The sequence below is a fragment of the Leptidea sinapis genome, chromosome 2, assembly GCF_905404315.1.
Source record: "Leptidea sinapis chromosome 2, ilLepSina1.1, whole genome shotgun sequence".
Lineage (NCBI taxonomy): Eukaryota > Metazoa > Arthropoda > Insecta > Lepidoptera > Pieridae > Leptidea > Leptidea sinapis.
The window spans coordinates 15801769-15929744 of NC_066266.1; the positions used below are offsets into that span (position 1 = coordinate 15801769).

Here is a 127976-nt window from a genome sequence, read left to right on the forward strand (position 1 = left end):
TTTTTTTAACTTAAACACGGGATTATTGTCCAAGGCCTGGTAGTTATACAGCCTGCAATATTTTTTCCTGCTTGGGTACATAGGTACTCCTAGCCATTTTAGAATAATTTAATTCTTTTGCAAATTTGAAATGACATCAAAAGTAATTCTAAAGAAATCAATTTTGAGGAAATTAATTCCAATTAATAATATTAAATAGAAGGGAAAGGTTTAGAAAAAAAACATATCATGTTATCTTATTTTATTTTTCATTTTCGTTTTAAACTTATTGTAAGCCTGTTTAATCTGCATCCACAAAAATTTCTTTGCCATAGGGTTCATTTTCTCTGTAAGCTTTATAAATGATTTATCTTGTGAAAATGCACTTTTAGCTCTTAAATCAAAGTTAAGCTGCTTTCGTGATTTGGTAAATTCACGATAAAGACTTGCACAATGAGGTGAAAGTTTCATTTTCTTTAAAATGACATGTGGTCTTCTTTTCCTTGATGGAGTGTGATGCACAGCGTCATCTGAAGTATAAAGAAAATATGTTTTTAATTTCAAATTCATGTAGATCATCAACACTTACTTATGAGGTGCCTCTAAGAGATGAGAACAATTCAAGTCTTAATTTCAAAAGACAAAATTTTAAGTTTCATACTTAAAGTTAAATTCTTCTTCTTCTTTAAATAAATGTTAACACGAACAATAGATATTCATTCAATACATATTTACCAACCTATAGGCTATTTCTCTAGTATCATTTCTATAATCTGATGTAGATGGTATGTTTTCTGGTTGCCATGAAAGAGATTGTGGGCGGCGGTGATCACATAACAACAGGTGACCCGTACGCTCGCTTGTCCTTCTATTCCATAAAAAAATGATGATGTTACATCTGTAATGAAAGCATATTGCAGTACTAACAAGGAAACATTAAATTTAACTACAGTGTCTTTCTAACTCTTTCTCACACTGTGGACCACAGACGAATTTCTTTCGTTCATTCTTTCATAAGCGATTCAAAAACCATTCAGTTATAGACACTTCATGATACAAATTTTAGCATTTCAGTTTTGGTACCTAAATTAAACTGCATCAGAAATGAATCACTAATTAAAAATTGAAGGTAGACCAGACCTTCTTGTCACAATACAGACATATCTCATAGATTGCTGTCAGGCAAATTAAAATGACAGACAATGGTTTCATATTATGTTGTGCTTTATAGAAAATGTTATGTGGAACTATCATGATGTTTATTAAAAGAAATATTAAATGCATGAACTAAAAATATTTTGAATTTTTAAAGTTTTAGAGACAGAGCGTTTGGCGATTAAATAAAACAACTGCTTGACTGTGAGGAATATGTGGAAGATATGATTTATTTGAAAGTTACATGATATATATACAAAATCCTTAAAACTAGTTACCCAATTACAATTGTTACTTAAAAAATATTTACAAGTTCAGAAAATACACACCAATACTAAAGCTTACATTTTAACCAATAGTAAAACATTTCATTCAATAAGAATTGAGAATAATATTATGTGTTCTATCTCGCTCTAAAACTAATGCTGTCGCAGTAAGCCAGCCAGCGATCGCGGTTTGCGTAAACTCGCGTCGAACCTCGATCATACGATGTCAATGAGCATTCAGCACCTACGCTGACGCTCATTGATTAAAATTGCATGAATAGCGATCGACCCCCGAGTCCCGACGCTTCACTCGTCAGTCGAGTCCGCTCGGCCTTGCTGTGCGGTTGTGTAACGCGGAGCATATGACTGATCACGTGAGTATATCTGCGATCGTCGAGAGAACGTGACGATGCTCGTACATTGATGAGATGATTACTGGTGATCTGTATGATTCAATGAGTTGATGTACAGCATTTTGAAATGGTTCTTATCAGAGCTAATATTACGTTATATAAAATAAAATGTTCTTTTCAGAACGAATCTTTCGGCATAGGCTTATTACAGTTATTATGCACGATTACTATTTCTACGATCTATAATGCTACGTTACAAGTTAGATATTAGACATTTGTATTAATTGATATATTTGGTTGTAGGTACAGCTACAGGAGTCCCCTTCAAGTGAAACGCACCGGCATTTTGATAGGCTGGGACGTCAAGATGTTCGTAGGGCCCGATAACGTGGTATTTTGGGTATTGGTGGTATTTTTGTTAGGTATGGTATCGGTAAGGTTTTTCGTAACTTGTACAGGTAAAGGTAATGAATATAATGTATTGTTTTCTTCAGTTTCATTTAATAAATATGCAGGTTTTAAACGGTCGATCGATATGTTTGTTTGTCGACCTGGTAACTGAATGGTATAAACTTTACCGCTTCGTCTGATAACTCGGTACGGTCCTTCATATGGTGTTTGTAATGGTGGTTTTACTGAATCTATTCTAATAAACACATGACTGCATGTATGTAAGTCTTGATGAACAAATATGTGTTTGTTATTACGATGTGAAGTAGGTGAGTGTGGTTTATTAGCTGCGATATGGGTACGTAATTTATCAACGTAGGTATGATCCAATGAGGTAGATGATGTTTGTGTGTTTATGTCGAAGAAATCACTTGGTAGACGAAGGTTATGAATGTTAGTTAGGCGGCGCTAACGCCTGTGTCCGATCGTAGATGCCGCTGCTGACGCTGTTGCTGATGTGGTACTGCAAGGTATGGAACTCTTCATTCCATCCTCCTCTGTGCCTATCGGTGGCAGGTCCCAACCATGGTTTGACCGCTCCTGCAAAATGGTCTCTCGCCGAAAGCAGGAGTGCTATCAGGCTTGGTTCAATGCGGTGGTATCTAAGGATGTGAATTCCAGCGAACTTAAAAAACACTTAAATCATGCCTCCAGGTCCTTCAAAAGAGTTATTGCTGACGCGAAGTCGAAGCTCATTGGCAAAATTGGCGAGAGACTTGCACGCCTTCCCTCGGGAACTCGTGCGTTCTGGTCGCTCGCCAAGGCTGTCCAAGGAAACTTCTGCCAGCCAGCCATTCCGCCACTGCACAGGGATGATGACTCGCTGGCTCATGACGCGAAAGAGAAAGCTGATCTCCTGGGCTCCCTCTTCACGTCCAACTCGACTCTGGATGACCAAGGTGCACCACCACCGCATATTCCGCGATGCGATTCATATATGCCGGAGGTAAAAATCCGGCATGGTGCCGTGCTTAAGGCGCTTCTCACCTTGGACATTGACAAATTGAGCGGGCCCGATGGCATTCCCCCGATAGTGCTGCGGACATGTGCTCCGGAACTGGCGCCGGTCCTTACCTGTCTTTTCCGGCTCTCCTACTCATCAGGCGTAGTCCCGACATTATAGATCCTAAGAAAGGTGTACGCTCAGATCCGTCCAACTACCGCCCCATTGCCATTACCTCCATTTTCTCCAAAGTAATGGAGTCGATCATCAACCGCCAGCTCTTGGGATACCTAGAGGGGCACCAGCTGATCAGCGACTGCCAGTACGGTTTCAGTCAGGGTCGCTCAGCTGGTGATCTTCTTGTGTACCTCACCCATAAATGGGCGCAAGCGGTTGAGTCGAAGGGAGAAGCGTTGGCGGTGAGTTTGGACATAGCGAAGGCCTTTGATCGGGTGTGGCATAAAGCGCTTATAGCGAAACTGCCATCCTATGGGCTTCCCGAGAAGTTGTGCAAATGGGTCACTAACTTTTTGGCTGATCGGAGCATCAAGGTTGTTATCAACGGTGCATGCTCCGTTCTTAAAACCCATAAACTCTGGTGTCCCGCAAGGCTGTGTGCTATCCCCTACGCTGTTTCTTCTGCATATCAATGATATGCTTCAAATCAGCAATATTCATTGCTATGCAGACGACAGCACGGGGTATGCTTCCTACACCGGCCGTGCCAACATGTCCCGGGATAGCGTCGACGAGAACCGGATCAAACTTGTGTCTGAAATCGAGACTATGCTTTGCAAAGTCTCGGAATGGGGCCGACAAAATTTAGTCCAATTCAACCCCAAGAAGATACAAGTTTGTGCGTTCACCACTAAAAAGTCTCCCTTTGTCCGTATCCCCTCGATTCGAGATCACTCCTCTAACTGTCATAGCCTGTATTGTCATACTTGGCGTCGATATATCGAGCGACGTTCAGTTCCGTGGTCACTTGGAAGAGAAGGCCAAACTGGCCTCTAAAAAGCTTGGTGTACTCAGTAAGGCGAGACAGTACTTCACTAACAGCCACCGCCTGCAACTTTATAAGGCACAAATTCGGCCTCACATGGAGTACTGTTCTCACCTCTGGGCGGGTGCTCCCCAGTACCAGCTTCTTCCATTTGACCGCATACAACGAAGAGCGGCTCGAATCATCGACGATCAAGTCATCTCCGATCGGCTTGATTCTCTAGCATTGCGTAGAGATGTGGGTTCTCTCTGCATCTTCTACCGCATTTATCACGGGGTGTGCTCAGAGGAGCTGTTCGGGTTGATGCCAGCGGCCGAATTCCACCATCGGACATTACGTGCAAAGTACCATCCGCATCACGTAGACGTCTGGCATTCCATAACCGCGCGTTTTCTTCGAAATTTCTCGCCTCGCACAGCCACTTTGTGGAATCAACTACCGGCAGCGGTCTTCCCGAACAGATACGACTTAGGGACCTTCAAGAAAAAAGCATACTCCCACCTTAAAGGCCGGCAACGCATTTCTTGACACACCTGTTGTTGCGGATGTCCATGGGCGGTTGCCTCACCTCTCCCCATCCCGTGAGCCTCTTACCCGTTTGCCCCCTCTCATATAAAAAAAAAAACTGCGCGCAGGCCTAATAATACGGTTGGTAGTTCATTGACCCATGCACAGGTGTTCGTTAACCTTGAACGAAGGGCTGTCTTCAAGCAACGATGAAAGCGTTCTACCTTTCCGTTACTCTTTGGGTTATAGCAAGTACTTCGTATCCGTTTAACTACTATAGTTTTCATGAGGTTGGTAAACAGAGAGCTTTCGAATTGTCGACCTTGATCGCTTATTAGTGTCGCTGGGCATCCAAATCTTGAGATCCAGTGATTGTATATGATATCTGCAATTGTCTCGGCTGTAATATTGTCGCTAGGGATTGCCTCAGGCCAACCAGTATGTCTGTCGATTATTGTTATCATATAACGATGTCCTTGAGCAGAGGTAGGTAGAGGTCCAACAATATCTATGTGTATATGCTGAAAACGATCGCTTGCGTCAAAACATTGGATTTTGCTGACTGTGTGGCGTTGTATTTTACTTTTCTGACAATTTATACAAGTTTTACTCCACTTCCCGATGTCGATATTCATTGATGGCCAAAAGAATTTTTGAGATATTAATTTACGTGATATTCGTATTCCTGGGTGAGTAATATTAATATGTACACTATTAAAAATTTGTTTGCGGAATTCTGTAGATATGTGAGGACGTACATGACTAGGTGATGTTTCGCAATATAATTCTAGGTTCGTGTTAGGTACATTTATTTTCTTGAAGGTTAAGTTTGGTTGTTGAATGAGTTGTGTTATGCTGCTGCCTCGCTCTTGTGCGTTTGCCATCTCGCTGTAGTCGATCGGTGGTGATACGGTTATTGTTTCTATGCGACTTAATGTGTCGGCAATATTATTGTTTTTTCCACTGATGTGTCCAATATCGGTTGTGAATTCACTGATGAATAATAATTGGCGCGTTCAGCGTGGCGTTTCGTTTGCAGTATGTTTTTTATTCATAGCGAATATAAGGGGTTTGTGGTCTGTGAATATAATTAATTGACGTCCTTCAAACATCTTACGGAAATGTTTCACTGACTTATAGACGGCTGAGAGTTCTCTGTCATACGCTGAGTATTTCTTCTCAGCCTCTGAGAATTTCTTTGAGAAGTAACCGAGTAGTTGCCAATTATTTTCGATGTATTGTTGTAGGACGGCACCTACTGCATTGTCAGACGCATCGCAGAATATTGCGATAGGGGCATCATGTGATGGGTGAGCGAGTAAGGTAGCTTTGGATATACTATTCTTGCACTGTTCGAATGATTGTGATGCTTCGTCGGTCCATTCAATTATTGTTTTATCACGTTTCTTGACATGCTGAGGTAAGCGTTTAGCGGAGCTTGTATTGATGCAGCATTCGGTATGTGGTCACGATAGAAATTAACATGCCTAGAAATCGTCTTAAACCTTCTATAGTTTTCGGTTTTGAATATTCGGTAATGGCTTCAATCTTCTCTTCTGGTGGCTGTATACCGTTTTTTGATACGATGTATCCAAGAAATTTGACTTCCGTTTGGCCTAAGTTACACTTCGCGGGGTTGATAGTGATACCGTTTTCTTCCAATCTTCTGAGAACTGTTCTTAGGTGATCGCGATGCTCAGTCTCGTTTGCTGAGGCTATGAGCAAATCGTCGATGAATGGGAAAACGTAGTCTAATCCACGGAGCACTTCGTGAATAAATCGCTGAAATGTTTGTCCCGCATTCTTCAGACCAGGACACATGCGAGTAAATTCGAATAAACCCATTGGTGTGATGATAGCTGTCTTCTCTATGTCCTGTTCCCTGGTCTTCAATTGTTGGTAAGCGCGGTTGAGGTCGATTGTGGAGAATATTGTTTTGCCAGACAGATGAGGGGTGAAGTCCTTGACTCTCGGCACTGGAAAATGATCGGGTTTGGTTATGCTGTTCAATCGTCTATAATCGCCACATACCTGTATATCTCCATTCTTCTTAGGTACTTTATGGAGTGGTGACGACCATGGACCTGTACTCGGTCTGCAGAGTCCTTGTTGCATCATGTTTTCAAATTCTTTCTTCACTATTTTATAACGATGAGGTGGAATGGGACGAGCATGGCAATGTAATGGAGGTCCTTGTGTTTCAATATAATGTTCCACGTTAATTTTTGGCGATAATTGCATCGCTGTTAATCTCGTGGTACCGGGGAATTCGGCGAGTATCGCGTGGTACGGGGCCTGTATATTGACACTTCGTATTGTGGGTGAGGTCGTTGACATTATTGGCGCGTTAATTTTAAGATTTGTGACGGCATCAATTAATCTTTGATTTTTTAAGTCTACGATAAGTTGATGGTGGTTGAGAAAATCGGCACCTAATATTGGTTTCGTGACGTCAGCTACAATAAACTTCCACTTGTATGGTCGACGGAGGTTGAGATCGAGTTCTAATGTTTTCTCACCATAAGTTGAAATTGTTGTTTTGTTTGCAGCGTACAATTTAAATGGTAGAGGCGTAGCTTTCAGGCCTAGTTATCTTGGTAGGCTGGATATATTAGCATCGGTATCTACTAAGAATGACATCTTTGTTTTCTTGTCTGTGACAAAAAGGCGGTATGAAGTGTGAAGGACGCCGGGTTCCGCCGCAGTTAATGTCCGTTCTAGTTTCCCGATGGCTCTTTCTTGAAGCTGCAGGGCGTAGTACAACGTCGTGCTTCACTACCAAATCGGCGATGGTAATAGCAGTAAAGTGTCGGTGAGCTATTGAGTGTGCGGGAACGGTGTTGTGACGAAGTTCTATTGCGAGATGACGAGCGAAATCGGTGGCGATGATAGTGTTGAGATGGCCTTGACTTGAGTTCGGCGACTTCTAGTGATAGTTTTCGTATCTCGTTAATAAATTGTGTGTGGTCTACCTGATTTGACGTCGATGATTCTGGACCTGGTGCTGGTGGCTGGCTGGAGACGGCTGGTGACAGGCTGGAGACGGCTGGTCTAACTTTCAACTTTTTACCATGTCAGGTCAACTCAGTTGCAAATTTCCACCATTTTACCATTATAATATTTTTCTTATATAATTTTTATTATAATTCTTTCAACAAATACTATTATAATATTCAAAGTGGAAACATACCAATGTCACCATGATATTTTGTGTGGTTCTGCATGACCTCTAGTTTTCAATATGTGTTGTAATAAATTTTTCAAAATTCATATGATTATTAAAACTTTAAACATAGCTCAGATTAATGTTAGCAAAATGAGAAAAATAATATACCTACTTTTAAGTATTCAAATCTGACTAAGTACATATTTTATTTAAATACTACATACGTGAAACAAACTAAGTGAGAACAGAACCCACGATCAACAGTGAAAACATATTATTTCATAAATATTTAATACATACCAGTTGTATTGAGGTTTGTAACCGTGGTTTGAGGAATACCACTGGTTATCTCGCGATCGCTAAACAAAGTAGGATACGCGTCGGGGCAAAGGCGAGTTCTATCGCATGTAGAGGCGAGAAATCTTTTTTCAATGTTTTTAGCACATAAACTGCCTACGAAGTTCCTGGAAGCTCAAGCTTCACAGTTAATGCACATTGCACTGTAACCATTTCTTGAGTCCTATCTCACTTTTTGGGAACATATGAAAACAGACGTCTTTTCGACAGGTCACAACTCAGCACTTATTGTACATGTTGCAGGGCTAATAAAGCTTCCAAAACTGAGAGGATAAGTTACGGAAGTAATTAATAAAAACTTCACTCGAACAAGTTTGAAACTAATATAAGTACCAACTAACGTCGAAAACTTGAAACGACGATTGAAGGTTGTCAGATTCATTTTTGACGTTTGATAGATAAATCAAAATGTCGTCAGAAACAACTGTCAGATGAGATATGTGAACCATAGACATAAGGTTGAAATAATTTGTATGAAGTTTACCTGCCGTGCCAGTAGTATTTAGACAGGTCAGTGTAACCCCTCGTTTACACCAAGATACATATCAAAAACTTGTTTTATACAAAACTTGTAGAATATTTGTCAAAACATAGTAATTTGTTTTAAACATGTATTGCAATTGTCTGAAACATACTTGCGTTCACACTGTTTTGCAAACAAGTCTACATACAAGTATGAAACACATTTGCGTTCACATACAGGTCTTAGATATGTTAGATCCAGTCTGATTCATTGAAAGCGTTCACACTAACATAAAGCATACATGTTTTTAACAAGTATTGTTAATTTAATTGAAGTTTAAGTATAATACATATTTAAAACAAGTTTTATACACTATCCATGCTTGTTGGATAATGTTTTAAACATTTACCAGACCAACCGCATTTTTTTTAAAAGATGAAAATAAAAGATAGATGGAGTGGTCAAAGAAACAAACTTTAACAGCAATATTTGTCTTGGCTTACATTAAAACATTCTTTCAATACTTTTATACTCGTTTCGCCAGTATCAGTAATGCATTGACTACTTTTTGCCTTTGATATCCGATGCAAATACAATAAAGATGAATATTAATCACCAATAGCTAGTAATTTCAAACAAACAGCCTACAAAAAAAGCGCGTACACCTTCCTTGTTGCAAGAGAATGTGTACGGCGGTGATCACGTATCATCAGGTGACCCGTAGGCTCGTTTGTCCACCATTTGCATAAAAAAAAAAAAATGCTCTGCTGGAGTGATGGTATCTCGATAATGTGAAGTCTGCTAAGAAATGTATGGTTCTACTTACTGACGCAAATTTACTGGTTTATTCTATCATAGAGGTCTTACTCATAGAAGAAGAAATTAGTGACTTTTGGTTACTATGACTACCTTTCCGCTTTTAAATCGGTCTGGCTGAAGGTTTATCTAAGATACTGTTGCGGCATTCGCTCTAGGATCTGTAATTGAATTTCTATTCCTATTCCGCAGTACCTTCACTTTCTATTGTATGTAGCAGTAGTCAATTGAACAGCGATTTTCATTAACTTCTGCACTGACAAGTCAAACAAGTTTAGCTACAAGCCTACAACAAGTATAAAACATGAGATTACATACAGGTAGAGAACTGGTAGGTGACTCAGTTTCATCAGACAAGTTTCATACAAATTTTGTGTACGACAAGTTTTATGTTTTTGTATTTTGATAACATTGCACACAACTTGTATTTGAAACTTGTCAAATACATGTATAATAAATACCTTGGTGTAAACGAGGGGTAATAGGTACTTCGAATTGACATATAACCTTCATGGTTTGAGATTTTTGAGTGAAACTTTTTACACATGGTACCTATGTAGTTCTTCTTTTAAAGAATGTGCAACAATCGATTATCGACTTTAATTTTTTTTATTCAGCTTAGACAAGAAGGATGGATGCTTCGAAAATTCGAGTAATTTTTAATACAAGTTCCGACGCGGACCTAACGCGGCAGAAACAGCTCGCAATATCAATGTTGCGTTTGGAGATGCTGAAACTTTGATTTGAAGAACGAACCACGTGGAACAGGTGAATAACAATGAATTAAAAGAAATGGAGGAAACCGATCCGAACCGATAGATTACCAACAATATTGACTCAATTGCGTCAAATCAATAAAATAAAAAAATATGAAAAATGGGTGCCTCGTGATTTTACTGATCTGCAGAAAGAAACGCGTGCTGAAACTTGTATTACCATGTTGAATTTAAACAGAAATGAAGAAATATTGTGAGTAAGAAATGTTGTAAGTGACATGCGATAAAAAGTGGATTCTTTACGATAACCGTAAGCGAAAAATTCAATTACAGACCCTAGAGCGAATGCCGCAACAGTATCTTAGATAAACCTTCAGCCAGACCGATTTAAAAGTGGAAAGTGATGTGGCATCATTTTACTTGGTCTAAAAATAGTTGTCGAATAAATTACAGAGAAAGAATTAAAAATTATTGAATAAATGTGTGGATTAATGTAGTATCAAAATAATTTTTTATTGTTGAACAAAATTTATATAATAATCAATCAATATGTAAATAAACAAAAATTATATTTTTTAATTGATAATTGTATCACAAATAACGGAGGCATCTTAATAATCATAATATTCACCATCATCTTCATCACTTCTATCATTTTCATCTTCGTCTTTTGGGTTGTCATCGTCTTGTAATAAGTTATTATCTGTAAAAGAATGAAAAATTTAATAATCTTTCGGCAAAGAAATTTATTAGTATTTTATTTTTAATTTTTACCTTTAATAATAATGTCGGCAACTAATGATGGCAATTGCTCTCCAACATTCTCTCTTTTTTTCAATATTATCATCTGATTTTTCAGACCGATAAGTGTTTGAAAACAGGTTGAACCGAACTTCATTGACGTTCCAAGAATCACGAGCTCCGTAAATATGACAAATTAACTTTTCCAAGATCTTAAATGTCGCATTCAGCAATTCTTCATCATCTGTCTCACAGTTTAAAAGGTCGAAGTTTACCTTTCCCGAAAAGAGCTGGTGTGTAGTCGCATCCTGGTGAGTATTGTTTGTCAAATTAATTTTAAGTTTTTAGATACTTCAATAATTTATTACAAAAAAATTTCAGCCATACTGAATTATTTTGAAAAAAAAATTTTTTTTTAATTCGACATTAGCGTCTGGAACAGTTTAAACAGCAATAAAAATGTCTGGCAATATTAGATTTACGTTGTGGAAAGTTCAATAAAAATAATAAAAAATAAAAAAAAACTTCTTAAAATGATTAAAAAAATCGCTATTTTACCTGTGCAGGTAGGATGCGCACTGATGAACGCAACCACTACCGACAGCCAGATAGTCCATATGACGTCCGGAAGAGTGAGAGAGATAGGATATCTAAAAACTGGCCTACCTGAAATTGTCTCTCAAAAACGTTGCTAGCTCTTAGACGATAATATATGCGGGACTGTGACAGTGAAAAAGATATATATATATATATAAACTCTAAATAAAAGTCCAAAGAATAGTCCAATTACGAATTAATTTGGTCATAAAAACAGGTATACGTTCTCGTTTATCAAGATATTACATCTCAATTTATCCAGTTCAAATATTAGTAACTTAAGTTGTTTTCACGTAGGGCCCGTGTGTGTTGGTCATCAAGTGAAAGCTTCTTGAGCAATCATGGTTAATCATCATTACATTGACGTCTACGTCATAACAAATATAAACTAAAAATTTTTGCACTGAATATTTTAATAATATTCAATTTTGACACTCAATATCAATCTAATTCATAACATTAATTTCACTTCGAATGGAATTTCGGACTCAACAGAATATAAAATGAACACGTGGAGTGATCCGGACATTGTAATGTTGTTTGTTGAGTTTATTGCAGCGCTTTGTGCCGTGGCCGTGTGCGGGCCGTGCCTCCTCGCGTGCGCCCGGCGGCTCATAGTCGGGGATGAGCTCTTGCGTCGAGGGGGGCACGTCATCCACGAAGCTGAAGTGACCGGGTGTGATGAACCAAACTGCCCTTATTACAAGAAAAATGTACGTTTTCTGTTAATGCCCGCAGCGAAGAGGCGACAATACAACTCGCCGGCGCGGCCTTACTCCTAGTGCAAGTGCAGATGTTGATTTCTGACATGATCTAAATATTAAATATGTAAATTATTGTTATGTATTATTGTCATGTTATCAGTTTACAAATAATTTTAAGACCATGGATGTTAATAGGCTGTATTATCTCTTCTGAGACTTTAATCCTTTATTTATACTTCAAAACCTAAATCTTATGTAGTGTTGTTGATATTTATGTGTTAGTTTGAGCATAGATCAGAGGTCTACCTCTGGAGCTGAGAGCTTCGTCAACGCCACGCCACCACATAGTATGGCATGCTATTTTGAATGGCATTAAATAAATAAAACAAATCCAAATTTCATATATTTTTATTCAAATTAAAAAAGCGTGTAAAAAGAAATCTGTTCAATCAAATATAAATGTATAAATATTTTTATTTTGTTGCGAAGCCTTATTATTTCTTTCAACTTTTTTCTGCAAAGATTATATGACTTTCTTTGTCTTTCATTTAATTCATTAAATCTGGATACATTAATTTTACCCAGAATTGTACGGCTTTTTCGAGTTTTAACATCAATGTGTGACTCAACATGAGAGGCTGCATCAGTTTTTTAATGATTTATGGGTTCTCACTTTTACTTCAGTTTTCTGAAAACAGTAAACATGTTTTTTGTTAAATAAAACTTATCAGTGTGAGGCATCCTTGCACATGCCGGCTAGATGAATACCATAGAGGCACATTTTCTAATGTAAAGCCGAAATGACCAGCTTTGTAATAGCTGTTCTGTTGTCTGTCTAAGGTGCTATATAATCGGAGGTGCTATATACTTCTTCTGAACCCTTAAAACATACCAACATACATACTCACAACTGTACTTTTTTCACACATACTCATTTGTTTTAGACGAGAATAGCATTTTTTAAAGTATCTTTCCATCACTCTAACAACGAAGATGAAGTAGCAAGAAGAGTATCAAAAGCGTGGAATAGATTCTTTTCACTAAAAGAAATCTTAAAAGGCAACTACAATCTTCACATGAAAAAAGTAGTAATGGATACTGGTGTCCTACCATGCTTATTGTACAGCTGTCAAACGTGGACCTTTACAGAAAAAGTCGAGCAGATGATTACGAGTAGGTAATCAAAGAGCAATGGAAAGAAGTTTATTTTTTTTCATTATATATATTTATAAATTGATACTGGCTGACCCGGAAGACTTCGTACTGTCTCAATCTATAAATAAAAGACCTCAACTTTTGTATAAAATAAACTTGGAACAAACAAAAGTAATTCTTTTTTTATTAAAACAAATTCTCGGTATAAATGAAATTTTATTTAATATTATCGATCGATACACATGATGTTGCTTACTTACAAAACAGAGTTTTTGCTGAAAAAGTTTTCCTGGCTATTTATAAGGTTTCAATTTGATATTGACAGACACACAGCTATGATAGTCTGTTAATCAATTTAAAGCTTTCTGAAGAATTAAAATCGTTTTTTTTATTAATTTTTATATTTATTCACCTTTTAAACCTACTCTGGACTTCCACAAATAATTCAAGACCAAAATTTGCTAAATCGGTCCAGCCGTTCCCGAGTTTTAGCGATACTAACGAACAGCAATTAATTTTTATATATATATAGATTTTATTGGCTTTATTATTATTTGCAAAACATATTATTAAAGTAACATTAGATTCGGACGATTGACAAAGAATCATTCAATGCATGTTTATGTCATCAGTGTTATGTTACTATAAACATTATCAAATTAATAATAATTAATTGTATTTTATTTTGAAATAGCTGACCCAACAGACGCTGTTCTGTCAATAGAAAATGATACGGATTAATATCGTATTTGTGCAAACAGCTTTTAAATAACCGCTTTTAAATATTAAAATGGATATAGTATATTACCCTTTAGAGATATGATATACAAACATATATAATAGTATAAGATTCACAATTGTATGGTGGAATATATATATATTATATCAAGGGGTTTAGACAGCGTTTTCGCTTGTCGCTCCCAGACGACGTATTATTCCGACACCTTCATCAATTATCATTAAATATTACAAAAATGTATTTAAAAACTTAACAAATGATATTATACTAAAACCTTGCTCGAGAACCACGCTTTCTTTAAGTGAAAATAGCATGTAATCGGTGCAGTAGTTTTTCAGTTTATCGCGAACAGACAGACAGACGCGGTGAAAGACTTTGTTTTATAATATAGTGACAGTTGTACACTGGAACACTGGTATTCCAGTTTGACAAGTACTGACAAAGAAACATTACATACAATGTGTAATTGTTTGCAAAGAGATAATTTGTTTATATTTTATTTATTGTAAGCTTCTATTACCATGAATAAGCAGGAGGCGACTAAAATATGGTTACTTATGTATCGTAAAATACTTTATGAATTAGTAAACTGAAACAAATAAATTTTAAGTGTTTTAATTTTCCTTCAAGGTAATACACTATTTGAATGAGATAACAATTAATGACCTCAATTACCTTATTTATTAGATAATATATTTTCATGTATGTAAGTATATTAACTATGAAATTATTATTAATGTTATAGTGCTCCCTTCAGATAAACTTTCCAATATTGACTATCGATTTAAATGGCCATATTTTTTGTAGATAGTACTCACTAAAAGAAAGCGTTTTGCAAAGTTTTAGGTTGCGGAAACTTTACGGTTCATGAAATATTTTTTTTTTTTACTTTTCATACAAATTACGTACTCCTGACTTTGATATTAAGTGATTGCGATGAGAAATATTTTATGATTCTGTTAAGACATATTACACCAGGTACTAATATTAAAGGTTTATACGTACCTATAATAAAACTTTATACTAAATACTAAAAGAAAATATTAACCTAATAAAGAATAAATCGTCCTGTCGTACGTATAAGTTATAATAATGATAGTGTCATTGCAATCGTCATTATGACCAGTTTTGCAAAAGTAAGAAGCTATTTTTCAATTCTGTTATAAATGCGCGTAGCCACATACGAAGGATAAACAAGTGTGTAACAGCAAAACCTGAAAAAAAGATATCAGACCCTGAAGTTATTTGATGGATTGTCTGACTGAGTGACATGCATTTAAAAAAAAAAAAACAATTTATTTAGTGGTAGATGCTAAAAAGAAAAAAGTTGATATGATGTGTTATCTGTCACTGGTGGGGGGAGCGAGTACAACAATGTAAAAAAGCAGTCACAAAGAAATACTCAACCGCTTAAGATATTAAACTGCTTTTTGCTGCCGGTTTGCATGGTAGGGGTGGCCAAACGAAGGTATCAAAATTAGGAAAAAAAAACTTTTACACATGTTAAGTGAACCCTATTGTAGCTCCTGGTCAAAATAATGACGATTTGGACGTGATCAAAAGTTATGAACGATGTATAAAAATTATAAAATTTCCTTGTAACGCTCAAATTAATAGATTATTTTAATACACACTTTAATACATATACGAGTAATTAACTTACCTAAATCTGACGCGTTCGAGTTGTTTTAAAAATATATTTTTTTACTAATTTGATCGGATGCTCTAGACGTTTGGCTCTATATACTGGTCTTTACTCAGGTATGTTGAGAGTACTTCACGAGGTGCAAGTTTCTCCCTCTTATGTTATTCTGACGCACTCGAATAAATCCCAATATCTCCGCTTGGGATCCTCTACTATAATGTTTGGTAGGTATTTTGTTGTTTATTGTGACTTATGGACAATTATGAAAGGCTCATGGCAATTGATTAGTTGACATTATCAAATTTGATTACACAAAAGTGGAATACAATAATTATGTGATTATTAATTTTATTGTGAAAATAGTGGCAGAAGTACTGTTTAGAAATATATTATACAAATAGAAAACTGTAAAATATGAAATTAATATTCATTTAAAGCCATTAACCTTGTGCTACGTTATTTCGCAGAAGAAACAGTTTTTAACTTCCTGCTTGATAATTTAAAAAAATCGGGAAGGTACCTATTTGTTTTGCCCTGTTTTTCGGAAATCGAGTTTTCTTCAGATCTCGCGTTTTAAGGACCTAGAGGCTTTCCTGACTAACCCCGCAATGGTGTCCGTACGTCTGTATGTATGTGTGTATGGATGTATATAAACCTCTTATAATTTAATTATTATTATTCGCTCTCTTGCCGTGCGAAATTAGTCAGTGTTTGTTCTGGAGAATCTTGAAGCCAAACGCTATCGGCGTCGAGCTTAAAGCAGGCCATGTGTTCTAAAACTATTAAACATTTGTAGTCCAAGGGGTTCAGATCGGAGCTATACGAGGGCCAGTCTTCAACTTGATCTGGGCACTTATAATATATCCGGACAGCCTCCGTACTTTGGCTGGCAAATTCACTCCTTTTGCACAAAAATGAATCTTTGTGACTCTTTGATAAGTCAAACTATGACTAAACATCACTTATGAAGCTTGTTTGGAGTTATGAGTGGACCTACACTTTGCCAACGCTTGTTGTACCTACTGCACTTGAGTTGTGAACTTATCACTCGCTCATCAGGACCGCCAGCATTTCAATATAACAGCATCAACAGCCTTGTTACTTCTAAAGGTACGCGGCCGTTCCGATATATTACTCGTATGGTGTTCGTCAGAGTATAGTACGATATATCATCATAACATCCCACGGATATTAATACGTTCTAATAATACTGTAGGATATTTTTTTTATTTTATCGTCTGTAGTGCGGAAATTATTGATGATAGAATGCGTAACGCTATGACAGATTTTTTATAACTAATTTATTTTACACCTATGTTTATATTATTGCATATCTTTTAGAGATCCCTATTTTTTTTTGAAAATGTAATATAGTGAAAGTATTTTTGAAACCGGTCAAGTAGTTTTTGTGTGAAGATATTACAAACAAACGCCTTATATTAGTTTAGAAGTTTAGATAGAACATTAAGAATAGGTATACTGAGAAGCAACAGTCAAAATGTTTATTTCTTTAATTTTTTTTTTCTTAATAATTCTTTAGTACCTAGGTTATAAAAAGCGCGAAAAGTCCTCTTCTGCAGCACAAAGATGGTATTAAATCGGCTGCACTGCCCCATAATGATATACCATAGGACATAATACCTACTATGAGAATAACTAAAGTACTATATAATATTCTAGTCACGCCGTATCTTTGTCAGTTAATTGTATAGATTTTTTGACCGCATATGCTGCAGAACTAAGCCTATTCGCTAATCCTTCAATATATCCTTCAGAATAATGCAAGGAAAGAGTGGTGTGAACTCAATAATATTTTTATTTATAACAATTTCACAACATAATTTCTGATATTGAAGTGTGTTTATTTCTCAAACGGATGATGTCCAATGCGTTCATGGTCCACGTCGATCTCTGGGTCGCTCTTGTACTTGGGTCTACTACTTCCACAGAGCGGTCGCCAGCAGTAGGTCACAACGGGCTTGCGTGCTGCAGGAGACGTTTGAAGACAGAAGTCACCTTGAGCATTATGTAACTGCAGACACTTTATGTTTGTTATGTTTTTCTGCAACAAAAACATGACTTATATCTATTAATAAGTGTTGATGCTGCAATATTATTATCTGTAAGTTTTTGCCCGTCTGTTAAAAAAGCTTCCATTGCTCTGCCATATTTATTGTTGTTTGAGCATGCTGTTAGCTCGTGGAGTAACTCTAGATAAACATGCAATGTTAATAATTCATTCATGGCACATGTTCCTACCCGCAGACGCCAAGCAGTAGTACGGAATGTCCTGTTTCAGGTTGGAGGACGTTGTAGCTAGTGTAATTACAGGAATATCTTCTGAGAATTAACTTATTTTGTACGTGATGAGCACAATTGCGATGCCACTTGTGATTTTTGCATGGAAATGGTTGTAATGGTCAGGGCGTGTTACTGAACATTCGGTGAACATGTAAATGAATTGATCGTTCGTCTCTTAAAATAATATTAATAATGTCGTGAGGCACTATTAAACTATAGTAATTGACGGAGCCATCAAGAACAAAGCTTTATTTTATATACATGCCCTTGTGGAGCTGGATGCAGCACGCTGTTTATGGTAAGTACTGATTCCTGAGCCCTGGATTCCCAACAGCTCTTATTTTACTCAAATATTTATTTTTAGAATAAAATAAATTGCATTTTCATTGCATGATATAATACATACAAAGAAAACATCCGCCAGAGAATGTCTGTGTCGCAGTACTAGCAGTAGCACGGCTAGCACTGCGGCCACCGCGCTGACCAGGCTCATGCTGACGCCGCGGCCGGGGACGGAGGTGGGTTACATCGCCAGAAATATTGCAGCTTGTTGCATGAGTTTATAAAATATGTTAATACATCTTCAAACAATTGCACTTTACTGACGTGACATCATAGTGACAGACGATTTATATCTGAAATTAAAATATGACCAAAAAGTTACAAAAAAGAATAGACAATGGGCGGGCGATTCACGAACTAACATTCATAATACATCTACCTTGATACAATTACAGTAGCCACGGAACAGAATAAACAGAAACAAGCGTAGGATGATGTAAATTATGTGGAGAGTGACCTCTCGTTTACACCAAGGTATTATACATGTAATTGACAAGTTTCATACAAATTTCGAAAACAAGGTTTATACAATGTTTTCAAAATTCCAAAGTAAAAATCATGTCAATGACAAAATTTGTATGAAACACCTCTGATGAAACTGTTTGTCAACTACTAGTTGCCTACGTGTATATGATCTCATGTATTATACTTGTTGTAGGCTTGTAGCTCAACTTGTTAAAGACACGTAAGTACAGAAGATAATGAATATTTCTGCTCCATTGACTACTTGTACTGACAATGGAAAGTGAAGGTACTGCGGAACTTTGTTTCATGAGTGCAGTATACATGCAGTATGCTTGTACAACATACAAAATGAAGCAAATTCAAGGAAACCATGCAAGTACTGGTCGCGATAATTTTTGAGGAGACGACAGCAAGAAGGGGTCTTTCGTTGCTTAATAAATGATTTAAAATAGAAGACAGAAGTGGATCCAGAAATTTTGTTAGAACGACACCAGTAAATTTGGAGAATTTGTATAAAAAAGTTGCCCCATACATTTCTAAGCTGAGTACACCATACATTTTGAACCTGATATTCGCACGACACGCCACAAGTTAGTATATCATCCCAACCATCTGGATGTGTGGCGGTCCTCCACAGTGTGGTTTTCAAGGAGCTTTCTTCCACGTACTACAAAGCTGTGGAATGAACTTCCTTGTGCGGTGCTTCCGGGACGATACGACATCGGTACCTTCAAAAAAAAAAACAACCGGCAACGCTCCTGTGATTCCTCTGATGTTGCAAGAGATTGTGGGCGGCGGTAACAGATGACCCGTAAGCTCGTTTGTTCTCCTATTTCATAAAAAAAAGGAGGACAAACGAGCGTACCGGTCACTTGGTGATAAGTGATCACGCACATTCTCTTGCAACACCAGAGGTTGTAATATGCTGTTGTAATATGTATAATGCTGATTCATATTCTTCTTTGTATTTGCATCGGATATCAAAGGCAAAAAGTGGTCAATGCATGATTGATGCTTGCGAGGCGATTCCAAAATTATTTAAAGAATATCATAATGTTAGCCGAGATAAAAATTACTAATAAAGTTTGTTTCTTTGACCACTCCATTTATCATCATCTTTTCCAATTGCAAAAAAAAGTGGGGTGTCCAGTAAATGTATAAAACTTTATCTAACAAGCATGGATAGAGTATAAAACTTGTTTTAAATAAGTATTATACATAAACTTCAACAAAAAAAATCAATACTTGTTATAAACATGTATGTTTATTATGGTGTGAACGCTGTCAATGTATCAGACTGGCTCAAACATGTCTCAGACCTATTATGTGAACGCAAATGTGTTTTATACTTGTTGTCAACACAGTGTGCAGGAAAAATGTTTCAGATAATTGCAATACATGTTTAAAACGAATAATTATGTTTTGACAAGTATTCTATAACTTTTGTTTTAAACATCTTTTTGCAATGACGTTCTTTTTGACTTGTTTCTTGGTGTAAACGAGGGGTGAGACATGTCCACGCAATACATTGATGTTCCATGCCAATGACGTTATGTATAGAACGTCATTGTTCGATGCACACTGATCTAAATAATACAAACAAGTAAAACGATGATAGCTGCAAATGTATAAACTGCAGCGCAGCTAACAACGACCTTCTCCGGATAAAATATGGAATTATGTTCCATGCACACAGATCTAAATAATAAACATTAAAATTAACAATACTTGTTAAAAAAACATGTATGTTTTATGTTGGTGTGAACGCTATCAATGCATCAGACTGTATCAAACATGTCTCAAACTTATATGTGAAAGAAAATGTGTTTTTTACTTGTATAGAGACTTGTTGGCATCACAGTGTGAAAGCCTAAAAAACCTACTATGTTTCAGACAGTGTAAAACCTACTATGTTTCAGACTGTTGCAATACTTGTTTAAAGTAAAAAAATATGTTTTACAAGTATCCTGCAAGTTTTGTATAAAAGAAGTATTTACTTTTTTTTTAATTTCTTGTTGTAAACGAGGGGTAAGAGGTTCTCTAGAATATAGATGGCCCTAAACGCCTTTTTTTGAAAACGCCCTAAGCAAATATTATTATTTCGATATCAGCTGCTTTCCCCCATAGCAAAATTCCATATGACAATGCTATAGAAATACCTGAAATAAATCAATCTCACTGTGTTAGTATCAGTAAGATTTTTATTTCTTCTGATAGCAAAAGTGGCAGAACAGTTTATTTGTGATGGCCTCAATATTAGCTCCCGATTGTAGTTTTTCATCTAATACTATTCCAAGAAACTAAGTAGAATCTACAAGTTTTAAAGGTTCCATGAAATTAATATTATAACTTCTTGAATTTTTTTTTACATTTGGTAGGGAGATGTCAATACGTTTTGTTTCTGAACCATTTGGATATGTTTTCCAAGGAAAGGTTTATTTTATCTAAATTGTGTGAATGTCTATCAATGTTATAAACTAATAAAGTGTCGTCTGCGAAAACCAGAATCTCACATTTTTTCGAGGCTGCAAATGGCAAATCATTAATGTCGAATAGGAATAAGAAAGATCCTTGGGATTGAACCCTGACGCACGCCCATCAAAGTTCATTATTAATTACTACTTTCTGGGTTTTATTAGCTAAGCATGAAGTAATAAGTTCAGATTTTTATTCTATAATAATTAAGCTTACGGATAATAATAATAAGGGTAGAATGGTCTACGCAATCGAATGCCTTTGAAAGATCACAGAATATTCTAATGGCGATCACAGAATATAATATATATATTCTTTATAATAAAACTGCCGTCTAAGAACGACTGAAAGAAGTGAACATTTATAGTATAAAACGTAAGAACTATATTTATGGCTATTATATCGTGTAACGGTACTTAATCTGACGCTTAGCATGGATAGATTGGCCGCAATCCAACGCCCATATTCTTCGCTACTTCGCTTACATCCTTATTCTTTGCTACGCACTAGCTTCGCTTCAAAACAAAGTTATAATAATATGATACGGTTAATCTTTGAAATAGAAATAACAAAACAATGTAACTAACTATAGTGGAATTGTTTCACAAGAAAAGTCCGCGTCGGTACATATATATTTCTTTTATGACAATAAGGGACGTGACGAGCAGGACGTTCAGCTGAGGGTAATTGATACGCCCTGCCCATTACAATGCAGTGCAACTCCGGATTCTTGAAAATCCCAAAAATTCTGAGCGGCCCTACAATTGCGCTCGTCACCATAAGATGTTAAGTCTAATTTGCCCAGTAATTTCACTAGCTACGGCGCCCTTCACACCAAAACACAATAATGCTTACACATTACTGCCTCACGCAATGTATTTACTAAACCTTTTTTAAGTTTTAATAAATGGAAACATAATAAAAATGCTAATTGCAATGACGTTCTATACATATGGACATATCATTCGCAGCCTGATAACGGAACGGCAAAAGTGTGCTTAAAGTCAATCTAACACACTTTTTTCCTTAGTCGTGTGTCAACTGTGTGTCAAGTGTCCTATAAAAAGTGCTTAAATAATAAATTAACGACTCAAAAAAAAGATGGTGTGACTTATCATCGGTAAGGTTATTTTATTTATATAAGATTGATATGCAAAAAGCGTAAGTAATTTAATAAAAACGAATGTTTTTTCATTAAATATGGTACAATTATTGACATGTTGCCAGACAAGTCCCGCATGTCAGAATGGGACAGATGAAGGACACAGTTAGAAATGAAAATAATAGAGTCACTCTTTTTAACCGACTTCAAAAAAGGAGGAGGCTCTCAAGTCGTCGGTATATTTTTTTATGTTGGTTACCTCAGAACTTTTGAACCGATTTTGATAATTCTTATTTAGGCAACCATGAGAAAGCCATAAAAGTCTTAAGTATGTGTGCAACAAATTTACGAATAACTCAATATCGCGCCATCCGATTTCGATAATTCTTTTTTGTTGGAAAGGATATACTTCAAAGGTAGTTTGGTATAGTTTGGATAGGTTCTACTTATGGGATCCATGACAAAGTAACGGAACTCTCAATTCTTAGGATCAACGATACTAGGCCGAATCTTTTTTTATGCTATCTGGATATTTGAGTCACCTACCGTAACGTCCTTATGGTCAAATTGCCTTGTACTTTCGTACGTTTTGCCCTGTACTTTCCCCGGGGCGTAAAAAGGATAGGAAAGTCCCACCCATAACGACACCCATGTTGTCGTAAGAGGCGACTAAGGGCTTTTTAGAAGTGGGATAGTCACACTGCCGTCTTACCTCACGGCTCTACCAGAGCCGGAGAATCCCTTCCCGAGCACTATCGCTCGGGCTGCCCTTCGTATTCTGGGGAGGGCACAGATCCGCGCTTGACTGAGGACAAACGAGGCAGTAACACCACGGCACGCCGCTCCACGCTCAACGTGGACTTTTGCAATATCAGGGGAATTCACTCCAATTTAAACGCCGTCGCCGGTGGTGGTGCCACCTTGAGACGGCGCAGCCGGCCTTGTGTTTCCTTACGGAGACGCAGATAACTCGACCTAGCGATACGTCATATTTAACGTACCCCGGGTACAAAATTTAGCACAATTTTTTGCCTCATGCCGGGGTATGTGTGTACATTAGGGAGGATATCTGCTGTCGCCGTCTCGGCAATTTTGAGGGTAGGGACCTGTCTACTCTCTGGCTGCTCGTAGATTTAGAGGACCGCGTCCGCATCTATGCGGGTGTCTACAGGTCCCATAGTGGTAACGCAGAAACCGATCTTCTCATGGGCTGCGTTCAAGCGGCAATTGACGGCGTGCTTGCACAGATCCCCTGCGCTGAAATCGTAGTCTTGGGTGATTTTAACGGGCAAAATGCCCAATGGTTTGAAAAACGCACCACAGACTACGCAGGGCGATCTGTGCATAATTTTGGATTGTATGGTCTGTCCCAACTTAAATTAAATTGGTTGAGTCACCAACGTGGCTTCCGGATGTGTATAGCCACATGCCGTCCTTATTAGATCTTCCGCTGACTACACATCCCGATGGTTACCAGGTCTTTGTCGACGCCCCTCTCTGAAAGTCCGACCATTGCCAGGTCAGGAGTGTATTGCCTATCCGACGCCAACGTTGCAGACCACCAGAGACCCGCCGCGTTTGGCACTACAAGTCAGCAGATTGGTATAGGATGCGTTCCTTTTTTGCATCCTACCCTTGGGGTAAGGTTTGTTTCCCTTCGGATGATCCTAGTGCCTGCGCCGTTGCAGTAGCCGATCTGATACTGTAGGGCATGGATATTTTTATACCAAGTCCGATTGGTGGCAGATCACAGCCCTGGTTGGATGCGTCAGTTAAAGCAGCATCTGATTGCAATAAAAAGGCGTATCGAACTTGGGTTGCGGCGCTGGGCACAAAGGATCCGAACTGCAAAGTTCTTAAGAGGAAATATAAACGTGCCTCCACATTCTTTAAGCGGCAAATCGTCCGTGCGAAATCGAAGCACGTCGTCAAAATCGGCGAGCTTCGAATCGTGCTTTCCAGTTACCCGACCGGAACACGCAAGTTCTGGTCGTTATCGAAAGCTACTCTTGACAACTTCAACCAGCCGTCCCTGCCGCTGTTGCACATGAGGAATGATACCCTGGCCCATACGGCAACAGAGAAAGCTGATCTCCTGTGCGCTCTTTTTGCCTCCAACTCGACTCTTGACGACAACGGAAAAACACCGCCGACCATGGTGGCGGTGTCAGAGCTCTATGCCTGAAGTACAGTTCCGACAGAAAAGAGGCAGGTGATCTTCTGGTATACCTAACCCATAGTTGGGCGGCGGCTATTGAAAGCAAGGGGGAAGGCCTGGCAGTGTGCCTTGATATAACGAAGGCCTTTTATCGTGTATGGCAACAGGCGCTCCTCTCAAAACTTCCATCATTTGGGCTTCCCGAGAGCTTCTGCTCACTGGGCGCAGCATACAGGTCGTTGTCGACAGATATTGCTCGAACCCGAAGCCCATGAATGCTGGAGTGCCCCAAGGCTGTGTGCTATCTCCCAGGGTATTCCTTCTGCATATCAATGATATGTTGGACACCTCCAACATTGCTATGCAGACGACAGAACTGGTGATGCCATATACACGGGCCATGCAGGTCTCTCTCGGGAAATCGTCGAGCAGTGCCGGGAGAAACTTGTGTCTTCTATCGAGTCCTCTCTCGAGAAGGTCGCGATTGTCATTTTCATGGCCATCTGGAGAGTAAAGCAAAATTGGCTTCGAAGAAACTGGGCGTCATTAATAGAGCATGGCAATACTTCAAGCCGGCCCATATTCTAGCGCTCTACAAAGCGCAGGTCCAGCCACACATGGATTGCTGTAATCTCTGGTGTGGCGCACCCCAGTATCAGCTCGATCCATTTGACCGCGTGCAACGTAGAGCAGCTCGATATGTCGGGGTACCCAGTGCTCTGTGAACGGCTGGATCACTTGGCGTTGCGTAGAGATGTCGCTTCATTGTGTGTCTTCTACCGCATTTATCACAGGGAGTGTTCTGAAGAGCTGTTTAACCTGATTCCTGCCGCCGAATTCCATCTACGCACGACACGCCACAAGTTAGGATATGATCCCCACCATCTGGATGTGTGGCGGTTTTCAGCAGTGCGGTTTTCAAGGAACTTTCTTCCACGTAATACGAAGCTGTGGAATGAACTTTCTTGTGCGATGTTTCCGGGACGATACGACATGGGTACGTTAAAGCGTGTACACCTTTCTTAAAGGCCAGCAACGCTCCTGTGATTCCTCTGGTGTTGCAAGAGATTGTGGTCGGCGGTGATCACTTAACAACAGGGGACCCGTACGCTCGTTTGTCCTCCTATTCCATAAAAAACAATGTTATGATCAATGAAACTCCTTAACGACTTACAGTAAGGGTGCGATCTGTGGCAGAATTTCTAACAGTCTGTAATAATATTGCAATGCGCTTACTTTCATTGCTGCATTGCAAAATTTAGTAGATCTACACACATTTAGACAAATTATTAGTTAGCGTAGTTTAAATTCACTAAAAATCTAAGCCTAGTTACAATTATTGTAATTTTTGGTATCGGTGTCCTTCCGCCGCTCTCGCCTCTCACCTCCTCACGACTCAAGCACATCTCACCTATAACTATGTATGTAGTTACAAGCCTATCTTGGATGACACCGACTCTAAAAATTACAATAATCGTAACTTGAATTAGATTGTATAAAAATACGCAATTATTTTAATACTTTTTAGTGCTTATTATATCTATTGTTTTGGAGTAGTGTTTTTGAAGTCGGTTGTTTTTTTGTTAAAATTTTTTTGTTTTTTATTTTTAGTGAATTTGAAGTACACTAACTAACAACTTGTGTAAATAAAATGAACGTAAGCGCATTGCAATATTATTACAGACTGTTAGAAATTCTGCCACAGATCGCACCCTTACTGAAATCGGTTGGCGCGATATTGAGTTATTCGTAAATTTATCATCCAATTTGCTATACGTATATATAGCAAATTTAAGACCTTTATGATTTTTCTCTTGGATGCCATTGTCAGATCTGGACCAAATTACAATGAGACTACACGGGAAGCACCAGCTTTCAAATAAAATAAGAATTATCAAAATCGGTTCACCCAGTCGAAAGTTTTGAGGTAACAAACATAAAAAAAAACCGGCGAATTGAACCTCCTCCTTTTTTGAAGTCGGTTAAAAATACCTTACTGCTACTGATGTCACTGTCCATGTCGGTTTCTAAATTCAAAATACGCAGCTGAAACTGAAATAGTGTTTCCATTGACCAATAATATTTTAAACAACTGGAGTAAACGCAGAAATGTATATACATAGCAGTCGAAGGTTATTATGGTGTCATTTGTGGCATGTGCCATATTTCGGCTTTGATTTTGTATGAGGTGCATTGTCTATATGTATAGAACATCATTGGCTAATTGGAATGATTTTTAGATATATTATTTAATATATGCAATGACGTTCTGTCATTGGATATATGTGTTAAACCTACTCCGAAGTATCAAATGTTCCACGCGGCGTCAACGGCACGTGCACTCAACGCTAAGAAGTTCATCTCATCTCAATTGGCAATAATAAATACCAATTTATTTTTATTTTCCCTAAATAATTCGTATCATACACAAGACCATGTGAGCCAACGGGCGCAGCTACGCGCAGTAATTCTTACATTTAGTTATTTGTAACTTCCCCGCACACTGATTATGAAGAAGCCATTCTCACTAATAGCCACGTGTAGCTTCCCACAGCGACCGCTATTGTGTCCTTCACTTAACTTAATGGTGCCTCAATGTTGCTATTATAGATGATACAGAAGTATTAATAGGTTATGTCTAATGAACCTGCATGTCGCCTGCCCGACTGCCCGACCGCCCGCCTATTATGATCACTATTATAGATATAACAGGCTGATTCCAGTCAGACATTCATTTGATAGTAAGTGATACGTAAGGGCCTTTACAGTGCTGTTTAGGATTCTGGATTGAACCAAATATTCTGAGCGGCTAATAAGGAATAAAAATAATAAATTAATGGTCTACATTAGAATCACTTAGCTCCTTTTCATCTCCATATTTTGCTTAACTAAATGACTAGTAAATCTGATTATATAGTATTACTAGCTGATCCGACAGACGTTGTTCTGTAGATAATAAAAAAAATACTGTTTTATAGGAATTGGCAATAAATATTATTCATATCAAAACATCAAGAATTATTTCGTAAAAAATGCTGCCTGTTGTTATAACTCAGACAGAATCTGTATTCTGAGTGTTATAATGAAATTGTTTCACAGTGGAACTGTCAAACCGTGCGTCACTACATTCTCTCATAGAAAATAAAATGTCCATACAAAACAAATATTGAAAATAAAAATAATTATGGGTCCCGAATCGAAATAAAAACTATCCTATCTCTCAAGTTGGACTAAACTGCACTCCATTAAGTAATCCCCATTAATATCCGTTCATTAGTTTAGGAGTCCATCGCAAACAACGTGACACGTAATTTATATATATTAAGACGAGATTTATATATATTAAGATTTATATAACTTTAAACTATTTATTATGATAGCCCAATGACGTTGTACACATAGAACGTCATTGTTATAGCCTGTTATATGTTTTGTCTATTATAGGTACCATTCATCTATTCAAATTACTTATAAATCTGTTTTTGTAATATTTTTTTTTTCAATTTCCTGATATATATGCGTTTTATGATTCACTGACAACAGTTCTATGATTCTCGAAGTTATGTTTATGTCTTATGTTATTCCTTTAGAATTATTTTTGATGTCATTTTAACTCGAAAACAGCTTGCAAGGACTCGGTGAAAATTGGAGGTAATATAATAGGCTAATGGATATTATAACATAACTAAATTCCGGCAACTTCATCCGCTTAAATCGTATTTGAGATATTTCAAATTTTCGGGATAAAATGTACCCAATGTAAAGGATACCATTTCTCTTGGATTGCGTTGGCAGCTATAGTAATTTGCTTATATTTTACCTTACGTAGTTATGTGTTTTTAATCTTTTTTCATTTGTATATCTAAATGTACATGTAAATAAGAATTTGAGCAAAAACACGTTTTTCTATCGACTAAAGTAAGAAAGATGGATTTTGCTAATCACATCATTTTTAAAAATTAAAAATGTTATCCATATTTTGTTCTAATATGTATGATATATTACTATCATAATATGTAGCGCGTCTACTATCAGCATAGTTATGGATTCCTAAATTGATATAATGGCATTAGACTGAAAGGAAACAAGAACCGAGATGTACCTACAGGTTACAGGTTACAGCACAGCTTCTTCCTAATAATTTTCCATTTAATTTTAATCGTGTACCTACGGCTATTTGTAGTCTTATGTTATGCAGTTAGTTGCCATAAGAAAGCATTGGAACAATCTATTTTAATTGCAGTTGGTAGATTTGGATTTGAGTTGCTTGTCGTGCTGTTATACATTCCAAATATGAGCACATATTTTGAAATTGACTTTTAGTTTGAAATACAGAGAAGTATTGTTGAAGATCGCAGAAGTTCATTGGTTGCAGCTTCACACGCACAGGTGTTTATGGGATCCAATCTTCAACATGCCGACAATGACGTTCTATACATAACGTCATTGCATACCCAATTAGCAAATACCAAAGAAATCGAGTAAACTGTCATACATTTACATGACAAATATTGACATGTTTCATTTTCAATTTAGGTCCACTCTGACGAATAGCGGGCACATTATATAAATAATCTATAATTGGAGGTTTATATTGAATTAGTTTCTTGAAATTTGTATTTTCCACTTCATATCTTCTTCGTATTCTTCATTCATATACAATTACATAAATATTAATATTTTAAGTTGTTTTCCTATCGTTAGCAGCCCTAACAGTTTAATAGGCAAGTTAAATCACCTGCAGTGACGGCGTGTTGTCGAAGACTTTGTCTCTAATGGATATCAATCAGCATTCAATGCGGTTTAGCATTCTTAACTTGAAAATGCGACGGACTACAAATGATGGACATGGCATTCATTTTATTTTAATTAAACTTTTAAAATAATAAGAACACATAAAAAAGTTAGTAAGACTTACAAATGTTAGTAGATAGTAACTCCTAAAATGTATGTTAACTTCATTACTCGTAAAAATTTAAATTAATGTAACAACATTATGGCCAGTTATGGAACAGCCCACTCGACATCATGTTACAGTTGCTAATGTGAGTGCCGTCTAGTCTTCCTGCTATCATTCCAAGGATACCACCTGCAGTGCACCCACGGACCTGGCGCTCCAGGCTCATGCACCACTTAAAACAGTTTGTGGCGCAGAGCATCTGTGAAGGACTGCAACGATGCGGTAAGCCAGATAACATGCCGAAATGCGTTATTCTACTTCACTCTCAGGATATTTTGTGATTTTAGAGTATAGTTAAAAAAAGGGTAATTTCACAGCTTTTGATCATCTCTCAGATCTCCTAGCCAACATGCCAATGTGACCGAGGAATTTAATTATTTCCACTCTTTGAAGTGTGCTGCCATTTAGCTTTATTGGCGGTACACTTTCAAAATGGCCACGCAGTGGATCGTCACATGAATGTTGAATCTATGGAATGCCTAGAACGTTTATCTCATTTCAAGAGACGTGATCAATATATTTTATATATAGGTGAACTGGATGTGCCCGACACCTTGACTGTGTGAACTTAGATCTATCTCAGTCTCTTATTATAAAACACAACATGGCATTCTTTGTTCCATAGTTTACACTGTCGTAATTACTTTTTTAATTTGTGTTCAAACCATACACTGAGAAATACACTAGCGTATAGACGGTCTTACACTCCAATAATGCGTGACCAATTTTGATTTTTCTATGTGTGCGTTAGCTATTAGCATTTCTGTCTGTTGGCAGCTGTCAATAAATATCAGTTACAGTAACAATAGATTCATTTTCTTTATTTTGTTTTGTTTTATCTCCGTAAGACATGTTCTTCTCTCTCACACGCTTTGTCTATCTATACACTGGTTTATTGTAAGTCCATGGTTTTAAACATTCAAATCTATAACTGCTGTGTTATGAGTGTGTATTCGTGCTATTTTATGGGCATTCCGTAACACAACCTCACCATCACAAACTGTAGATACACGTTTAAGTTAAATGGTAAATTATAAGGAATAATATAAATTTAAAATTGCTCACTTATATTCTGTCAATAGCTAACTCTGTTCCGTTTGACTTTTATATATTACTCTGAGTACTTAAATTTATTAAAAGAATAATAGGAAAGAACACTGTATTACAAAGCTCAGCAGTGCCAATGCCGAAAGTGTTACATAAATACTTATAATTATATCAAGTTATCTCCGTTTGGCGTGATTCAGCGTTGCGAAGAGATGTGGGTTTGTTCTGCATCTTCTACGGCATTTATTACGGGGAGTGCTCAGAGGAGTTGTTCGGGTTGATACCAGCAGCGTTATTTTATTATATATTTCTTGCCTCGCACTTTGTGGAATCAATTACCGGCTGCTCTTTACAACTTAGAGACCTTCAAGAATAGAGCACCTTAAAGGCTAGGTATATTTCACATTATATATTTAGTCACACTTTCGTCATTTCGTACTTCATAGCGCGGCAGTTTTCCCTTTTTCCGCTGTTGCAATCTACCTACATCTTAGATTTTATTCATACTACTTTCTGTAGCAATTTTTACTATTTTATTTCAGTATAACCTTATTTGTAAGTTTTTTAAATAACTTATAATAACTTAAATTTTTTAATCTTATAATTACAATCTAAATTGTCTAATTTTATTCTTCTTTAGCATCTCCAAAGCCGTTTGTATATTTGCATTGTCGTGTTTGTGTACACGTTCCGGAAAAACTAATTAAATAACCATAAAATAAAACAGAAAACTCTTTGTACTCTGCTTTCTTACCTCTTATCGAAATTTATTTTTCCGTTATTTAAAACTATACGTACGTGACGTATCTCTAGAAGTACTAAGTCTGTCTCTATAATCAATATGTAATTCTGAAGGCGAGGGTGAAGTAAAGTGCCACATCCACTATATCGTAGATCCAATAATCAGTTACAATATTATTCACGCGGCGTGCTCTTGTATTAATTCGTGCTGACGAGTAATGGTTGTCGAAGTGATGAATTGATGACAGTCCACGCTGCCCAGTGCGCAGTGCCCACACCCAACTACCAACCTGGCAACTGGCTACCAATGCCAAGTCTTTCGAAGTGTCCTTGAGGTTTTCAATCAGAGATTAGTTTATTGTACCTACATGAGTCAAAAGTCAACTCCTCCTTAGGATACATATTGCAGGACAATCTGGTAGGGAGCTGCAACAGAGTGAATAATGAAAACGAATTTTCCATGAAAAAACATATATATACATACATACGTGCTCAATTTCAAGGTTATTAGTTGAACTGTGCAAACGTTTATATGATATGGCGCCAGCTGGTAGGGTTGCAACAACAATACTTGTTACTATTTTTGTAAATAACAATTAACCGGCTAACATACACAGATAAACTTTTTGAAGTTTAAGTGTTTGTAATTGGATTTTAATCTATGTACTATATTATATGTTAAATGAATGAAAAAAAAATAAGGATTGCACAAAAAGCTTTTCCTCGAATATTTTATGTACCTTACATATAGATAAAAGCCAATTTTCAAGATGATTGGAAAGAATATTGTATCGTGTTGGAATGAAACGTTAACAGTAAACATCTTATATAAAAAATTCTCGTGTCACAATGTTCGTTCCCGTACTCCTCCGAAACGGCTTGACCGATTCTCATGAAATTTTGTGAGCATATTGAGTAGGTCTGAGAATCGGCCAACATCTATTTTTCATAGCCCTAAGTAATAAGCGTTGTTCACCCTTAATTTTTTTTTTTTAATTTTTGGACGAAATTTTTTTCTTTTTATTTTTTTATAATGTGGCATTAAAAAATACATACAACTTCAAATTTTCACCCATCTACGATCAACAGTTACTTTTGTATCGCCATTTTAATATCGGCAATACAACGTTTGCTGGGTCAGCTAGTAATATATAAACATTCACTGTTAGATACATATGTACATGTACAGATATACATCAACCAAATGTAAATAAGAAGAAATTAATCTTTATAACGATATATACATAGTATATGTATGAATTTACATAAAAATATATGAATTTATGTCAAAATATGTAACCAAATGAACAAACCCTTACAATCCTTTCCTTAGCCAGAATGTCTCCAACAAGGCACTCTGACTGTTTATAGAGCTGTATTGGCTCCTACTCTTACATAACATGGTAGAGAACGCTGGATGCGGCAGGATGTGAAGAAAGGCAGAAGCATCTAAATGACGTTGAAATGAAAGTGTGGTATCGGGTCAAGATTAAGTTTGAGAAAGAGTTAAAGAAAAGGTAGTGAGCGTTGGGGGTCCTCTTCGTTGTAAGATAGCAGGACATTCAGCTGATGGTAATTGATACGCCCTGCCCATTACAATACGCACTGTGGATTCTTGAACAACCCTAAAATCCCGACGGCACTACAATTGTGCTCGTCACCTTGAGACATGAAATGTTAAGTCTCATTTGCCCAGTAATTTCATTAGTTACGGCGCTCTTCAGACCGAAACACTACATATTAGTGCTTCAACAAAGAAAAAGGCGCCATTGTGGTACCCATAATCTAGCCGATATCTGTGCAAAGTAGCCTCCCACTGGTAAATGTCCTTAGTCGCCTCTGACGACACCCACGGGCCTGGAACTTCCATATTCTTTATATGCCACAGGGAAGCACAGGGCGTGAATGAGGAGGACGGTCATACAGAGAGGATGGCTGAAAATATAGCCAACATATTTTCACACAAACTAAAAAAGGAAATGTGGATAGAAGTTTAAAGATGGACCTGGGGGTGCCTTCTAAGATCATATCAGCATTGTACCGAAAAAAAATGCGATATGAAGACCAGGGAAGTTTGGCAGTATAAAATAATAGAAGTCTAGTAATGTCTGCTAGCTGTTCTAGAACACAGGCGTGATTTTATTAAAAAATACATTAACCGAAACCGAGATCCTCCATTAACAGGAACGTGACTTCAAAACAATAAAGAAATAGCAATAAACTGCTTACTCCTACATAAAAGGACACGTTTAAAATTCTTGTGGCGTTCAATTTGAATTTTATAACCTAGCGAAGGTGCCCGGAGTTTTTTATTTAGAAATTATTTCAATTTCTATTTCAAATTGTTTCATACTTTCTTAAGGCACCTTAAAGTTGAAAGAATATATTTGTAAATTACAGTGCCCATCTTGCAGCTACTTCTGTGGAGACATTTGCATATTTCTTAAATTTAGATAATTGTACAACAGAATAATTTATTATCCTAAGACATGTCTCATAAGCCCAGTATTTTCCCGGTATGTCTTCTTAAAAATACATGCTTGACAGAAAAAAGCGCCGCTTTATGCACCGCTTAAGGGTAAAAAGTTTTAACTTTTTGACGCATATCATATTGTCCACATGAGCTCACAACTAAACAGCGAGTGAAGGACTCTCTCGACCGAAGGGTGACAACAATACACAAGGAATCGAGGTTGAAGAAACACGCGACCAGAGGAAACACTTGAGCAGTTATCCCAAATCCCCTCGTCCACTCTAGCAAAAAAAATGTCTCTTTTCACTATCACAACGGATAACCTAAGTAAAGAAAGTTCTCGTCGTCGCCCACAAATATAGAAGGATGCACTCTTTGTCAAAGATATCAATCGACATAGAAGACGACATATTGGTTGTCAAATGACAAATATTATGATTAGTTTCGGAAATTTAATTTTTTGACAGAACTTATGATTTATTAATCTATATAAAAATAATCTGATAGATATTTAACAACTGTAGTCATTCTACCAACTATAGTTAGCTAAAATTAAGTCCTGAGAGATAGAAAGATATATAGAGTCTAATTAATTATTTATTTTAAACTATAGTTTCAAATTGATTTCTGAACGCGCGACGGGAATCATCAAAGGAGGAACAAAATTTTTGTGTATATTTATTTATTTCCGAGAATTTTAATATTTATTCCCCTTTTAAACCTTCCCTGGACTTCCAGGAATAATTTAAAACCACAATTAGCAAAATCGGTCGTTTTCGAGTTTTAGCGAGACTAACGAACATCAATTCATTTTTATATATATAGATAGATATATAAAATTCTCGTGTCATGGTGTTAAACTTTGAACTCCTCCGAAACGGCTCGACCGATTCTAATGAAATTTTGAGCGCATATTGGGTAGGTCTGAGAACCGGACAACATCTATTTTTCATCCCCCTAAATGTTAAGGGTGGTCCACACGAATTTTTTTTAATTATTTTTTTAAATTTGTTTGATTATGAAGTCAGCATTAAAAAATACATACAACTTTAAATTTCCACCCATCTACGATCAACAGTTACTTTTGTATTGCGATTTTAATATCGGCAATACAACGTTTGCTGGGTCAGCTAGTACATATACGAGTATATAAATGAACCCATATTTCTCCTGGTCACTGCGATAACTTGAGAACGGCTTTACTGATTTCATTCATCTATTTTTTATGTTCTCTAATACTGCGTAGAAGGTTTGAAATTACATTTGAAAAAAAGTAAGAAAATTGCGCAGAACCTTTGGAGCTTTCTTCCACGTACTACAAAGCTGTGGTACAACTTCCTTGTGCGGTGTTTCCGGGACGATACGACATGGGTACCTTCAAAAAAAGCGCGTACACCTTCCTTAAAGGCCGCCAACGCACTTAACAACAGGTGACCCGTACGCGCGTTTGTCCTCCTATTCCATAAAAAAAAAACCATAAACATCTTTAAAAACTTAACATTAATTTAATTAATAACTTATGTTGTATACAGCATTTGAGGATCCTGCGTGGAATCTTTCGAGAGTTGTGACGCACCAAGTAACGCGAGCCGCTTCTTACTCTTCACAGAGCAAATGCGGTATCCACCGGGAAAACAATTTTTTTACACCTAATTGTTCATGCAAGATTATTTGTATTTGACTCATGCCAATGTCAAAAGTTGTCTGAATTTCGCGGTATGTCACATGTCGATCTTCCTCAATCAGCTTACGCACAGCATCAACGTTTTCTTTGGTGACTTCAGTTTTTGGACGACCTTGACGGGGATCATCACTGTGCTTGGCAAACCAGCGATAAATTGTGGTTTTGGATAGGGCTTTATCACCAAATGCAGAAATCATCCGGTCAACACACTGTTTATTTGTTAAACCACTTCGAAAGTCATAATAAATCTAGAATTTTCTCGAGTCAATTCCATTTTCTCAACGACTAAACAAGTTTGACAAGACTTTGTTACAAGACCGAGAATCTTATTTAAATAAATAAATGGTATTCGATTTTTAAAACCAAGGAGTTTTCAATTAAAAAGATTTTAATAATTTGTGACAGGGGCAGTGGAAATATTCCATTCCTGATACTTTTAGTGCAGCCTATGTAATGTTCTTTTGTCTAATTAATGAGATATGTTTTATTGAATAGCATTCCTTTTAAAGAATTGTATTAGCATTTAACTCCCACGTACGTAGCACTGCTCAGTACTCAGCTCAGTAATCAATGTACATCCGCAACACCAGAGGTCAAGGAGTGCTAAGCTGTTTTAAGTTGGAGGCATGCTCTAATCTTGATGTTCAATAAGTCATATCGGTTCCCGAAAAATTGCAGCCGGTTAAGGACACTTAAATGCTTATGCTTACCCTTAATATTACTCTCTGATTGTAGAAGCGATAGCTATAATGAGGGACGAGGATAGCAGACAGACTGTAAGGCTTCGGGACAGCTGTCGTGTCGTGGTAGGTTCTCTAAGGCGCCAAAGGAAGTCGTAAAACAAAAGGTGATCGTAACAGAGGTGTCGCGACGCCCATAGCGGGTGTCCGAGGATGAGCTCATTAACAGCGGGCTGTGCACCGCGTATGGAGCGCCCTCCCATTGTCCGCGCGACGAGGACGGTGCTTGGTGATGGTGACCCATCGCATGCGCCAAACGACATCAAATTCATAAATATTTATTCAAAATACGATTTTGAAATCACTTATTGAACATCCAAAACTAGCACCCGTTCAAAATTGTGTAACTCAGCGGGTCTACTCTCTTTCTCCGAAACGAATGAAATTTAAACGAATTTTTGGTAGAAATCTTACTCTATTTTTTTTCGGACACATCGGAACCATAGACAATATTCGTGAACGATTGGTGAACGATTGAAATATGAATGTTATTTGTATCCGACTAATTTGAAGAGTACTATTTCATGCCATCAATGGGTAACTAATGACAACTAAAAATATCTTTATTACAAACGCAATGTAAACGTATATCAACTTAGTACTAAGATTTTTTATTTGAACTCCTTAAAAAGTTTTCTTAAAAGACTTCTCAAGGTGCTAATCAATTATCTTCAGAAATGCTTTTTAACACACTTCGCGATTTCGCGAAACGTACTCATTCTATCAGAAAGTTTCAAGTAAATATTAGTTATATACTTAATTTTTTTTTTGCAAAGAATATTGCCTCTACATATAAGTATCTTTTTAAAAGTACACCTTTTCAAATGGCTGCACATACGATGATGAAGATATATCTACGTTTTAATTTATACTCAGTAGGTACTGTTATTTAACTATAAGTAAGTTTTCCTTTATAATAAAATAAAATAAAAAATAAATTTTGACTTTTATAAAATATTCAACTTATTATAAATGTCACAAAAAATAGGAATACCATGAGGTATATCTATCTCAGGCTCGTTTCAAATTCCCGCGCTGTTAAATTATATTGTCTAGTGTATTCTGTCTGTAACTACTGACTATTCAATATGAAAGTTGTCGCTACCGTAGTAGTAGTACCGTCATTAAGCTGGTGTTTGGTGTTATTCACGTTATAAAGTTTTTTGGGGAAAAAGTAAGTATTTTTAAGATGCTTTTAAGTCTGATAGTTCTAAAAGTTTTATAATAGTCACTGAACTTTTATATACCATTGGTTCCTTTCTTTTACTAGTATTAAAACAATAAACTTACAGCATTGGTAACCTCAAACTATTTCAAATCCACCATTTTGTTGAAGTTGAAGTAGTGTTGTATCTCGGTCACTGTCAATCAGTTGTTCCTTGGTTAATAGCACCGGGTACTCATACATATATGTAGATGTTGTCTCCACATACTAGTAACCATATGCAACTTGACAAGTCAGTTTTAGGGCTTATCAGATTTATTTTAATACAGTGACTAACGAGGTTAATGTCTTTTTTTTTTTTTTTTTTTTTTTTTTTTTTTATGGAATAGGAGGACAAACGAGCGTACGGGTCACCTGGTGTTAAGTGATCACCGCCGCCCACATTCTCTTGCAACACCAGAGGAATCATAAGAGCGTTGCCGGCCTTTAAGGAAGGTGTACGCGCTTTTTTTTAAGGTACCCATGTCGTATCGTCCCCGAAACACCGCACAAGGAAGCTCATTCCACAGCTTTGTAGTACGAGGGAGAAAGCTTCTTGAAAACCGCACTGTGGAGGACCGCCACACATCCAGATGGTGAGGATGATATCCTAACTTGTGGCGTGTCGTGCGATGGTGAAATTCGGCGGCAGGAATCAGGTTAAACAGCTCTTCGGAACACTCCCCGTGATAAATGCGGTAGAAGACACACAATGAAGCGACGTCTCTACGCAACGCCAAGTGATCCAGCCGTTGACAGAGCACTGAGTCCCCGACAATTCGAGCTGCTCTACGTTGCACGCGGTCAAATGGATCGAGCAGATACTGGGGTGCACCAGACCAGAGATGACAGCAATACTCCATGTGTGGCCGGACCTGCGCTTTGTAGAGCGCTAGAATGTGGGCCGGCTTGAAGTATTGCCGTGCTCTATTGATGACGCCCAGCTTCTTCGAAGCCAATTTGGCTTTGCCCTCCAGATGGCCACGGAATTGGCAATCGCTCGAGATTTCGAGACCCAGTATTCCGATACTAGGCGAGGCTTTAAGAGAAGTGTTCTCGAAGAGCGGTGATACGACAAATGGGGTTTTTTTAGTGGTAAACGCGCAAACTTGAGTCTTCTGGGGGTTAACTTGGACAAGGTTCAATTTACCCCATTCCGCGACCTTCTCGAGAGAGGACTCGATAGAAGACACAAGTTTCTCCCGGCACTGGTCGACGATTTCCCGAGAGAGACCTGCATGGCCCGTGTATACGGCATCACCAGTGCTGTCATCTGCATAGCAATGCATGTTGGAGGTGTCCAACATATCATTGATATGCAGAAGAAACAGCGTAGGAGATAGCACACAGCCTTGGGACACTCCAGCATTCACGGGCTTCGGGTTCGAGCAATATCCGTCGACAACGACCTGTATGCTACGCCCAGTGAGGAAGCTGGAGGTCCACTTGCACAAGCTCTCGGGAAGCCCAAATGATGGAAGTTTTGAGAGGAGCGCCTTGTGCCATACACGATCAAAGGCCTTCGCTATATCCAGGCTAACTGCCAGGCCTTCCCCCTTGCTTTCAATAGCCGCCGCCCATCTATGTGTTAGGTATACCAGAAGATCACCTGCCGACCGTCCATGGCGAAAGCCGTACTGTCGGTCGTTGATCAACTGGTGACCCTCTAGGTATACTAAAAGCTGGTGGCTAATTATGCTCTCCATGATTTTGGAGAGCAGGGAGGTGATAGCAATAGGCCTGTAGTTCGCCGGATCCGAACTGTCTCCTTTTTTTTGGATCGGATGGACAAGGGCTGACTTCCATGAGTCAGGGACTACGCCTTTGGACTAAGAGTGCCGGAATAAACGCGTTAGCACCGGCGTCAACTCAGGGGCACACGTTCTAAGCACAATAATCCTTAGGTTACGCGGCGAAACCATGAACTATCATTACAAAAGTTTAATTTATTAAACTTAATTTTGTTAATGAGAATAAATGATCTTTAAACCTAATTATGTTAATTATTAAAAGTTTATAATAAAAAGTATATATAAAAGTAAATCCTTTTTTTCCTTTTTATTATTAAAACACGTGTAAGTATGAAATACAAATTTTTGATATTTTGGTGGTGAAATCTCAATTAAGTAACCTATAAAAATGTGCAAAAATGGTTTAAATACAGTTCGTCAAATAAAACAAAAAAATAGATATCTAAAAATCTGTTCTAGGTTCGCCTACTGTTAGAAAGGAATAAGTTAGGTAAGGTTCTACCTTTATCCTTTCTAACAGTTGTACTAGTGCAGAACATGGCCTTTGACCTGCCTGTAGAGCTTGAGGTGAAGAAGTAGCTGCTTTTTTTTTATGGAATAGGAGGACAAACGAGCGTACGGGTCACCTGGTGTTAAGTGATCACCGCCGCCCACATTCTCTTGCAACACCAGAGGAATCACAAGAGCGTTGCCGGCCTTTAAGGAAGGTGTACGCGCTTTTTTTGAAGGCACCCATGTCGTATTGTCCGGGAAACACCGCACAAGGAAGCTCATTCCATAGCTTTGTAGTACGAGGGAAAAAGCTCCTTGAAAACCGCACTGTGGAGGACCGCCACACATCCAGATGGTGGGGATGAAATCCTAACTTGTGGCGTGTCGTGCGAAGGTTGAATTCGGCGGCAGGAATCGGGTTAAACAGCTCTTCGGAACACTCCCCGTGATAAATGCGGTAGAAGACACAATGAAGCGACGTCTCTACGCAACGCCAAGAGATCCAGCCGTTCACAGAGCACTGAGTCCCCGAAAATTCGAGCTGCTCTACGTTGCACGCGGTCAAATGGATCGAGCAGATACTGAGGTGCGCCAGACCAGAGATGACAGCAATACTCCATGTGTGGCCGGACCTGCGCTTTGTAGAGCGCTAGAATGTGGGCCGGCTTGAAGTATTGCCATGCTCTATTGATGACGCCCAGCTTCTTCGAAGCCAATTTGGCTTTGCCCTCCAGATGGCCACGGAATTGGCAATCGCTCGAGATTTCGAGACCCAGTATTCCGATACTAGGCGCGGCTTTAAGAGAAGTGTTCTCGAAGAGCGGTGATATGTAGCTGCTGTAGAGGGAACCCGCCTGCTTCTTTCAGATTGAAGTTCAGATGAGAATATCAATACCACCCCTTATACATAACTTATGTAAAACACAGCAGGCTATAATTTATTTTAGTCTGTAATTTCCGACACACTCTAAGCCGGGAATTTAACTAATATCAAATTGATTGCGTAAACGGCGCCGGATACTTCTAAGTTCTAAATGTTCTACACATTAAGCAGCCTCGATTAAAAGCATTCTTGAAACCATTTCAAGCAAGTTTGCAACTAAAGCCACACTAAAGAAAACCAAAACATCTACTATTAACATCTTTGGTTTCGTCAATTAGAGGTTAAAATTCCGAACAAACAGCAGTACTTATTACGCACTTATTTTTTGTGTTACTGTATCAAGTTTGGAGTATAAATACTTGTAGATTCGTAAATATGATTAAGAATCCGTGATACAAATAGCATTAGCATCAACAAATCTTGTCATAAGGACATTTAACGTTTTCAAAAGAGTATACTAGCAGATGTTTCTTTATAACTTGAATTTTTTTAGAGAAGGGCTTGGACACTCAGAATTACATTAGATGCCTCTGGAGGGAGGTTCTTTAATAATTTTGGCACCCCAGCTGAAAAATTCCTTTTTGCGAATGCAGACGTTCGCAGTGGACCCAAAGATCTTTGTTTTCTATGCCTAAGGTGACTGTAAACTTGTTTAAGTGTAAAGTCATCATTACTTTTTTACTCAGTTTAAATAACTTTTTCGTAGGAAATCTCCGATTCTTTTTTAAGATAATTTTGTGGTCAAGTTTTTGAGCCTTATTAAGTTTGTCTAATGACAAACTTAATAGTACATGATAATGTCTTACAGTAGTTATATACAGTCAGACTTATTTAAACTTCTGTTTCATATCTATGCAGTTGAATTTTTGGAGTTTCAGTCGGAAGACCGGCTCTTGTGGGAGAATAGCACACAAATACAGTTTTTTCTTCATTTAGCGTTAACAAATTATTGTCATACGAGTCCTTAGCCAGAAGAAGGCCACTTTTCGCTTTTTGGAAGACCTTATTCCATGTCAAGGCTGTGAATAACGAAATAGTATCATCGGCAAAACACAGTGATTTAGAGTCTGTCTATCTGTCTGCCAGTTGAGAACAGAAGTCGATATGATAAATTGGTCCTAGCACGCTCCCCTGAGGGCCACCAATCATAATTTTTGGTCCATTTTCAGCGCTAACTTATTTTCCGATCTATATAAATTACTTTCGATTCTTAAGATTACTAGCAAACCGGTTTAATGCATTTCCCTTGAATCCGTAAAACTCCAATTTATTTAACATTAGGTCATTTGTGTCAATAGCTTTAGCTAGAATTATCAATGAACACAGCAACTGTTTTGTTTTTACTTTCATGATTCCTGACTATACGTTTTGTTAAATCAGCAATTGCATCACTGGTTCATATTCTCTCTTTAAACCAGTGTTGATTATTATACAAGACATCGGAAGTGTAGGGGGACCTGTTGTACCTAGGACAGTTTTTTAAATATCTATTTTTTATTTCAATTTGACGATAGGTAGTCAAACCATTTTTGCATGTTTTTATAGGTCAATTATCTGAGTCTTCACCACCAAAATATCAAAAAAGGTATATTTCATACTTCCATTTGTGTTAATAATAGAAACGAAAAAAGGGATTTATAGTCAAGGTACAACATACCCTTTAGAATTCTTTTTGATGTCATTTCTAATAACTACTAGATACTACTACCGCTTCGGAAACAAATGGCGCTCTGAGAGAGAAGAAGCGGCGCAAGAAACTCTCCCAGCATTCTTTTTTTTTGCGCTCATTTCAATAAAAATATACAATATTGTACAGTCATTTCTATCGCTATAAAATAATAACAATCTAGTCCCAGGCTGTCCGATCATTTAGATATTCAGCAGTGGAGTAATAGGATTTACGGCAGAGCCATATTTTTATAAAACATTTAAATTTATTTATAGATAATGCCTAAACAGTGGCTGGGACTTTATTATAGAAGTGTATACATTTACCCTTAAAGCTATTATGTATCTTATGAAGCCTACTAGAATTAGTTACAAGCAATCCCTTATTTCTAGTGTTAAAATAATGAAAATCACTATTAAGAGCAAAAAGGTAAAGATTTTTGTGAACATGACTATGATACTGACAATGAACAGTCATAATATTTATTTCTTTAAATTTTTCTTTGAGAGACTGTCTATAACCAAGCTGATATATAGCACGAACAGCTCTCTTTTGCAGAGCAAACAGCAGCATGACCCCATAGTAAAATACCGTACGTCATGATGCTGTGAAAATAACTGAAGTACACTAATCTAGCGGTCGCAACATTCGTGTACTCTCTAATCTTTCTAACTGCATATGCCGCAGAGCTGAGTCTATCTGCCAGATGGGCAATATGTGGACCCCACTGAAGCTTTTTATATAACGTGGTACCCAAGAAGACCGTAGTGTCCACAAGTTCCAATCTCTGGTCATTTATAAGTATTATTGTTTAGTTTAAGTTAAGTTTATTGTTTTAATACTAGTTTAAGAAAAGAACCTATGGCTTATAAAAGTTCAGAGACTATTATAAAACTTTTAAAATTATCAGACTTCAAAGCATCTTAAAAATACTTACATTTTTACTCAAAAAACTTTTAACGTCGATAACACCAAACACCAGCTTAATGACCGTCTACCGGCTACCGTAGGGTAGCGACAACTTTCATATTGAATAGTCAGTAGTAACATACAGAATACACTAGACAATAGAATTAGTGAGCCTAATGTCCTAGGTACACATAGTGCCAAGGTTCAACAGGTTACCCTACGCGTTAATTCTGATTTTATATAATATGATAACTTTTCTTGCCGCGATATTTGTCAGGTTAGTCCTCATTTTGACAAATTGTCAGGTAAAGACTATGCATCTTTGTCACATTCAGCAGTGGCGACAAATAAAGTTTGTACATATTTTTGTTTCGGGAGTAATGAGACTGTTCAGCAGAAAAACTTGATATGTGTGCTTTGATACGTTGGGTAACGTCATCATCCATCTTGTGTGGACGATTCTGATGTCTACCTCTCCAATCTGCTTTTGGAGCTGAAAGTCCATCCTTGGTATCTTTTATAATGAGATCAATTTTTTTGCGACCTATCTGGTATATCCTACACAAACCTAACCTGCATACTTCTTAACACACACAAAACACTTAACTACACATAAAACATAAAACTGCGTAGTCTTGCAACAGGCTTACTCACAATACTGTTGAATAATAAGGCATTCTTACTATTGGAATCCATTGAATAATATCCGCACATATCACCTTCTTCCACGTAAAAATAACAAACTTTTTACTTTTAAGCTATTGCATAGCTTCTATCGCGGGCCTTGAGCGTGGAGACCGAATCCAGAAATTCCGTAACGAAAATAAACCTAACACCCCCCACTAGATGTATATAGATATTTCGCCACGGTCATTACAGTTGCCGTGGAACAGCGGTTATCACGTATGCTTTTTGTGCAGAGGATCCCAGTTTCGAGCATGAGCTAAGTCTCGGTTTTTTTAATTTCCTTATCTTTTTTATCACGTTTTTTTAATTTTTATTATTATGACAAGCATTTTTATTTAGTTTCACCTGTCCCGTTGTGTGTCTGTAATCAAATCTTCCATGTTAAATTTTACTCACTTCGCGTTTGTTTTTTTTTAAATTAATTTTATCAAAAATAACCTCAATATTATTACTTTTTATTTTCATTGTTGTTTTTGAAATATTAATAACATGAAAATGTGTCAGTCGACTGTTGTGGTCCATTCAATGGGAAACGAGTGCTATCTTGTGTTAAAATATAAAACTACGATAAATAAATTTATCAGTTTCTTTTCACTTTTGGATCACTTAGTGTATCCAAAAAATAATCCGAGCAACTGGAGTACACTAAAGAAGGGTCGAAAATACTTGGTACAAATGGTAATAAATTTTCACTTATTTTGGCTGGCGATTTCAACATCAACTTCGCTGATAAAAAATCAGAGTGGTTGACAACTTTTCTTTCGAAAATATTGAATTTGGAAATGAATAATGATCCACAAGAATCCACAACAAAATATGGGAACCACCATTGACGCGGTACTTTCCAGATATTTAGAAGATATCAAGTCTGAATCTTATGTTTCTTATTTCAGTTACCATAAACCTATAGTTTGAATGATAAATATTCCTGAATAACCTACATGTATTGTAAGATACTAAAAATATTTTGAACAATATTAACTTCTCATTTATTTAATAAAAGGAAAAAAAAGTGTTTTCTTATCGGTCACCACGCTCAAAAAGTGTAACTTGAATTAATATCAAAGAAAAAAAGAACAAAGGAAAAAAAATACTGTATAAATAAAATAAATAAATAATTATAATTGCATAAGTTGATAAAAAATGCTATGCAATAGCTTTACCGCGACAGTCCCCGAGTGCCACACGTCTTTTATTTATCTGGAAGGTGGTGATATGGGCCCATACCACTTTCATCCAGTGCCATTTTTAAATTGAACTGAACATAACCCCTTTATCAACTTTCTATTTTCCAAAATGCGTCTTCAATTATATGTAGCGTTTGCACCTAAGACTTGTTTAATGTTAATATATTATTACTTGTAATTATTATATTGGCGTTTTATATCATATTAAAATAAAATAATAAATAATTAAATCTAAAATAATTGTTTTATTTTCATAAAATATTATTTCTTATATAGAAAAAATATATAATAACATATAAATCATTCTTGCCAGTAACATTGTAACTAAGAAAAGATCTTTCTTTTTCTATTCCTTAGACTTTAGAGTATTTATTATTGTAGTTCTTGTTAGTTTATAAATTATCTAAAACGATTGGAATGGTATAATAATAGTCACATGAGAGTTTGAATCCTTAGTCTTACGCAGTTCTCTACGTCTCTGTTCATTTTCCAATGCGTTACGTGTCATTTTTTTTTTATTTTTTTTATTTTTATGGAATAGGAGGACAAACGAGCGTACGGGTCACTTGGTGTTAAGTGATCACCGCCGCCCACATTCTCTTGCAACACCAGAGGAATCACAAGAGCGTTACCGGTATTTAAGGACGGTGTACGCGCTTTTTTTGAAGGTACCCATGTCGTATCGTCCCGGAAACATCGCACAAAGACGCTCATTCCACAGCTCTGTTGTACGAGGAAGAAAGCTCCTTGAAAACCGGACTGTGGAGGACCGCCACACATCCAGAATGGTGGGGAGGATATCCTAACTTGTGGCGTGCGAAGGTGGAATTCGGCGGCAGGAATCAGGTTAAACAGCTCTTCGGAACACTCCTCGTGATAAATACGGTAGAAGACATACAATGAAGCGACGTCTCTACGCAACGCCAAGTGATCCAGCCGTTCACAGAGCACTGGGTCCCCGACAATTTGAGCTTCTCTGCGTTGCACGCGGTCAAATACTGGGGTGCGCCAGACCAGAGATGACAGCAATACTCCATGAGTGGCCGGACCTGCGCTTTGTACAGCGCTAGTATGTGGGCCGGCTTGAAGTATTGCCGTGCTCTATTGATGACGCCCAGCTTCTTCGAAGCCAATTTGGCTTTGCCCTCCAGGTGGCCACGAAATTGGCAATCGCTCGAGATTTCGAGACCCAGTACTCCGATAGTAGGCGAGGCTTAAAGGGAAGTGTTGTCGAAGAGCGGTGATACGACAAATGGGGTTTTTTTAAACGCGTAAACTTGAGTCTTCTGGGGGTTAAATTGGACAAGGTTCAATTTAACCTATTCCGTGGCCTTCTCGAGAGAGGACTCGGTAGAAGATACAAGTTTCTCCCGGCACTGGTTGACGATTTCCCTAGAGAGCCCTGCATGGCCCGTGTAAACGGCATCACCAGTGCTGTCATCTGCATAGCAATGTATGTTGGAGGTGTCCAACGTATCATTGATATGCAAAAGAAACCACGTAGGAGATAGCACAACCTTGGGGCATTCCAGCATTCACGGGCTTCGGGTTCGAGCAATATCCGTCAACAACGACCTGTATGCTGCACCCAGTGAGGAAGCTGGAAGTCCACTTGCACAAGCTCTTGGGAAGCCCAAATGATGGAAGTTTTGAGAGGAGCGCCTTGTGCCATACACGATCAAAGGCCTTCGCTATATCCAGGCTAACTGGCAGGCCTTCCTCCTTGCTATCAATAGCCGCCGCCCATCTATGTGTTAGGTTTACCAGAAGATCAGCTGCTGACAGACCATGGCGAAAGCCGTACTGTCGGTCGTTGATCAACTGATGACCCTCTAGGTATACAAAGAGCTGGCGGTTGATTATGCTCTCCATGATTTTTTCGAGCAGGGAGGTAATAGCAATAGGCCTGTAGTTTGCCGGATCCGAACTGTCTCATTTTTTTGGATCGGATGGACAAGGGCTGACTTCCATATCCACTGGCGTCAACTCAGGGGCACACGTTCTTAGCACGATTGGAGAAATGCCATCCGGCCCGCTCGCTTGTCATGTCATAATAATGTTATCATATTGTCGTAGTGCTCGTTCGTGAGATGTGTGTCGCACCGCATCGATCTCATACACTAGTGATTCTTATCAACATCAAAATATAACTGGGTCATGGTTCGACACTCTTTACTTCCTATTTTTAACAGGATATTCACATTTTAAAGTGATACATAATATACAGCATGGAAACAGCTTATATGAAATAAATGAAAATAAAAGTCACACTGGTCCACAGAAGTATAGTAAAATTTATAATTAAATTAAAATCCCTAAATTATAAAAAATAAATTTTCAATTAAACTAATTATCAAAATTGAATTAGAAAAAGGAAAACAGCCTGTTTAGACTATGTACTTTGACCCCGAGGAGCGACAACGTAGCTCACGGCGGCGAACTGGCTGTTACTTCTCTTCTCGTAAACAAGCTCTTAACAATAACATAATTATTAGCGAAGAAATAAAAATTTATTGAAACATTTCACTTGTACTTTAATAAAGTTAAATTAATAAATACAACTTTAACTTTTTCAACAAAAACTTGAAACAATCGCGGGCTGCGTAAAGTTTCGACACTCCAGACGACGATACACACATTCCGAAAGCTCGCGTTAAACTGAATAACAAATTACAAATACTTAAATAAAATGGCGAAAATAAATAAAGGCATAAATAGGACATACCCCACAATTCTAGTTCTAATCGATACTTTATTTACAATTACTAACCAACAATCTGAACAAGGCATTATAACCTAGTAGTTTTGTATTAATCGAATATTTTAATATTTTTAACAATTAATGAATGGATAAGCTTTGTAAAAAAATATTTTATTTTTGTAAGTTCAATACTTACGAAACCAAAGCTTTCTGAGTGATTTCCTGAGCAGCTAACAAGTGGGAGGCTCCTTTGCACACTATGCCGGCTAGATTATGGATACCACAACGGCGCCTATTTCTGCTGTGAAGCAGTAATATTTATTATATTATATATATATTAGCATTACTGTGTTTGGGTCTGAAGGGTGCTGTAGCTAGTGAAATGAATTTTTGGGGTTATTCAAGAATCCTGAGCGGCACTGCATTGTAATGGGCAGGGCGTATCCATTACCATCAGCTATGCGTCCTGCTCGTCTCGTCCCTTATTTTCATAAAAAAAAATTAAAAAAAAGTAAGTTGGTACGATTTTTGATAGGTTGCTTTCAAATTACAAACAAGTAATAAATTGTTATTGTTTAGTTCTTCCTTATTCACGATCATTATCTCTAAACTACTTCAAAAATCTATCTATCTATTATATATAGTAAAATTGGAGGTGTGTGTCCCTATATTTCACCTTGCAGCCAAAACTACGCATCGCAGACCAAAAGTGTTTGTATGTGGTAATAGGTACAAGGTTCCCATTGTGCACTATGGTGGTTGCAAGTCGATAATTATAAGGGTGTAAAAGATACGGGGGTTGAAAGATGTTAACTTTGAAAATGTGACTATTATTGATCTAAAATGGTCTGGATTGTTCAGGAAATTTCTGGAATGTTCTAGAAAGCTTTAATATGTATACCAATGTTCTGATCGATCGAATGCAATAAGAATGCGTGATCTTCGACTAAATGAACAAATGGAGGCTCAAGTTTCTAAAACAACTGTATATTCTGTTCGTCAAAAACGTCGGGAAAAATACAGTCTCGAACAAGAGGCGTTTCATTATAATCCTACTAGAAATTATTTTGAACATTCAAGTATAGTGATCGGAAGAATGAATGAAGTATGCAAATTTTGTGAAGCTAAAAAATTCAAAGGAGAAACGCAAAGTATATGCTGTTCAAGTGGCAAAATTAAATTACCAGAGTTAAAATCACTGCCACCGGAATTTCTAGAATATATGAAAGGAGAAACACAAAATTCTAAAGAATTCTTACAACAAATTAGAAATTACAATGCATGCTTTCAAATGACTTCATTTGAGACTGCAGTAATTGAAGAAAAAGGATTTAATCCAGTATTTAAAATACAGGGACAAGTATATCATAAAATTGGATCATTATTGTCACTCCCAAATAATACTCCGAAGTTTTTACAAATTTACTTTGTAGGAAATGAAGAAGACGAACTGGATCAAAGGCTTTTAAATTTTACAGAATTGCGTCGAGATATAATTCTTCATTTACAGCGCTTTCTACATGAAAATAATGAGTTGATAAAGATATTTAAGACTGCGATGGAAAAAATGGTTTCGGATAATTATAAAATAATAATTCGGGCAGATAAAAAGCCAATTGGCGAACACGAAAGACGATTTAATGCACCTCTAGTAAATGAAATAGCCGTAGTTATGGTGGACAATGAAAGTAGTTATAGGGATATTGTGGTACAACGAAGAAGTAATAAGTTGGAACGCATCGCTGAAACTCATCACATGTATGACGCCTTACAGTATCCACTAATATTTTGTCATGGTGAAGACGGTTACCATTTTAATATTCAGCATGTTGATCCACAAACAAATAGCCCTACAAACAAAAAAGTTTCTTCCAAGGAATTTTACGCATATCGGATAATGGAGAGAGTGAATAAATACAATCATATACTCAATTGTCGGAAATTGTTTTTACAGTTTATTGTTGATATGAAAGCAAAAATAGAAGCAGAAAGATTGTTATTTATTCGTCTTAATCAAAATAAATTACGAACGGATGAATATATTCACTTACGAGATGCGGTAGCCAATGATGGGGATGTTGAAAATTTGGGACGATTAGTAATTTTGCCTTCTACATTCATTGGTAGCCCTAGGCAAATGCTTCAATATGCACAAGACGCAATGGCGTATGTGAGAAAATATGGTCGTCCTGACTTATTCATAACGTTTACGTGCAATTCGTCATGGAAAGAAATTAAAGATGAGTTACAATTTAGACAAAAGTCACATGACAGACATGATTTAATTGCGCGCGTGTTTAAACAGAAACAAGTAAAATTCATTAATGCAATTGTGAAGAGTTGTATTTTCGGAAATGTTAATAGCTGGATGTTCTCCATTGAGTGGAAAAAGAGAGGGTTGCCACACTCACACAATTTAATTTGGCTGAAAGAAAAAATTCACTCAAATCAAATCGATGACGTTATTAAAGCAGAATTCCCAAATCCGGTTGAAGATCCTGTTCTATATGAAATAATCGTGAAACAAATGATACATGGACCTTGCGGGGCACATAATATGCAATCACCCTGTATAAAAGATAATAAATGCTCAAAACGATATCCAAGATCATTTTTGAGTGAGACGCAAACGGGAGATGATGGATATCCGCAATACCAACGTCGACCACCGAGTGAAGGAGGATTTACAGCAAAAATTAGAGTACGGGGTGAAGAAATCGAAATTGATAATCGATGGGTTGTCCCTTATAATCCGTTATTATCGAAAATGTTTAATGCACATATAAATGTAGAATATTGCAGTTCAGTTCAGTCAATTAAATATGTGTGTAACTATATTAACACAGGAAGTGATATGGCTGTCTTTGAAATTACAAATGAAAATAGATATGATGAAATTTTAAGTTATCAAATGGGACGATATATAAATAGTAATGAGGCAGCTTGGCGTATATTGGGGTTTCCGATTCATGGCAGGGATCCAGCTGTTTTTCACTTAGCAGTTCACCTTGAGAATGGGCAACGGATATATTTTACTAATCAAACAGCACAAAAAGTTGCAAACCAACCTGTTAATACTACGTTAACTGCATTTTTCGAATTGTGTCGAAGTGATCTGTTTGCTAGAACTCTTCTTTATGGAGATGTTCCCAGTTATTACACATGGGACTCATCGCGAAAAGTATTTAATCGACGAAAGAAAGGAGTTTTGGTTGAAGGATTTAAAGGTGTCTTTAAAGATAAAGCTATTGGTCGAGTATATACGGTACATCCAAAGAATGCTGAATGTTTCTATTTACGTCTACTACTTCATGAAGTACGTGGACCAACTTCTTTTGAAGATCTTCGAACAGTAGATGGTTACATTTGCGAAACGTATCGTGAAGCATGCCAGCGTCGTGGTTTATTAGAAAATGATAATCAATGGGAGCAGGCAATGAAAGAGGCAGCAGAAACAGCAACAGCGAATCAACTGCGAGAACTCTTTGCTATAATTCTAACATCGTGTAATCCTTCAAATCCGAATAGACTATGGCTGAAATATCGTGATAGTATGAGTGATGATATTCTAGCAAGACTACGTAGAGAAAATCAAGATATGAATATTACATTCAACGATAATATTTATAATGAAGCTTTGATAATTTTAGAAGATCGATGTTTCGCAATATGTAATCAAACTTTAGTTACTCTCGGAGTGCAATCTCCTAAAAGAAACGAATTAAGCGTGACTAATTCTGAATTATCAAAAGAACTTAATTATAATAAAGATGAATTGCAACGTTACATTGAAGAAAATTAACCAAAATTAACACGAACACAACGAATAGTATATAACACAATAATAAATCGTATTGAGACGAATGCAGGAGGAATAATCTTTTTAGATGCACCCGGAGGTACTGGAAAAACTTTCCTCATTAATTTGGTCCTAGCTACAATTCGGGTGAAAAATGAAATAGCATTAGCATTGGCATCCTCTGGAATTGCCGCAACATTAATGGAAGGTGGAAAAACGGCACATTCTGCACAAAATTTGCCATTAAATGTAGCTGAACAAGAATTCCCAGTCTGTAATATCACAAAATTTTCTGTACGTAGCCAAATTTTAATAAGATGCAAACTTATAATATGGGATGTCCCTACCTTTGAATAGCACCGCAGTCAAAGAGACACCGGCAAGTGTATCTCTTTGACGGCCGCGGGCGGTGCAATTCAAAGGCAGCAAGGCAATGCGGCAACGCCGCCTATATTGAAATATTAAAATTCATTGAATCATTGAACCAGTAACACAAATCTTACAGGACGTTTAAATTTGTTCAAAATGAAAAGCCTACTTGTTGACAAAACTACTCCACGGATTTCGTTAATTTTTGGTATATCGTCAGGTAATATGCTAACAAGTATGTACCTACATTTATTTCATATAAGCTGTTTCCATATTGTATAACACTCCTTGGGTCTAATGATATATTGTATCGGGTCTATGCTGCCTCATAGTATCTCTGTGCTTTAAAATCGTAAAAATAAAATGAAATATTTTTGTAAATGACATCTTATATTGTGTTAGGAATATGTTTGTGTTTGTCTCATTCTTCTGTGTCATGGAGACTACGAGGTTTTCTCTGCTCGACTTGTTCTTTCTTATTTTTATGAAATTCTTTCAGAATTTGAACACTGGCCTCTTAGAACCTTAATGACATTCAAATAATTAAAAAAAAAGTTCAAAAACAAAAACTATGTTGGTTTAAAGTTGACACGTCGTTGACAGAAATGGAGCTCACGCGTGAACATTTTCGTGCCATAATTTATCATAATTTCGTCGCGGCTTATCTCAAGATAAATGTCTCAGTGAACTTGTTTCGATTTATGATGTTGAAGCACCGAGTCAAACGACAATATACCGCTGCCGAGTTCCGACGCGGTCGTGTGTCGCTCGGCACTGTTTCCTCTGCAGGTCGAACAAGAACAGCGGTCACGCTTGAAAACATCGCAGCTGTGCGAACTATTGTAAGTTGACCGTCATGTGACATACGAACAGATGAGTTATTGTTATCAGTATCAGAATGAGTGCAATTCAGTCGATATTACATAATGAACTTTGTGTAAGAAAGCTAGTTTCCCGATGGGTACCCCACAATTTAACCGAAGAGCAAAACGTGGCTCGCGTAGATTGGTGCCGAAATACTCTGCAACGCTTCAACGGAGGGAAGTCAAATGCCGTTTATAATATCTTCTCAAGTGACGAATCATGGATTTATTCATACGAACCTGAAAGACAACATCAGTCAGAAGTTTGGGTCTTCGAAGACGAGGTCTAACCTACGAAAGTGGTTCGCTCCGCAGCGTGTTAAAGAAAATGGTCGCTACGTTTGTCTCGAAAAAGGGGCATGTTGCTACAATTCCTTTACAGGATCGCAGAACGGTTACCGCTGAGTGGTATATCACGGTTTGTTTGCCAGTAATGATAGCCGAACTCCAAAAAAATAACCCGAAAAGTCGCATCATCTTACATCACGAAAATGTGAGCTCCCAATACGGCTCGGAATACAAATGATTTTTTTGAAGCAAAAAAAAACGTTGAGGTGATGGGCCATCCTCCGTACAGTCCTGACCTGAGCCGAAACGATTTCTTTACATTCGCTAGAATGAAAGATTTATTACGCGGTGAACGGTTTGAAGACCCCGAAGCAGCTGTGGAAGTGTACAAATCAGCCATTTTGTCAACATCAACTCCAGACTGGAATGAAAAAGTGCATGAAGTTGAACGGAGAATACTTCGAAAAATAATAAAATAAAATTTACCTATACTGTGCCTGTGTTTCTTCTTATTCCCGATCATTTCAGTGTGCCCCTCGTAATTGATACGCCTTGCCCGTTACAATGCAGTGCCGTTCAAGATTATTGAAAAACCCAAAAATTCTGAGGGGCACTACAATTGCGCTCGTCACCTTGATACATAAGATGTTAAGTCTCATTTGTCCAGTAATTTCACTAGCTACAGCGCCCTTCAGACCGAAACACAGTAATGCTTACACATTACTGATTCACGGCAGTTATAGGCGCCATTGTGGTACCCATTCTTATCGAAAGTAAGTATTTCAATTATTTATCATTTTGTGAACTGCAGTGATATTAAGATCGTGTCATATACGTTAGGACGTATACAAGTTGTTGTCACTCAACTCACATGTCCTGTCACTGTTGGTGCTTCTATTTCTTAGTATAAAATAGTTCACCTGTATGTCTGTGTGTTAGTATGTGGTGATACGTCCTGCCTGTTACAATGCAGTGCCGCTCACGATTCTTGTTGAATATATAATATATAATATAATATTCTGAGCGGCATTGCTATTGCGCTCGTCACTTTGTCACTAGCTACGGCGCCTTTTATAATGAAGTACAATAATTCTTGTACCCACCTAACTGGCATCCTGTTCAAAGTAGTAAAATTCCCATTGGCGACCATCCTGCCACTTATTAATATTATTTACAATAGCATGAAGAGAAGATACCGAAGTATTTCACATCGTCAACAGTCACACCGTCAAAATAAGAGCCCGTTCAATAAGACAATGTACATATATATATACGGTTTTTTTTGATTGTCAATTATTCTTGAGACTCCGCGATTCGTCTGAATCATAACTTATTTCTTAAAAGTTACTCGGCTATAACCCTTAAAATAATAATATGTGATACGTGCACTACATAATAATATAGGTACGGTACTTAGTGTGTAGTCTGAGATAGGTACCTAGGTATGTCATAGATAAATAATACATATTAACAATATGGAGAGAAAATCCTGGATGGTTATAATAGTAGGCGGGGGTGATCACTACTCCATAGGTATACCATAACATAACGCCGTCCCACCACAGCACAAGCCCGCTGTCAACAACTCAGTCAGCACGGACCATAGTGTTGCCGGAGTTGAACGGAGACTCCGGTGTCCGCGCGTGCCGCCCGATGTTCACCACGTTTGAATTTGAATAATATTATTAATATTAATTGAATAATATATGTGGACACTGGTCGTATTGTAGTGTTTGTTGTGTGTGAATATTGAAAAGGTAACTTTTTAATTAAATTGTTTAGAGTTAGTTTAACTTTAACGAAAAAAATGTGAAGTATTAATGATTTAAAAAATAGTAAGTACAAATTATATACTACAAGCATACATACATACACAATAAAAAATATTGCCATACACATAACACGGTAATATATAATTATTAAGTCGTAATTGTATATTTTCTGAGATTTTCATATATCAATTCTTTTAATTATTTAATAGCCTACTTTTAACTATATATGTTTATGTCAAATAATTTGATATTCCTAGAACCTTATAATAATTATAATATAACTAATTAACGAAATAAAATACCGATACGAGCGCATATTATTTATAAGACACATTCATTTATAATTCATTTTACTTCATCAATTCTGAAATACAATATATTTCTCAACTATTTGTATAGTGAAAACAAACAAAAGCAAATGATATTTATTTTTTACTTACCAACAATATTAACTATTAGTTATTACGTAAATGAGACAGTATATAGTTAATTATCATTTTTGTGGGTTCACGGATAAAGAGTCTCACAAGTTTAACAAATATTTATGACGTCAGCTGCTGCTCCTTTGTTTTTCATATATTTTAGCCCTTCATCATTCACGGTCTTTTCTATTTAATCGACGAACAAGACCTATCTTAGTCTTGATCCCGTGGCTTGTCTCTTTGTATTTTCTAACTGTACTATATCATGGGGAGCATTAGGGGAATTATACGACATAACATCAGTACCCCAATTACATCACAAACGCTCGTACCTTTATAAATAATAGTATTTGTTTCGCACAGTAAAAAAAAACATTAAACAGAATAAAAATACTAACTTCAAACTTGAATACACTTTAAGCCGTAGCTATTGAAATTACTGGGCAAATGAAACTTAACATCTTATGTCACATGGTGACGAGCGTAATTGTAGCCGGCTCAGAATTTTTGGGCTTTTCAAGAATCCGGAGCGGCACTGCATTGTTATGAGCAGGGCGTATCAATTACTGAACGTCCTGCTCGTCTCGTCCCTTAAATTCTTAAAAAAAAAACAAATTTGTTTCGGAGTACTATTCAACACACGGATTATAATTCTTTAACCTGAAAAAGGAGATCAGGATGATACACGGTGAATACTTAAGAAATGATCACAACAATCAAAATAAACCCCTTACCTTCTTTCTTTCTTTCTTCTCGCGTGCTTCTGGAAAACAACAAATCGAAGGAAAGTAGTTTGCTAAACGTCAGCTTGAAGGAGACAGCATAAGAAACACAACTATCAGAAGTAAAACAAACAAATAGACAATGTTCACTAACAAGTAAAAGTTTCCTTTAATAGGGCACTTGATGAAGGACCATTCAGGCAACACATTCAAGTATTTAAATGCATTTGTGTGTAATGCACATTATCTTCCTTAAACGCTCCTGTGAATCCTCTTGTGTGTTGTATGTGAAAGTGAGCGGCGGCGGTGGCGGAAAATATATGTTTATACAAGTAGAAATGATAACAGGGACAATATCGTTACAAAATAATTCAAATTCAAATATTTTTATTAAAAATAAGATATGAAATCCCATATTGAAACTCAAAATCGAACCGTTCGGAAATATAAACTCAGACTTGAGAAGAACGGAAGCAAGAAACTCGGCGGACTTCTTCTTTTTTTATAAAATTGCGATACAATCAAATATAAACACATGTTAATATTTAAAAATAAAACATGTACATAAATAACATTATCAAGAACGTGAGTTTATATAACATTGAACGAATGCATCGCATAATATTTATAATAAATGTGGTTAGATAGATAGATTGTTCATAAATAAACAATATTGAATTAAAATGACATCTTAAAATCTAGGTGAGACGGCTCAAACAAAAACTCTACATTTCAATGACGACTAAGGCCGGCGCCGGCGCTCCAAACCTAGTGGTGCATACATTTTTATATTTTATTTAGTTATTTTGTTTTGTAGAACAACATTTGAATGCTAAATTTGTCCCCTAATTGTTAGAGGAATTCTAGAAATATATGTTTTAAAAATTTATTCAATATTTTGTCATTATTGGTGTCATTTTGCCATGTTATTGGTGTCAAAAAAGTGACGATGCGGGATTCGAATCTACGCCTCCGGAACGCCTCTAGCTCTGTTAACTCAACCATTGTTACCACTAAACAAACCGTCCGATATCGTACCACTACATACATACATCTAGATATTTGACCAACTCTCCAATCGTAGCATTTATATTTTGTTTATATTCGACGTTCAGCTCTACCCCAATAATTTTATACAAGATAATTGACTGTTAAGTATATATATTAAATGGGAATATGACGTTAAGTAATGAATCTATTTTAATTCTTCACTGTATCAACATGACACAATATACTAACAATAACTAACTAACTGCACAATTAAACTGTTTTGTTTAGTCCTCATGTATTCGCTACACACCTACCATTGTGTGATAATGGAAAATGTATATCTGAAGCAGTTAAATACCTTTATGGTGCATGTTGAGTATAAGTAACAGGCAGTAGATATTTCCACGTCCAACGCTCCGGACACAGCCTCCATGATGGCCATTCACTCGGCAGGCTGCCATAAGCCTCCTGAAAATATACTTCCACCACCATATCAGCCGGAGGACGTCCACTGCAGGACCACCACACACCACGCTTGGCAGGCGGGTTGGCGACCGCAGTTGATGGTGGTGCTGGATGGATGTTGCTGGCCATCCTCTGTACTTTGTATCCCTTAGTCGCCTCTTAGGTGGTGTTATTCTGGTGCGACACCACACGCAATGAAGATATCTTAATCTTATTTGATTATTTGGTATAAAGCCTGTAAAGTACACATTCATAAATAATGTACTAGTTTTTATAATGTAAGTCATTGAGCGTATGACTCACTGTTATGGTTTTTTGCTTGTAGCTAAAAATATTATGCCAGTTGTATTACTCTTATGTGTGGGTGCGAACCGCAGAGAAAAATAACATTGTACATACATACACCACGGGCTCTATAAAATGATTGTGACATGCCTACTTCTGGTTACTGGATACTAGATACGAAAGGACTTAAAAGATTTATGAGTCTGGTGGCTACGGATGGAGTGAACAAGCTAATTGCATGCAACTCATACCTGCTCAGGTGGACAGTAGTCTGGGACTCAATACTCCGCGAAGGGCTCTAACTAAGTTCGTAACGAATCCATCCGTGATCCAAGTTCATCCAGCCATAAACCACAGAATGACAAACACGACAACATGTTGCGGTGACGATAAGCAACGGAACTATCCATTGCCTTTCCTCAAGTTTTTCCACCCACATCGCATATAAGGTACACTTTTCCTTCCTTCATTTTATTCAAATAGTTGAAAGTGTGAAATGTGATCTTCGAATAAAACTATATTATGATTTTCTTTAAAAGGGCACGGACTGAGGGTTGAACCCTGTGGGATGCCCATTTTAATTGTTGATGCAGAGGAACGCTCTACATTGACGTAAACGTAATAAACGATCTGAACTCTATTCTATTTATATGAGCTTCTAAGTTTCAGTGCATCGGTACTTATTTAATTAATTAGTTTTTGAGGGAACAATAAGTAAATACAAACTAATTTTCTATATAAAGTACAAAAGATGCTATTTAGATCCAAGATGTACAATAATTTTAATAAGTTTTTAAAAAAAATACTGAATTTAGGTAGTAGAAACATAAATGTAACCTAGTTTACTTTGAATGTACTTCCAGAAATATGAATTGTGGTAAATAACGTGTTGCTGCACATTGGGATGAATACTTTGAATTTTAAATGACGAGTAACGGGACGTATTTAGAACGAGAAAAGATTCTATTACAATAAATCTACTGTTATTTTACGCGATTACGCCACATAATAATCAACAACAAACTAAAATACAAATAGTGCTTGTACCCGACTGTATCATGGCAGGAAAGGACTGACTAACTAAGAAAGTGGAGCAAGGAAGTATATTGTGACGATCAACAAAATTAATAAGCAAATATTTAGCTTTAAAATGCATACAAAGGAGGACATAATAAAAAAAAAACAAATATACTATACCATACTAAGAAAATTATTATTTGGATAAAAATTTAGATTTTTACGTACATTGTAATGCATGTGTTCTGTTCCTAACTTTCTTCCTTTTCTCAAATCTGACCATATTGTTTTATTATTTTCAAAAGCTTATTATATTTAAATATAAAGTAATCCATAATGCATAAAAATTTACATACAAATAAACAAAATAGTCCTTCAATCTTCATCAATTATGTTTTATGAAAGATCACATGCTGATGCGGTAGCATTTATAATTAGCAAGGCTGAAATTCACAGTTTGAATTTGAGAATTGTTTGTCACAAAATACTTATTGTTGCTTATGTATAAAAAATAGGTACTTTAAGCAATCGCAAAGTTGCACCCTAATGCTACTACATAGCTTATAAGTAATCAAAACCTTTTCTTAAACCAAAATTTAAAATAAATCTAACTCTTCAGCTTTATAAAGTTAGTGTTGGTATGGTGTACGGTGCATGGACTCGGTACACATGATGACAGTATATGTAATATTATCTAATGTATAAAGTTAATTAGGGTGTTCTCAAACAAAGAGTTTCATATTTTACAAACTTGTTCTTATAGTTCAACCTCGGTAAATGCCCTCAGGCATACAGCATGGAACTTCCTCACCCTAAGATGGCCAGCGTACACGTGGTGACCACCAATATGCCGCCGGGTATCTTTGTCCTTCAGTGCAAGTTACCAACCGAACGACATTTGGCAGCACTGTAATCAACTCTCAATTTAACTCATGCATCCAAGATGTGCTTTATGTATAAACATTTTTTAAGATAAAAATTTAATTAACACACTATTTGTCGTATCGCTCGTATCACCGCTCTTTGACCTAGTAGCCTAGCCTAGTATCGAAATACTGGGTCTCGAAATCTCAAGCGATTGCCAATTTCGTGGCCATCTGGAGGTATGCTCTCCAAATGGCAACGGCCAAATTGGCTTCGAAAAAGCTGGGCGTCATAAGCCGGCCCACATTCTAGCGCCTTACAAAACGCACGTCCGGCCATACATTGAGTATTACTGTCATCTCTGGTCTGGCGCACCCCAGTATCAGCACGATCCATTTCCATTCACAGCGTGTAACGCAGAGCAGCTGGAATTGTCGGGTACCCAGTGCTCTGTGAATGACTGGATCACTTGGCGTTGTGTAGAGATGTCGCTTCATTGTGTGTCTTCTACCGCATTTATCATGGGGAGTGTTCCGGAGAGCTGTTTCAACTGATTTCTGCCGCCGAATTCCGCCTTCGCACGACACGCCACAAATTAGGATATCATTCCATCACCATCTGGATGTGTCGCGTTCTTTCTCGTTGCAGTTTTCAAGATACTACCTTTCACGTACTATAAAGTTGTGGAATCAACTTCCTTGTGCGGTGTTTCAGGGACGGTACGACATGGGTACCTTCTTAAAAGCGCGTACACCTTCCTAAAGGACCGGCAACGCTCCTGTGATTCCTGTGGCATTGCAAGAGAATGTGGGTGGCGGTGATCACTTAACAAATCAGGTGACCCGTACGCTCGTTTGTCCTCGATTTCCATAAAAAAATCCGCTGAAAAAACTGAAAAGCAGAAAAAATAAACATTTTTTATTTTACTTTAATAATTAAGTTTTCAAACTAATGTAAGTATAATTTTGTAATATTGGGTCGATTTTTTTAAAGAGGAGGAGAAACGAGCATCCTGATCACTTGATGTTAAGTGATCACCACCGCCCACAGGTTCTTCAAATCGACAAACACAATACATTCATAAAAATAAAACAATAGACAATAAACGCAGTGTCTTCCTTCTCTATGAACGGTGATTTTTATTGTTTGTGGCTATAATCTACTAATCACTTACATGCTTCATTTTTTATTTTCTTAAACTCATAACTCCTACCAGTGGCACTGAGTACAGTAAAAACATTTGCGGACATTGGTTTATTTGATCTATAGCCAAATAGGGTATTACACAAAGCTCACGATGAATGATGATGAAGCTTTATCTTAATTACATACACGTTAATTACACGGGAGGTGAACACACACGATATTGACAGCTCTAAAACTCATTCGTAGTAAGGTTTTTTATATATACACAACTTTTTAAATTAAGTATCGGAACTATTTTTTTAATAAATAAAATTAAAATCTGTGACGGAACATTAATCACTATTAATATGGGAACAACTTCGTCGGTGTAATCGGATTATCCAATAAGAGGTAATGCGTGGCCATTCATTAGAGTTTGAATAATCAATCATGCCCTATTTTCCCACCCTTAAGATAGGATGTTTTTTAATTTGATTTTTGACAAACTTGGAACTTATACCGATTCCAAGAATTAAACATCTCGCTACCTAGTACCAATAGTAAGCCTGAGGAGTGTGCCGGCGCCGGCTACACCTATCATTGATAGACCGCCGTGATAGTCGCTCGTTAAATTGATTGACAAGCTCAGAACACAGGTAAAAGACATGTTCTGTGTTGACAACCGTGCAATGAATCCTGATTAAAATTCTAGTAGTTTTGTGCCATTACTTCTGAATATTAAAATATGTATGAGCACATCTGACGCATATCGTGTGGCGCGCATTTTAATTTGTAATATCATTTCAGGGCGGGAGGTGCACGATCGATTATGTGCAGAGATCTGATCTGACGGCGACATTCCCACACGCACTCGCATGACACCACATCTCATAGAGTTATAACGAGCTCGTCAACATGGCGGATCTTACAACCTTCGCGCCAACTGTCACAGAGCTCTACGATGTAATAAGCTCGTCAGTAAGCTATGGTCTTCTGGAGAACGGGACCCTGCCCGCGAGTAACGCTACGGGTGCGCTGCCGGGCCGCCACGGCAAGCACGCCTTCATGTTACTGGTGAAGGTCGTGTACGTGATGGGCATCGTCGGCAACCTGGTGGCCATCGTGTCACTCCGCACCGGAGAGAGGCGCGTCAGGAACAGGAAGCATCTGTTGCTGCTGACTTCTCTCGCCGTCAACGACCTGGTCGCGATGGTATGATGGACATCTTTATCATAGACAATCTGAAGCTGCATTTATAAATAATTAGCTGACCCGACAGACACTGTTTTGTCAATAGAAAATAGAAAAGAAAAAAAATGATGCAATAATTCAGGGATAATTTAGTCTAAAGTCATCGGAAATGTTTAATCAAAGTTAATGATTTAAAAATGAAAAGTAACTTATTTCTGAATGATTTTATAATATTATATAGTAATAAAATGATAAGGAATATTATCGTATTCGTGTAAACAGTTTTATCATTACCGCTTTATAATTGTCAATTTTTAAATATTAAAATGGATACAGTATGTTATCCTTAAGAGAGAGACATGTGCGACTTTTATATATATTATACTAGCTGGCCCGGCAGACTTCGTACTGCCTCAATCGATAAATAAAACACCTAAACTTTTGTATAATAAAAATTAAAACAAACAAAAGGAATCCTTTTTATTACAGGAAATATTGTTATTTTCAATTTATTACACATGATGTTGCTTACTTACAAAACAGAGTTAAGCTTGCTAAATTAAGTTTATTTTTTACCTCCTGAGAAAGTCAGAAAGATATAAAATATCTAATTAGTTATTCATTTTAAACTATTATTTTAATTTGATTTCTGCACGACGGGGGACACATCAAAGAAAAATCAAAATCGTTGTTTTTATTTGATTCCGAGTATTTTAATATTTATTCACCTTTTAAACCTTTTTTGGACTTACACAATTAATTTAAGACCAAAATCAGCCAAATCGGTCAAGCCGTTTTGGAGTTTTAGCGAGACTAACGAACAACAATTCATTTCTATATATATATATAGATGTGTATATATATTTATTTTCGTTGAAAGCTCCCAAACGGCTTTTTTCCGATACTTCCAACAATAATCGTTAATGATTACAAAAATGTACACAAAAACAACAAATTCTTTACTAAAACCTTCCTCGAGAACCACACTATCCATTATTGAAAAAAGCTTGCTCGCGAACAGACAGACAGTGATTAAAAGGTATTTTATTTTTAAATTATCATTATATAATAAGAGATTTACCATATTTGTGCTGTACTTTTTAGCAAATTTTCTCATAATTATCATTATTGTAAGTTAAATGATAAAGTTTAGTATGGATTGGTTTGATACTACTAATTAATAACAGAACTACAGATTTCATAATTATTGGCTTAATTTACTGCTGGCTGGAATACAGCTGTTTTTGTACTGAATAGGTTATTATAGGCCGGGCTGCACTAATATTATGATAAGATACAACCACCACACTGTATTACTATTAGCTAATAACGAAATGATTTTGATTATATTGGACTAGATCGAGCGATAAAGTATTGTATGACGTAATATGTGTATCTGCTGAAGATCACGGGGGCAGAGACCACTAATTACAAGCCGGACAAGCTAACTCGGGACTGAGTCGAAGTAACCATTCTCCCCACCCCGCCGCCGTTGTCGTGTTAGTAGCGTTAGCAACTTAGCACACTGAACACCGGTACTATATTATTCATTATTATAGTGTTAAGCTCGTTTTGTTACAGTATATTCTAGAATGTAAACATCACATAGTTAATAATAATTACTAAATAAAATAAAATATCAAAACGTTCGTTACTATTGCAGTTAAGGAAATGAACTATTCATTTTAAAGGACTATCAATCAATCAATACAATCATCAATATTTTATAAATTATTTTTTTTAAACATAATATTGTATGCGTACCTTAAATTTTTTCCACTTTAGCCCCGTTAGTCCAACATTAAACGTCCTATAACTTAAAAAGGGGAAGTTTTAGATATCAAGCGACCAAGTGCTGGAATGATTTGCCACCTCCACTTCAACTTAGTAATACCATTCAAAATTTCAAAATAAAAACTAAAAATTACCTACTTAATGATATTTATAAGCCTGTTTAACTTCTTGTACCTCTTTTAAATTTAATATTATAATATTAACATTTATAGTAACCATAATATATATTAACACTTATTTATTATTAATAACCTCATTTTTTATGATTTTTCCGTCGTTAAGATCTAAATGATCTTCTTTTAACGTTCAATTTTTTTTTTTAATTACTAGTCGCTGCTACTCCCAGACTCAATAATGTTGGGGCTACTGAAAACCAGTGCTACATTAGCACCACGCCATTGCAGCTTTTTACTGAGTTAGCTCCATTTGGTGACATTCACTGCCGCACAGTACCTTTTTCGTTTTAAGCTATAAATTGTATTATTTAATTTGTTTTATTTGTTAGTTCTAAGAAATTATTACTTATTTTGGTTTGTATCATTTTAATAATTGTGTGGTGGTGGTTTTTGTTATCAATAAATTTTTATTCTATTCTATTCTATTCTAAAAAGTATGGACATTAGAAGAAAAGTCTTATTCAAAAGTTGTAGAAAATAAATTGATCTATGAAAATGGATAGATACATTATTTTGATTTATCCAATATTTTAAGAGTTAGAATGTTGTTATGAAATTAAAGATGGATAATTTTGTTCTTCTATTAAAATACATTCTATAATAATGGTCTCAATAAGCTTTGCCCTAACGTGCATAGTTATAGCCTTAAACTTTTTCAAGAGCACGGATCTGACCAGCATTTTGTCATTTTATGGTCAGTAAGTGATCCTAAGCCTTATAAAAAATTGAATCGGAAGTAAACTAAAGTCCGAGGTTAAATTAATTTTTACTGGTCTACTTGATTTAAACCGCTTTTGCTGAGATCTTCCTGCTGACCGTGCTTCCTAGAACTGTCATTCGAGTCATGTGCCGAGTTAAGACAAAAAATTTACAATATATAAATCTTAATAAAGTATATGTAATCCAGTGTCCTGATGTTTGTTTTCCGTGAACTTCTAAACTATTGAACGGATTTTAATAGGGATTACTTCTTGGAGTGCAGTTTAGTCCATCTTGAGAGATAGGATAGTTTTTATTTCGATTTGGGACCGATAGTTATTTTTATTTCCAATATCCGTTTTGTATAGACGTATTGTCTATGAGAGAATTTATTGACGCACGGTTTGACAGTCCTGCTGTGAAACAGTTTCACTATAATAACAACAGGGAGCATTTTATTTTACGAAATAATTCTTGATGTTATGAAATATTATTAAAAGTTCTTAAAAAAAAAACAGTATTTTATTTATTATATACAGAACAACGTCTGCCGGGTGTCGGGTCAGCTATACTATATATAATTTTATCATAAGAAGCTGTTTAGCTCTTCTTAGTCCAGCACTGTGAGCTCGCTGTGTGGCGAGTGGCGAGGAACTCGCGTGTATGAGTGTGTGTGTCAGGTGGGGATGATGGCAGCCATGCTGGTGGCGGAGCTAGCGCCGGGCGTGGCCAGCACGCGCTGGTACTGCGGCGCACGCGTCGTGCTGCGAGTGTTCGGAGTAGGCAGCGTGTGTATCGCCGTCACCATGGCGCTGGAGCGGTACCTGGCGCTCACCAGGCCCTTCCTCTACCAGAAGGTATATTGTTATCGTATTTGGTATTTAGTTATGTGAACTATATAGTGAGAGATGATCATGTAATCATGATGTATCTTTCCTTGTATATGTGAAAAAATATTCAAAATTGTTTAAGAAAGTATGTACTATTGCTAAGTCAATGCATATTAGAGAAATAATTAAAAATGCTTCAAATAAAATAAAAATGACTTCCCAGTTAATGACTTTCCAAGTCATTAACTGGGAATCTAGAAGAGCGAAAGACTGCAAGTTTGAATATAATCTAATAATAAACAATACAAAAATCCACTCTGAGCAGGAAGTAGCTTCTGCTTTTGAGAATTTTTTTTCTAACATTCCAGTTTCCATCTCAAGCACCCTTGTCTCCTCCACCAGTGTTGCCGAGTCACTTCTTTTGGAAAATGTTAAAGAATGTAAACAAATTTCAAATTCAGTGTTGTTAGCCCAGCAGAAATAATTAAAACTTTCAGATCCTTAGAGATGCAAAAAACTGCTAATATATGGGGCATATCTGTAAAAATAATAAGTTTTGTTATTGACGTGATAGCACCATATCTAGCACTAGTTTTTAATAGCTGTATTGAACATGGAGTGTTTCCTGACCTTCTGAAGTATAGTAAAATTACACCAATATTTAAATCGGGACTCACTTCTGACCCGAATAACTATCGCCCTGTTTTGGTGTTGCCGACCCCTAGTAAAATTTTTGAAAAAAATATTTTAAGCCAAATGCTTACTCACTTTAACACTTATAAGTTACTTCATATAAAACAATTTGGCTTTACTAGGGGACGCTCGACTACGGATGCAGGTGTTGAACTCATCAGAAATATTTTTGAGGCCTGGGAGGAATCACAGAATGCACTTGGTATCTTCTGTGATTTATCTAAGGCTTTTGATTGTGTTCAACATTCAACGCTGGTCAGGAAGCTATGCCACTATGGTTTAAGAGGATCTGCACTCGATCTTCTGATCTCATATTTAAATAATAGGATTCAGAGGGTCGAGGTGAATGGCAGGAGATCTCCTGGGACTCCACTCAGTATGGGGGTACCACAAGGGTCTATTCTTGGACCCTTCCTCGTCCTAATTTATATAAATGATCTACCTAACCTTGTAGAAAACAAACACAAGGTGGTATTGTTTGCAGATGACACTTCACTTATATTCAAAGTGAAACGAAGCCAAGTTTTATATGACGAAGTAAACAATGCTCTATCTGACATCGTGTACTGGTTTAGCGCCAATAACTTATTGTTAAGTAAGCATAAAACCAAATATATTAAATTCACCGCGCCAAATGTCAAAAATGTAGATGCGAATATTTTATTAAATGGAGAGGTGGTAAAACCAGTGGAATCTGCTATATTTCTTGGCATTACTCTTGATTCCAAATTGCAGTGGGGCCCCCATATTGAAGGATTGGCGAATAGGCTTAGTTCTGCAGCATATGCGATTAAGAAAATTAGACGGTTAACTGACATAGATACGGCGAGATTTAGTTTAGTTATTTTCATAGTATTATGTCCTATGGTATATTGTTATGGGGCAGTGCGGCCGATATTAATACTATCTTTGTGCTGCAGAAGAGGGCTATTCGCACGATTTATAACCTAGGTCCTAAAGAATCATTAAGAGAAAAATTTAAAGAAATAAACATTTTGACTGATGCTTCTCACTACATTTTTGATAATGTTTAGTATGTTCATAAGCACATTGAGGAATTTTCTAGAAACTGTGACATTGATAATTTTAACACGAGGAACAAACATAAACTTGTTATACCTACTACTCGGGTGGGTCGAGTTAGTAAGTCTTTTGTTGGGCGATGTATATGCTTCTACAATATGATCCCAGAAAATGTACAAAACAAATGTGTTACGAAATTTAAAAGAATTGTTAAAAAACGTTTGTGTGGGAAAGGTTATTATAGCATAAACGATTTTCTTAATGACACCACGGACTGGGAATAAAGCGAACACCCTCAGGCTCTTTAATTATTAATGTTTATTATACGATATTACATTGTAATCCATATTTTATATAAAAAAAAAAAGCCCGCTGAGTTTCTTGCGCCCATTCTTCTCAGGTCTGAGGCAGTCTCTTTTGAATGGGTGGTAGATTTTGACGTTCAATAAGTTATTTTAAATCCTATTTTGAGTTAAAATTTTTGAATTTGAATTTGAATATGGGGCAGTGCAGCCGATATTTATACCATCTTTGTAAACTTCTTAATTTAACTGTTGCATCTGAATATAATCTTGATAAGGCTATGTATGTTTATAAGCACATTAATGAATTTGCTAGAAACTGTGATAGACATGATGTTAATACCAGGAACAAACAAACTTGTTTTATCTGCTACTCTGTTAAGTCGAGTTAGTATGTATTTCGTTGGATGATGTGTGTACTTTTACAACATCCTAGAAAATTTACAAAACAAATATGTTACGAAACTCAAAAGAATTATTTAAAACGATTATATAAAAGTGCGGCGCCTTTTTCTGCCGTGAAGCAGTAATGTGTAAACATTATTGTGTTACGGTCAGAAGGGCGCCGTAACTAGTGAAATTACTAGGCAAATGAGTCTTAACATAACTTATGTCTCAAGGTGATGAGCGCAATTGTAGTGCCGCTCAGAAGATTTCCGTTTTTCAAGAATCCTGAGCGGCGCTACATTGTAATGGGTAGGGCGTATCAAATACCATCAGCTGAACTTCCTGCTCGTCTCGTCCCTTATTTTCATAAAAAAAAAAACTATAACATAAATGATTTCTTTAATGAAAGCACAGACTGGGAATGGAGTGACCGACCTCAGACTATTAAATAATAAATTTAATTGTGCGATATTATATAGTAACGATAATAATTTCATTTAGGATATTTTCTAATGGGAGGCAGTTTTTGACGTTCATTAAGTGATTTTAAACCTTGAACTTAAATTCTTTTTTATAGTATTTAAACAACAATGACTTTAATAGGCAAATTCAATAATATTTTTAGCGAGGCTGGTTCTGGAATGATATTATGTAGTGTTCATTGTAAGAATGTATAAAGAAGGTTATGACGTACATGTCCGTGTAATAAGTTAAAACATGATTGTCGCGAGATAATGCTCTATTACACATTGTTCGGACACAAAAATGATTAAAAACAAGTCCATGTATGGCAGCACATGCGCAGGCAACTGACATGCAAAAATATAAACTAGTATTAATTAGGAAAGAGACAATAAAATGACACACTATATCACCTTTAGAATATTTTTGTTTGCAATTTTTCGAAAATTAATACAACCATGAGTTATTTTGCGGACATCCATTGCTTTTTTCCTTTGTTTCAAACTTTACATTTTTTACGAACCAAAAGTTTTACTTTAAGTTCAATTGGATACCTTCATAATTTGAATATTAAGTTGCTAATTGAAAGTTAAGTATTTTTTTTTAATTTAATATTATCTATATTATTATATATTACGTTCAACGAATCATTCTCGCTGGCTCGTAGTTGTTCTTCTGGAACTCAGTGTTAAGAGTACATTTATTATGAACTTAGTACAATTATTATAAATTATAAGAACCTCTGGTAGCTCTTACATTTCAGAAAGTCACTCATTCTTGGAATTATATGGAATTTTATATTTAATTAAGCCGTTGTTACACGATTACTATTATTTTCTATTAGTGAACGGTATTGGTAGTTTGTTTCTGAAACATTTGACAATATCTCTGTGATATTCATGGCGCGTTATATAAACAGTAAGAGTGAGTTTGTCGACGGTAGCTTTTATTAAAACTAATTTTATTTTTCGATATAGTTGCCTTTTAGAATAAATACACTTGGAATACCTATTTTTAGACTTAAATGAAAACTCTTTATAATGTCTAAAAAACTGTATACCTACCTAATAACTACAGCTTCCTCATCTTTGAATCGAACCTAGGAAAAAGATTGAAATCACCTGAGGGCTTGGTAGCATGAATATGGAGGACGCACAAATATTACGAAGCCAGCACCTCGCCCGGTTCTCACGAACTTCGCTATTAAGACATTGAGATATATGTTCTGTTCTGTATATAATAAATAAAATGTTTTTTATGAGTTTGTCAATAACATATCATAACATCAACAATTACTTCGTAAAATATGCATCCTGTTGTTGTTTTCATAACAATGTTTCACATTAGAACTGTCAAACCGTGTGTCAATTAATTCTCTCATAGAAAATATGTCCATACAAAATAAATATTACAAATAAAAATAATTGTTTGAACGAAATATGGCCAGTTACAAACAAACATGCATACAGGGGAAGCTAATAAAATGCATGTAACAACGAGCACACAACTTGAAATGTGACTATCTCAAAGGATAACCGAAGTAAAGAGAGTTCTTGCGCACGTAGCGGTAATCGTCACACACAAAGATAGAAGGATGCACACTTTGTCTAAGATATCGATCTACGTAGAGGATGGATCAACATATTGGTTGTCAAATGTCAAATATTATGGTTAGATTCAGAAATTTAATTTGTAATAAATTTTAAGATTTATCAAATAACTACATAAAAATAATCTGATAGATAGTTAACAACTAAATTAATCAACCAACTATAGCTATCTAAAATTAAGTTTAAGTTTATTTTTTACCTCCTGAGAAAGTTAGAAAGAAATGTAAAAATTCTAATTATTTATTCATTTGAAACTATTATGTCAATTTGATTTCTGAACAACGGGGGACACATTAATGGAAAAACAAATTTGTTTTTATTTAAATATGAAATACTTAATATTTGTGTCCAGGCTAGATATATATAACGGCATAATATAGGCGTTAGTGAGCCTGCCCTCTGAGCTAGAGGTCCTGGGTTCGAATACGGAATATTTTTGATGGATGATATAGATAATGGATGAGAAACATTAATATGTTATGTGAAGAAATATGGCCATGAGATATTATATGACATCACTAATACTTTAACTATCACACGGTTAAGAAAATATTATACTCTAGTTCGTTTGAAACAGCGCCAGGTAAGCTTTCGAGAGAAGATAACTTCAGGGGTACAGGTCCACACGTGCTTACAGAAGTACTGTAACAGTACTGGTAGGTGAAAAAACACTTTTCTTATTCAAACTGCTTCTTACAACACCTACGAGGAAAATAAAAAAACAACAGATGATTATAAATTAATCAAAAATATTGTATTTAGGCACAAATTTTACATACATTTTGAGCGCAGAGAGTCAGTCAGAGTTAGTCATTCAGACTACTCAATCAATGATAGAGCTATATCATTTTACAAATCCTGTATAGTTTGATTTTATAACATGCGAAACTCGTTCGACCTATACTAGGACACCTTAGCTTAGACAAACGTAGTGAGTATTGAAAATACAACGATATTACAAATAATAATATATACCTACACTCATCATCATGTTATTTAAAGCATGTTTGTACATGGCATATCAACTTAAGTTTGAACTTTTTTGATCAAATGGATCAAAATCACGTTGATTTTTTATTTGTGAAAATGGTGCACCACTAGAAAAAATATTATACGAGGTATTGGAAATATATATACCAATAATTTGTACCTTATTATCTTTACTTACAACTTATCCAGCTTCATTCCCAGCTTGGGTTAACGCCTCTTTGGGTAAGTTCCTAGTTTAATCTTTCTGTGTTCATATTTTGTTCTCCTGCTGTTTATGTTTTGTTTATTTTATTGGTCTCCCTACATCTTCCTAATGCTGGCCCAGTCCAACTTCTTAAGTCTACTTTCTGTCAGTACACCGTGCAATATATACAGCCCATTTCCATTTCAACTAATTTTTAATACTTTCTGAGTCTAGTGTGCACATGTCTTCTAAATCAGCTATTTTATTATTATAACGAGCAATGTCATCGACAAATCTTGATCTTCATTTTTATATTTTTGAGTACAGTATTGAATAGTTTTGGAATTCGTGAGAAACCAAAACCTTACCAATCGATAAAATATTACTAATCGATCTGTTCCATCCATATATGGATGCTGTGATTACAAGACTTAAAAGAAATCGAGATGAATAAATAAATAACAGATTTCCTGAAAATATTCGCATCATTGAGGGATCTAGTAAATATTTTCGAGGAAGATAAAACTGAGAGATATCAGGAGCTTACTTTGTCAATTTAGTAAGGGTCAAACAGAAAAAGATACTATAGAATTACCAAAAAACTGGTAGAAAGAAAATAAAGTAACCTTTAATCATTTCATTTACAAAAAGATTTAATAATAATTAATAAGGTTAAATTAATAAATAAAAACAACGCTGTGAACCTGTTTGTACATTGAACATTCATATAGTGATGGTAACGTGTATAATATTTTCTCCAATTCGTCTTTTATTATCCAGTCTATTGAGCTCTTTTCTATTTAATGAACAGTCGAAATTATCTTACATGAAATGTTTATTACCATCAAATAATAGATAGCTACCCCATAGATATAAGATGGTAGATGATGTAATAATAATATTAAATTAGACCCAGCCGGTACCTAATTTATCAATTGACAGATCATTCGCCTCACGGACCAATACATAATGTTGGCTTATCATTGACTGATCGTCACAAAACTTTAACAACCAAAACTACATTATAGGATAATAACAACTTAATAACAATAATCTAAATGAAACTTGTATTAAATTTTTCTATACACTTCCCGTGAGCCTTATTACATCGTTCTTAGAGCCATAAACCAAAACACACTACTTCATAATATTATAATATATATAATTATCCCTACAAAATTAAACTAGTACATACCTGTAAATTATGTGAGAGTAAACAGAACATTTTCAATTTAACCGGGTGAATCAGTTTTTTGAAGTGAAAACTTCTTTAGCGGCTTTAAGCACTTTTCTTGAGGTGGGTATAAAATGTTAAACTCCCGTCAGGGCACGTGAAATTCGTAAGACAGTCGTTGAAATTATGGATGAAAGATTTATACTTCTAACTAATAATAGTTCGGCTATTTCAACTTAATGAACACACGGTCATTGGACCAGTGGTTGAATAACTGCGAGATCAAGGGATACAATCTCAGCCGTGAAATAATAGGAGTTAGAGAATGATATTGCCGTTTTATTGTAATAGGTACTTTGAATTGACATAGAACCTTCATGGTTTGAGGTGCTTGAGTGAAACTTTTAACACATGGTATCTATGGTACCTACTTCTTTTAAAAAATGTGCAACTTTAGACTATCGACTTTCAGTTGTTTATTTTTAATTCAGCTTAGGCAAGAAAGATCGATACTTCGAAAATTCGAGTGATTTTTGAATACGAGCTCCGACGCGGAACTAACGCGGCAGAATCAGCTCGCAATATCAATGTTGCGTTTGGAGATGGGACTGCTAATGAACGTACCGTGCGATTTCGGTTTAAACGCTTTCATCATGGAAACTTTGATTTGAAGAACGAACGACGTAGGAGACCGCCCACACAGGCGAATAGCAATGAATTGAAAGAGATGGTGGAAGCCGATCCGAGCCAAACTACCCAGGAATTAGCTGCATGGTTTAACGTTACCTTACCAACAATATTGACACATTTGCGTCAAATCAATAAAAAAAGTGTGTGCGTGTACTTAATCTTTACGCGCGATTGAAGTAAGCTTAATAATAATTAACTTTAGGAATAATTAACAGACACATTAATATATTACATTAAATTTACATTCAATAAAGCCGTGTTACCAACTAATCACACACGTATTACTGAAGAGCTAGGAGCATTGTAAGATTTTTTGCTATTTTTTTCTCGGAAAAGCTGACGATATAACTTCATCTTTTGAGCAAATTTGGCATTAACTCAACCTAAAATAAAAAAAATGCCTTTATTAATATATAATATCATTAGTTAATATTATTTTATCAAGTGATATTTTATATATTTTACAAGGAATGATATAATATTTTTCATATAATTCAATATCAATAAATAAGAATAAATTTTTAATTTATTTTATATGAATTTTTAATTTATTCTTATTTATTGATGAAAGAGTAAATTATTCCGCCATTATATTTGACTGATTATTATTTTCATTATATATTCTATTTATAATTCAGTTCATTGTCCATTCACAAATTTTAAAATTTTCACTTATTAATAAAATAATTGATAATAAGAAATTGAAGGTTATATTATTATTAGCACATATAAATATGACGTTATTGAATATTAACAAATATGCCTGTATGGGCTCGAACCCTTTGCCTATACTATTAATGGAAACGAAAAACAAAAACCAAAATTTCTGAAAACTTATATATTATTTATTGCAATAGTAGTAATAAATAAACAAAAAAACACTTGGATATTTTTAAAAAATATTACTGAGCTATTTGAAATATTTTTAAAACCATTAAATTATAACGGCTTATTTCAATTGGCTTTTGTACTGAGCGTTACTTCCGTCAGAAAAAAATTCTGAGTTACCCCCAAGTCACGCCTAAAGAGGTTTTATAAAAAAAATGATTTGACTTGAACTTGTGTTGCCTTGTTGAATGATGATACAGAAATGAAGGAATATTGTATCGAATTGTGACATGCGTTGAGTAGTGGATTCATTACGATAATCGTAAGCGAAAAATGCAATCGCTGACTCCAGGTCAAACGCCCCAACAGTATCCTAAAGCAAAGCTTATCAATAAAAAAAGGTAATAATAACTGTTTGATGGTCTCAGCATGGTGTTATTCACTATAGTTTTCTGCGATCTAGTCAAGCAATAACGGCAAATGTCTACTGTGCCGAACTCTAAACAATGATATAAAAACTAGCAGTGAAACTGCCTCGACTCATGAATCGATCTTCACCATTATTGCTCCATGATAACGCGAGACCTCTACAGCACGAGAAAACACTGTTAACTCTACCGGAAAGCTCGGTCTACGCAGTCATGGTTGGAAACTAACGTTTCGGACTTCATCAGAGCTGAAGACTGGCCGTCGTCTGGTCCCGATCTGAATCTGCTGGATTATGATTTGTGATCAGTTTTACAGAGTACGACTCGCTCTTCTAAACGCCTTGATAATTTGGAGTCCCTGAAATAATCCGTAAGATAGGTAGTGAAGAATTTTCCCATGGAGAGAGTGCGTGCTTCTATTAATAAATGGCCTCAACATTTAAAGGACTGTATTACAGCCAATGGAGACCACTTCGAATAAGCTTTTTCATATTTAAATTTGTTTTTAGGGTTCCGTATCCATATGGCAAAAAAAACGGTGACGTAAGCTACGTTTTTGCCTCGGTGGTTCGAACTTGACACGGAAACTAAGGATTCCATTGTTTTTATATATATAACAAAGTCGTGCTAGTTACAACATTTTCTCAAGAACAACTGAACCAATTTATGATGTTTAATTTTTTGGATTTCTCTCAGTCCGGAATAGTGGCTTCATGGTATACGTTTCCTTTACGTTCCATATGTTAGTAACATTTTGATGAAGGGCGGCGAGTGCTTCTTTGATGTCTTTAGTGTGTTATGCAAATAAAATAATAATAAAATAAATACAAGTTAGGATTTCATCCCCACAATCTGGATGTGTGGCAAAAAAAGCGCGTACACCTTCCTTAAAGGCCGGCAACGCTCTTGTGATTCCTCTGGTGTTGCAAGAGAATGTGGGCGGCGGTGATCACTTAACACCAGGTGACTCGTACGCTCATTTGTCCTCCTATTCCATTAAAAAAAATACGTTGTACCTACGACGAGTGCATATGTTTGAGTATTACTTTGAAATTCCGATCTGATTTCGGTTTATAACTCGTAGTAGTCTGTATTTTTATCATCCAATTCCTTTGTTATAATTTTGAATGCTTCGCTTGTATTTTTACTTTTTTGTTCTGCAAGATTTTCCATGTGTTTCTAATTCTATTCTTCTTTTGCATTCAGTAATTGGGTTAGCGGTCGTTCAACGTTGTCAACGAAAAGTGGTGGTTGGTTGGGTTCGGTTTGAGGGGTTTGGCTGGCATCATCCTGTAGGTATTCTAGTAAAGAAAACGAATTCCACGTAGGCACAGAGTCATTAAGCCAAGATCTATTCTGCTTTAGATTGCCTTTAGAGCTCTGTCATTTATAGGACTATCACGTTGTTTTCTTTTATTATTACTCTGGACGCCAGTCCAGGATCCACTTACATCACTTCGAGGTAACAATAATACTGTTGTTTCAGTTGTGTTTTAAGCTGTATTGGTTCGATTAATTTCTGAAATGAAGTGCGAACTCTCGTGAGTCTCGTGCTCGAGTCAACGTGTCCTGAGGATGCCTCATGTAGAGGCGAAATACGTGTCAAATTGTTTAAAGACAAATATTGGTCAAATTAACACTAAAGAAAACTCAAAACATTTGGATAATTATTAAGATTGTTAATTTCCTTGCGTGGTGTTTCAAGGACAATGCGACATACGATATGGGCACATCGACTAACACAACTTTTTCGCGATTCCTGTTGTAAAAGAATAATATGATTATTGATAACTAACCATCAGTTGACCCTTACGCTTGTTTGTCCTCTGAATCCATACATTGTTGAACTTTATACATTTCTTGGAGTTCATACTGATCAAATGTAATATCCAAATCAAATATATTACGGCGTCTCAGAAATAATATTGCACGCAAATAAAATATATTGTGTAATAGTGGGTCCAGTTTGTAGACGAGGCCTGGCGGCGCTAGTGTCACAGCTGGCTGCCGAACATGTTTGAATGCTGTAGTGTCATAGCCAGGGCTATATATTGAAATGTTATTTAGCTTATTAAATTAGCAATGCAAATATCAGTACGCAGGTACTAGTTTACTTTATTAGTACAACATTATTTCATTTTATATTTTTAACATAACATAGCATTATATAATAATATCTTACAATATAACATAACGTGCAAAGGATACCCGTCGGGAACTCTATAATTATAAGTCGTTATGTGATCGATCCGACCGTCTGTCTGTCAGCGGCCTGTACTAACGCTTACCGGGGGGTGCGTACATATTACCTACTTATAAAAAGGGAAATAATTTTTCATTCTTCGACATAAATCGAAAACTTTAATTCATCATAAAAATAATTACAACTCTGTATAGCTGGTGCCAATCAATTCAACATGTTTTTTTGATGTATAACTACTAATGTATAAGTTTTGAGACTTTTCCCTATACTTGCCAAATTCATAGTTGACTGTTCAACGGAAAATAGAATATAAATGTTAATTCACGTGAGAGTGTCCTAAATAAAAATATATATTTTTGCGGCATAAACAGCCGTATCTTTTTTTAAGTTAACTAAAAAGTTAATTGTTTTGTTTCACAGTTTCAACAGACTGTGGACTAGATAGAGTATATCATTTTAATTTCAACTCGATACCTCCACGAGTTCTCAAAATAACAAGTCTTGACAGACAAACAAACGGATAACAAAGTGATCCTACATGGGCGCCGTTATTTCATTTTGTAGTACGGTACCCTAAAAAAAGTAAAGTGTGTTTTGACGATGTTGTGACGATGCAAGTGAAACTTTTAATGATATGAAAAATAAGAATAAAAACCTTTGTTAGGTTTGTGGTTCGAACCTACGCACTCTCTCGGGAATAAGACTTATACCACTCGTACAACCTGACTTGAAAGCAAATGGATTATATTACCCTACACCGGCCCTACTCTGCGGCCTGCTGCAATGCAACATGCGATAGATAGTGTAATATAGATAGATATAAAAATAGCTCAGTTTTTATCTATACTAATATTATAAAGCTGCAGTGTTTGTTTGTTTGTTTGTTTGAACGCGCTAATCTCTGGTACTACTCGTCCGATTTGAATGATTCTTTCAGTGTTGGGTAGTCCATTTATCGAGGAAGGCTATAGGCTATGTTTTTTTTTTCAAAATTAGGGATCCGTAATAAAATTGCTATTTTGTAACACAAGGTGTAAAATCGAAAACCTATTTTTGCGTGCGCTGCAAAAACTATTGACAATAGAACAAAATGATGTATAGGCTATAATATAGGCAATATTTTATTACTTATAAAACTATCGCGTGAATTATTCTTTATATGGCAAAACAACGTTTGCCGGGTCAGCTAGTTTATAATATACATATATAGGTATGTAATTGTAATTTTAAATTAATGTTCTTTCGTTGTCAACTAATGTATAGTTGCAGATAGTCATGTATGCTTTGGACTACGACAAAGTCAATATAGCCACATCTCCTTCAAAAACTAGGAACTATATAAATAGGTAGTTATGTACATACGTGCTTGAACAGAACCATCACGCAAGCTAGACTTGCATACGTTCATTTAGGTGTATTTAAAATAACAAACAACTTTCTTGCAGTCGGCTTATGCTTTGATATTTATATTTCTCCTTTTATAAATGATCGGTCGGATCGGGAAAGCTCGTGAGCACAGAACACTATTACTCTGCTCGTGAGTCCTTAATAGCCCCGTTGATGTGCCCTAAGCGTATCTTAATCCGCAAAAAAACATCTGCGCAGTTAAAATTGCGCAATACGTGCTAGGCTTTACGATTTCGATACCTACGTGGGGAGTGGGACAGGCCTACCAATATGACGAAATTAAAAATTAAAAAAAAATATTTTAAACATACCTCAATATATCGTTTATCTTGTACGATTGTAAGAAAATGCGACTCAATGCGACTTGGCCTTTAATTATATCCGACAGTACTTATTGTAAACTATGAAGTAGTATCAGTAAGTTAGTCATGGAGCAACATTGTGTGTTACCAGCAACACTGTCGTTGTTATGATGGAGGGAGGAAATAACAGACTATATCCGTAACGGAAACATACGCAACCGTAACAATAAATTAATGTTATTTTTACGCGTAAAACCCGCGTTAAAAAATTCACCACTCACCTTAAACTAAACAAAATTATTTCACATACGATAAATAATATTCGATTGCTTAGTATTCCATTTAAATCATAGTCTTAGGACTGTTTCACAATGTCCAAGTAAAGTTCCTGTTAGGCTACTTGCTACTTATCTATCGAATAAAAACATCATTTGCGTTTCACAATGTATATATAGATAGTGTTAGCTAAAAACTTTAAACCGCCAGGTTAAGGAAATTCCTTCACACAACTGTCGTATTTTGGGTCAGGACACAACACTGACGAAACATTTTCTTCCCTTTACCATAGCACTGGGCTTAAAATATCTCCTGAACAATGTTAACATTCTGTCTAACCTTTAATATTGTATCCGGCCCAAAAGTGGGCGTGACGAGACAAAACATCCAACGGCCATAGTGATGCTGCAGGTGCTCACCTCAGGGTGTCAAACACGTGTCTTAAGTTTTTTAGTTTACCTGGAAGGAATGCCAAATAGACTTCACAAATTTCAAATTCATATGTTTTTATTCAAAATAGGAGTTTAAATGACTTAATTAATTGAACATCAAAAACTACCAATATCATATCATCCTATTTTTTATAAAATTAATAATATAATGAAGATATGTTTTAATTAAATAGAATGAGCGCGCTCGCACCATTCACAAACTGTGCTTGAGTACTCATTCAAGTTATAGTAACAGCGCCGTACCAGCTCCTTGCATTTGTCATCTCCCACCGGCTTGGCTTGCTGTGTTGAGATAATATATGGGATAATATAATATATATCTCTATATCTTCCACATTACAAGGAGTGTTGACACTAGGACATTAACTTAAGGCTATCGCCAGCAAGACCTGCACAACGGAACTTCACGTCGAAATCCAAAATGTTTCTGACCGAAAATCAAGATGACTTATGGACCTTTATGATTAAATATCTTAATTATCACTCCAAAACGCATCTATAGAACTTCTGTCTTGCAGATGTCCATGGGCGGACGTCCACCAATATATAATATAATAATTATTAATCATAAAACAATCTCGTTGTACGGGCGACTCGTCCCCGCTACAACGAGCGCCATTGTTAGCATACAATAAACAATACCCCCAGTATGCTGCCAGCGACCAGCTCAACTGAGCCCAAACTTGGAGTGTTGTCAGCCCGACATCGCCGACTCACACCTAGCTACTTCGGGGCTTCCTTATATTAATTTCCTACGCGAATCAATTTCCGCACGATACACAATATTGTACAGTAGATAGGCATTGTTTGTTCCTTCAAAAGGGAAGTAAAGCTTCAAAGTTCAAATAAAATTTTGTAAAGCTTCCTGCTTTGTTATGACGATCTGATTTGGTCAAATTGCTTTAGCTCTAAATGGTTAATAAGTAATATCGAGAGTTAAATAATTAAAACTTTAGTGAGCCATTATTAAATTATTTATTAATCCGGCTTTACTCACGTTTGATCGGTGTTATATCGAGAGATTAATGCGTTAAGTATCTACAATGTAGTGTGTATGTATATTTTTTATATAAGAGGGGGCAAACGGGCAAGAGGCTCACGGGATGGGGAGAGGTGAGGCAACCGCCCATGGACATCCGCAACATCAGGTGTGTCAAGAAATGCGTTGCCGGCCTTGAAGGTGGCATGCTTTTTTCTTGAAGGTCCCTAGTCGTATCTGTTCGGGAAAACCGCAGCCGGAATCAATTGATTCCACAAAGTAGCTGTGCGAGGCAAGAAATTTCTAAAGAAACGCGCGGTTGTGGAATGCCAGACGTCTACGTGGTGCGGGTGGCACTTAGCACGTAGTATCCGGTGGTGGAATGGGGCCGCTGGAATCAACCCAAACAGCTCCTCTGAGCAATCCCCGTGATAAATGCAGAGAGAACCCACATCTCTACGCAATGCCAAAGAATCAAGCCGATCGTAGATGGCTTGATCGTCGAGGATTCGAACCGCTCTTCGTTGTATGCGGTCAAATGGAAGAAGCTGGTACTGGGGAGCACCCGCCCAGAGGTGAGAACAATACTCCATGTGAGGCCGATTTTGCGACTTCCAAGTGACCACGGAACTGAACGTCGCTCGATATCTCGACGCCAAGTGTGGCAATACAGGCTATGGCAGTTAGAGGAGTAATATCGAATCGGCCCATTCCGAGACTTTGCAAAGCATAGTCTCGATTTCAGACACAAGTTTGTTCCGGTTCTCGTCGACGCTATCCCGGGACATGTTGGCACGGCCGGTGTAGGAAGCAAACCCTGTGCTGTCGTCTGCATAGCAATGATATGCAGAAGAAACAGTGTAGGGGAGGTATCCCCTAACGCGCTATGCGTGCTAACGCAGCCATGCGGGACACCAGCGTTTATGGGTTTTAAGTCGGAGCATGCACCGTTGACCTTGATGCTCCGATCGGCCAAAAAGCTAGTGACCCATTTGCACAACTTCTCGGGAAGCCCATAGATTTTGATAATATTTTTACTAATTATAAACCTATTTCTCAATCAATAATTAGTAAACTGAGCTCAGACCACTTTGGTCAATTAGCCTCTTTTAATATTGAAGGGAACAAATGTACTTCAACTAAAAAGTTTATGTTTGTTCCGGTAAACAATAGGCGAATGGAGAAATATATAGGCAATGTTTCAGAAAAACTCTCAAACTTGTATTTGAATTATAACAGTACTCCAAATGAGATGTATGGTAAGTTATTTAAAATAATTAAAACAGAGTTGGCTTCTATATTTACTTCAAAGACAGTCAACTCGGGTGGTCTCTTGTCATTTAACAACTGGGCGACAGCTGGTATTCATAGGAGCAGACAACGGTTATATGAACTATATAGTGAGAGATCATCATGTAATCGTGATGCATCTTTCCTTGTATGTGTGAAAAATTATTCAAAATTATTTAAGAAAGTATGTACTATTGCTAAGTCAATGCATATTAGAGAAATAATTAAAAATGCTTCAAATAAAATAAAAATGACTTGGAAAGTTTGACTGGGAATCTGGAAGAGCGAAAGACTGCAAGTTTGAATATAATCTAATAATAAACAATACAAAAATCCACTCTGAGCAGGAAGTAGCTTCTGCTTTTGAGAAATTTTTTTCTGACATTCCAGTTTTCATCTCAAGCACCCTTGTCTCCTCCACCAGTGTTGCCGAGTCACTTCTTTTGGAAAATGTTAAGGAATGTAAACAAAATTTCAAATTCAGTGTTGTTAGCCCAGCAGAAATAATTAAAACTTTCAGATCCTTAGAAATGAAAAAAACTGCTGATATATGGGGCATATCTGTAAAAATAATAAGTTCTGTTATTGACGTCATAGCAACATATCTAGCACTAGTTTTTAATAGCTGTATTGAACATGGCGTGTTTCCTGACCTTCTGAACTATAGTAAAATTATACCAATATTCAAATCGGGACTCACTTCTGACCCGAATAACTATCGCCCTGTTTCGGTGTTGCCGACCCTTAGTAAAATATTTGAAAAAATTATTTTAAGCCAATTGCTTACCCACTTTAACACTTATAAGTTACTTCATATAAAACAATTTGGCTTTACTAGGGGACGCTCGACTACGGATGCAGGTGTTGAACTCATCAGAAATATTTTTGAGGCCTGGGAGGAATCACAGAATGCACTTGGTATCTTCTGTGATTTATCTAAGGCTTTTGATTGTGTTCAACATTCAACGCTGGTCAGGAAGCTATGCCACTATGGTATAAGAGGATCTGCACTCGATCTTCTGATCTCATATTTAAATAATAGGATTCAGAGGGTCGAGGTGAATGGCAGCAGATCTCCTGGGACTCCACTCGGTATGGGGGTACCACAAGGGTCTATTCTTGGACCCTTACTCTTCCTAATTTATATAAATGATCTACCTAACCTTGTAGAAAAAAAAAACAAGGTGGTATTGTTTTCGGATGACACTTCACTTATATTTAAAGTGAAACGAAGCCAAGTTTTATATGACGAAGTAAACAATGCTCTATCTGACATCGTGTACTGGTTTAGCGCCAATAACTTATTGTTAAATAATCATAAAACCAAATATATAAAATTCACCGCGCCAAATGTCAAAAATGTAGATGCGAATATTTTATTAAATGGAGAGGTGGTAAAACCAGTGGAATCTGCTATATTTCTTGGCATTACTCTTGATTCCAAATTGCAGTGGGGCCCCCATATTGAAGGATTGGCGAATAGGCTTAGTTCTGCAGCATATGCGGTTAAGAAAATCAGACGGTTAACTGACATAGATACGGCGAGATTAGTATACTTTAGTTATTTTCATAGTATTATGGTTCTATGGTTTATTGTTATGGGGCAGTGCGGCCGATATTAATACTATCTTTGTGCTGCAGAAGAGGGCTATTCGCGCGATTTATAACCTAGGTCGTAAAGAATCATTAAGAGAAAAATTTAAAGAAATAAACATTTTGACTTTTGCTTCTCAATACATTTTTGATAATGTTTTGTATGTTCATAAGCACATTGAGGAATTTTCTAGAAACTGTGACATTCATAATGTTAACACGAGGAATAAACATAAACTTGTTATGCCTACTACTCGGTTGGGTCGAGTTAGTAAGTCTTTTGTTGGGCGATGTATATGGTTCTACAATATGATCCCAGAAAATGTACAAAACAAATGTGTTACGAAATTTAAAAGAATTGTTAAAAAACGTTTGTGTGGGAAAGGTTATAATAGCATAAACGATTTTCTTAATGACACCACGGACTGGGATTAAACCGAACACCCTCAGGCTCTTTAATTATTAATGTTTATTGTACGATATTACATTGTAATCCATATTTTATATAAAAAAAAGCCCGCTGAGTTTCTTGCGCCCATTCTTCTCAGGTCTGAGGCAGTCTCTTTTGAATGGGTGGTAGATTTTGACGTTCAATAAGTGATTATAAATCCTATTTTGAATAAAAATATTTGAATTTGAATTTCTTTGGAGAAAATGGAGGTAATGGCAATGGGGCAGTAGTTGGACGGATCCGAGTCTACACCTTACTTAGAGATCGGGTGCACTAAAGCCGCCTTCTATAATTTCGGGACTACGCCTGATGAGTATAAGAGAGAGAGGGATATAGAGACACAATAATTAAATTCAACAATTCGAATAAACACTTAAGTATAGAACTAAAATACAATCCACAATTTAAAGTAATTACACATTTAAAACAGTTAATACACAAGTCAAGATCCATCATATTATCCCTATATAAATTATTAAAATTATTAGTTATTATTCGCCAAAGGAATATATTTTGTCGATAGTTGGTACTATTAAGAGGAAGATACAAAAGTGGGTTGAGCCTAATAGGCTTAGACGAGGTTCTAAGTCTTATTAAGCATAAAAGTTCGGGACAGTCAATAAGACCAGAGCCTATCTTCATGAGAAATATTAAACCAGCAATTTCGCGTCTTTTTTCAAGTGGAAGTAGATGATACCTTTTGCAAAGATTAATATATTTAGAGGAGTCATAACATTTACCAGTTCGGAAGTAAAGAAACCTTTTCTAAATGTTTTCTAAACGGTTAACATTAGTAGAGTACACTGGATTCCAGACCTCAGATGCATAGCCCATATGGCTGCCCACAAACACCTGTGGTTAAATATTATAAATAAATATAGTTTGCGAAGTATTATATGATATTGTCTGTAAATTAATTAGTCTTCATGTCATTCATTGTTTGTTTGGTTATTAATTTATTCTTACTTCCAGACCTCAGATGCATATTCCATATGGCTGCCCACAAACACCTCTCCTTAAATAGTATAAATAAATATAGTTTGCGAAGAATTATATAATATCGTCTGTAAATTAATTAGTCTTCTTGTTCATCATTGTTCGTTTGGTTATAATTTTATTATTACTTCCAGACCTCAGATGCATATTCCATATGGCTGCCCACAAACACCTGTTGTTAAATATTATAAATAAAATTAGTTTGCGAAATATTTTTGATATCGTCTGTAAATTATTTAGTCATTTTATTTTAATTTTTATTTTATTTTACAACTTAATACACTTCAAAAATAAAACTTAAAATATAAATCACTGACCAATAAAAGTTTCCACAATTAAATAGTACATAGAAAAATGCGAGCAAATTAATTACAATTTTAAAGTACCTATTTGTAATGAAAATAATAAATATTAATTATATATATTGAATTGAAAATAACAAAATATTTATAGAAAATTATATATGATTTTAGTAATAATATTAATAATAATAGCATACATTTTTAAGTTAATAAAGAGATGCAATATTTATTATATATAATACTAATGAGAATTAATTAAAACTAAGACATTTTCTTAATTTGTTCAATCAACTTCTGTATCGACCCTGAAAAGTAATCAATTGAACAGAATTCTTTGTTGTATACTGAACAAGAACGATGAATGAAGGCATTTTGTGCATAGTTAGTGCGTGTAGTATGTAAATTAAATAAAGATTTAATTCGCGAAGATTGTCTTGGACATTGGAAATTAAGGCAATTAAGAAGAAGTGGAGAGTCAATCATATTATGAAGTAATTTTAGCAGAAATATTTGATCCTTTACCTTACGACGTTTTTCCAGAGAGATTAAGTTAGGAACATATTGATCTATAGCGGAACACCTAAATTTTAAATGCTTTAAGAATTTCGTTTGAATTTTCTCTATTTCTTGAATATGGACATTGTAATGAGGATTCCAATTTACCGAGCCGAATTCAAGTAGTTTTGGTACAAAATGTTTAAATTATATTCCATGATTTAAAAAGTTTAAAGCAATTACACGTACAAAAAATTCTGAAAAATAATAATTATAACTCCACTATTCAATATTTGCCTGGTATTAAAAGAAAAATTATAATATATTACATAATAAATATAAAAAATTACTATAATAACATACATTAAATAGATTCCGCGACTAAAAACCCATTTAAAAGATAACTTATAAACACAAATGCCTTCACAAACGTTAAAAATTAAAATTGAGCAAAATGCATTATAAAGATATAAACAACTATAGCAGGAAAACAAAAAGACTCCATAACATGATGTGCCATAGGTAGATATATAAGTAATCCTTATACAATTTTGTTTAAATCATTCACATTACATATATTTAGTACAGCGCTATTTTCGGAACGTCTTAACATTATACTGCAATTTTTTATCCAAACATATTTATAATTCTTCTCCTTTGCTATTTTTTTTACAGATAGCAGCAAGGTTTTATTTGAACTTGTTAGATGCTCGTTAAAGTAAACATTATTATAATTGTTTGAAAAACCTAAATCATTACCCTTTATCTTTAGTTTTCTTGCTTGTGCAAGGAATTCATATTTTATAGGTTTACACTTTTTAGCATCCTTATTTTTGTTTTTGGTGGCAGCTCTGGTGATAAAATCAATGTCGGTGCTGTGATCAATTTTAATGGAGGTTTTGCTGGCAACATTTTGTAGAATAGAATACAGATTTTCATTTTTATGTTCAGGAATTCCATAGATTTCAATATTCGATCGACAAGCCCATTGCTCACGATTATTGTTTTCTGTAAGGATTGATTGCATTGTAGATTTTACTTCCTCAAACTCAGATAACTTTTCACTATGCTGATTTAATTCTTTTTCACATTTTTCAATACGTAAAATTAAACTATCAAATTTTGAATTAAAGAAGTCCTAAGATTCCTTTATACAATTGAAATCCTGTCGAATCGATATTAATTCATCTTTGAGTGGAACAAGTGCTGATTTAAATTCATCCTTCAAGCTTGAAAATTCCGATGTGACAACCGTCCTAATCAACTCCAGTAAATTGTTATCATTTTCGGCTTCTTCACATGACGTGTCCACATGAATACACGAAAATGAACTACCACCTCTTTTAAAATTTATATTTTCATTTGACTTATTAATGACACCACTACTACGTATAGGGGTATTATCGTTGTTTGTTTGCCTGGGTAACATTAAAGAGCACTCCGGGCACATCCAATGCTTCTTCAACTCATTTTTTTATTCCTTTTTATTATCAGTTGCAAAGAGGCACTGAACATGATAATTTTGTCTACATTTAGTGCAAGTGATAATCTCACCACTGCTTCCTGTTGTCAACTTGCAACACGCAAACTTCATATTTTATTTATAATAAGAATATACTAAAATAAATAAAATGTTATTCACGGCCGAGGTTTGAACCACGGACTTTCAACTGTTTAAGTTTGGACAGTCTTGAATACCGCAACGCCAAACTGTCTTAAGTGCAGATGTTGAAATAAGGCATCCGATATTGCACTACTGGCCACAACATTAACTGAGGTCATTGAACTTATTAGCTGAAGGACACACAATGTCACCTCACATCAATATCAATCACAAGATTTCATGTTTGAATACTTCAAAATAAGCACTAAACTAACTGATTTTATGTTTAATAGCACTAGTAGTTCAGCTTACATATTAATTAACATAAAGAACACACTTCTATCAAGTTTTTACTGTTTATATACTTCTTTTTGAATAAAATATTACGATGAAACGGAATTACACTTGCTCAGCACGACATCGCACTTTTTGCTGATCATTGTTTGTTTGTTTATTAATTTATTCTTACTTCTAGACCTCATATGCATATTCCATATGGCTGCCCCCAAACACTGTCCTTAAATAATATAAATAAATATAGTTTGCGAAGTATTATATGATATCGTCTATAAATTAATTAGTCTTCGTGTCATTAATTGTTTGTTTGGTTATTAGTTTATGCTTACTTCCAGACCTCAGATGCATATTCCATATGGCTGCCCACAAACACCTGTCCTTAAATATTATAAATAAATAAAGTTTGCGAAGAATTATATAATATCGTCTGTAAATTAATTAGTCTTCTTGTTCATCATTGTTCGTTTGGTTATAATTTTATTATTACTTCCAGACCTCAGATGCAGATTCCATATGGCTGCCCACAAACACCTGTTGTTAAATATTATAAATAAAATTAGTTTGCGAAGTATTTTTGATATCGTCTGTAAATTAATTAATCTTTTTGTTGATCATTGTTTGTTTGGTTATTAATTTATTCTTACTTCTAGACCTCATATGCATATTCCATATGGCTGCCCCCAAACACTGTCCTTAAATAATATAAATAAATATAGTTTGCGAAGTATTATATGATATCGTCTATAAATTAATTAGTCTTCGTGTCATTAATTGTTTGTTTGGTTATTAGTTTATTCTTACTTCCAGACCTCAGATGCATATTCCATATGGCTGCCCACAAACACCTGTCCTTAAATATTATAAATAAATATAGTTTGCGAAGAATTATATAATATCGTCTATAAATTAATTAGTCTTCTTGTTCATCATTGCTCGTTTGGTTATAATTTTATTATTACTTCCAGACCTCAGATGCATATTCCATATGGCTGCCCACAAACACCTGTTGTTAAATATTATAAATAAAATTAGTTTGCGAAGTATTTTTGATATCGTCTGTAAATTAATTAGTCTTTTTGTTGATCATTGTTTGTTTGGTTATTAATTTATTCTTACTTCTAGACCTCATATGCATATTCCGTATGGCTGCCCCCAAACACTGTCCTTAAATAATATAAATAAATATAGTTTGCGAAGTATTTTATGATATCGTCTATAAATTAATTAGTCTTCTTGTTTATCATTGTTCGTTCGGTTGTAAATTTATTATTACTTACAGACCTCAGATGCATATTCCATATGGCTGCCCACAAACATCTGTCCTTAAATACGAGTATTATAAATATATATAGTTTGCGAAGTATTCTATGATATCGTCTGTAAATTAATTAGTCTTCATGTTGATCATTGTTTGTTTGGTTATTATTAATTTATTCTTACTTGTATTCGTTTCTTTGACTTTGAACAATAGATCTGAAACTTATTTACTTTAAATTAAATATTTTAAAATAAATTATTTATTTTAATAGAAAATTACAATAAATTCACAAAGAACTACTAAAGCTATCTTTAGCCAGATCAGTTACGATGGTTAAGCTAAACATAAGTAGAAATAAGTAACGTATAATATGCAGATATTTTAGTCTTTAGTGAAGATAAACCTATTATTATTAATGAAGATAAAATTATAAGATAAATAAAGAAGACCTGTATAGCCGAGTGGTTAGCGATCCTACCTACTAAGCTAGAGGTCCCGGGTTCGAATTCCGGTAGGTGCAAGCATTTATATGATGAATATGGATGTTTGTTTCCGAGTCATGGATGTTTAAATGTATTTATGTATGTTTATATGAATTTATGTATGTTTAATTAAGTATATTATATTAAATATATCATTGTCTTGTAACCCATAACACAGGCTATATATGCTTAACTTGGGGCAAGATAATTTGTGTAAAAAATGTGTCAATATTATTATTATTATAAACAACTGCCCTTGCAAATATTAGTGCCGCAAGCGTACACATATTTTGCAACATTGTGCCAATATTTGAAATATTGGCGACCAACAATGCTGTTTCGATTCCTTTATTGTTAGAGGTTGACGCTCAATGTAATCTTGACGGGTGTGTCGGTGTGTGTGGTTGTTTGGCAGCAAGTGACGTACTTCATGATCCGGCTGACGCTGCTGGGGTCGTGGTGCTGGGCGGCGGTGCTCACGGTGGCGCCGGTAGTGGGCGCGGGCCTCTACTACAGCGAAGAGAAGCGCGCCTGCATGCGATACCGAAACGCCACGTCCGGCCTGCACTACGCCTACGCCGTCGTCTACGTCACTTTCGGTGAGTTAACCGTCCCGCGCGGTATACCGCTACTACAGCGAGGAGCGGCGCGCCTGCATGTGCTACCGGAACGCCACGGCTGACCTTTGCTACGCCTATGCCGTCTTCTACGTTAGGTTCGGTGAGCCACCCGTCCCAGTGTAGGTGAACCACGTCCACGAAAAGCTGCAGTAAGCACGCTAGTGATTACTTAGTTGTTTACCATAATATGATAATTATTTATTTTAAATAAATATAAAGAATACTAATAATACTTATTTGAATCACAATCCATCACCATTAAATAAAAATTACGATAAAAAGATATATTATAGATAAAGCGTTTTAAGGAAAGCATTTTGCCCGGTGCTTCCCTGGAATAGGGGAGTACCAGGCCCAAGGGTGTCGTAAGAGGCGACTAAGGGCTTTTAGAAGGGAGAGAATCACGCTGCCATCTTATGTTGTCAGCACAATCGGGCCAGACTCACCCGGGTTAATTACCACACTCGCACAGAATACCGGCGTGAAGTAGCGGCCTAGTACCGCTATGTTTTGCAAAGGTTAGTGTCAAGGACCGGAGGCCATTCTCCAACCAGAATATGACAGTGGTCCTCAAAGTGATTTTACCCCAGGAGGATACCAGCTCTACCAGAGTCGGAGAATCCCTCCCCGAGTATTCTCGCTCGGGCTGCCTGTTGTATTCTGGGGAGGGCACCGAATCACGCATGTCCGAGGACAAACGAGGCAGTAACACCACGCCACCCCGCTCATCGCTTAATGTGAACTTTTGCAACATCAGGGGAATCCACTCTAATGTAAACACCGTCCACCACCAAAAAGGTGGTCAAAGCAGTTGAAATCCTGTCCGAAAGCAAAAGATTTTATCTCGGGTGATGACGATAGCACCTAGAACCATGTCGCGTATTTTAAAAGATACGACGTACATTTTTTAACTGCAAATTTAAACAAGAATAGGGTGGTAAAATCGAAACAACTAGAGAAGCGGTAAGCAAAGGGAGGTCATAGATTTTTTTAAATGAAAATAAGGGACGTGACGAGCAGGACGTTCAGCTGATTGTAATTGATACGTCCTGCCCATTAATTAAAATAGAATGCTTAAACACTTGGAAAAATTCTACAATTGCGCTCATTGGATGTTGTCTCATTTGCCCAGTAATTTCACTTGCTACCGAAACACAATAATGTTTACACATTACTGCTTCACGGCAGAAATAAGCGCCGATGTGGCACCCATAATCTAGCCGGCATCCTGTGCAAAGGAGCCTCCCACTGGTTTACGGATGAGAATTTTTTTATAATCGAGCAACATTTTAACAAACAAAAAGACCGTATAAATACGCTCAAAGCTCTAAGGAAGCTTCCCAATTAGTCGACAGCGTGCAACGTTGGCACTATCCGAATTCAGTGATGGTATGGTGGGGGTAAAGTAATCAAAACATCGGCACAAGCGTATCAAGATGCCATTCTTGAGAAGGTAGTAAAGCCCCTTATCATCTTTAAATACCAAGAATGGCCGTCTTGGTTGGAAACGGACGTTTCGGACTCCATCAGAGCTGAATACTGGCCGTCGTCTAGTCCCGGTCTTAATCCGCTGGATTATGAGTTATGTCAGTTTTAGAGAGTACGGCTTGCTCTAAACGCCATGATAATTTGGAGCCTCTTAAATAATTCGTACGATTGGCAGTGAAGAATTTTCCCATGGAAAGAGTGCGTGCTGCTATTGATAACTGGCCTCAACGTTCAAAGGACTGTATTTCAGTCAATGGACTTCCACGTTGGAATTTTTGCTGCTACGAAACAACAGGTATGAATTCTTTATGAAATGCCTTTTGTTGGACTTAAATTTTCCGAACATTTACTACTGTAATTTATATTTTTTTGACACCATCAGAAAGTAGATATTTCAACAAACAAAAAGCCCCCAAACTTTTTGAAAAATGCTGATACTTTCACGTCAGAATTTTCGATTGAAAATTAGGGTGCTTTTTTGATATTAAGTTAAAATAAGGCGAAAAAATAAATATTTTAAATCAAATAAATTACAGTGTATTTGGGACATAATAAGGTAAGTTTTCACCAAATTTCGTAGAAAAAAATTTTTTTTTGAAAAAGATATAAACAAAAAACCAAAAACTTGGTTTTTTGAATTTTTCACCTAAATTTTGAGGTTATGTGAAAAAAGTGTAATTACAGAAGTTGTAGATCTCTTTATTATCTACAACTTTTCTAATTAACTTTTTGCCATAGGACTTGTAGTTTTGCCAGAAATCGAGATAAACCGTTTTTTACCCTAAAACACCCTCCCCCCCCCTTTTTCACTTCCCGACCTCAGATCGCCCGTAATTTATTTTTCCCTTAATTTTTGTTATATTCTCGTCCTTTTCCAATGGGTTTCATCCTACTGTAATTTTTATTGGTTTCAAAAATTATCGACCCTGATCTAATAAGTCAAAGTGTATTAAAACTTAGGTACTACAAATTAATTTAATAATTACTTAAATTGTATAACATTTCCAGAGCGACACATATCAGCAAATTGATGGCTGTCGGAAGTGATCTAGCGTCATTGAGGTAGATCTCGAGATGTCAGCTGACCCTTCTAAACACTAATGTAACAAGTATTTCCTCCTGGAACGTCGATGTCCATATGAAGATATATTACAATATAAATATCTTATAGCACTTAATGCGTGTGTTTGTTTCCTCTCCATATTCATATAGGTACATACAAGCTGTATGATCGGACACAAAGGTACTTGTATGTAACAATGTTGTCGTTAAATATCAATGAACGTGACAAATACAGTTGAATTGATCATTATAGCTCTAGCTTATAGCTTCAATATTTTATATAGTACCAACTTTTACCCGCGACCTCGTCCGCGTGGAATACTTACTTGGCGCAGTATTTTTTTTATTTTTTTAGGATACTTTTCAAGTAATACCCACAAACTGTTCTTTTTTCGCTGGTGACCGCGCTCTATTATGAAACAGAGGATATCTCTTGTCATTGTGGACAGTCTCTTTAATAGTTTATTTCTGCGAATTTTGATCTTCTATTTCAATGTTTATAAATTACTTCTTATCAAGTACCTAAATAGAACGTTTCATAGTTTTATCTCCGAAAATGAAGAATTCCCATGCAGACTTTCATCTCTTATTTCACCACTCCAGCCTTTTTTTTTACAAAAAATGGAAGCTTATGTCCTTTTCCAAGGTCTAGTCTATTTTTGTTCCATATATAATTAAAATCGAATTTGGAGTTAGGTGTGACAGCGTGACGTTGTTTGGACTTCAATACGAATTTTCATCCCCTATTTCATCCCTTAGATTTTAGAAACGCTAGACTGATTCATTTCTTATCAAGTGCCTGAATACAAAATTTTATGCTGCCTTTTCGATAATGATGAACATACATTATTTTTTCGGAATTAAAGGTAGCCTATGCCCTTTTCCAAGCTCAAGTCTATCTCTGTACTAAATTTCATCAGAATCGGTTCAGTGGTTTAGACGTGAAAACGTAACAAACAAACTTACATTCACATTTATTATATTAATTAGTAGGGTTGTATTTATACTTTTAAATTGCCAACAATATAATATTTGTAAATGCACAATGAGGTTTGCTTAATGCACAGTTATTCATTTTGTTTAATTACAAGACTACCCATACTATTAACTAAAGGCGCTCACAAAAACCACTTATCATAAAATATTCATGACGAAAATATGACAAGATTGACAAACATAGTAATTTCAATTTAACAAAATAAACAAAAAACATTTAAATTGAATTCGAGCGCAGTAACACGTTAACGAGATGGTGCGGTTTTGTTATGTTTGTAGTTTAGTCAACTGTACTAATTGGATACCTGGACATTGGCAAGAGATTAGGGAGTTAACTACGAGCCGTTATGTATCATTAATTTGTATGATAATCTGTGAACGCGAACTCAATGGTTGCCGCACATAGATGTATTATGAACCACTTATCAACCAATTACCAACTTGTATCAACTCCACCAAGTGAGCAAGTGGTCATCACCACCAGGTACGCTGCTGTGTGCTGTGCTGGTGTACTGCAACCTGGCCGTGATCCGAGCTCTGTACGCCATCACGGCGCCGCGAGCTGACGGGCCCGTGGTGCGCCGCGTCTCCAAGACCAGCTGCCGGCAGCGTCAGAGGAGCCAGCGCGGAGGCCCGCACCACAACGCCGCCACGGCCGAGGAGGTCGCCTTCAGCCGGCTCATGGCGACGCTCTCCGTGGTCTTCATGATATGCTGGTTGCCCCAGATGGTGAGTGTTCCAATGACATACTTGACAATATCGTTTTTTCAAAACGTCCCCAATTTGGTCGACAAATGTTCTACGAGTTCTCACGCGACCGACTTGCCCACACACACTTGCCTTATATATTTGATAAGTCATTCTTTCTTAGGTTATGAGTAAAGCAGCAGATTGTCATAAGCTAGATAAATTAATGGCTACATAAAAGTTCCAGATAAAACAGATTGCCTTTCACAATCACTGTATTTAATTTCTAGATGAATAAAATTATCTAGCAGATCGGTTTGGCAACCTCGCACTCAATAGTTAGTTAGAAGAAATGAAAATATTTACTAATACAAGCTTAATGGCTTTTAATGAAAATTTTATTTCATATTTCACAGTTTTCTTTTTGTATATATTTCTAAATAGCAATTCTAGAATGTTGTCCGCTTATAAATATATAATTGTACTCCGCCTCCATGTAACGAAATATGAGAATGTCATCTAATCAATTGTCATGAGCTTTTCATAATTGTCAATAAGTCATAACATAAACAAACCATGTCCCAAACATTATAGAATAGAAGCCAAAGCGGGGATTTTGGGATTTATTGGAGTGCGTCAGGATAACATAACAGGGAAAAACATGCACCTTGTGAAGTACTCTCAACATACCTGAGCCCTGTATTTAGAGTCGAACGTCTTAGAACAACTCGAGCGCTTCATATTGATGCAACGTAAGTTAATTAATTATATGCGTTAAAGTGTGCATTTTAACAATTAATCTAACAATTTAGCGTTACAGCGTTACATAAGGAAATCGGAAATTCAAAAGGTGTCAAACCAAAAATTTCAAACCGCCAGGTAAAGGCAATTCCTGCACAGAATTGTCATATTATGCGTCAGGATGACAAGGACATTGAGATAAACCGTCAGTATAATAATCTGACGCAATTACGTATTTCATGGTCACGATTTTCTTGTATTTTCAAAATCAGTCATAACTTCGGGTCACGCCCAAATCGTCAGTCTTCTAACCAGGAGCTACAATTACACTTCAGGGTTCACTTTACGTCTCCGCTCAATTAAGCGGTGTAAATGATTTTTTTTTTTCATATAATCTACCCCTTCGTTTGGCCAATCGAAGCGGTCAAACTCGAATCAAGCAAACAGACAGATTAATTTAATATTTTTTTCCGTTATCAGTAACACATGGGGTGCATGCTCTATTAATATCTGAAGTACTTGAGTATTTATTTGTGACTGCTTTTTTACTTTGTTGTACACGCACCAGTGACAGTTAACACATCATATCAACAATTTCTTTTTAGCATCTAATCTACACAAGCCAATAGGAGCCCACGACACTCGAGTAATTCCCTATTTAGTCTCTTGAGCTCCATTGAGAGATTATAGAAATCGACATTATTTTGTCAAACGCTTGTCATTCTGTCGGGCGATCCATTACGTAAGTATGATATCTGATACTACATCCATTCTTTACCTTACCTGCTAGATAACACTATCTATACATTGGGAACTGCAAATTATATCTGTATTCGAGGTAAGTAGCAAGTAGCCTATCAGGAACTTATCTGGACATTGTGAACAGCCCCTCAGTCCTACCATTAATACTTTTACAATAAAATCGGACTTCTTATTGTTATGCCAATCTGACAGGGACACAAGTATAACACCGTATCGCGTATTTTGAGATGACTTAGAACTTGGAGACTATGTATGTTATTAGAGACGCACTGCTATTAAACCGATATTTAAAGGATAAAGAAAGTAGTATAATAAAAGCAACCTCTTGAATGGTGTATCAAAGGGGATTCCAAAAATTTTATTTGCTGACGAAAAGCTTTTCACTATCGGGCAACATTTATCTAAAATTTGATGAAGTTGTTACTGATCCCTATATTATAATTAGGTATTCACTTGGTACTATGCAAACAAACACGGCAACAAATTATTAATATAAGAAAGGTCAACCATGAAAACCTGTCCAGTAGTTTTGCATGATTTTTATTGTTAGTTTTAATAGGAACAAATACTTGAATAGCAATATAAAGATCCATTTTTATAGATAAATTATAGATCACTTAGTTTTTAAGCGGCCGAACTAATATTATGACAATAATGTATAAATCGAGATTTAAAAACCTTTGTGCTTTGTACTCTTTATTAAACACGTTCCCTTTCGTCAAGCGGGAGGAAGTCCCGCTTGGTGTAATGTACTAGCGGACCCGACAGACAGTGTCCAGTACACACGTGTCGAATTTAACAAAAACATACGTAGGAGAATTATATGTCGACTGTATTGAGAATCTAAATCAATCTCAAATTCACTGGAACACACTAAAAAAATCATGTAAACCGGTCCAGCAATTTAGGAGGTAATTCAATTTGTACTAAGCCATCCTTGAATCCACTTGAACACACACAGAAAATTTCATTCAAATCGGTCCAGCCGTTCAGGAGGAGTTCACTGTCAACACACGTACAGAATAATTATATATTTAAAGATATTATTCCTATTAGCAATTCGTTTAAAAGCATCATAATAATACTATCAAAATCGAGCCACACTATCTATAATAATATAATAACCTATTCACCCTCCACAATTAGGTGAAAAAAGCGGATAAAAGGGGAAAAAAAATCATTATATCCTAAACTACGCAAAATCGTAGAACATACATAGGGGTGATTCGGATACTCATCACCATGAGGCAAATTCAAATTTTAGCTTTGAATTCGACAATGAAACGATAACAATTGATTAGTTGGCAGCTACCGGAGTGTTTAATATTCAGCGGACATCTTTATAGCCATCACCACAATCACCGACCAAACATCCCATTGTTCTGTTATTAATATGGATAACGAATTCATTCTAGTGTTGTTCACAAACAAACAAACGATCGGACACGTCCATAACGTATATGAGCGATAATAATAGAATTGTTATATTACTAACAATATTAATATTAGCTGACACGGTGCCGGCTCACACTTTACATTAATTCTCAGTTTTTAGCCACTGCTAAAAATAAAGATAAACCGTTTGTAAACATAACTCTACTAATATAAAATATTTTGTCAAAAACACATAAAATATTGAAACCAATAAAGACAAACACATATTTAAATTCTTTTGCTAGAGTTATCAAAAGAAACTAAAAACATTGGCAATATTTCGAACCAAACTGATAGTTAGGGACATGTATAGTATGGGGTGTATAGGGGTCGTCTTTCGTTAAACATTTTATATTCATTTAAAAAGGTTTTTAATTTAAATACTGGTGTTTTTATTTCCCATAATTTTAGTGAAGTTCATTTTGAAAATGGAATAAATATTTTTATTATTTACATTATTTTTGTGTTGATTTGTAAGAAATAAAACAATGGCGAATACAAATATATTTGATTACCAAACTTTATGAAGTTACATCAGTTCTTAATAGGCTTTTGTCATGGAGAGATGTTAGAATATTCACAAAAATATCTAATTGTGAAATACTTACGACATATTATTCTTGTTATACTTTTAGTTTAAATGTGAATTCTGAAAAAAAAATCTAAAATTAATTAGTTCATCGTTAACTTAAAATTTGGTACTACTCAGTAGGTACTTGTGAATTTTTTTTATGACAATAAGGGACGAGGCGAGCAGGACGTTGAGCTGATGTTAATTGATACGCCCTACCCATTACAATGCAGTGCCGCTCAGGATTCTTGAAAAACCCAAAAATTCTCAGTAGCCCTTCAATTTCGCTCGTCTCCTTGAGACATAAGATGTGAAGTCTCGTTTGCCCAGTAATTTCACTAGCTACGGCGCCCTTCAGACTTAAAACACAGTAATGCTTACACATTACTGCTTCACGGCAGAAATAGGCGCCGTTTTGATACCCATAATTTAGCCAGCATCCTGTGCAAAGGAGCCTTCCACTGGTGAAATAATAGAATATATTCTATCCAAAGTTATTTTTACTTTACGACATATTCAAGTGGAAAAATAAGTTTTTTCTTTTTTAAATTGAAATACCAAGATAATGTGTTAATAGTAGATTTTACAACGAGTGCACAAAACGAACCATTTTTATCCGACAGGCGAGGGCTGAAAGTAATGTCGAGGATAAAATGGTTTTGTGGACGAGTTATAAACTCTGCTTTTCATTTCGATTGCGAGGAACTAAAACAGTAGTATAACATAACATTTCTTTAATTAATATTCAAAGTAAAATTGAGATATTTTTCAAGAGACTTTGGCGGTAATTGCACAACTCTCTGTGCATTAATTTCCATAAGCGTATTAGGAGAGAGTGCTAAATCCTCTTCTTCACTGGGCATTTTTAACTATTTTAGCAAATTTGAAGAAATTAATAAATGCACAAAAACACAAACCTGTTTCCCGCCGCTTTTTTTTAATCTGCAACATTGATATTAGGCTTGGGCTCCAGACCTATACAGCCTACTATTGAATTAATTTGGTAATACGAGTATATATATTTTTTAATTAATTAAATAACCTACTGTATTTTAATTTAATTTTTAATATCTTTTATGTCTTACAAAAAACATGAGGCAAATAAATTACTTATTACAAATTCTATCACTGAACTTTTTATTGTGTTTGGCTGTATGGCTCATTTTCTTTGCCTTAATATAGATACATTTATGAGTAGATACTTTTGTGCACTTGTGCACAAAAATCGATTTTGTGCAGCCTATATCGTGCACAAATAAGCAATTTCAGAGCATGAGAAGTTGAAAAATATTTTCAGTCGTCTCCATAACTTCTATGATCATAAGTTTATTAATTTTTCCACTATTTTAACCTTAGATTTTGGGACGTCCCAACACCGTATTAGGGTTGAACTACAACTCGCGGCTATAACGGCTTTTGCAACGGTTTTGTTTGGGTAGGCACATAGACTAATCTAAATATTGTAAAACAAAATCGTAGAACCAAAACTATACTGAAAAACAACTTTCTTCTCACGATACTCAAATCACAACACAATAAATTGTTTCTCCTATCAATAGTAGAAAATATACATGTGTGTGTTTTAGATCTGCTAATAGTTTCATAAGATTCAATACTGTATACATTGGGTAGAGGCAAATATTATTTTGGCTTTTCATTTAAGCATTATGTGGAAGAAGTAAGTAACCGGACGGGTGCTGGAGAGGTTAACAGAACTGAGCTGACAACACAGAGGAGGTACCCAACTAACCAAAGACACTTATGTAATAGTACAAGTACATAGAGACACTTATTTACTTCTGAATACCAACAACTCACATGCCTGTGCTGGCCCTCACAGCGGTGGCAGCTGGTCTCCTAGACATGTACGGTGCAGCATGGCTTAAGGCCACGCGAGTGGCCTATGTATACGTCTCATGAGGCATTTATTTTTGGACCTCCATCTCGTCTTCTTACTAAATATGTTGTACTCAAACTTACTATTCACAGTTAACAAGTCGATGCATTTTAAATGGTGATAAAGGTCTCACCACAAAACCAGCTATGTATCCAACTATTTGCTGTATATATTCCCAAGCTTGGTTATGCTCTAGTAAACGAGATATTATGCCTTGATTTTCATCTAAGTTATCTTTTATATACCGTCACTTTCATTCTCATTTGCATCATCAGTCCGTGAAGATAGAGAAGTTGTATTAATACTATGCAGTGAAGAACACATCAAAATACTGACGTTATCTAGTGTTTCGTGTTCGTGTTCATTAGCACACAGTTTCCTGATTTCAACAATTTTAGTTCCATGTAGCACAACAATTTCCTTAATTCGTTCTCTGCATCCTCGATAACCTCGGATAGAATATCTATATTGTTGAAATCATAATTTGGTGCGTCGGCCTAAATAATAGTTTTATTAATAATAGCTGGCGCCTCTATCATCTCGCTTTTTGGTTTCATCGAGTTTTAAATCACAACAATTCTAAAGTAGTTTCAATTCGATAAAATAATACATATAAATATAATGCAATACATATAAATAGATTAATATAAAATAATATGAAATGTTATTGTCCCTATAATAAATAATAGATATAAATCATTTTTCGTACCTTTAAATTAACGAAATGAAAAGATACGACAAACGTTGGTATTGTATCTGCTAAGTTCACCTGACAACTATCTGTTGATAGTTGTCATATTGAAAACAAAAACAAAATGGCGCGTAACCTAAAATCGTGACGATTTCTTATAAAATTTCTCTCATGCGTTTTAAAAAGTTTTACTTCAAAACTATATACACACATAAACATCATATACATCAAAGACATCTATGTATACTACTAGACATGCTCTGTGGTCTTAATAATTGCTCACTGAGTTTCGGTTCTGGCGCCGCAACTCGTTTAGGCCACTGCGCCTATCCACTGTTTTGTAAGCCGTGAACGTTATTTTCAACAAACTAACACCGATTTTGTTTAAAGTGACCAATTGTCATTATTATTACATCTTTGTTTGCAAGACATATTCACCATCCATGCTCTGTTCCTGGTCGCCCGCGTGATCCAAAAGTGCGACACAATTGTTATTCCAAACTTCGTGTCTAGTAATATACATACGTCTTTGTATAGATGTGTGTATAACTACCGAGACTCGAACCCGGGGTCACTTACCATTGCGCTATATGGGTCGTCAACCTTATGGTAACAATATGCAGTAAATAATTTACATAACTCGAAGGCTACATCTTGTTTTAATTTATTTGTATTTTCTGGTAGGGCTCCGAACAGTGGCACTCCTATAAAGATGGCCATTGCCTATCATCATTAAGGTACTCGCATTAATTTGAGAGACAGTTCTAATTGAATGTATCCAATACAAAAGATGAAGTTAATAGACAATAACGAGCTATCAGTGAGGTGCTCGCGGGCGGCCCGGCGTCGTCTACTCACGAAACACATTCTGCTAATTGGCAATTTCATACAAATAACTTGTTAGAGCCGTAATTGTTTGGAGTCGCAATAATTCATTAACTCTACATCATTGAATTAAATTATATGTAATAAATCATTATAATAATCAATGTCGCAGATTCAATGAGCTAACTGAATTTTTAACTTTGTACACTTATATACATAACTATAACTCGTTGTAATATATTATTCAAAACAACAAGCCAGTGTCAATCTCTCTACGACTCTTGGGGAATAAAATGTAATGATTGTGCTGTGTCTGAACGAACTGAACAATTCTCATGTCACTTTGTCTTAGCAATCTTCTTTGACAGTTACACTTACGCCGCACTTGACAGAACTCGTTCCTCATTGACACGTACTAAAGCGTCTGCTACAGATTTATTGTCACTCTCATGGCGCCGAAAGAAGTTTACATCAAAAAACTACTCAAGTTGTGGTGATGCCGCGCCAACATCTCGATAGATGTAACTTGTGTCTTCTATAAGTCAGCGCGGTCTGGTTGTTGCTGTTGTCACCGGTGGATGTGCCATGGTCACCCTAACTACCCAACCGTAACTCGCTCGACGGGCTTGTATTTATTCTGATTATAACGTGAGCATTCGTGGCGGTAATCATATTGTAACAGAGAAAACCTTGGTCATATTACTTATTCAACAAAATGGAAACTACTCACCTACAGTCAAACCACCGGCAAAGAACACTAAAGATATTTATAATTATTGTTACACGTATACAGACGTACCTACGCTTCTAGGCGGTTATGCGAGAAATGTTTGACTCATCGTCCTCATCACGGCCGTATTGCTGTCGGCAGGTGACGTCAGCGCTGTACCTGGCGCTGGGCGCGCAGTACTGGCCGCGGCTGGAGCTGTTCAGCAAGCTGTCTGACGTGCTGATGCTGCTGCACTACGTGATCGACCCGCTCATCTACGTGCTCTCGCGCAAGGGGCGCCGCTGCTCCGTCGGCGCGCTGTGCCACGCCATCGCGCACTGCTTCAAGCGGGTTTGTACTTCGCACTTCACACTGCGGACGCCCAAACACACGACATTTTGACAACAATTTGTAACGTTATAAATGTGCCCATACTTGAAAATTTGCGGTAAAATATGAACAGCATGAGGTACATACACATATAATTCAAGGTTGAAGTGTCCGTTACCAACATTTTATTCCAAATTTTGAAGCTCTTGGACTTGGAATCATCATAAATTCAACACTTGTCTGTTACATAATATTATGGGTTAAAGTATGAAATTTGTACCAAAAAATTACTTCATTCTTTTTATTAATTTATCATATTTATTTCATGAAAATAATTATCTATACAGTGCTACCATCTAATAGGAAGGTCATTTATGTCTTTTCAATAGAACTGTGATGATCTAGATTCGACAAACTGTGTAAAAGTATTTTGTACTGCCTCCTGAGAAGAATACTTTTTATCACGTAGAAAATTGTCCAAATCACAGAATTTTCTAGAAAATGTCATAACCATAATGTTAACACCAGAAACAAACGACTAAGTCTAGTAAGTAAGACTTTGTTTGGGCGATGTATATGCTTTTACAACAAGATCCTAGAAAATGTTCAAAAAAATTATTATTTATAGGTAATTACAAATTTCAAAAGATTCGTTTAAAAACGTTTAGGTACGGTACGTGGTAAATGCTGTAACATTAATGACTTTCTTAATTATACCACTGATTGGGAATGGAACAACTGTCCTAAGGCTATTTAAATAGGTATCAAACATTGTAGAGAAATTTTATATACATAAAAGAAGCGGACTTTTTGCACCCGTTCTTCTGAAGTTTGGGGCAATCATTTTCGAATGGGCTTTAAATAACCAATTTGTGATTTTATATCACATATGTATTTTCATGATGAAGTGTCATCAAACTGAGTTTACTAAAACTCAGTTTTACGAAAACAAGTTTAAATGACAGTCTTCATCTCGTTTAAACACACAATAACTTTTGAAGTTAATGACGTAAACTGAGTTTACAATAGAATGTATCAAATACCTTTTATATTCTGATAATTAAACTGTCATCGATAAGTATGAACAAAATCAAAATTGTTAAATGTCAATATATCTATTACGATAACGACAGTGACAGCTGACAGATCTTGACCGCGATCTGAAAATATACTGCGTCCAAAATTCGTGTTCGGGCTTTAACTGTGTTTAGTTTGTGTTGGTGAAATGAGAATTGAATCTGTAAACCTATTTCCAGTCGTAAGCTTACTTCAAAGTGTTCTGATCGCGTTCTTCTTCAGTGACATAGGGGCTTAGAGAATCAGCTCCGACGATGAAGGGACAGGTGAGCTCGTGTGGTTCCTCGCGGTTAGGAGTTTTTTGGTAGTTTATAGATCGCCTTTTTATGGCACCAGAATATTATTATTTCCAGTATTATTGCATGTGTATGTTGTATAGTAATAATTTGCAAGTTGACAGTTGGAAGCCATAATAAGTGTTGGTATGTTGTTTCAGAAACATAAAACATCGACGGACTCGATGAAGACGTCCGCGTCGTGCTGCCCACAGGAGACGCTCATCATCAGCGACAGCTCCGGCGCTGAGCTGCGGCCGCTGCGGCCCGGAGCCGCCACCCTGCTCCACGTGGACGAATGAGGATACAACACATTTATAATACACCGCCTGTGACACACAAAATGCCTTCTTATACATTTGAAGAACTCCATTTTAATAATTTAAATAATATACAAATTAATAATTTAAATAATATCAATTTTTTACTCAAAGAAATATTTATTTTCATAAGAACATCTCAAATATTTCTTGATTTAAAATTAATATCGAGATAGAGTTAGATTCGACAATTTAGGTCCATTGAGGACTCGTAGAGACGAGAGAGTAGAACACACTTTCCCCTGGATACATTAAATTAATTAATAATAATCAATAAATTAATTAAATTAGAAATAGGTTTTAAATTGGTAACTAGCTTTCATATTATTATATTACCTACTAATATATTATGATCTACGGACTGTCACACGGGGACAAACATGAACGAAGATCGTTTTCTAGATATGATACCTGATGACAAACCAAACACGCCTTTTGAAGTGGATAACGTTTTATAAACTGATAAACGCCGGCTGCACGAACGAACGTTCCGTCTGGGCCGTGGGTGCGAGAGAGAGCGCCGAACAAGCGATAGAGAGGCACGATCGACCTTAGGGTTCGGCTTGCGACGCATCTTGTTCTTTGATTATTAAAAAAAAGTAGCATCGGTCGGCGAGTGCACTAACAATAGATTATGTTACAGATTTGACTAAACAATTATAATGACTTATATAAACGATCGTATAAAAAGGTGTTATCTTATGACGTTATCACGTAAAATGATCGTCCGTAAACCGACTTTAAAGACAACCATTTTTTTTAATTATTTATAGAATAGATAAACTACATGATACACTTTTATTTTCATACTATAGATACTTATTTAAAAATATAATTTTTATGATTTATATTTTCATAAAATTATGTGCTTAAGAAAAATAATAAAATCTAAGTACATTTTAATATAAGAATTATTAGAAAGTAGCATTTTACAATAATATGTTCCGGTGTGTAGTAATAAAACTAGGAGTAGTAACTTTCAACTATTTCGTCTACGAAGCGCCCAGATGTGCTCAAATACTGTAAAAAAAGCTTTCTCCCTTCAGCAATCACAAAAAACGGTTATTTACCAGGTTTTGTATGGGATTAGTTACTCAACACCTTTGCCTTTAAAATAAAAACAACATTGAGCCCCTATAGGATGTAGGCACAACTTAAACTGCTGTTGTTTTACAAATTAAGGTGAATTTTGCTGATAAAAATAAAAGTAGCTGCAGACAGCTAGGGTTTTGGAATTAACCCCCTACATGGGGTATTTTACTCGCTGAAATAGTTTATAGTTACTATTCCTAAAGTTTTATTACTACATACCGGAACACATTGTATAATTACCTAATTATAGAGTAGATAGTTGTCATAATAACTGCTTTTATGTCAGGACATTTATATTTCAGAAAATAAGAAAAAAAAACTGGGGTATATACCAACTAGTGATGTGTCAGAAAACCGAATTCGTAGAGAGGTAAATCCAAATATAACCAAATTGATACTGCTTGATTTAGATAAATAAATAGAGTACGATAATTGAGATCAGTACTAACTACTAAGCAGTGGCATCGCTAGTGTAGTGCTCTAATTTTTCATTAGATGTTATTCATTAATATAAACTAGATAAAATAATATTACAATATTAGATAACTATCATATTATAGAACATACTGTTTATACAGAGTATCTATATTGTATGGTTGGTACGATCAAATGAAGAGTGTGGGGCTCCGTCCAGGTACAAGCTGAATCTCGATTTGTGAGCAACGATTAATGGCATTTAATTGTAGAGTTAATTAATAATGTGTTGTAGAGTAATTTACAATCAAATTAATATTATTGGTATTATGAGGAGTTAGAAGTTCTCGTGATTTGTTTAGTGGAACCTTTATTTGACGGATCATCTAATTCTGGCCGCACTTCTTATAGATGAAACTAGAAGCTAAGCTGTTCAAATGTTATGTACGATGGCCATTAAGATATTTTTTAATTAAATAAAAATATATTGTTGCACAGTTTTAGTAAAATACAGTACAGTTCTACCAACATTAATTTTAACTTTAAAATATATTGCGTTTTTTAGTACCTAGTAAAACGGTAATAATGTTACGTAATGGTCAAATGTGGTGTTATTTTACATCGAATAGTTATATTTATATAGTGCTTCGGATCTTTTAATATTTTAAAGAATAAAATAAAAAATATATATCTATATAAACCAGATCTCTCAGAAGGCCTGAAGGGAAATAAAGAAAAAAAAAAGAAAAAACTGTTTTCTGAAGGTAGGCGCATAAAGAGAAAAGTTGTTATAGAGGTATTATGGTTTTATGAAGTAAAAACTTAATTAATTGGTGAATTAATAAAACAACAGTTGCACCAACGTTGTATTCGATTGTGATTGGTAGATGCTCAGAGTACAAATGTAGAATAAGTGTTAAGTGTAGTGTTGGTACCAACGTAGTACCCCACTACCTGCAACACAATTATTTAAATGTTAGAATTAAATAATAAAATTAGTTACCAGGACACACCGGCCAAATACACGTGAACGAATGCAAACTATATTAAACAATAATATAGTTTGCATTCGTTCACTTAAGCTATTCTATTTCTAAACAATTAAGCTATTCTATTAGATATGGTATATATACATATAAGTGTAATTATATGAAAACATAAGATGTCCAATTCCATTACTGAGTAGGTGCGTTTAATAGAGCCTGAACGGATATATAGGTACGGAAGCGAATGCTTTCCAACGAGCCGCATATTCACAACTATTGTTTAGTTGAATATTAAATTGGTTTTATGAGATGCTGTTTCTGTAATACAATTACTTAAAATATTTATACATACTACTGTAATTTTTGAAAAGTGAATGAAATATATTGTAATTAGGAAATACTTGATGTTTGATTTGTGAAACCCAACTCCCAAGAAACTTGTTACCTACGAACTACTACTGAAAAATATATTGTTTGTTAATATATAATTATTTGTTGTAAACATATTTCTCCTTTACTATCAACATCTATCTATCAAATTCATCCCAACTCAGTTGGGTTTCTTTTAACTTTGTTGATAGGAGAGCTCTGCTGAGAGAAGTTAAAAATTCAATTCCTTCAATCTATCATTATATTTGGCAATGTTATAGTAAACCATCCAAATTATTATTCAAAAATCATAATATTTGGTCTTCCGTTGGCTGTCAGCAAGGCGACCCTCTTGGTCCAGCAATATTTAGCCTTGCCATTCATTCCGCCATAACAAAACTAAAATCAAAATTTAATGTTTGGTACTTGGATGATGGTACTTTGGGTGGTGAAGTGGACTCTGTTTTAGATGATTTAAAAGTTGTAATAGAAAGTTTTAGCTCAATCGGCCTTGAGTTAAAATTTTCGAAATGCGAGCTTTTTATCGGCAAATATTTCCAAATTTCAGACCGGGTTGATATTACAAATAAATTTAATGTTCTGGCTAATATTAAAGTTTTGGATAAGAATTCACTTCACCTTCTTGGAGCTCCATTATTTCCTGTTTCAATTCCAACGATCTTAAACGATCACATTAAAAAATTAATGACGTTTCGGACAGATTATTGAAAATTAATTCTCATATGGCCTTAACTATTATTCGGTCTTGTTTATTTGTTCCAAAATTTACGTACCTCCTAAGGTCTAGCCCGTTATGGAAATTTCCAAATTTGCTTGATGTGATTGATATTTCACGCGCGTTTACAGATCGTGCATGGTCTCAAGCCTCTTTACCGATACGGTTTGGTGGTTTGGGTACTCGCAAAGTTTCGAGCGTGGCCTTACCAGCATTTCTATCTTCAGTTCATAGTGTGCAGCCTTTTACTAGAATTGTAAATCATGTACCAGGTAACTCACAGATTGTGTATTTGAACGAAGCTAACAATGCTTGGCTAAATATTGGAAATATTCAAAATTTTCCAGACGATTTAAAGTGTCAAAAAGCATGGGACGCACTTCTTTGTAAGTACTGACATAACAGAGCGTGCTCGTCTTTTGGCCGTGACACAAAATGAGTCGGGCTTTTGGTTACAAGCCTTGCCTTCTGCGCCGATTGGAACGCTACTTGACAATATGACATTGTCAATATGCGGATCACTCCGGCTAGGTATAAAACTGAATGAACCATATCAATGAAGATGTGGCGTTCAGGTAGATGCTCTTGGATGCCACGGGTTATCCTGCCTAAAATCGGCAGGCCGTGTCAGTCGTCACGCCAGCATTAATGAAGTCATCCGCAGAGCATTTGCCGCTCTTAAAATACCAACTGTTTTAGAACCAAATGGTATTACCCGCCGCGATGGCAAGCGTCCTGATGGAATAACGCTGGTGGCTTGGGTACGGGGAAGGGCGCTGGTGTGGGATGCTACTTGCGTCGACACTCTGGCTCCTTCGACTGCCGAAGACAGCAAGCGTCGCAAATATGTTGGCCTCAGTGAGTCATACATCTTTGTGCCGTTTGGTGTCGAGACACTTGGCCCGTGGGGCCCAGAGGCGCGGTGAATGTTCAAAATACTATCTTCGCGCCTCAATAAGGCTACTGGAAACCCAAGCGCTGGTAGTTATTTCGGTCAACGGATCAGCCTTGCTATCCAACGCGGTAATGCTGCCAGTATTCTTGGTACGCTTCCACCTAATGATAGTTTTAATTTTATGTAGTCGTATTATTGTAAATATAGTTATAAGATTTGTTTTGTTTGAATAATAAACGACACTGAAAATGTTTAGAAAAGCTTCATGTAGAAAGTTGCCAATACTTTTATCGTTTTTCGAAGTAATCTCTGTTCCTCTCTACATATCGTCACACTCGATGGAACCACTGAGAAAAGCAGTGGGCCCATTCTTCCTTAGGGGTCTCTTTATGGCATTTTCGTACGCTTTCACCGTATCTTCAGGGCTCGTAAAACGAATACCTCGGATTTTATCTTTAGTTCTTGGGAATAAATAAAAGTAGCAGGGCGCCAGGTCAGGACTGTATGTCGCATGACTCATTCATAACACCTGCCATAGTCAAATATTCAACAGTACGTTTTGCGGAGTGCACTGAAGCATTTTCGTGGTGAAGGAGGATCCTGCTTCGAGGGCGCTGCTGTCGAATTTTTTCCAAGACAACAGGCAAACAGCGAATGACATACCAGTCTGCAGTAACTGTCCTTCCATCTTCTAGCACAACTGTCAAAAAATGACCTTTTACGACCAAAGAATGAGGCAATCATCTTTTTTTCTTGATTTCTTCGTTTGTTTACCTTAGTTGGCCGATCCTCGAAAGGAAACACCCACTGAGCTGATTATCTTTTGGTTTCGGGTTGGTAGCAATATATTCAGCTTTCATCACCTATGACGATGTCAACTACAGCATTTGAGTCACCGCCGTTGAACTTATCTAAGATTTGGTGACACCAGTCCATGCGAAGGTGTTTCTGGTCGTCGGTTAAAGTATGGGGAATCCATCTGGTACAAAGCTTCCTGACGCCTAAATGTTCGTGTAATATTTTTGAACTTGACTCATACCAATGCCTAGGCTTGCCCGCATCTTCTGATTGGTCACTCTCCTATCTTCCTCTATCATGCGTCGCACAGCACTGATGTTATCTTCAGTAGTAGCTGTTAAAGGACGTCCCTCACGCGGATCATCTTTGAGATTGCTACGTCCACGCTTAAACTCGTTAAACCAATTGTAAATAGTCGCAAGAGATGGGGCTTCATTAAGAAATGCTAATCTCAGCCTGTCATAGCTTTGTTGTTCAGTACGCGGAGGTCATAATAAATCTGTGACCGAAAATTTTCTCACGTTAGGTTCATTTTCACGTATAACAAGAGTTTTAGATTTGCCGCCAATTCACAAAAACGAATGACAAATGAATTCAATATACTACATTAAGTTACCAAAGAGTTCTAAAATTGAAATTCAAAAAAAGTTTTCATTAGCAATGTTTTTAACTGGCCAGTTCTAAACATTTTCAGTATTACTCACGTACATTATTACTAGTCAGGCTTTCTGTTTACAATTTGGTTTGTCGCTTGCATCTTAATAATGTATTTCCACTGCGAAGTTGTGCAGTGCAATGTCTTGAAAATGTTAATATCATTCTATGAATTCAAACATTACGCAGTGCAATTTCCGATTAGGCGTACTGCCTAATTTGGATTTAAAATATACCTCCTTCGTGCAACATCTCAGAGTAAAACTTTTTTCACATGACAGTATATTCTACTAGTATAGTACTACTACTGACTAGTGTATTCTAAATATAAAAAATTAAAAAGTGTGTCTGTCAGCTCCGACGGACGACTGGAGTTTACTCCTCAAGAACGATTGTCTTTGAACAGGTACTAAACAAAATCAAGTCCAATGTAGTAGTCGGTTACAAACAGATATACAGCAGAAGCTAATAAAAGCATTGTTTGCGCGGTTATTGTTCGCATTCAATAGCATATAGCGCCACCTGGGGGACTGATGTACAATCCGAGCAATTGGCATCACCCTGGTCTTCGCATCGGGCGCTGAACGACTCTCTGGCCGCTTACAACGCGACACTTACCGATTGACCTTTTTCGAGTGGACACCGCTGACCACGCACGCGCCGCGTTACGCATTTGAGCATCATTGTCGCACGTGGTTTTTTATACTACTTCTTTCGCATCATCGTAGTGCCAAGTGAAGTGCTTGTCTGAGGAAAGAGCTGACCAGTATCAGGTGAGTACTTCAGCCACTTGGCGTTTTATGTTTATTGATTGTGAACAGGCCAAACTAGATTACCCGCAACCTCACTTAACCTGGACATCTAGCATTACACCGCACCCCATTTTGACTCCCTCTCATCATCATTTTGATCCATTCGACCCGGATAGAACCAGCAGCTTTTGCTATTTAATTTGTTTTTATTTTTGCTTACCTAACTTAGAATCGATTCGCAATTTACACCTATTTCCAACCTTCGCATTGTGTTAATATATTTAGCTATTTACTTTAGTTTATTATATAAATATTTGTTCAATAATAAACACGTTACTCATTAATTTCGCATAATCTAACAGTATCATAACGAAACATACATTTCATAAAAAAGCATTATAAGTTTACAACACATTTTCAATATGGTGCTTGAAACAAAAATCAAACTTGTAGTTGGTAAGAAACAGGCAATATTTTCGCATATAAATGAACTGTATAGTACTGCAAAAAAGATTTCTATTGATACAAATACGCGAAGTTCACAAGAATTTGTGGCCACGTCGGCGAATATTGAGAAATTATATAGCGAATTTAACGATCTATGTGACCAATATAACGCTTTATTATTGGAACAAAACCCAAAATTTGAATTGAATTTTTCTGTTGTACAGCAAACTCGGAATGAGTTATTACAATCTCGTCGTCATCAAGTTGAACCGGATAAATCTAATTCGGTTAATAATGATTGTCGCCTACCACCACTTGACTTAGTTAGTTTTTCAGGACAACCCGAAAGCTGGCCTCTCTTTTATCACAGTTTTAGCACAAACGTTCATAATAATAAGCAACTCAATGATTCGCAACGAGTGCAATATTTGGTAGGCAAGCTAAGTGGAACCGCGCTTAACATTTTTGCAGGTATCATGCCTAATGAACATAACTATTCGACAATATGGCAGTCGTTAGTTGATAAATACCAAGACAAGCGAGCACTTGGTACTATATATTTAAATAACATACTCGACATTAGGTATGCATCTGAGACCCCCTCCCACCTCAATAGTTTTGTTGAAAAGTTTCATGCGTCTATGTCCTCTTTAAAACAATTAGAAATTTCAGATTTAACAGATTTTATTTTTCTTCATCTCGCGCTTAAGAAATTAGATAAAAATTTAGTACAACGCTCTGAATCATCCATTAAAAGAGATATTCCATCGAGTGCCGACTTAGTTGATTTCATAAGACACCACGTTAAGGTTCTAGAACGAACAACCAACACCAGTCGACCAAATAATATATCGAACGTTCAAAGATCTCGCGGAACCGTTTCTAAACCATCGCATAATTCTCATACCTTTGCAATAATACACAATGACAACAACACTTGCAATTTATGTAAAACCGCAAAACATTCTCATATATATCAATGCCCGGATTTTATAAAACTATCAGTTAATGAACGCTTCAATTACATTAAAAATAATAAGTTATGTATTAATTGTTTAAGTTCAAAACATATGGCGATTAATTGTAATTCAAAAAATACTTGCAAGCAGTGTAATAAGAAGCACCACTCATTAATCCATTTTGTTAACAACAAACCGGTTCCGCAACCGCTGATACATACGGAACATCACACAGCTGTAGGCTCGTCCAGTACAGCTGAGCGGCCGCTCGAGGATGGTACGCAGTCGCTCTGCATGCATTCGGCTAATAGTAACGTCGCATTACGTCATTTGCATAGCTTTGACACTTTATCTATTTTACCAACCGCGCAAGTATTTGTTGTGACTGGTGGTCGAAAAAGTACTATAAGGTGCTTAATTGATAGCGCCTCGCAAAATAATATTATCACGCGCGCTTCTTGCATTAGATTAAATTTAGATGTTAAACCTCTCATAAATTCATCGATTAAGACATTAGGGTCTATTTCCACTCCTATTAAAGGTTACGTTTCGCTTACAATACAGTCACGTGTTTCAGACGCTCAATACAATTTAATTCTTTTAGTTGTAGATAATATAACTGAACCGTTACCGGCGCACACGATTGACAAGTCGACTGTACATTATTTTGAACATTTATCGCTCGCTGATGAATCTTGGAACGCGCCCGGAAATATAGACGCCATTCTCGGTGCTCAGATGTTCGCTTTTATATTATTGGGCGGTAAAGTTATACCACCACCGCTCGGTCGCTCTGCTCACTCGTCCAGCGTCATTTGCTCAGCACCCCACGCGCTTGAAACAACGCTTGGCTATATTGTTATGGGGGAAATACCTTCCACTCATTCTAACGATATAGTCTGGTCCTTCGGCCCTTTAGTAAATAATTTAAATAACATTTTAGTAAAATTTTGACAGCTGGAGCAAGTGCCTTCTGTTAATCCTAATCTAAGTACTGAAAATAAGGAATGTGAGCAGATTTTTAAATTAACGGTCGCAAGAAGTTCTTGTGGTCGCTATATCGATTCGCTTCCTTTTAAGAGCGATCCTAAGTTATTAGGTAATTATTTTATTTACGCTCAACGTCGTTTGACCGCGTTGGAACGAAGATTCCATGCGTTTCCCGCTTTACGTAAAGCCTACAATGAAGTTATTGTAGATTATATTGAAAATGGATACTTATCAGAAATTCCCTATTCTTTAAACGCTATATCTGACGGCTACTTTATTCCGCATCACGCTATTTTTCGGCCAGATAAATCGACAACAAAAACTCGCATAGTTTTAGACGCAAGTGCTAAAACCGATTCTGGCGTATCACTTAATGACTTATTGTATATTGGGCCTAACTTGCAGGCAGATTTATTTACACTTCTTTTAAGGTTTCGTTATTTTAAAATCGCTTTAAACGCAGATATAAAATCAAATGTATTTAAGAATTTTTTTGTCAGAAAATGATCGTAAATATCAAAAAATTTTATACCGCTTCGCTGATAACGAACCAAATCGCATTTTTCAATTTAATTCAGTGGCTTTTGGCCTTCGCTCTAGTCCGTACTTAGCTATGCGGACTGTACGACAGCTCGCAGAGGATGAACGTGAACGCTTTCCTCTCGCTGCTGAAGTTGCTACACAGGAACTATTCATGGACGATCTGACCACCTCAGTACACTCTGTTGACGACGGTATACGCTTGGCGGACGAGTTACGTGCGTTATTCAAATCCGGAGGATTTAATATGGTAAAGTGGGCAAGTAACTCGCACGTTCTTCTCACACACTTACCGGAGTCACACCGCGCGTCGATTGAGTTCAGCGATGACAATAGTAATTTAAAGGTGTTAGGCTTGAAGTGGATACCTACTACCGATACCTCCACGTTTACTATATCCTCAACATATGTAGGCAGTACTAAACGGGCGATACTTTCAACTATTGCTCGCTTGTTTGACGTTCTAGGATTTGTTGCACCTGTCATATTATACGCAAAACTTTTGATACAAGAACTTTGGCTTGCAAAAGTAGAATGGGATCAGGAACCACCGGAAACTATAACCGAACGTTTTATTAAATTTAAAAATGAATTATCATTATTGGCTAACTTGCAAATACCACGCCACTTAGGTGTCGCAGCTGGCTGTACTGTGCGCATGCTCGCCTTTGCGGACGCTAGTATCAAAGCATACGGCTGCGAATTATTTTTGCATGTAACACATCCAACTCATGAAGTTTCCATACATTTTGTTTGCGCCAAATCAAAGGTGGCTCCTCTTAAAACAATTACATTAGCAAGGCTTGAATTATGTGCCGCATTGCTTGCATCTGAGCTTGTGAAACAAGTGCATTCTGCATTTCATGACCGCTATTCTATAGGCGAAATCTATGTTTTCTCTGACTCCACAATCGCATTGTTTTGGATTCATTCATCTCCACATCGGTGGCAAGTATTTGTTGCCAACCGAGTCAGTAAAATACAAGATATTCTTTCGCCTGAACGCTTTTTTCACATAGATGGGTTACATAATCCAAGTGATTGCCTATCAAGAGGTTTATTACCCTCTCAATTAATAAATCACCCGCTTTGGTGGTATGGTCCTCCATGGATGCGCCGTCCGATAACAGACTGGCCTATAGCGCCATTTCAACCATCACGTATTGATGGTATAGTTCCCGAGTTTAAAAGTACAGTTACTCTGACTGCTACAGTTAATATTAACAATTCGCCGGTTCTGGAATTATCGCATAGAATTTCTTCTTGGAAAAAATTGTTATGCATCATTGTTTATATACTTCGTTTTATGAAAAAACTACCACGCAGCACTACAATTCACATCGCTGACATTGAGGCTGCTGAACTGGTAATTATTCGAGAATTAAAAAAGAAAATATTTTTCTGACGAAATAAAAAACATAAAAAAGGGTAACGTATCATCCCCTTCTTTAAGAAAACTAAATCCGTTTGTAGATGATAACGGATTGCTTCGTGTTGGTGGTAGATTAATAAACGCAAATATACCATTTGAAAATCGCCATCCAATTCTTTTACCTCGTCGTGATCATTTGATTGATATTATAATTGATGATTATCATCGATCAAATTGTCATACAGGTTCTCATCTTCTTCTGTCATTACTTAGACAGAGATATTGGATTATTTCAGCTAGAAATATTATCAGACAACGCATAAGAAATTGTAATTTCTGTTTTAAGGTCGCACCGTCGCATCTTTCGCCTATAATGGCAAACCTCCCTCCTGCTCGTGTACAACAAGCTAAGCCTTTTACACACACTGGCATCGACTATGCTGGGCCTGTCAATATTACTCTTACCCGAAAACGTGGCGTAAAAAGTCAAAAGGCATACATATGTCTATTCGTGTGTTTAACAACGAAGGCAGTGCATATTGAAATTGCATCTGACTTAAGCACCGAAACTTTTTTAGACGCCCTTAAACGGTTTTTAGCTAGAAGGGGTCCAGTAAAACTTATAAAAAAGCAACAAAAGTATAAAGCCTACCAGCGCGAGTACTAAAGACCTAGAAAAGGCTAAGCGGTTGACAAGTGCTACGAAATCTTTAATTAAATTCAGCTCCTTTGAATAGTATAAAGGTTTGGAATGTGCAAATTGGTGATTCTAAAACTAATCTAGAAAGTGAGGATACAGTACTACGGGCGTCAATCAAACAATAAAGTGAAAGTGTTAAAGCAGTAAACAGTAAGGGCATAGGTCTTATACTTAATTGCTTAACTTTTAATAATATTCACTAATTATTGAACTTTTCGATCATTTTATTATCCAAACACTGATATATAAAACTGATACCGAAATAAAATTAATAATTAGGGTGATAAGTGTACATCAAGTGTACAAATCAGACTTTAAATTTGTAATACACCGTCATAAAAGAAGAAACTTGTTCAACCTTTTGACATTATTCATATTATATTTTATCAAATTTACAATTCCTTCAGATCCATTTCCGCTATCTGCGAATTAGTATTGTTATTTCAACCCAATAGATATTGTACTGTTGGATAAGTGGTTATGCTACAGGCATTTATTAAAAACAAAAAACAAGTAACCAGTCATACTTCGACACGTAGCACTGAGAAATAAAGAAATAGATTACATCTAAAACCTCACGGCCTATAGAAGAATTATGTTTAACACAATCAATCACAAACCCTATATTCGCATATACATAGGCTGCACTAAATGTATCAGGAATGGAATATTTCCACTGTTCCCGTTATATTAAAATCTTTTCAATTGAAAACTCCTTGGTTTAAATAATCGAATACCATTTATTTATTTAAAAAAAGATTCTCGGTCTTGTCACAAGGTCTTGTCAAACCTGTGTAGTCGTTGAGAAAATGGAATTGACTCGAGAAAATTCTAGAGCGATTATTTATTATAACTTTCGAAGTGGTTTAACACAAAAACAGTGTGTTGCCCGGATGATTTTTTTTTATGGAATAGGAGGACAAACGAGCGTACCAGGTCACCTGTTGTTAAGTGATCACCGCCGCCAACAATCTCTTGCAACACCAGAAGAATCACAGGAGCGTTGCCGGCCTTTAAGGAAGGTGTACGCGCTTTTGTTGTCGTATCGTCCCGGAAACACCGCACAATGAAGCTCATTCCACAGCTTTGTAGTACGTGGAAGAAAGCTCCTTGTAAATCGCACTGTGGAGGACCGCCACACATCCAGATGGTGAGGATGATATCCTAACTTGTGGCGTGTGGTGCGAAGGTGGAATTCGGCGTCAGGAATTAGGTTAAACAGCTCTTCGGAACACTACTCCCCGTGATAATTGCGGTAGAAGACACACAATGAAGCAACGTCTCTACGCAACGCCAAGTGATCCAGGCGTTGACAGAGCACTGGGTCCCCGACAATTCGAGCTGCTCTGCGTTGCACGCGGTCAAATGGATCGAGCTGATACTGGGGTGCGCCAGACCAGAGATGACAGCAATACTCCATGTGTGGCCGGACCTGCGCTTTGTAGAGCGCTAGTATGTGGGCCGGCTTGAAGTATTGCCGTGCTCTATTAATGACGCTCAGATTCGTTGAAGCCAATTTGGCTTTGCCTTCCAGATGACCACGAAATTGGCAATCGCTCGAGATTTCGAGACCAAGTATTCCGATACTAGGCGAGGCTTAAAGAGAAGTGTTGTCGAAGAGCGGTGATACGACAAATGGGGTTTTTTTAAACGCGCAAACTTGAGTCTTCTGGGGGTCAAATTGGACAAGGTTCAATTTAACCCATTCCGTGACCTTCTCGAAAGAGGACTCGGTAGAAGACACAAGTTTCTCCCGGCACTGGTCGACGATTTCCCGAGAGAGACCTGCATGGCCCGTGTATACGGTATCACCAGTGCTGTCGTCTGCATAGCAATGAATGTTGGAGGTGTCCAACATATCATTGATATGCAGAAGAAACAGCGTGGAAGACAGCACACAGCCTTGGGGCACTCCAGCATTCACGGGCTTCGGGTTCGAGCAATATCCGTGATTTCTGCATTTGGTGATGAAGCCCCATCTAAAACCACAATTTATCGCTGGTTTGCTGAATTTAAACGTGGACGTGTCAAGCTCAGTGATGATCCCCGTCAAGGTCGTCCAAAAACTACAGTCACCAAAGAAAACGTTGATGCTGTGTGTAAGCTGATTGAGAAAGATCGAAAAGTGACATACCACGAAATTCAGGCAACTATAGACATTGGGATGAGTCAAATACAAATAATCTTGCATAACCGATTAGGTGTAAAAAAGTTGTTCTCCCGATGAATACCGCATTTGCTCTGTGAAGAGCAAAAAGCGGCTCGCGCTACTTGGTGCATCAGAACTCTCGAAAGATTCCACGCAGGATCCTCTAATGCTGTATACAACATCGTATCAGGGGACGAATCCTGGATATACGCGTACGAACCCGAAACCAAAAAACCAGTCACGAGTTTGGGTGTTCGAAAATGAGAAAAAGCCAACAAAAATTGTTCGTTCACGGAGTGTTGCAAAAAATATTGGCCACGTTTGTCTCCAAAACCGGCAATGTTGCGACTATTCCTCTTGAGGGACAAAGAACGGTTAATGCAGAATGGTATGCTAGCATTTGTTTGCCATAGGTCGTTTCTGAACTCCGTAAAGAGAACTGCAACCGCCGCATCATCCTCCATCACGACAATGCGAGTTCTCACACCACGCACAGAAAAAAAGAGTTTTTAGAGCAAGAAAACATAGAACTATTAGACCATCCCCCGTACAGCCCCGAGCTAATCCCTAATGATTTCTATACTTTCCCTAAAATAAAGAATAAATTGCGTGGTCAGAGATTTTCATCACCTGAAGAAGCTGTGGAAGCCTACAAAACGGCCCCAAAAATTTTGGAGACCCCAACTTCCGCATGGAATGGTTGCTTCAATGATTTGTTCCATCGTATGGAAAAATGTGTCATATTTCGCGGAGAATACTTCGAAAAGCAATAAATACATTTTTAAATAGAAATGTTGTGTGACTTCCTTTATTCCCGAAATGGGGACCTCAAATTGACAACGTCTCCTCCATTAGATACCTGCACCCTTTCGATCACAGCAAGAAAATTCGAGCAGGAACCTCAAGAAGAATACTTACGTCCGGAACCCAACCATGTATCGGCTTGAGGTCAGCCTTATTGCAATCGACAAATAATAAAAAGTACGAAATGCCCTGTGCTTCCCCCGGGCGTAAAAAGAAAAGGGTAGTCCCAGCCCTGGGGTGTCGTAAGAAACGACTACGGGCTTATTAAAAGTGGGAGAGTCACGCTACCATCTTCTGACGTCAGCACAATCGGGCCAGACTCGTTCGGGCTACTTACCACACTCGCACAGAATACCGGCGTGAAGTAGCGGCTTAGTGCCGCTATGTTTCGCATAGGTTAGTGTCAAGAACCGGAAGTCATTTCCCCCCCCCCCTTCCCCCCAACAAAGTATGAGAGCGGTATTTAAAGAGATATTACCCCAGGAGGGTACCGGCTCTAGTAGAGCCGGAGAATCCTTCCCCGAGCTTTCGCGCTCGGGCTGCCCCTCGTATTCTGGGCACAGCCCCCCCCCCAGAATACCGCGTATGTCACAGGACAAACAGGGCAGCAACACCACGGCACCCCGCTCCACGCTTAATGTGGACTTTTGTAACATCAGGGGAATTCACTCCAACTTAAACGCCGTACACCACCACCTTGAGACAGCGCAGCCGTGTGTTTCCTTACGGAGACGCAGATATCTCAACCTAGCGATACGTCATATTTAACGTACCCCGGGTACAAAATCGAGCACAATTTTTTGTCTCATGCCGGGGTACATGTGTACGTTAGGGAGGATATTTACTGTCGCCGTCTCGGCAATTTGGAGGGTAGGGACCTGTCTACTCTCTGGCTCCGCGTAGATTTAGAGGACCGCGTCCGCATCTATGCGTGTGTCTACAGGTCCCATAGTGGTAACGCAGAAACGGATCACCTCATGGGCTGCGTTCAAGCGGCATTTGATGACGTGCTTGCTCAGATCCCCACCGCTGAAATCGTAGTCTTGGGTGATTTCAACGGGCACTATGCCGAATGGCTTGGATCACGTACTACAGACTATGCAGGGCGATCTGTGCATAATTTTGCATCGGCGTATGGTCTGTCCCAATTGGTTGAGTTAGACTTATTAGATTTTCTGCTGACTACACATTCCGATAGTTACCAGGTCTCTATCGACGCCTCGGAACGTCCAACCATTGCCTGGTCAGGAGTATAGTGCCCATCCGACGCCAAAGTCGCAGACCACCAGCGACCCGCCGCGTTTGGCACTACAAGTCAGCAGATTGGCATAGGGTGCGTTCCTTTTTTGCATCCTACCCTTGGGGCAGGGTTTGTTTCCCTTCGGATGATCCTAGTGCCTGCGCCGTTGCAATAGCCGATGTGATACTGCAGGGCATGGATATTTTTATACCAAGCTCTGTACCGATCGGTGGCAGATCACAGCCCTGATTCGATGCGTCAGTTAAAGTAGCATCTGACTGCAAAAAACAGGCGTATCGAACTTGGGTTGCGGCGCTGGGCACAAAGGATCCGAACTGCAAAATCAATAGAGCACGGCAATACTTCAAGCCGGCCCACATTCTAGTGCTCTACAAAGCGCAGGTCCGGCCACACATGGAGTATTGCTGTCATCTCTGGTCTGGCACACCCCAGTATCAGCTCGATCCATTTGACCGCGTGCAACGCAGAGCAGCTTGAATTGTTAGGGACCCAGTGCTCTATGAACGGCTGATCCCTTGGCGTTGCGTAGAGACGTCGCTTCATTGTGTGTCTTCTACCGCATTTATCACGGAGATTGTTCCGAAGAGCTGTTTAACCTGATTCCTGCCGCCGAATGCCACCTTCGCACGACACGTCACAAGTTAGGATATCATCCCCACCATCTGGATGTGTAGCGGTCTTCAACAGTGTGGTTTTCAAGGAGCTTTATCCACGTACTACGAAGCTGTGGAATGAGCTTCGTTGTGCGGTGTTTCCGGGATGATACGACATGGGTAGGTACCTTCAAAAAAAGCGCGTACACCTTCCTTAAAGGCCGGCAACGCTCCTGTGATTCCTCTGGTGTTGCAAGAGATTGTGGGCGGCGGTGATCACTTAACAACAGGTGACCCGTACGCTCGTTTGTCCTCCTATTCCATAGAAGAAAAAAAATACAGAGCTTTTAGCGGTCCTTTTAAAACAATAGAATAATTGTATTAAATGTTTATAAAAGTCACTCCTTTAAAACTTCAAAATTAATTATAGTATAGAAAATTTATGTAAAATCTTTAGAAATAGCTACTTTATTAACAGTCGATATTTTAAGTTTTCAGAGATCTGCAAATCTATAAATTATGTATATATTATATGACTGTAACGAAGATGAGACTTACTTGTACCCTTAGAATATTAGAGAGTTTGTTATGCGTAAAGCATCTAGCCGCAACACGACTACGTGTAAAAAGGAGCCTTAAAAAGTCACAATTCCTTTCTATTTCTACGTACAAAACTGTGATAAAAATAAACAAAATGTTAAGCCCACGGCGCCTACCGAAAATGTAAGCAAAGTTTTCGTACCTTTCGTTTTTAGGGAAGTAGTACTTCCCTGTACTAAAAAATAAAAGCAATAATTTTCGAGCCTAATACCCGTAAATTTCATATTATGCACCAAAAACATCGCTAGTATTTTAGCGAAACGGGAACGGGAGTTAACGTCACAGAAAGATCCAGACGCATTCCGACAAACAGACACTTTTATTGAACGTAGTGTTTAAATTCTCTTTGCTTTTATTAAAAAGGAATGAGCATTTTATCAAAATATATAATTATCAAATAGATGCCAACTTAAGCAGAGAACATCAAAGAGGAGGTACAGGATGGACCAAAAGTTCGTTTACATTTGAATTGGTTGCCGCGTCTAGCCGCGGCGGTGGAGGGGGGTGGAAGGGTTACGTATTGCAAGAGCGGCCAATGGGAATTTAGTACCATTGCGTCGTTTAGCGATAGCCAACGTGCATTTTGTGTACGCGAGTACTATCGAAACAACGATTCTGCGACCTTAGCTCAACGAAAGTTTTGCAATCATTACAAGATACGACACAAAAATCAAGCTCCATCAGGTGTGTTAATCAAAAATTGGGTGCTCAAGTTTGAGAAGACGGGTTAAACAATGGCCGGCCTAGAACGTCGAGGGACCCCGGAAACGTGGAGCGAGTATAATCGTCTGTTCGTGAACAACCTGGACTATCAAGTCGAAAGCGGTCTACTGTCCTTAACGTGCCAAGATAATGATGTATTAAACCGCATTTTCAAGAAAGATTTAAGTCTACATTCCTATAAAATCCAAATGGTGCAGGAATTAAGGCCTCAGGACCATGCCACTAGGTTGCAGTTTGCGAACGAAATGGTAGAGCGATTCACCAGTTTTACAAACATTTTTTTCTCAACAAGGCACACTTCCACCTAAATGGGCATGTTAATAGACAAAATTGTCGTTATTGGAGTGACACTATGTCATGGTGATCAAAAACCCCTGCATTCCAGCCAACCAACCCAGTAACTCTTGACGAATCGAAAATTTCCGCTCTAGATTGCAGCAATGCCAGAATAATGAAGGATTGCATATGGATGAAGTGATTTTTAAGAAATAAATTTCCCTTTTGTTTGCTATCGAAAACAATAAACAATTTTGATCTACTATAATTAGTTTTTTTTTAATCATCATTCCAATTATAAACGGACTTTTGGTCCACCCTGTACTTGTATCTTAGTAAAATAGACATACCTTTCAAAGATTTACCATACATTAAAAAAATATGCCACCCAAAACGCATTTGAAGCCTGTGGCATAGAGATTGAATGTTATAAATTGGTAGTTATTTGCCTCTACAGAACACTTAACTCAGATCCCACCCAATTCTAATGTAAATTAAACGACCTTTTAAACTACTCAACTAATAAATATAAATTTAAAATGCGTATATTAGCCGTATTTATAGCAGGATACTTTAATATAAACACGTTAAAAAACGGCAATATTACTAATCATTTACGAGACATAACCTACAATTTTAACATGAAAATTGACATCGTACGACCTACTCGCAAGTCATCTTGCATAGACCAAATTCAAATTCAAATATTTTTATTCAAAATAGGATTTAAAATCACTTATTGAACGTCAAAAACTACCACCCATTCAAAAGTGACTCCCTTAGACCTGAGAAGAATGGGCGCAAGAAACTCAGCGAGTTTTTTTTTAAATATAAGATATGGATTACAATGTGATATCGTACAATAAACATTTATAATTAAAGAGCCTGAGGGTGTTCGCTTTATTGCCAGTACGTGGTGTTATTAAGAAAATCGTTAATGCTATAGTAACCTTTCCCACACAAACGTTTTTTAACAATTCTTTTAAATTTCGTAACACATTTATTTTGTACATTTTCTGGGATCATATTGTAGAAGCATATACATCGCCCAACAAAAGACTTACTAACTCGACCCACCCGAGTAGTAGGCATAACAAGTTTATGTTTGTTCCTCGTGCTAACATTATGAATGTCACAGTTTCTAGAAAATTCCTCAATGTGCTTATCAAGCTAAGCAACAGTCAAAATGTTTATTTCTTTAAATATTTCTCTTAATGATTCTTTAGGACCTAGGTTATAAATCGTGCGAATAGCCCTCTTCTGCAGCACAAAGATAGTATTAATATCGGCCGCACTGCCCCATAACAATATACCATAGGACATAATACTATGAAAATAACTAAAGTATACTAGTCGCCCCGTTTGTCTGTTTAGTTAACCGTCTAATTTTCTTAACTGCATATACTGCAGAACTAAGCCTATTCGCCAATCCTTCAATATGGGGGCCCCATTGCAATTTGGAATCAAGAGTAATGCCAAGAAATACAGCAGATTCTACTGGTTTTACCACCTCCCGATTTAATAAAATATTCGTATCTACATTTTTGACATTTGGCGCGGTAAATTTAATATATTTGGTTTTATGACTATTTAACAATAAGTAATTGGCCCTAAACCAGTACACGGTATCAGATAGAGCAGTGTTTACTTCGTCATAAAAAACTTGGCTTCGTTTCACTTTAAATATAAGTGAAGTGTCATCCGCAAACAATACCACCTTGTGTTTTTTTTTCTACAGGTAGATCATTTATATAAATTAGGAAGAGGAAGGGTCCAAGAATAGACCCTTATTGTACCCCTCATACCGAGAGGAGTCCCAGGAGATCTCCTGCCATTCACCTCGACCCTCTGAATCCTATTATTTAAATATGAGATCAGAAGATCGAGTGCAGATCCTCTTATAGTGGCATAGCTTCCTGACCAGCGTTGAATGTTGAACACAATCAAAAGCCTTAGATAAATCACAGAAGATACCAAGTGCATTCTGTGATTCCTCCCAGGCCTCAAAATATTCCTGATGAGTTCAACACCTGCATCCGTAGTCGAGCGTCCCCTAGTAAAGCCAAATTGTTTTATATGATGTAACTTATAAGTGTAATAAAGTGAGTAAGTAAGTCATCTAATATTAGTGCTGGGTACTAAACTCAATGTTCCTAAAACCCACGACAGAAAACGAGGTTAAACGAGAAATGATGTCTTTAACTCTAATTTAGTAGGTTGTGATGAAAGCAACACCAAAATTATTAAAGAGTGTGCTAGTAAAATAAATGCCATCTTAACACATTTAATAAATACATCTTTTGAGACGGGCACTTTTCCTGATGCCCTGAAATATTCAATAGTCAAGCCATTATTTAAAAAAGGTGAAAATGTAATATTAACAATTATCGTCCAATAACTTTGATGCCCATATTGTCTAAGATACATGAAAAGTGCATGTACAGATTAAGAAGATTAACCGACTATTGCGAAAAATTTCACATAATTAGCAACGAACAGTTTGGCTTTAAAAAAAATAAGTTCACTTTATTAGCGGTATTCACTCTTGTAAAGGCTATAGTTACTAACATCAACAATAGCAATCTAACTACTGGACTATTTTTTGATATCTCGAAAGCCTCCGACTTAGTCTCTCACGATCTGTTACTAGATAAGCTTGAATTTGTTGGTATCAGGGGTCACCCACACTTCAGTGGATAGCATCATATCTTAACAACATATCGCAGCAGGCAACAGTGTGTTAACAACACATTGATAAAATAGATGACAATGGAGATATTATGGTCTCTTTCTTGTCCGAATACAAGCACAATAAATGTGGCGTTCCACAAAGAAGTGTGTTGGGCCATATCCTATTCTTACTATATATAAATGATATTATTAATTTAACCAAACATCAATGTGTGTTATTTGCTGATGATATCACAATCATTGTAGCGTCTGAAAAAATAATAACTGTATCAATAATCATGAGATTGAAATTAATACCACTATAAATAAATTAATACAATGGCTTGACATAAATTATTTAAAAAAAAATCTTTATAAATCCGTATATATCAATTTCAATAAATGTTATAATTCTAAATACAATAATTATATACAACTAAGAATTACAACAATAAAAGAAGTAGCACATACAACGTTTCTAGGAGTAAAAATAGATGAGAATTTCAATTGGGAAGAGCAAGTAGATAATATATCTAAGAGAATAAATAAGTTCGTATATGCGCTTAAGCAAGTCAAAAACGTAACTAGCTTAAAAACTGCTATCATGACTTATCACGCACATGTAGCTTATATTATGGGGACACAGCACATATATAAAAAGAGCATTTATTGCTCAAAAAAAGTGTATTATGGTAATGTACGGGATGCATTCAGAGCAATCGTGTCAACCCATATTTAAAAACTAGGATTGTTACCTTTGCCGTCGATTTATATTTTCGAAATATGTATGTTTGTAAAAAAAATAATAAATCATATCTTCCATATATCTTCCACATATTCCTCACAGTCAAGCAGTTGTTTTATTTAATCGCCAAACGCTCAGTCTCTATATATATATTATAAACTAAATAAGTTAAAGGTTCAAATTTATATATGTTATATTTATAAAAAAATCAATATTACAAATATAAATATAAAAAATAGAGTCATTCTGGCGTTGGTTCACGACAATTCCGCCGGTGGTTAGGGCGACAGACTGAGGAACTTCCGCACGATGCGTGCCGTTCCCAAAACAGCTGCTTTCTGTAACTGACCCTTAATCCAGTTATTAAGCGAGAGCCTCTTGAGATGATGGTCGAGGCACTTTGCTATAAGACCGCTTACAGAAACGACTATTGGGACAATTATTGTTGAATCAACATCCCACATGTCAGTAACGTCGTGTGCCAGGTCCAGTTACTTCAACAATTTGTCAATTTCAGCTTTCACAAGGTTATCATCACACGGAACGGTGATATCAACAATAAATTCCCGACGCTCTAACCGATCTACCAACACAATATCAGGCTTATTAGCAATGATAGTTCTGTCCGTGATGATAGATCGGTCCTAGTAGAGCTTGGCACGGCTGTTTTCCAGAATTGGCTCCGGAGTATACTTATAAAATGCACAAGATTGTATCGAAGAGCAAGTTGCTGATGGATAATCCTGGCTACTTTGTGGTGTCTGTGCAAATATGGTGTCTATGCAAATACACTCCATTGGCAAGACGAGAACAACCTGAAATAATATGTCTGATAGACTCACCAGGATGATGGCACGCCCGACATATGTCTACTGTGCCATCCTTCATAATGTGTTTCCGGTAGTTGGTAACTTCATCAGCAATTCCACAGGCAAATCCTTCAGTTTCCCCAAAGAGGTCACCAAATCGTATCCAGGTCACAGACGAAATCATGTCTACATCAGGTCCGAAGAGAGCCCGGTAAAACCGTCCATGAAGCTCTTTTCCCTCCATACATTTAAGCGATCTTGAGTACTGAGTATAACCGGTTTTCGCCAATTCTCTTTGGATAAAGAAAGCGGAGTAAGTCCATTGTCTACTGCCACAATTATTTCTCGATGCATTGCCCATTCTTTACGTAGGAAATATTCCCTGAGATTATACAGCTCACGATTATGCAGGTTTTTGGCACTTAGAAACCTGCGGCCTCCACATTTCCGTGGGATGTATAATTATTATTAGTATTATTATTATTGCTTTCATCAACTACACCAAAGCATTCGACTCCTTGCACCACGAAAAGATATGGAAGTCCCTAAAGGAACAAGGAATCAAACAAAAATATATACAGTTAATAAAAAATGTATATAGGCCGTGAGAATCCAGCTACAAAAGAAAGGTGAACCATTTAGAGTAGAAAAGGGTGTCAGACAAGGAGACCTTCTATCTTCAAAGCTATCGTCAGCGGTTCTCGCAAAATCTCGGAATCAATGTTGACGGAGCCTCCCTAACACACTTGAGGTTCGCAGACAATGTAGTGTTATTTGCTGTAACACCGGAAAACACGCAAGAAATGATACATGAACTAGCGGATGAAAGTGAGAAGATAGGCATAAAGTGGAAACCCGCGATCTCTCGCGTGCTCGTGTTCGCATGCTTTACCAACTGAGCCAACCGCTCGAGTGACGTATCATCGTTCATAAATTTTGTATCCCTTGTTCAATTCTCAGCGCTGTAGTTACTATTAACTTTAACAGTGTTATAATAATTAACTTATATTTTGAGTTGTAAGCTTATATATTGAATTGAGCGAGTGTAAACATTGACTTAATAACATATAATTAACTTATATTATTATAATAATACATAATTAACTTGTATATTGAGTTGTAAGCTTATATATTGAATTGAGCGAGTGTAAACATTGACTCAGTGTTTAAAAATTGAAATAAAAAGAAATAGTGTACATGCATAACTGAATTTATTTTAAAATATAATTTCAACTCCAATATATAATATGTATTGTTGGCAAATCCTAAAAATCTTTAAATAATGTAAAAAGTGTAGTTAAAATTTAGTGATGTTGTGCTCGGAACTATTGCATCATCCTACATCCTCAACGCTAAGCTAAGTGACTTGTTGGAACATACTTAACGTTACATTACCGCCAGATGATTAAAAGAGAAGTATTTTTTGTATTTTTTGTAGTGTAAACAATAAATATTAATTACTGACTTAATTAAATTAAGTGTCTATATAGGATCCGACGCAAGTTCCGAAACTTACGCGAGAGCTGATCGCCGATATAATTAAATCAAATAAAATAATCATTTTCGCATTTTCTTAAATTTATGTGCAATATGTTTATCTGACTATAAATGATCAGGTATTATTGTTATAATAACTATAGTGTAAAAACTTGAACTTACTGGCTGATTTTCGCATATTGTGTATATAAACTAGTTTCGAGCCTTGCTAAAAGTTAGACAATCTTGCAATTTTTTAAACTCATTATAATATAAAACATATGCCTGAGGTTGATCACATTTAGGAGCACATTTGTAAATTATAAAATATACAAGGTGAAAAAGGACAATTTAACTCATAATAAATGATAAAACATAACACAAGCATCAGAATATTGCAAGTACCTTCATATTAGTCTATCAATCGATCCGTGGAGACTACTTGTTATGATTTTTCCTCTTATGACTAGAGGGCACTAAAACGAAACTACAAACGAATTAAATAAAAATTCGAGTCAAACATTTCTGTATTATAATAATAACATTCTAGATTAGTATTAAATAATGGAATATTATTCTACGATGTCTTCCATCACCGCTAGAAAGCTTACATCTCGACAACTGGAGAGCAAATTAGGGCAAACGCTAGACGAACTAAAAAAATACAAAAGTCAATGTGAACAACTTTTATTAGAAAGACAAGATAGCGAAAGAGAATTTTTAAAAATTCTGGATCTAAATAAAACTTTGAAAATAGAAATGGCAAACATATATAAAAAATCGACTGAAATTGAAGAACAAAGAGATAATTTACAGAAGCTGTTAAATAAGATGGACCAAGAAAGCAATTTATTTGACAACACTTTACAACGCTGTAACTTTCTAGAGTCAGAGCTGGGCAATGCCCGTAGGCACATATTGGCCCTTGAGGCTCAAAACGAGGATTACCAATCCTCACGAAGACAATCGTTATTTGATAAGCTAGTTAATACCGGAAATATTGCAAATAATATTAGTTGGGGGGCAAACCTTTGGGGCAAACATCCAACAATGACAACTGCTTAAACTTACTTAGCAAAAATAAACTGAGAAAATACTCTAGAATTAATAGATATATTAAAAAAACA

General features: G+C 36.5%; 1 protein-coding gene and 1 long non-coding RNA gene across 3 annotated transcripts; one reads left to right on the forward strand and one right to left on the reverse strand.

The window, feature by feature from the left end:
• Positions 1–17553: 17553 nt before the first annotated feature.
• LOC126977574 (uncharacterized) lies at positions 17554–18668 on the reverse strand. The gene is made up of 2 exons (XR_007732253.1): positions 18463–18668; positions 17554–17817 (listed from the first exon to the last, which is right to left on the reverse strand). It is a non-coding gene; the product is annotated as an uncharacterized LOC126977574 (long non-coding RNA).
• A 35965-nt stretch (positions 18669–54633) lies between these two features.
• On the forward strand, positions 54634–105931 carry LOC126977225 (prostaglandin E2 receptor EP3 subtype). Of its 2 annotated transcripts, none has more exons than XM_050825959.1 (7): positions 54634–54880; positions 61515–61919; positions 65248–65424; positions 88970–89153; positions 93205–93449; positions 101200–101388; positions 102881–105931. In XM_050825959.1, exons 2-7 carry the CDS (start codon positions 61623–61625, stop codon positions 103019–103021), a joined length of 1233 nt encoding a protein of 410 aa, XP_050681916.1. In that variant the 5' UTR covers positions 54634–54880; positions 61515–61622; the 3' UTR covers positions 103022–105931. The 2 variants fall into 2 exon arrangements, with proteins under 2 accessions (XP_050681916.1, XP_050681908.1); XM_050825951.1 differs by having other exon boundaries at positions 54634–54802.
• The last annotated feature ends 22045 nt before the right edge of the window (positions 105932–127976 follow it).

Coding starts and splice junctions, on each gene's coding strand:
- LOC126977225 (XM_050825959.1), top strand. CDS start 61,623: ATGGCGGATCTTACAACCTTCGCGCCAACTGTCACAGAGCTCTACGAT. Junction 61,920..65,247: donor TCAACGACCTGGTCGCGATG/GTATGATGGACA, acceptor TGTGTGTGTCAG/GTGGGGATGATGGCAGCCAT. Junction 65,425..88,969: donor GGCCCTTCCTCTACCAGAAG/GTATATTGTTAT, acceptor GTTGTTTGGCAG/CAAGTGACGTACTTCATGAT.